At 36.9% G+C, this 144,179-nt stretch overlaps 1 protein-coding gene across 2 annotated transcripts; it reads left to right on the top strand.

Annotated features, from left to right (window-relative positions):
• The first annotated feature begins 70,725 nt into the window (after positions 1–70,725).
• Positions 70,726–136,308, top strand: SLC38A11 (solute carrier family 38 member 11). Of its 2 annotated transcripts, XM_055122325.1 has the most exons (12): positions 70,726–71,110; positions 71,581–71,695; positions 73,531–73,605; positions 81,345–81,479; positions 82,748–82,813; positions 89,314–89,420; positions 93,368–93,447; positions 118,359–118,441; positions 119,104–119,265; positions 123,196–123,308; positions 127,049–127,180; positions 135,887–136,308. In XM_055122325.1, exons 1-12 carry the CDS (start codon positions 71,093–71,095, stop codon positions 136,178–136,180), a joined length of 1,380 nt encoding a protein of 459 aa, XP_054978300.1. In that variant the 5' UTR covers positions 70,726–71,092; the 3' UTR covers positions 136,181–136,308. The 2 variants fall into 2 exon arrangements, with proteins under 2 accessions (XP_054978300.1, XP_054978301.1); XM_055122326.1 differs by lacking the exon at positions 119,104–119,265 and having other exon boundaries at positions 118,371–118,441.
• Positions 136,309–144,179: the final 7,871 nt, after the last annotated feature.

Here is a 144,179-nt window from a genome sequence, read left to right as displayed (position 1 = left end):
TGAATGTGGAACCAAAAATCATAAATACATGTAAGAAAACAGACTGCACGTTCTTTACATAGGCATTACAGATGCATTCAGTGAGTCAATTCCAATGGCATGGAAAATAAAAGAATAACAAATGAAATTACATCAAACTGAAAACTTCTACACAGTGAGAGAAACTTGCATTAAAACGAACAAAAAACCCAAACATATATAACTGAAAGGGAGAAGATATTTGCATATAACTTATCTGGCAAAGAATTAATGTCCAAATTATGCAAATAACTCATAATGTTCAATAATGATAATAAAATCTATTTTTTAAATGACAAAAGATCTAAATTGATACTTATTCAAAGAAAATAAATGGCTATGAGGCATACAGAAATATATTCATTGTCTTTTAATTATTAATAAAATGCATTCAAAACAATAATGAGATACTTTCTCATATTGATGAGCATCTCTATCATACAAAAGACAAGAAACAAGTGTTGGAGGGGAAAGTAAATAAAAGAAAACCTTTTACTCTATTAATTACAAAATCAATTGGTATAGTCACTATGAAAATCAGTATGAAGACTCCTCAAAATATTAAAAATAGAAGATCCATACATTCTAATTATTTGAGTTCTGAATATTTACCTGAAAAATGCAAAATCTCATTTGAAGAAATATCTAAACCCCTGTTCACTGCAGAATTATTTACAACAGCAAAGAACTTAGTGCCCATCAACAGATAAATGAATAAAAAAGGTATGTCATATATATATATACACATATATATGATGGAATACTATTCAACCACAAATAGATGAAATACTGTAATTTTTAACAATATGAGTTGAAAAGGTTTTAAGCAAAGTAAGATAGGTGAAACATGAACACTATTATTTCACTCATGCGGTACACAGAGAAAATGAACAGATAGACTAAATAAAACAGTAATAAACCTTGAGACCAATTAGAAATTACCAGTAATAAGGATTAAGAACAATAGGGTAGTAGAGATGAAAAGTATAAATCAGGAAAAATGGAAACACATAATTATACACAAAAATCTTCTATAGTGTTAAAGTTACCTTATTTTTGGGGGCTGGCGGGTTGGGCACGGGGCAGCCCTCACCCTGAGTGCAAGTTCCCCTGTTTTTTCAGTGATGAATATTTCTAAATGAATTTCTTATGACTCAGGTTAAACTGTGTTTCTTTGTTTTGAAATAAAAATTCTGAATGTATCTAGAAAAAAAATACCTTATTTTTAAAATGTGGGAAAAAAGAAATTTTCTAGCTACACTTAAGAAAATGATTCAATTTTATATGCATAATACTACACTGAAAACCCTTGAAGAATAGAGAAATGGATTTTTTTTATTGGATCACTGTGAAATAGAGTTACAAAGGTTTTGTGGTAGAATTTCAGTTATATAATGTTCCAACACCCATTCCTCCACCAGTGTACATTTCTCACCACTAATATAGTCTGCATTCTTCCTGCCACCCTTCCCCTCACCCCTGCCCACCTTAGCCCCTCAGCCCAAGGAGTCTATGGCAGATAGTTTTTCTGTCTCTCGCTCACTCGCTCTCTCTCTCCCTCTGCATTATGGTTTGAGTGGCCATCGTGTTGGATGCTTTGCCCACTTTCAGCACATATCTCCCATCCAGAGCGATCCCTTCCTACCATCATAGTCCCTTCACTCCTCTGGGCCATATTGCTATACAACAATATTCACAATAATTAGAATCCACAGAACTCTTTCACTTTTGAGATCAGTAGAAATTCCTTGTCGTGACCTCAAGGGCCTTTTGTGACATTACTGTTTTACTTTGCAAACTTCTCTCAGCAAGTCCAAGCATTTCCTCTTGTTTGACATAAATCTTTCAACATTTCAGAAGTATATAATTTTGTATTTAGTTTTTGCTGTCTCATCGATTCAAATGTCCTGCTTCCTCTGTGGACCTGCTAGGTCCCTCTATTTCACTCAAGATTCACTGTTAACCTTAGCATCATTGCAATCATTTTTGAGAACTATCACTTTCATAGCCAAACAACCATCTTCTCCCTTCATATCCATATTCCTAGGAAAGTTGCCTTTATTCTATGAATATTAATGATGAACAAATAACGTTATATTAAAGATGTTTATTTACAAAAACAGTCTCCTTAGCTGATGACTTCTTTATAGAACTGGAGTATATCTATCTCAATTTTCTTTTATACAAGTACAAGAAAATTATAAAATGGTGGTTATTTGCCATTTTATTTGCTTAATAGTCTTCCCCTTGAGAGGTTCTCTGTTGTTCTTATTTCCTAAACTCTCTTTTAAAATAATTTTAGTAGCTGTTTACCTTCCTTTTTTTCCTTCATAGCCACAGCAATTAATTTTTGAGTATGTAGGTAGGTAAAGATAGCTTCTTGGGTCTTCAAAGACACTGGTAAATTTGAGACTTTTTTGTCTATTTCTATTAGGAATATTGGGACAGAAAGGTAGTACAAAGGTTTAGGTATTTGCCGTGCATGTGGCTAGCACTAGCCCAATCCCTGCCACCACATATGGGCCCCTGAGCTCCACAAGGCAGGATCCCTGAGCACAGAGCCAGGGGTAAACAAACCCTGAGTACCACTGTGTGTAGCCCCAAGGCTTAAAAATAAGCCTTACCAAAATAAACCTTGGTAAGATAATTGTCAAGACGTTAATAGAAGTCTTTTCTAGAAAAAACTTTAACCTGGAAAACAGACACATACACAACAAAGTGATAAGATAGTTTAAAAAGGATAAACAAGATGAGAGAAGCAGAAATGAAAGCAGAAAAAAATTTTCAGATGGCACAGCAGCTTCTGGTTTGGGATTTTTAGGTCTATCACAGACAACCTTTTATGTTTCTTAAACTGTTTTCAAATTGAACCTCTAGAAAAACTAAAACATACCAAACAAGAGGGGGGAAAAGTTCAACAAATGTAAACTAACTGATGAAAGAATGAAAAAATGAAAAGGTGGGGGAGAGAAAGAAGAAACCAAAAAAAAAGTCAAATGACTCTCGGAAGCTTTAAATCTCACTAAACTCATGGGGAAAAAAAAATCTCAGTTTTTCAAACTTCTCATCGAAATCATTAGTGTTTAGTGGCATTAGAATGCCAAACCTCCAGGATGGAATTTAAAAACACCAAAGTTTGTGATTAACATGATAAAAATCATGCCATCACAATTAGAAGAAAATTTGAAAAAAAAAGAACACTTTGAGTTTAAATGAAAAAGATCCCATTTTTAAACACAATCATCATCTAAATTTATCCTGAAGGTATATTTTGGGCGTGGGCAAGCTCAGTAGCCAAGTGTTTGCCTTAGCAAGGTTAGGGCTGCAAATTCCACACACACACCACCTCACATGCTCCCATGAAGTCCCAGTTGCTTTCTACTCTGGGATATTTCCTGCCACAACAAAATGCAGTACAAACAAGCATGTTCCAGCATCACAACTAAGTTGAGCAAGCACCAGAGCGAAGGGTGTGACCATTTGTGTCTCAGCAGCAAAGATAAAGAAAGGACTAGGAGAAAAAGAGGAAAAGTTATATTATTATGTGCCAATATTCATTTGAAATTTGTATTTCTAAGGCTTGTGACAGATTTGAGAAATACAAATTAAAATTTTGCTCACTAAACTGACCAAACATATGAAAGATTAAGAGGTAAAACAAAAGTGTTAGCATCTAATGGGTGTTAGAAGTTTTGAGAAAGGTAGATATTTTTATTTTTTTAATTTTAGAGATCAGCAAGTGATGTGTAAGCTTTCCAAAAGTATATTACATGAAATATGTATAACATGTTGTATTATATCCATTGCTTTAATTTACTACAGTTCAGGTTTTTTAATTGTTGTTTAAGTATGCAAGTAGGCTTTTCAAATGGACAACTCACTATATTTTATCATTATGTAACATACACTAAAAGCAAACTGCTAGGTGCTGGCTAAAAGCTAGAGATCCAAAGTAATTTTTCAAATGGAAATTAATTCAGCAGTCTAGGGAAATACTATCACAAAACAATGCTCTGCTGAATCCCATTAAGACAATTTGGAAAGGCATATGGGTAGGAAGGTAAAAATAAATCAATAAGATTATAAAGGAAGTATATTGCTTTGCAACAACAAAAGAGAGGAGTTACAGTATCTGGTTGCTAAGAAACTATATCTTAGGTAATAATCATCTGTCTGCCTTATACGATAGGCAATTTTGAGGATGAGACCACATATAATGTTTGCATGAGGTCCAATTTATTCAAACTGCATTTTCTTCAACAAGACCTCACGCCATCTTTAAAGAGGGAGATGAGCTTTCACTGAGGAGCCATTGCCTAGCAACAAGATGCTAAGGAGAGCTTCTGGAAAGAGCCCCTCCCTGACTCTCCCCACTGCATTGTAATGACCTCTAGCACAGACGAATGCCCTTGAGAAAACTACCTTCACATTCGGAAAGCTACAGGAAAAGAGTTTTGCTAAAATCACTACAAGGTGAAAGCTGCTTCTTTTGTTTTGAAACTAGCACAATGCTCACTCGTCCACATTTAGCACTACACAAAGCATTTTCAGAAGCACTTTCTTTGATGCCTCTCGATTTTTGAATCTTATGATCAAATACCTGAATGACCACAACCTCCTATTGCTCTGACCACACCCAACTGTCAAATGTTCTCTGAAAAGTGTTAATTTCCATCATTTTTGCTATGGCCTTAAATGTTATACACCAACCCTATCAAGGGTGAGGAAACAAATTCTCTTCTAACTTCTTCAAGATACAATAATCCTCTTCTCCTTATCCTACAAACCTCCTTAGTAAAGACTCTCAAGTATTTCATTATTTTTTTTTCATTTCCAGTAGGATCCCTACTAGGTACAAAGTACTAGAGATAACATTAGGAAGGAACCATAATTCCCACAGGAGCTCATAAAATGCTAGACAAGTAAATAGAGAGGCACCAAATGGCCAAGAAAATTGAGAATAACTGGGACAGGCTTCCTGGAAATGCTATGTCTACTGTGAGAGCTGAAGAGTCCACGGACATTAGATATGCAAAAGGGTGGTGGCTGCTTTAACAGTGGGGTGGAATGGAAGTGGGGAAAAATACATTTGGCAAAAAGAACAAAGGCATGTCTCCAGAGACAAGGATCCTGAAGCTACAGAAGTATGTCATCCTCTATTATCAACAGCCAGAGGTTTTGAATCAAACTGACTCAATAACTTCTTATTGCAACCTAAGATGCAAATAAGAGTAACACAAGAGCTGTTACATTTGCATTAAGCTATTTAATGCAAATATGCTTCCATATGTATCTGAACTGGGCAGCAGGCTTGAGTTATGTTAGAAATAATTACTCAGTAGGATAATGAACACTATAATAGAACATTTCTAAATAAATGTTCGGTCAAATTGTAACTCCCCCACCCCCCAAATTTAGGAAATGTATTCTGAAAAAATCAGATACAACTCTTGCAAATTCACATGTTACTTACCCATTTTTAGATAAAGCCTTGGTTTTTCTTTTAAGGAGCAGAGTAGGAAAATCGATTGACTTAGATTGTTTGAAAAATTACAATATGTGACTTAATTTTTGAAGAGGTGCTACTGAAAACACTACGCCCAAAATTAAGAGCTTCTGGTTTTTCAGGTTTGCGTCTCAGGACTAGAGTGGTCTACTCTGCCTCTTTGCTGCCCTCATGTGATTGTACAGCAAACAGCAGCCTCAAAAATTCTAAGAACAACATGCCTAGTCTCCTGCTCAAAGTTAGGCTGGACAGAGGGAGAGGGAAAGACAGAATGATCTCTCTCATATGTGGGCCCTAAATAAACACAGTAGGAGAATAACAACAACAACAACTAGACTGGAGGGATTATTTGATAAGCATAAATAAGTCCAGAAATTTGGATTTGTGTGACTCAATTACTATGCAGATGGTTTTCTATTGAATATTTACAGGCTTTATTTCAGAAAGGAGAGTGTTTTCCAGCATCCAAAGAGATCTCAAAATCTATTTAAATATTAAGAAGTATGAGGAAGTATGATTTAATTGGCTAATTAAAGTTACAACTTGTACAATTACAGAACAATTACTGCTCACCCAAGAATTAAACCTTACAGAGCTCTCTCTCTCTCTCTCTCTCTCTCTCTCTTTCTCTCTCTCTCTCTCTCTCTCTCTCTCTCTCTCCTCACTCCCTCTCTCCTTTCTTTATTTCTCTCTGTATTGCTCTCGTCTCTCTCACCTTAGAAGTGTAACACAGTCCTAGGTACTAGAACGGTATATACATCAGAGACTTACCTAACCTTATTTTACTGAAAATAAGTTTGCTTCTTTCTTTGACAATTTGCCATGTTGCATTATATATAAACTGTAACTTATATATGAGGTAATGTTTGTTCTCTTTATATGCCTATATTTTTTCTTTTAATTGCGTGACTTAGAGACTCTAAATATTCTCACGATTTCATATATCACTCTCAGGCAGATAATTCTGGAATGATTCTCCAACTTATCTTGTCTAGGCATTAATTTTTTAACAACTCACCATAGTCCCAGAAGAAAAGAATAATTGCTCCATTTCCAAACCTACTTTCATTCTGATTTTTTTTCAAAGCTTGAAACTCATTTTTTCTTAGATTGATCCTTATTTTTGAATCCCCTTTTGCTTGTACCCAACATTTCATTAAAATCTGTCAATGCCAGTAAAGTTGCCATTCAGTTGCTTATAATTGGAGATCTCCAATAAAAAGTAGATGCTTAAGGAAGATTTATGTTATAAAGATCTGGTGAGTGGTTGATCAGATAAAGAGAAATATTAACCAAGCACAATTTGGGGAAAGAGGGCTAAGAAGGTAATATTCTTTAATGCAGAGATGAAACCAAATTCAGCACAAGAATACAAACTTTGTGAAAAACTGCAGAGCTTTTCTCAAAGAATTGATGATTGTTTTAGATATTGTTTAAACGGTTAAAAATATTAATCAGATAAGAGGTGGAAGAGAAGAATTCAAGTCAGAGAAAACAGTGTTATAAACTCTAAGCTTGAAATCATGAGAAAACACCATGGTCTATGAGGAAGAAGATGAAGAAATCTAGTCCACTAAGTGGGGAGGTTTGTCATATTTATAATTTGTCCTGCTTTATTATTAAATGACTTTGAATGCCTTTACTTAAGAAATGTAGGTAGGAGGTGATATTTTCAGATCAACAAACTTTTCCTCATGGGGAAAATTAAAATTGGGCACTTGAGAAAAGGTGATGAAAAAAATTATTATAAAAACAAATCAAACTATGATGAAAAAGTTAAACTTAAGGAGGTGACACATTTTGATTTGAGTTTATTAGAACACTTAAACCTTCCCACAGTGACTGCAACACAGTCCATGCCTTCCAAAAAAAGTCACCACCATTCAAAATGATGTTTTGTTATGGTTAGGTTGATAGGGTGCTGTAAATGCACCTAATAAGTAAGCTTTCAGTCACGGGAACAACGGCTCTTAAAATTCCCTCAATTGACATCAGAGAAACAACCTCAGTTTGACACAGTTTAGTGATAGTTGGTCATTCTAAGTTAAACATTTGTGGGGATGGTTCTGGGATCTCCAAGATCGAATTAGCAATACTGGCAGTCTCTTATTATACTGATGCCATCTAAAGAAATTGAACTGGAAAAATTATCCCTCAGCTTTTCACATGATTTCCTCAAATTTCTTCAATGTGCCTTGACTTTTCTTTCCTCTTGTTTCTCTCCAGTATAAGATGAGAATTTTATCCTATCTCAATTTGAGAATAGGGGTTGTCAGGAGTATAATATTCCATCACAAGTCACATTACAATCACAAATCACATTGCAATAAACATCTCTTATTTACCAGTTGTTGTCATGGGCTTTTATGGTACTATCCCAGCAGTTAGTTGCAAAATAGATTGTTGACAGAAAGTAGTTATTGGGCAGGTCACTAGGCCAAATTAAAAAGTGTTTCTTCACCGAGATGGCAATAGCACAAATGAAAGTGAGAGGCAATTTAAGAGACAAGGAAACAAATCCAGCTTAATTCAACAATTGAGATGTTGTGAAGCAGGAGAGAAAGTGTCGGGAAAGGTGTGATTTTCTGGGTTTCTAGCATAAAACAATAAAGGCATTCCGTGGGCCAGATACTGAAACACGTAGGAGTAGACGATGCAACAGTCACAGCAGAGGTGTAGGTTGCCCTGGTATCTTCTGTGAATTGTGGAGGAGAGAGAAGACAGACTCCATAAGAAAATCAATCACTTCTCTGTACCTGCCTCTGTCACCTGGGTAACTTACTGGGAAATTCAGGACGGATGAGTCTGCTAGGAGCCCTTGTACCTCCTGATGCTCAAGTCCAGCACTCTAGGTGTCAAACTGCTCCTAAAGTCCATGTGCTCTGCATCATGTGGGAGATGATTCCTGCCACCCAACTTTTCAGGGCACTGTGGACTAAGTATGGAGCAAGGAACTGCTCATTGAAGGAAAGGAAAGTGGGTCATAATCTTACTCAGGCTTATGGGTCCGTCATCTTTCCCCTCACAGAAAAGCCCAAAGTAACATTTTGGGGTGGGTTAAGTATGATTATTTTCCCAGAAATCCAAAACCATGCAGCAGATAGTGCAGCCACATGACCTCATATCTCTTCATTCTCAGCAACGGAAAACAAACTATCAAATGCTTCCTTTTAAGCAGGTCCAACTTTGGGGGGAGAAACTCCAAACAATAATAGTGAGTTTTTTGTTTAAATATTGAATGTAACCAAAGTAAAGTGAAATTTATCAGTTACACACGGGGGGTGGGGGTGGGGGGAGGTATACCGTGATTCTTGGTGGTAGAATATGTGCACTGGTGAAGGGATGGGTGTTCGGGCATTGTATAACTGAGACTTAAACCTGAAAGCTTTGTAACTTTCCACATGGTGATTCAATAAAAGAATAAATTAAAAATTAAAAAATTTATGGATATTTTCCTTAACCCCCTTTGTCCAATTTTCTTTACACAAGAAGAAAAGAATGGGACTTTCCTGGAAGGGTGGGGACTTCAGGCGATCCATTCTTTGTTTGTTTGTGTTTTGGTGCTACTACCAGGATGCTCAGAGTTTCCTATAGGCGGTGTTTGGTGGACCACATGGGATGCTGAGAATTAAATCCAGGTAGTGTGTAAGACATATTCCCAACCTGCTATATTATCTCTTGGGTCTCCCAATTTAGGGTTTCTATATCAGCCTTCCTCCATCTGCTTCTGGTGTCTCTCCTTTCAGGGATACTTTCTTGCTGGTGTCTCGTGGCAGAAATTCTGCTCCTGAAAAGGGTCCTTTGTGTCAAAGATCTTCATGCCTTCTGGCTGATTTATCAGAGGCCATTCTTTCCAACATATTTTACCAGAGCCTCCAATCTTCCTTCCTGTGCTCAGGCTTCACTCCTGGCTACTCTCAGGGGGCCATAGAGGGTGCTGGGTATCAAATTCTGGTTGTCTGCATGTAAGGTGAGTGCTCCAGCAACTTCAAATTCTCTTCATTCCCCAAATGAAAAATTTTAAGATAAAGATAATCCTGGTGCTTTCAATACAAGGGTTCCTCTAAGAGTAGGAAGATCAGAGTCAGAGATGAAAATATGGTAAAGGAGCCAGAGGTCAAAGCTGTGCATTCATGAGAGAGTTATACTATTGACTACAATTTATTTTATTCTCTTTCTTCAGTGTTCTATGCACAGCCTAAAAAAGTCAAAGGGCAAATATAGAATTACATGTAGCACTGTTGCATATGGTTCAATTAGTCACACTGTAGCACTGTCGTTCCATTGTTCATCGATTTGCTCAAGGGTGCACCAGTAACATCTCCATTGTGATGGATACTCTTGGTAGCTTGCAGGGGTCTCCAAGAGGGATGGAGGAGTCAAACGGGGTTGACCGCGTGCAAGGCAAATGCCCTACCCACTGTGCTATCGCTCCAGAATTACATGAAATATTCAATTTTCTCTTTAAGTCATTCTAAGAAATCTTTCTATGGTTTAAATTTTTTAAAAAATTCTTTTATTAATTCACCATGTGGAAAGTTACAAAGCGTTCAGGTTAAAGTCTCAGTTATACAATGCTCAAACACCCATCCCTTCACCAGTGCACATATTCCACCACCAAGAATCACGATATACCTCCCCGCTTCCCCCCACCTCCCCAGCCCCCCACCCCGCATGTGTAACTGGTAAATTTCACTTTACTTTCACTTTACTTTGATTACATTCAATATTTAAACAAAAAAAATTCACTATTATTGATTTGGAGTTTCTCCCCCCTAAAGTCGATCTGCTGAAAAGAAAGCATTTGGTAATTTGTTTTCCATTGCTGAGAATGAAGAGATATGATTTAAATTGATATGGTTTAAATTTTAAATAAAAATTATTGGCTTCACACTGTTTACAATAGCCAGAATCTGGAAAAAACCCGAATGCCCCAGAACGGATGACTGGTTGAGGAAACTTTGGTACATCTATACAATGGAATACTATGCAGCTGTTAGAAAAAAGGAGGTCAAGAATTTTGTAGTTAAGTGGATGGGCATGAAAAGTTTCATGCTGAGTGAAATGAGTCAGAAAGAGAGAGACAGACATAGAAAGATTGCACTCATCTATGGTATATAGAATAACAGAGTGGGAGACTAACACCCAAGAACTGTAGAAATAAGTACCAGGAGGTTGACTCCATGGCTTCGAGGCTGGCCTCACGTTCCGGGGAAAGGTCAACTCAGAGAAGCGATCACCAACTACATTGTAGTCGAAGGCCATGTGGGGGAAGGGAGTTGCGGGCTGAATGAGGGCTAGAGACTGAGCACAGCGGCCACTCAACACCTTTATTGCAAACCACAACAGCTAATTAGAGAGAGAAAACAGAAGGGAATGCCTTGCCACAGTGGCAGGGTGGGGTGGGGGGGGAGATGGGATTGGGGAGGGTGGGAGGAACACTGGGTTTACGGGTGGTGGAGAATGGGCACTGGTGAAGGGATGGGTTCCCGAACTTTGTATGAGGGAAGTATAAGCACAAAAGTGTATAAATCTGTAACTGTACCCTCACGGTGATTCTCTAATTAAAAATAAATAAATTTAAAAAAAAAAAAGAAAAAAAAATTATTGGCTTCAGGTTACCAAGAACTTAATGCATCATAATTCTATTTTAAAAGTTCATGCAAGTGGTATGACAGCTTCTAAAGAAGTGTGAAAAAGCAATCCTGAATCATACAGAATGATGTAAGTCTATGTTAGCACACACAAAAATTATTTTTTATGGAAGGAATCATAGTGTTTTTTAGTGTGTAGAGATATAGATATAGATATATATGTGTCTAAGCTAATATATAGGAAGTGAATAAAATTCTTACAAGTATGGATTCATTCATCTCAACAAATTATTTTATCACCTTTATATTACTCTTAATTAAAGACCATTTCTATTCACTTTTAAATATAGGGATATGGACTGCTCATATCTATTTATCACCAATAAATAATATCTGGCAGAATTCTGTGTTGTAATTGGAGCCATGATCACCACTAGAAATTCAGAGACAAATTAGAGAGGCTGACAAATCTCAAGTAACTCAGATCTCTTTAGGGAGAAAATTATATATATTATCTTTAAATTTTGTATTGGTCTACTATATAAGAGGAATATTTAAAATTATTTATTTATTTATTTATTTATTTTTGCTTTTTGGGTCACACCCAGCAGTGCACAGGGGTTAGTTCTGGCTTTGCACTCAGGAATTACTCCTGGCGGTGCTCAGGGGACCATATGGGATGCTGGGAATCGAACTCGGGTCAGCCACGTGCAAGGCAAATGCCCTACCCACTGTGATATCCCTCCAGCCCCCAATTTTAAATTATTCATACCAAAGTCACTACACAACCAGCAAATACCATTTTGTCTGCCTAAAAATATTTATTCATCATCACCTCAATAACACACACTCATTTGCAATGAGTTATTTGAAAATGCATTGTGCCTTTGAATAAAATACTGTTTCTTTAAAAATGTCTACATAGTGCATTAACTTGGAAAATACAATCTGACAGTGAAGGAATCACTTGGATAAAATGGTAAGGAATCCTGTTAAAGCATTGTTAGTCTCTAACACAGTGAAAAACTTAAGTTTTTTTTTTATTTCACTACACTACAAAATTAAGCTTTGTTAAATGTTTGCTGATTAGAGGCTTCATGAAACAAATCTGTTTAAGGGTATTAAGTCTTGGGCCAGAGAAATAGTTCATTCGCCTTGCATGCAGCTGGCCAGGGTTGGATCCCCAGTACCCCATGTCAACCCTGAGCCCTGCCAGGAGCAATTCCTAATAGCAGAGCCAGGGGTAAGCCCTGAGAACCACCTTGTAGGGCCCCCCAAACCAAAAATAAATTAATAAAGAGAGAAAGTGGAGAACAAAGGTCATGAGAACTCTCTCATTTTTGTGAAGTCACTGTTCTTATTCTGGAATCCACAAATCAATAGTAGAAGAACTTCAAAGATTTGTTAGTCTCTAGCAAGTGCAATCAGGTTGCTATTCAAGTGCCACTTCTTCTGATGAGACCACTGATCACCGCCACCCTATCTGAGGTAACCCATTGCCACATGCCTTCAATTCTCCATTCTCTGTCCTTTTCTTGAGTTTGATGGTTGCAATTGTTTGTTTATTGTTCCCCCTCTACACCAGAACGCCTAGAGAACAGAAGATGTTTTGTCTTTCTGGAAGCATTGCAATATTTTCTGCCTGTCTCAGGACTCTCTGGCTCTCAGTATTTATTTAGTATCTACTTACTTAGTAAATGGCTGAAGGGAAAATATGAATCAACTTTGGAAAGAAAATGACTGTGATTATTTGAGAACAGAAAGCAGTCTATTAATAACAGTAGCTTTTTTTCAAATTATATTTTGGTAGTTTTTGTTACCTGAAATGTATCCTATACATTTCACCTATTATAAATCTGATCTATTAAAAATTTTCCTTTCTTTAATTGCATTAAATTTCCTTTTTTATCTTGTCTCTCCAGTTTGCAAAGGTAAATTCTGTCTCTGATTAACTTCATAATACATATTTGGAGCTGGAGAGATAGTGTAGCAGGTAGGACATTTGCCTTATACATGGCCAGACTGAGTTTGCTCTCAGGTACTCCATTAAGGTCTCCTGAGCACTGCCAGGAGTGATCCCTGAATATAGAGCCAGGAGTAAGCCTTGAGCACTGCAGACCATAGCCTATATCCTACTCCCATCCCACAAAAATACAAAAACCAAAAGTTTTCTTTTAATCTGATAAGCTATCAGATATTTAAGTTTTAAGAATTTCATTCCCATGTTAATATATAAAGATATAACTCATGTAAAAATAGCTTCTTATTGCCAAGGTCTTTTCTTTTCAAAACTAAATCATGTACATTTTTGAAAAAATATTTTAAAGCAAGTGATGTTGCAAAGTCACAAAAATATAACTTCAGAAATCCTTTTATGTGTTTGTTAAAAAGAATCCTCAAAGCAGCTGTTATTAAAATTTTCTACTCTCTGTCATCCAACAGTGTTATTTCGCAATCATTAATAATTAATCATAGTTCTCTGATTCATTCTTGTACACTCTAAAAATAGGAAACCACGAATAGGCTTAGATCCTTAGCAACAGAATATTGAGTCTTCCATCAGCCTAACCTGGGTAACTATCCTCATTTTGCAGATCTTTTTCAAGATGATGAATTGGAAGGTGTTTCAAAGCTAAATCAGACATGTTGTTTTCTCTGTTTTCAGTTATGTCAAAAATTTAAAAAATTTTAAAATTTTAAAAATCAGCATTTTATGTTTTTCTCATAAAATCAGCATTTTATGTTTTAAAATTTTAAAAATTTTAAAAATCAGCATTTTATGTTTTTCTCTCTTCACTTAAGGATGGAGAGCAATTGAATTTGTAATACCATCCTAAGACTTAAACATGAAGGCCATCAGGTATGAAATGATGTGAAAGGCCACACCAGCATTAACATGCCCAGAAATCTCATTGCACTGTTTGATGTTTATGCAACAGATATTGAAAGTAATTTGATAATGAAAAAATGTCACTAGTGACAATAACATCTGATAATTTAATTAAAATTTAACTTGTTCAACATACAATGCATAGAGAGAGAATAAACAAATAGATAAGAGAAAGAGAGAGTATAATGGATATGGCATTTGTCTTGCAAGCAGCTGACCCAGATTGTACTCCCAGCATTTCATATGGTCCCCCAAGCAACACTAGGAGTAATTCCTGAGTGCAGAGCCAGAAGTAAGCCCTGAACATCACAGGTGTATCTTCCCCAGAGAGAGAGAGAGAGAGAGAGAGAGAGAGAGAGAGAGAGAGAGAGAGAGAGAGAGAGAGAGAAAGAGAGAGAGAGAGAGAGAATTTGAGAATTCCTATTAATCTTCTTTTCCTTAGCACTCAAATTACTCTTTTACTTTTTGCAGCCTTTTCTCTCCCACCCTAGTAAGATAACTCAAAACTAAATTAATGAATGCCTCTCTGAATATCCACAATGCTGAGTAAACATGGACCACAAGTGAATACATAAATAGATCAAATAAGCAAGTTTAAATTTTAGTTACTCCATCTACTCACCACCTGTAGCTAGCAGTTCACCTTGAGAGGCACAGATATGAAACACGGCTATTGCCAGGGAAAGCCATGTTCATAATCTAGAGAGAGATAGAGTCACTGCAGGTCCTGTCCCCTGACAGAGGCGCTGATTCATCTTTTTAGAATTACTGTTTTTTAGTCACACAGAACTACACAATTAAGTTTTAAAAAATCATCTACTAGAAATATTGAAATTAATATGTAACATTTGCTATTATCAGGCACTTCCTTCAGTCAACCAACATTCCTTGATCAAAATCGTTGGCAAAATTTCCTGGCTTTCTTTCAAGACTTTTTCATCTTGTGTGAAATCCCTTGATTAACTAAACAGAGTTTAGTAAATAAAGGAGGTTTTTAAATTAAAAATCAAAACTGCATAGCTTGTTTTTATTGGGATGGCAGGTAGGGATCTTAAGACCTCATATTTGTGTGGTTTGCACTGTATGCGCACCATTCTTAGCCTGCAGAGTTTGTTTGTGTTTCTTTTAATTTTATGTGTATTAAGAAAAACCAGCTTTACCACACTGTTGTCTATCCTGGCATGTATTTTCCTCACATCGTGTCTTGGTATTATATCCAAATAAACAAAAATTTCTGTATTTGATTTCTATATTACATCACAGAGAGAAATCTTTGGAGGTCTGACAGTAAAAGAAACAAGTAGGAGCAGGTGTTAAATGTTTAGGAAGAATAATGAATGAATGAGAATCAGAGCCAAGAGTTATATCAACTTGTCTTCCTAAAAGATATAAAAGGAAGAAATTGCACTTATTTTGCCAACAGGATAAAAGAATTCTAAAATTAAGCATCTCAGGAAACTACTCAATCCTCTCACCTCTACATACAGGTTCAAGGTGCAAGAAAATAATTTTCAATATGACCCATTCCAAAGAATGCAGTACTTGTGTGTCATTCCTAAAGAATCTACTGGAGGGTGTGTTTTATTCAGCCAGATGTGAGTTGGGAAAATTGCAGCAATAGGGCTTTCATGAAATGCTAACTATATTTAACACATATATTGAATTGTATGAGGAAGATTACAATAAAGGTTGAGGAAGGTGAACAAGTGAAATATAATACATATGCTAGCATAATTCAGTAATAAAACTTAAGAAATGCTAGAAATAAAAAGAACAAAGAGGAGCCAGAGAAATACTATGGGTGTTAAGGCTCGTTCCTTTTATGTGACTGACTCTGGTTCAACCCCCAGTACCCTATAGTTCTCCAGACCTCATTGGGAACCAGGAGTGGCCCAGGGAAACTGTGATGCTGCCAGGTCTGAGCAGCAGCATATTCTTGGGCCTCACATTGAGACATGGCCAGTTAACCAAGAACAACTAGGAGGGATATTGAGTCTCCTGAGCACCATCTTGAAGAGCCTCAACCCCCACCCTCCTAGTTCTAACAACCTCCAAACTGCCTCAAAAAAAAAAAAATGATGAGAAACTGGAACACATTTGCTATAACAATGTGATTAAAAAAAAGCATCATTTACACTGACAAATCAAATGAAAGAAGCCTAAAAAAAAAGCCCTAAATAAAGAGTAAAGGGATACAGGGCAATATAAAAAGTTTAAAAAGTTACCAAAAAATCAAGAAAATAGAAGACATGGAGAAGCATAGCAATTATAATATATAATAAGTTATAATATATATTAAGTTATAATAAGTTATGTTTAATATGCTTGGTTTCAACTCTGAGTTGAATTAGTCACATCAATTAGTCACATCAATAGGTGTAAACAAGTTAATTTACCATTAAAAAGACTTTTTTTATCATGTCAAATAGAAACCCAATTCCTTTCTACTTACTCTAAGTATACTGAAAATAAAAAGATTTAGGAATGCTGAAAATAATGGGGTGAGCAAAGATAAATCAGGAAACATCAATAAAACAACCATCTTGATCTTTGACCATGTTTAAATCAGCCCCCAAAAGCATTAAATAACATAAGGAAGGACAGGCATGTTAAAATATTAAAGACCATAACTCATAATGAAGATAATAAATTTAAATAGCCATGAGCACAACCTGCACTTTCATGATGTAGAAACTCCAGGGGATATTGGGAGAAATAGTCCAAATGTAAAACTTTAATGAATGATTACTGGACCAAGTGAAAAGAGTGGACTAAGAACAAAAAATGGAATATGAAGCACTTCTCACTTCTTGGATAACTTAGATTTTATAAATAATATTCAAATTTTACTACCAATAATAATTTGTATAACTTCTTAAGAGCATATTATCATACACAAACATCATATATTATATAAAATAATTATTAACAAAATATTAGATATTACTAAAATTTTAAAGTAAAATCTCCAATAATCCTCCTAATGTAGAAATAATTAAAACATGGTCTTAATGAAGCACACTATAAATGAAAATTCATAATAAAAAGTATCTACTTTCTTTCCCAGTTGAAAATGTAAACATTCTCTATAAGAAACAATGGTGTATATCATGCTAACCTTTCAGTACTTGTATTGCAAACAATAATGCACCAAAAGGGGAAAAAGAGAAGAGAGAGTAAGAAGAGAGAGAGAAAGAAAGAGAGAGAGAGAAGAAAAATACATAAAATACATGATATAGAGACTAGCTGGAGTGGAGCGGGCAGGTGGGAAGTGTCACAGGACAAAAATTAGGACATTGGTCATGGGGAATGCACTCTGGTACAAGGTATTGGGTATTGGAACATTGTATGACTGAAAACCAATCATGAACAACTTTGTAACTGTGTAGCTCACAGTGATTAAAAAAAATAAAAGGCATTTTTTCAAAAAGAAATAATGGTATAAAGGAAAATGCTAGCGGGTAGAGTATTTGCCTTGCATGGGCTACCCGGATCCAATCCCCAGAATCTCATATGGTCTCCGAGAACTGCTAGGAGTAATTCCTGAATACAGAGCCAGGAGTAAATCTTGAGCTTCTTCTGGTGTCACCCAAAAAGCAAGACAAAGGAAAAAAGAAACAAAAACAAAATTCAAACCAATGGAAAATGCTTTAATTAAATTATAGCATTTCTTTAAAAAAAAGTTAAACTACAAACAATATATGACATATAATTAAAGCTGTGATCCGAGAGAAATTTATTTTTTAAGTATTTTATCAATAAGGCGCAGAACAAAGATAAGCTAATTAAAATCCCAAACTGAAATCCTGGGTGAAATAAAGAAACAAATATTGTATATCACAAGAAATGATAAGAATAAAAATAGCAAATGGGATCAGAGAGCTTTCATAATAGGTAAGTTGCTTGCCTTGCACATAAGTAAGCCCAATTTTATCTCAGACACCACAGATCCAGAAGTAAATCCTGAGTACATCTGGGTGTAGACAAAAAAACAAACAAAAATGAAAAAGAAAAAATACATAGCAAAATAGAGGGCAGAAATTATTAAGTATATAGTAACACTGCACTGTATCACTGTCATTCCATTGTTCATCGATTTGCTTGAGCAAGCACCAGTAATGTCTCCATTGTGAGACTTGTTGTTACTGTTTTTGGCATATCGAATACACCACAGGTAGCTTGCCAGTCTCTGCCATGCAGACAGGTTACTCTCGGTTGCTTGCCGGTCTCTCCGAGAGGGACAGAGGAATCAAACCCGGGTAGGCTGAGTCAACGCAAATGCCTTACCTGCTGTGCTATCATTCTAGTCCTTAGTCCATTGGTATGTAGTAAATTTAATAAATTAAAATGCTGGTTCTTTGAGGGAAGTTCTAATTTATATAAAGGAGGAGTATTCTAAATACTTATAATTTATAAATATATTTTATAAATTTTATGATTTTATAAATATAATTTATATAAAAGGGGGTATCATAAATCCACACAGTGAGAAATAAGCACCGATGGGGCTGGAGAAGTAGTACAGTGGTTAGAGTTTTGTCCTGAGCACTGCAGACCCAGATTCAATCCCCTCATCTTAAATGATCTCCCAAGCACCATCAGAAGTAATTTCTGAGGGTAGACCCTGGAATAAAGACTGAGCATTACTGGGCATGAGACTGAATAATAAAGAATAGAATTGTACTTTCCATAGTGAATTGAGTGTAGTAGATACACATATGCTCTTCAATGTGGCAGACCTGAAACTGGTATAATATTATACAATTACTCAAAAAAAAAAACACTGAGAGGTAATGAAATTATTTAAGGCTGTTTTGTAAAATTCGACATAATTTATATATTAGATATTATATATATGTATGTATAATATACATGTGCTATACACATGTATGTTATCAGGAGTAATCAGGGATTACTCCTGACTCTGTGCTCAGAGTTCACTCCTGATGTGCTTAGAGGACCATATGTGGTATCAGGTACTGAGCCCTGGTCAGCCACATGCAATGCAAGCACCCTACCCACTCTACTATCTCTCCAGACCCTATAATAATTTTGAGAGGAAATAATTTCCTACAGTATTTGACATAAATTGTCCTGGTACATTGAAAAAAAATCACTCCAAACTTATTTTTAATATATTTAATATATAAAATATATTTTATATATCTATAAATCACTGTGAGATACACTTACAGACTAACAAACTTTCGTGATTACATTTCAGTCATACAGTGATCGATTACCCATCCCTCCACCAGTGCGCATTCTCCACCACCAAAGGAAAATATCTAATCTATGATATATTGACTGTGTGAAAGTATATACATTACACTCTTCAGAAGAAAGCAAATTGAAAGTGAAATGAAAAAACAATTAAGCAAAGTTGGTTCACAGGAGGGGAAAAAAGGTGAAAACCAAAGGTGCATTAAAACTGCAGAAAACAAATGATCACCTTCATATTAGACCTACAATGTAATAAGAGATGACTTTTATATTGTTTACTTTTTCAGTCTTGTTAATTTTCCATAATAACATGTTGACCAAAAAGGGAATGTTTTAAGCAAAACTTCATTAATGACTCCTCTAAAAATTATGAGCTTAATTTCTATTCTAACTTAAACAACATTAAAGCATAATCTGTCAATAGCCAAGTGTAAGGTTACACCACACTTCTTTTTATAGACCATACAGAACAGCTAATTAAACTTATTGAAAGCTCAGACTTAATGACACTTAATGATGTTTAATAACAAATGTATCAGAAAACCACTAGTAGTGTTTTCCCCCTAATCCTGAGAGATGTGCCATAGACATGCTCTGCAACATCAAACAGAACCTTGAAGTCAGCTCCTCACGAGCACTGCCATCTCACTCTCCTTTACCATTGGGATGACTAAGCAGGTTTGAGTTGCTAGCACAGGGTGGGTCCTAACACTACATATTCCCAATGGGAAAAAGAGAAAAGCTTTTCTTTTCGATTTCATAGCCAGACCGAGCAACTTTCTGCCCCAAAGATAGAATTACTGTTCCTCTTCATTTCAATGCAGCTCACTCTTTACGATCCATCTCAACTCTGGCTGCTCATTTTCCTCAACGTAATCTTTCCGTTCTCCTGGGATGGTAAATCCCAGGAGATTTACCTGCCAAGGGAAAACAGCAGGGAAAGGGTGGAGATGAAGAAAAGCAGCAACCCTGCTATGTTCTCTTCAGGATGGAACTGGAAACTGCTGACAGAGAATATTTGAATGGTTTGCCTAAAACTGGACCTTCTGGAAAGAGAGTGGTGGAAAATGAAATTAGAAAGTTATTTCAGAATTTAGGACCTTCAGAGAATGACATGCTGACACTGTGCTCAGAATTATGAAAGATGATAAATGACTCATTTGAGTTTGGTAGATCCCTGAATATTTCCCATCAAAGGGAAAATTTTATAAAGTGTGCTATATTAATGTCAATGTGCTAATCATCATTGAAGAGGTTCTTTCAGTATTTTAGAGACTCTAGTTACACCAGGGGCTATAGAGAATGAAAATTTGTGAATCACCAAATCCCAGAGGCCTCCTACCCCAGTTCTATGAAACTAGAACCTGTATTTTAATAAATTCTTCAGAAAATAGAAGACTGTATATATACCATATGTGGAAATATAAGAATAAAGACATCGTACATAGCACCTTTTAAAAAATGGAAGGATAGAATGCAAGAGAAACTGTGCTTTGTAGAGAGCAAAGATTAGTTTTCATTACTGAGTTACTGGGATGTGTGAAAACTGGCCCAGAAAGCAGGTTCACGATGAGTTTAACTGTAATTGATGGCTTACAGCTGCATTCACTTATTTCCAAATAATTTAAATTGCTAAATCATAGTAATATTTTAGTTTGGAGAAAAATCAATGGAAATCCTGCTGTTATTCTTTTAACACTCAATGATATTGCATGGCTCATGTTTGTAATGAAGCTATCCATCTGATTTCCCATTTTCTCTTTTATAGTGTGGTAGATTTAGAGTCTTCCCCCAAAGTTCTCTTTGTAACCAACCTAGGCATTTCTCCAAGACCAAAGATAGTAGCGAAAATTATAGGCTCTTCCTACATACTTTTCTTTTTTTATGCAATTGGATCTGGGTTCCATATTAGAAAGCCTCCATTCTTCCCTGTTTATAGAATTTTGTCTTGTTTTTTTTTTAACATGAGCACATCCACAGTTCTGATCAAAATAGAGAGAGCCTTAATTTTTTTTTAAAAAACTAAACTTCTTAGAATGCAATTGAGGTATTTGGTTTATATAGTTTCTATAATTTCTTTCCAAATGCATGCTCATCAATATTAAATATTATGATAGTATTATAGAAAGTCAAAAGTATCTTTAATGGTCAAGCTCAAAAATTAGTAATTGTCAATCACTATATCATTGTCATCCCGTTGTTCGTCGATTTACTCAAGTGGGCACCAGTAATGTCTCTCTTACCCTCAGCTCTGAGATTTTAGCAGCCTCTCCTTACTCATCTTTCCCAACGATTGGAGGCTCTTTCAGGGTCAGGGGAATGAGTCCTATTTGTTACTGTTTTTGGCATATTGAATAGCCCTGGGTAGCTTGCCAGGCTCTGACGTGTGGGCGGGATACTCTTGGTAGCTTGCGGGGCTCTCCAAGAGGTATGTATATATCTGTTACTGTATTTTGGATATGAATACCCCATGAGGATCTTGCCAGGCTCTCCCAAATGGGCAATAGACTCTCAGTAGCTTATCAAGTTCGCCAAGAGTGAGAACTAGGCTATTAGATGTCTTCTGGGAGCTTGGTTTTATAGTCTCTGGATTTTGGCCATTGATGGGATTACACAACGCCTGGGGCAGTCTCTGGGTGTGACTGTCTAGCTACTGGAAAATGGGGGATCTGGGTGGAGGAGGCCCAGTCCCAACCTGAGCAACTTTGGAGATCTCGGCCGTAGGTCCTGCACACCTAGGTTCTTCCTCTGGCTCCCCTATGTGTGAGGCTCATCTGAACGAAGTAATTTTCAACATAATGTTTAAAATTTTATTTGAATATCTGAAAATAATAATAAATGCATAGAAATAATATAAATAATATAAAGTAGAAACTATATTCATAATGAAAGGTTTCCCCTTTGGTACAAATGTGTCCATGCAAAAATAGTTCTATTCTTGAGCTCTTGGTCCCTGAGTAAGTGTGAAAGATTCGCATACAAGACTCCTTTTTTTAATAAATTTGTTTAACAGCTTTATGAAAGTAGTTTTGGATCCCCTGATGTTCTGTGTCCATGACTCATGATGGCTCCCATAATAGTCCTTAGCATTGGCATCTCACTGTTCTACCCCTCAAAGTCCCTCAGGTCTCTCACTGATTCTATCTCTCAAAATGCAGCACTGTTCCTCTAGTCTGTCACTGATACTCTATAGTCTGTCACTGGCCTACTTCTGGGGCAGTGGCCTAGGGGTTCCCTCTCCCCATGATTTTCCATGGTTCTCTGGCCATGGCCATGTGAGAATAATAAGAAACTCTGCTGTCCTGTCCTCAGTTTGTACATAGGTGAGGTAACAAAGAAGAATTTTGGTGACTGAGCTGCCCTTTTTTCTTTTATTTATTCCCCCAGCTTTTTCCAATGTCTACTTAACAGGCTACCTTTTTGGTGGGCAACTTTTTAAATGATCAATTAAATTAACTAGATTACCTGGTGGCCCTCCATTTCCAACATAACAAATGTACACTATTACTCTCAGAATTTTTTGTTTTAGTGTAAACATGTAAAGTAAAACATTTCTTTAATCTCAGTTATATCCTAGTTTACATTCAAAAATAAAAACTGACCTACTGTACATTGAACAAAAAATATATTATAAAAATTGAGCAATGAAATGCCTTAAGATTTTTGTTAATGATCCTTAGAAAATAGAATGAGGTATTTTGTGCAATCTAGTAATTGTATATTCTCTTCTGTCAGTCTCAGTCTCACTTTTACTTCATTTATTTGTTAATTTTAAATTTTTGGCGTGGGGCCCATGCCTCCCAGTGCTCAAGTCTTACTCCTGGTTCTGAGCTCTGCTATCACTTCTGGAAGTGCTCAGGGGACACTATGTGATGTGGGGAACTGAACACAGATAATCAGCTGAAAAGCAGGTGCCCTCCCTGCTTTCTATACTATCTCTCTAGCCCTCCATCTTACCTTTCAAATCTCTATTCTTTTTCTTGAAAATTGTTTATCACATCACACTTTCACACTCTTGTTAATCTTCCCATATCTCATTTTGTTTTTTCTCATTTTACGTTTATGATAAGTTAAATATATCACTTGTATCCCGTTGTTCATTGATTTGTTGAGCGGGCGCCAGTAACATCTCCATTTATCCCTGTTGTGTGCTAGTGTAGCCCAATGGCGTCTGCTCACTCCAGGAACACAAAGAGCCTCAAACCGTTCATTCAGGGTCTTGACAAAAAGTCTGACCATCTCGTAGGTGGATGGCCATGCAGGCTTTTGACATCCCGTAGAATCTGGTCGGTAACAGCTCTAGTCCAGTGGTCATCTCTAAACCGCATTACGTGTCCGACCCATCTGCTTTTCAATGCCTTGGCAAACGAGACAGCGTCCCTGATTCTTGACCATTGGTGGAGGTCGGAACTCCAGATTCCTTCTCTCACTTGAGTGAAACGTGATACTCGAAGCATAGCTCTTTTGATTCCTCTTTGGGATACCTGAATAACATTCTCATCCTGTTAGAAGGAGGACTGAAGTTAAATATATAGTACATAAAATAAGATATAAATTAAACTTAATATAATACAATTTTTTATAAAATTTTCCATTTTATCAAAAGAAAATATTCAGGAATCCAACAAATCTAGCAACAAACATACTTCCATTTCTCTTTGAAAACGTTATTTGCAGTATTTCCAGTTTGGGAAATTTGTGTTTCAAAATATTCTGATAATTATAACTGAATGGAGCATTTTGGGGAATTTCTCAGCTCACTGCAATTTTTTACATTATTAATTTAATTATATAAACAAAGCAGGATATACTAAATAAAATGGTATATGTGGTGGCAGAGAAATAGTACTGTAGGAAGGTTGTTTGCCTTGCACATAGCCCACCAGGGTTCAATTCCCAGCTCCACAAACAGTCCTCCAAGGAATGCCAGGAGTAATCCCTGAGCACAGCCAGTATGCCAACAGCCCCCTGCCACCACCACCAAAATAATAGAATCAAAACTGTATACTCTATAATTTCTCCTTGTATACTTAAAATATGCAATTTCTTTAACTTTCACTCACAAATTTTCCTCCAAAATGTATAATGTATATGTTATTTGATACCATTACAATAATTCTTCAAGGTATATCTCATTTCCCCTTAAGTTGATTGTTCAAACTTTAAACTGCTCAAGTCTATACTAATATGTTCACAATATATTATATGCTATTATATCATCACTTTGTGATACTGAAAAAGGAGAGTTTGCGTTCACTTATTTGTTATTCTAACTTTAGTATTCACTCTGAATGGCAGAGACTATAGAAAATAACTTTGAAATGGCAGTTTGAAAACTTACCCCATAATGAGACTAACACCCAAGGACAGTAGATACAAGGGCCAGGAAGATAGCTCCACGGTTGGAAGCCTGCTTCATGAGCTGGGGTAGAAGGCAGCTGGAATAGGCAAGGGATCACTATTCAATGATATTTGGAGGAATTGCTTAGGATGGGAGATATGTGCTGAAAGTAGATCACTATCACTATCACTATCATCCCGCACTATCACTATCATCCCATTGATCCTAACCTCGATTTGCTCGAGTGGGTCCAGTAACATTTCAATTCGTCCTAGCCCTGAGATTTTAGCAGCCTCTCCCCACTCGTCCTTCCCAACGGTGTCTATCTGAAAATAGATAAAGGACCAAGCATGATAACCTCTAAGTATCTGCATTGCAAACCATAATGCCCAAAAGCAGAGAGAGAGTAAGAGGAAAATTATCTGCCACAGAGGCAGGGGAAGGGATGGGATCTAGAGTAGGGATACTGGGGACATTTGTGGGGAATGTGCACTGGTAGAGGGGTGGGTGTTCAATCATCATATGACTGAAACTCAAACATGAAAGTTTGTAATATATCTCATGGGAATTCAATTATAAAAAAAGGGAAAAAGGGGCTGGTGTGATAGCACAGCAGGAAGGGCATTTGCCTTGCATGCGGCCGACCCAGGTTCAAATCCCAGCATCCCATATGGTCCCCTGAGCACTGCCAGGGGTGATTCCTGAGTGCATGAGACAGGAGTGACCCCTGTGCATTGCTGGGTGTGACCCAAAAAGCAAAAAAAAAAAAACTGCTACTCATCAATTGCAGCTATATATCTTTTGTTACCAATGTTGTGGCTATGGAAGCTTTCTCTGCATTTCAGATGAGCTTTTGTGCAGACTAAACCAGATTTTGATATAAATTTACTGTGATCATGGGAAGAGACAAACACTTACTGGTTTTGTTTCCAGGTTTCATAAAGTAATTTATTTCATTATACAAAAATCTCAATGGATTTAGATTTTAATTTGTTGAATAAACAAGGCAGCATTTTCTTTGAAATTTTAGCAATAAGAGGTACTAAAATGTAAATAATTTGCTAAAACTGTTGGAAGAGAGTAAACTAAACCTTAAACCATCTGCATTGCATATATTTTATATACAGAAAACCAAAAAACTACTGAAATAGCAATTAGAATTAATTTGGGAAGTTAATAAAGGGCATTCAGAGCAATAACATGAAATTACGTTTATTTTATTACAAATATAGTTGGAAGTGGAAATATAGTCAAAATATTCTTATGACGATAAAAAATTTAAGTCCCTGGGAATGTATAGGGTCTATATATTAAGACCATAAAAATATGTAGTTAACTGGATAGGCATTAAATGATTCTGAATAGGAAGTTATTTCATCCATGATAACCACTCCAAATTCATCCATATAAAAATTTAACATAATCAAACATACATTAAAACTTTCTGTAAACAGACTATAATTGAAATAACATATTAATGGCACCAAAAGAAACAAATCTGGAAAGATATCTAGGATTAAATTCAAATGAACAGAAGAACTTTTTATACGGAGTGGGAAAGCCTTTTAATTCAATATTATTCAACAATTGAAAATTGTCAATAATCCCAAAGCTTCTTGAATCTATTTTGACATAAAAGATTTTGTGACCTGGGCTTTCTAAATTTCTTTTTCTGCTTGATTTTATTTTTTCTCCACTTCTCTAGAGCTGCCATATGCTGATCGGTGCTCTCAGAGCACGAGCAGTAGCATTATTTGTATATAGGTTCACGTGTAACACCTAACTAGATAACTTTTGCTTTTCCTTTGTGAATGGTTACATCATTACTATTTTGAGGCCATTCTGACTATAAGACTTATGTCATAAACAACTGATACTATTAATTAATTTCTAAAGTCTACAATATAAAATTAATATCTTAGGTATTTTTAACTAATGGAACAGAGTTAAATACTTGAGTTAATGGCTGCGAGTTTTTGTAACATTTATTTTCACAAGACAGGACACATTTCTATGCTTTGGCATTTACACAGACTTCAGATGCTAAAAATACTGTTTGGGCTGGAGTGATAGCACAGAGGGTAGGGTGTTCGCCTTGCACGAGACCGACCCAGGTTCGATTCTTCTGTCCCTCTGGAGAGCCTGGCAAGCTACCGAGAGTATCTAGCCCACATGGCGGAGACTGGCAAGCTCCCCGTGGCATATTTGATATGCCAGAAACAGTGACAACAAGTCTCACAATGGAAACATTACTGGTGCCCAATCGAGCAAATCAATGAACAATGAGACAACAGTGACTTTGATACTATTCAACTAAGAACCCAGAAATGTTAACATTTACCTTACACAATAATATATGCTTAATTCTAGGTGGGTCGATTATTTGTGCATAATGCAAAGAAAATGACAGAATATAATTCTTGATAAAGATCTTCTTTATCCAGAAACCAACCAAGGGGCCGAAGCGATAGTACAAGTAAGGTATACACAGCTGACCCAGGTTCAATCCCTGACTTTCTATTTGATTCTCAAAGCACTGCAAAGAGTGATTTCTGAGTGCAGAGTCAAAAAGAGTAGCCTCTGACCATCCCAGAATATGACTTCACAAAAAGAAAAGGAGAGAAATGAAAAGAAAAGAAAAGAAAAGAAAAGAAGAGAAGAGAAGGGAAGGGAAGGGAAGGGAAGGGAAGGGAAGGGAAGGGAAGGGAAGGGAAGGGAAGGGAAGGGAAGGGAAGGGAAGGGAAGGGAAGGGAAGGGAAGGGAAGGGAAGGGAAGGGAAGGAAGGGAAGGGAAGGGAAGGGAAGGAAAAGAAAAGAAAAGAAAAGAAAAGAAAAGAAAAGAAAAGAAAAGAAAAGAAAAGAAAAGAAAAGAAAAGAAAAGAAAAGAAAAGAAAAGAAAAGAAAAGAAAGGAAAAGAAAAGGAAAGAAAAGAAAATGTCCTCTAAAATCTTCTCCCTTAGCCCCATCAAAACAGCTCTAAAACAATTGGTTTTCTGAATCAGCTTTTTTTGCTTTTTTGAAAAATGTTAATTTTTCCAGGTGGTTCCTCTCTGTCTCTCTCTCACTCTCTCTCTGTCTCACTTTCTCTCTCTCTCACCTCCTAACACAATCACTTGTATATGTCAGCTCAATTTTGCTCTATCTGTTCCTCCTATTCTCTTGACCCAATCAAGTATCATGGAATAATAGTCTTTTTCTCCTTCTCCCAATCCTTTCTCCTTCTCCCAGTCCTCTTTTCAAATATCATGTTTCTCTCTCTCCTTTAATAAATTTTCAATTGTATTTCAATTAAGGTAAGGTGTTTACAGTGGTACTGACATTTATGGTTTGGGTGTTCAGAGTTACCCATCTCATCACCAGTGTTCCTCAAACTCCCCACCACCCATATATCTATATAACCTACCCTCCACCTACTCACCTTTTGTTTACAACTGATCTTTAATTTCTGGCAATTTTGTCTTTTTAGAATTCTTCTATGAGTCTCTCCTCTATTAGATTAGTCTATTAGATCTTTCATGGATTATTTTAATGGGATTTTATAACTAGTCTACCTCCCTCTATTCTCTCAAGTCAAAAGCCATCCAAAGTATCTATTATAATTCCAATAAAGATGCATCCAAAGATCTTTTATAATTCCAACATTTAAAAAATAAAAGTACAGTATCAGATTTAATGCCGTATTTAATAGCAAAATTAAGAAGTTAGAAGAGACAGGAAAGAGAAGATAAATTTGCTTCCTCTTCATGGACTTTCTCCAGAAGCATTAGGTCTCTAAAAAAATGTTATCACCTGAAGTATCACTCATGTGAATGTCACAGGAATTTTGACTAAGAAATTCCTATCATTAGAACTATTTGACAGAGCAAAATAAGTAGAGAAGACATTCTGGGCAACTCAGAGAAGGGAACATCAACTAAAATGTGGTCGGAGGTCATGCGGGGGAAGGGTGATGCGTGCCGAATGTAGACTAGAGACTGAACACGATGGCCGCTCAACACCTTTATTGCAAACCACAACACCCAATCAGAGAGAGAGAACGAAAGGGAAAAAGGGAATACCCTGCCATAGTGGCAGTTTGGGGTGGGGGGAGACGGGACTGGGGAGGGTGGGAGGGACACTGGGTTTACTGGTGGTGGAGAATGGGCACTGGTGAAGGGATGGGTTCTTGAACTTTGTATGGGGAAACATGAGCACAAAAATGTATAAATCTGTACTGTACCCTCACAGTGATTCACTAATTAAAAATTAAAAAAAAAAAGTAGAGAAGAGGGTATAAGAAATCATGCCTCGGCCAAGTATTATCCTCAATGGGGAAAAGCTAAGGGCTTTTCCTCTAAAATCAGGGACAAAACAAGGACGCCCACTCTCACCACTGCTGTTCAGTATAGTACTGGAAGTGCTTGCAATAGCTGTTAGGCAAGAAAAGGATAGTAAGGGCATCCAGGTAGGAAAAGAAGAAATCAAACTCTATTTGCAGACAATATGACACTATATCTAGAGAAGCCTAAAACCTCTGCTAAGAAACTCTTAGAAACAATAAACTTGTATAGTAAAGTCGCAGGCTATAAAATTAATACCCCAAAATCCATGGTCTTCCTATTTGCAAACAATGAGACAGAGGAAAGGGACATGAAAAAAGCAATTCCATTCACAATCATGCCCCAGAAAATCAAGTACCTTGGGATCAGTTTAACTAAAGAAGTAAAGGACCTCTACAAAGAAAACTATAAAACGCTACTCCATGAAATAAAAGAGGATGTGAGGAAATGGAAACATATCCCATGCTCATGAATAGGGAGAATCAACATTGTCAAAATGGCAATACTTCCTAAAGCATTATACAGATTCAATGCGATCCCTATAAAAATACCCATGAAATTCTTCAAAGAAATGGATAAAGCAATCCTGAAATTCATATGGAACCACAAACACCCACGGATAGCTAAAACAGTTCTTGGAAAAAAGATGATGGGAGGCATCACCCTTCCCAACCTTAAACTTTACTACAAAGCAATAACAATTAAAACAGCATGGTACTGGAACAAAGGCAGAGCCACTGACCAATGGAAAAGGCTGGAATATCCCTACACACAACCTAAAATGTATGATCATCTAATCTTTGATAAGGGAGCAAGAGATGTGAAGTGGAGCAAGGAAAGCCTCTTTAATAAATGGTGCTGGCATAACTGGACAACCACATGCAAAAGAATGGGCTTAGACCTCGACCTGACACCATGCACAAAAATCAGATCAAAATGGATTAAAGACCTCAACATTGGACCACAATCCATAAGGTACATCGAAGACAAGGTCGGTAAAACCCTCCATGAAATTGAAGTTAAAGGTATCTTCAAAGGTGACACGCAACTGACCAACCAAATGGAAACAGAAATAAACAAATGGGACTATATTAAACTAAGAAGCTTCTGCACAGCAAAATATACAGTGACCAAAATACAAAGACAATATACAGAATGGGAAAGGATATTCATCCAATACCCATCTGTAAGGGGTTAATATCAAGGGTATATAAGGCACTGGTTGAACTCAACAAGAAGAAATTATCCAACCCCATCAGAAAATGGGGCAAAGAAATGAACAGAAACTTTTCTAAGGAAGAGATACGAATGGCCAAAAAGCACATGAAAAAATGCTCTGCATCACTAATAATCAGGGAGATGCAGATCAAAACAACTATGAGATACCATCTAACACCACATAGACTGGCATACATCCAAAAGAACAAAAGCAACCGCTGTTGGAGAGGATGTGGGGAGAAAGAGACCCTTCTACACTGCTGGTGGGAATGCCGACTGGTTCAGCCCCTTTGGAAAACAATACGGACACTTCTTAAAAAAAAAAAAGAAATTGAGCTTCCATTTGATCCAGCAATACCACTTCTGGGAATATATCCCAGAGAAACAAAAAAGTATAGTCGAAATGATATCTGCACTTACATATTCATCGCGGCACTGTTTACAATAGGCAGAATCTGGAACAAAAACCAAGTACCCGAGAACAGATGACTGGTTAAAGAAACTTTGGTACATCTATACAATGGAACACTACGCAACTATTAGAAAAGATGAAGTCATTAACTTTGCATATAAGTGGATCAACATGGAGAGTATCATGCTAAGTGAAATGAGTCCAAAAGAGAGAGACAGACATAGAAAGATTGCACTCATCTGTGGAATATAAAATAACAGAGTAGGAGACTAAGAATAGTAGTATATAGTACCATGAGGTTGGCTCCATGGCTTGGAATCTGGCCTCACATGCTAGGGGAAAGGCAGCCCAGACAGAGAAGGGAACACCAAGTAAAATGTGGTTGGAGATCCCACGCAGGAAGGGTGACGCATGCTGAAAGTAGTCTAGAGACTGAACATGATGGCCACTCAATGCCCCTATCGCAAACCACAAAACCCAAAAGGAGAGAGAGAACAGGATGCAATGCCCTGCTGCAGAGGCAGGGGTCGGGTTGCGGGGACGGGATAGGAGGGCGGGAGGGATACTGGGTTAATTGGTGGTGGAGAATGGACACTGGTGGAGGGATGGGTTCTCAAACATTGTATGAGTGAAACACAAGCACGAAAATAGGTAAATTTGTAACTGTACCCTCACGGTGACTCACTAATTAAAAAAATAAAAAATAATAATAATATATAGATTACTTTTCTGAGAAATAAATACTGAATCCAAGGCAAAAAATAAATGAATCATGCCTCGGCGACTAGTCTGTCGATTAGTGTCTGGCTTGGGTTCTGATGAAATGAAACACAAAACAGGAAACTAGAAAAAGTGATGTCAAAATAGCAAGTATAGATGCAATGGAAACCACATATGGAATGACAGGATGCCAATTATTTCCTCTAGGTAATTTGCCATCGATCATTGTGCTGTTTGTTTTTTTTTTTTTGCAGTACCACTTTCCACTTTATTTGATTAAGAAAAAATTTTTTATTGAACATGTCTTCTGCAACAGCTTATCTTGAAGACTGGAGATGAGAGAAAAATGTAAAGCAAAGTCCGGGTCTTCACTGAGCTTCCATCTAATTGAGGACATAACACACAAACTTGAAAGCTGTGAACATTTTCTAAATGAGCAGTCACAAAAATGAAAGATTAAGACAAGTGAAATAAGAAGCAAATGCAGGAAGACACTGGGCTCCAAAGGCAAGTCATCAAGCAAGTAATGCCAGCATTAATGTCATGGCCATGATACTTGATGTTTGCACATTTTAGAAATCAGTGTGCTTGAAGAGGAAACTATGCATCAAAAAACTACTTAAGAAATCTCTCAATGGGCTGAGGACATACATTTTTTTGCAAGGGTACAGGTTATGGCACAGAACTGAGAGTAGCTTCTGAGCATCACCAGATGTGGCCCCAGAATAATAATAAATTTAAAAATCTGGCTTAGAGAAAGAGTACAAGGATTACAGTTCCCTATTGCCTTGCTCATGATGGACCCAGGCACTGCCTATGGTCCCCTAAGCACCTTTAGGAGTGATGAACACGGAGCCAGTAGTGGTCTCTCAAAACAAAAAGGTAAATCCTCATGAAGTGTGATGTCACTGTCATCGATTTGCTTGAGCGGGCACCAGTAACGTCTCCATTGTGAGGCTCACTCGTTGTTACTGTTTTTGGCATATCGAATACGCCACGGGTAGCTTGCCAGGCTCTGCAGTGCAGGCGGGATACTCTCAGTAGCTTGCCAGGCTCTCCGAGTGGGGTGGAGGAATCGAACCCAGGTCAGCTGCATGCAAGGCAAACGCTCTACCCACTGTGCTATCGCTCCAGCCCATGAAGGGTAATATAATTAAGAATTTCAAATTTAAATGATATGATAATTTCTCAACCATGAAAAATAACACCTTGGTCAAACTAGTTTAGAATTTCAGCCTAAATATAGGAAAAAGTCACATAGATAATTTCTTTATTTCATTGGCATTTATCAGAGAATAATGACTTTTATTGCAAATATCTTAAGATTTTCCATATTTCTCAACCCACCAGGTAGAGCTCAGTTTTGTAAGAGCCAAGCATTAAATATTAAGAGAAGGGGAATGCTGGCCTCTAGTGGCTATTGCCTCAAACTTGCAAAACTTCAGTGTTTTTATTACATTCTTCAATGGCAGTCGTAAAGGCCTAGGCTGAAAACCATACTGAGGTTTTTAAAACTCTGTAATCAAAAGGACTAGAGTATCATGAGGAAATTCATTCAAGAAACGATATTTTTTTCTTCTAATTAAATGTTTGAAAATGGAGTCTATTATTCTAGTTCCTACCATGAAGCTGGGTATTCCTTCTAGGAATTTAAATGTTTATTTAAAATCCTGTCATTGATTCTTAGTCTAACATCATTCAGACAAAACACACTCATTTAGAATAACTATTTTATGGGAAATTCTCAAAGTCTGATTCTTCTGAACTCAAGTAGATGAAACATCTTTATGGATCTTGTATCCTGTTCACAAGGAATAATTTTATTCCATTTAGGGTTGCAAAGGTGGTATGCACCCTAGGTATGTCTAACAAATATTTGACTAGTTGGGTAGGAATTGAATAATGAATGGATGGTTGTACTTGAAATAGAAAGGTGGTTTTTAAAAAATCACACTCTTTTTAAAGTGAAGTGAAAAATAATTCTCCTTGTGAAAATTTATGTACCCCGTTTAGAATCATAGCACCAACTCAGAGAGCACAGTGAGAAATATTATAAAGTTAGAAAGGCACAAAAGCCTCCCAATCGCTTCTAAGAGTTCCATTTTTAGCTGTTGACATCAAGAAGAGGTAGTGGTTCTGCCTGCTTCTTGGTAGATTCTACAGATACTTGAGCATAAAGCAACAGAGGACGAACTTGAGAAGATTGGAGCAGGTCCTTACCTATCATCAGAAAATGTTCTCCAGAGGCTCACGAAGCTCTTTATATGGTAAAATTGTTTCCTTGGAGCTTGGTAAAAGCTTAGTGAACATGGGCTTCTGCTGATCTTTATAAACCAATCCCCCAATTTGGTTCTAGTATGCACAGTTTCTAGTTCAGGTACTCTGTGAATGCTGGCTGGGAATAAAAGTGATGGAGGTGGGGAAGTAGGAGCAAGTTGGCAAAGTGCGACTCTCTTTAGTAGGTATATTTGACAGCAAACTTTTCCAGACACACTTTTCTTGTTTTCTTTATCTTTTTAAAATTGAATCACTGTGAGATACACAATTACAAAGCTGCTCATGGTTGGGTTTCAGTCATAGCATCTTCCAATACCCATCTCTTCCCCATTGTACATTTCCCACCACCAATGTCCCCAGTTTCCCTGCTGCTAGCTTCCCCACATGCTCCCCCCTACCCCGCTCCTGCAGCCTGTCTCTACGGCAAGCACTTTTCTTCTATTTCTCCCTCTCTTTCCTTCTGGGCATTATGGTTTGCAATACAGGTACTGAGAAGTTATCACGTATATTCCTTTACCTACTTTCAGCACTCAGTTCTTGTCCAGAGAAATCATTTCCAGCTATCTCTTCATAGTGGTTCTTTCACTAGCCTAACTGCCCTTCCCCTACTCTTTTATTTGTGGCAAGCTTCCATCAATAGACCAGCCTTCCTGGCCCTTGTCCCACTATCCCTAGGTATTAGTCTCATGTTACTCTTTTTTTGTAACAAATGTTACAAACAGATGTTAAACAGATGTTTCACAGATGAGTACTCTGTCTCTCTCCATTTGACTCATTTCACGTATCATGATAGTCTCTCTATATTTACTAGCAACTTTCATGACATTTTTTCCTGGTGAACCTATAATATTCCACTGTGTAAATGTACCGTAGTTTCCAGACACACTCTTACTTGTCCCCTTTAGTGCAGATAGCTTAATGCTTTCTGTTCTTTGGCCCATCCTTTTAAGTGGTGTGATTCTAGTCCTATTTCCTGAAAAGTCTTTTTATTGATTCAAGGTAAACTTTTAAAATTTACCTCTGGTTTCTAACGCACAAGTGTGAATCAGTACCAACTTTTGGGTTCTGCAACGAGACAGAATTATGACAATGAGACAATAGGATCATATTTCATCCAGGATGCGATATCCCAAGAGAATATGAAATATTGAAAGAGGAAAGACCCAAGAGGCAAAAACAAAATAAAACAACCAAAAAATAGTAAAGTTCTATTTCTCTTATGTAAAAAAGAAGACACACACACATATGTATCTGGCAATAAATGTCAAAATCTAAAGGATGTTTGAAAAGCTTTAGTGTCTTACAAAAATAAAAATATTCATTAATTTTCAACCTCCTTTTATTGCAATTCTCATGACTTTTTCTTAAGTATCTCCATTGATCTCTTTGATAAATATCATTTTTCTCAACTATGATTCTGTTTGATCTTTCTTTAATAATTCCCATTCTTCACGACTCAAGTCAAGCGCCTAGGACATTATGATAGTAGAGACAAGATAACTATGTACACAAAAATCATGAGTCAATACTATTGTAAATGTGTTGCCAAAACTATAAGAAGTATATATTTTTTAAAATCATTCACATTTCTAAACAGTTGCCTTTTGACTTTTCTTCTAAGGTTAATGTTAGTCATATGTCTTTCAAAGAATCCACAGTTTGTTATATATTAAATATATGTTGCCATTAAATTAAAATTTTATACAGGGATACCAGGAATAGCTGAGCGGTAGAGTGCCCATCTTTTAAGCATAAGGCCATGAGTTTGATCTCTGGTATCAAAGATACCTTAGTTGACCACATGCCTTAGTGCAATCTTGCAGTTCTGCCATTTTAGAAAACTTTAACTGAAATAAAGAGTGTGAGGGGCTGAAGAGATAGCACAGCGGGTAGGATGCTTGCCTTGTATGCGGCCAACCCAGGTTTGATTCCCAGCATCCCATAGTGTCCCCCAAGCACTGCCAGGAGTAACCCCTGAGCATTGCTGGATGTGAACAACAAAAAAAAAGAGTGTGAGCCCAAGTGCACCACAACAAGTGTCTGTGAACCACAGTCATCACAACAAAAATTTTTAAAAAGGGAAGGAAGGAAATTAATTACATAATAAGAGTACATGAAAAATATGGTGGTATCAGTTCACTTGGAGTTAAAGCCTAGAGCTATCTGAAAGTCTGTAGAATAACATTGGCTTGTCCTTTCTGCCTTGCCACAAGGAGCTTAGGTTTATTGGATTACTCCTGTCACAGTGCTCCCATTCCTCTGTGTTTATCTGTAATCTCTTTCTCTGTGCTCTGCTTCCCCCACTGTTCAGTCACCTTTATCTTATAATCAGACTCTGTTAACTTATAAATACTGCTTTATTCTTCTCCTTAAGTCCTTTGCAAAGTTAATTCAGAGCAATGTCCTTTCTGTATAGACACAGGAAGGCTGTTAATGTTATGCTTTTGTAACTTCGGAGTTAATTGACTCTGAATGATATTCACTCCTGGGTATCTGTTCCCTCGACTTAAACCTAAGTTGCCCTTACTTCCTAGATCCCCAAAAGCAGGGTCCTGATGAGGGACTGGATGGACGCAGGGCAAGTTGTGATGCCACTTTGACCTGGCATCAAAATGGGCCAGGCCAAAGTGCCTTAATACTTAGCTATAAGTGAAGAGCATGGTCATAGATAAATTCTGTCATGATCCAAAAAGTACAACTAGATAGGACTCTGCTAGGTTTAGGAACGATTAATCTGACTTGAGCACTGTAGTCTGAGATCTATAGTGAGATGTCCCCAAAACCACCCTAGTACATACAAAATAACTAATATTAAGAAATAGAATTAAGATGTTTACTAGGCTGTTGGACTAAGTAATGAGAAACACCCCTAGGTGATATTTCAGCTCTTGAGCCTGATTGGAGATCAGGAAGGACTTTTGGTATGTTGATTGTGCTACCAGATGGGGTATGGTGTCTACCCCCAATACCGAGAGTTGATGAGAGACTAAAGAGAGACCAGACTGCAAGATGGAGCACCAAGAGATGAGTGAGGGAAACAGGAGGAGATGGGAATGAGGGACAGTGTGAGACTAGAATGGGGAGTATAGTGAGATTGGAACAGGCATGTGAGGAGAGTGGAATAAACGGCAACTGATCACCAACCGGCTTGACCCTCATATCCTCCTTTGTCCACCCATGGCATTGGCTGTCCCAGGTGGGGAAGCAACCTGAGACCACCAAACTCAGGCAGTGAGAGAGAGCCTTGGGCTTCCCAGCTGCCTGGTGATTACACAGCTGCCATACCTGGGTGCTACTGGGTGATTACACAAAGGTCCACCATTGTAGAACTATTATGACACTCCAGTCGTACATCCACACCTATCTTCTATAACTTCTTCTATCACTCCTTTCCCTCTTCTTGTAGCAATATTCAGCATTCAACATTTACATCCCCTTGGTCTACTGACCCTGCTTTTCAATGCCAATATTAACTTGAATAGTATGAAATTAATACTGAAGCTATTATTGGCTGATTTTTCTGACTGATTCAACCTCTCAACTTCACTTAGGTTCCAGTATCTCTAGTTGTCTCCCAGAGACCTAACTTTCCATATGCAAATAAACATAGCCTGTAGATAGGTATCTAGCTTCACGATTTCATATTTAAATTTTATTTCAGAAGCAAACTAAGGATTTTGCCTAGGGCAATATGCAGAGAAGAGGAGATCCATCCAATCTGAGATTTCAAAATTTGGTATGATGATGTCAGACAAATAAATCTATCTAAAGGAGCTTGGAAGAGCAACAAAAAGGAAGTTATTATATGATGGACCACAAACAGCTATACTATTTCTGAACAGGTCTTCAAAGAAAAGGCAAACTTCTGAGCTTTTATACAAAAATTGAGACATAGATATAGATGGAATATTATGTTAACAGATCAAAAGGTTGTTTGATCTGTTAACATAATATCTTAGCAAATTTGGAAGCTATTACCTCCCTGACATAGATCCAAGTCCTATTCATTACTTGCATAAATGCCATGGTAACAAACAGCAAAAAACTATTTTAAAATTATATCTAACTCATTAAATTTAGCCTCTCCCTTTAAAAATAATTCACTTTGTATAATATTGAAGGCAAATTTTAATCCCAGTACTATAATGACTTCTCAGAAAAGTTCTTTATTGTCTAACATCAGCTGTAGTACTCTCTACACTCAGTCCTCATAAGTGCATGAGAAATCAACCAATAGTATTGAACATCTTTTATTAATCAACATGTCAGTCTTTAGTGTGTCCCTTCGATGAAGACACAGCATACATACCACCACAAAGGTAAAAGATCATGTGTTATTGGCAGCTTATTTACGAAGTGCTCTTTTAATTTAGACATTGCAATTCTTGTTTTCTAAACTTTACATTAAACAGTAAGCTATGCTCATTAGAATCTTAGACAGCAGCACTTTTGATATAGCCCAGATGAGATAAGATACTTATGATATATTAGCATTGGACCTTAATTTATATATTGAGAAATGTAGTAAGGATCAATTTTTTTCAACAACCTTTCACAGACATAGAAAGCTTAATATAATAAGGATATGCTTTCCATATGCAATGTCCTGGGTTTAATCCTAACTACCACATGAAACACTGAGCACTGATGTACAGAGTCAGGAGTAGTTTTTGAGCACTGCCTACCTGATATTTTTTCCCACTCTACATCTTACACACACACACACACACACACACACACACACACACACACACACAGACACACACACACCTTATAAATTTTTTTTAATTTTTTTTTATTTATTTATTTTTAATTTTTTTTTAATTAGTGAGTCAACGTGAGGGTACAGTTACAGATTTATACATTTTTGTGCTCATGTTTCTCCCTTACAAAGTTTGATAATCCATCCCTTCACCAGTGCCCATTCTCCACCACCAGTAAACCCAACATCCCTCCCCCCCTCCCCAGTCCCGTCTCCCCCCACCCCACACTGCCACTATGGCAGAGTATTCCCTTTTGTTCTCTCTCTCTGATTAGGTGTTGTGCTTTGCAATAAAGGTGTTGAGTGGCCATTGTGTTGTCTCTAGTCTATATTCGGCCCGCATCATCTTTCCCCCACATGACCAACAACCACATTTTAATTGGTGTTCCCTTCTCTGAGTTGCCCAGAATGAGAGAACAGCCTCCAAGCCATGGTGACAACCTCCTGGTACTTATTTCTACTATTCTTAGGTGTTAGTCTTATAGTCTATTATTCTATATTCCACAGATGAGTGCAATCTTTCTATGTCTGTCTCTCTCTTTCTGACTCATTTCACTTAGCATGATACTTTCCATGTTGATCCACTTATATGCAAACGTCATGACCTCATTTTTTCTAACAGCTGCATAGTATTCCATTGTATAGATGTACCAGAGTTTCTTCAACCAGTCATCTGTTCTAGGGCACTCGGGTTTTTTCCAGATTCTGGCTATTGTAAACAGTGCTGCGATGAACATATAAGTGCAGATGTCATTTCGACTATACTTTTTGGCTTTTCTGGGATATATTCCCAGCAGTGGTATTGCTGGGTCAAATGGGAGCTCAACCTCTAGTTTTTTGAGAGTCGTCTATATTGTTTTCCAAAAGGGCTGAACTAGCCGACATTCCCACCAGCAGTGTGGAAGGGTCCCTTTCTCCCCACATCCTCTCCAACAGCGGTTGCTTTTGTTCTTTTGGATGTGTGCTAGCCTCTGTACACCTTATAAATTTTTAAGAAGTCACCCATACCTACTATCAAAACCTAGTTGTAGGAAGTGGAATTTATGATATGTTAGGGATTCTGACTATACTGATAACTCTTAACTTCACAAAGCACAAGATCAGAGTATGTACGTGTTTGTCTTTTTTGGGTTTTTTGTTGTTGTTGTTGTTGTTTTGTCTTAGTTGGAGCCACATGTAACAGTGCTCAAGGCTTACTCCTGGCTCTGGATTCAGGGGTCACTCCTTTTGGGGCACAGGGGACCATATTGGATTTTGGAGATGGAACCAGCTGGAACTGGATGCTGGAGTCCACTGTATACAAAGCAAATGCTCTATTCTCTGTACTATTGCTCCAACCCACTGTGACATTGCATTTTGTAGGAGATGGAGGAAACTGAAAATCTCATACAGTTTCTAACTCTTAACATACTAGAATATCTCTTAAATTGTGGTGAGAAATAGATCAGACCCTGAGAAGAGCATTAAAAAGTGTTGTATTTGCAGCAGGCGTCACTAACATCTCCATTTGTCCCAGCCCTGAGATTTTAGCAGCCTCTCCTTACTCATTTTTCCAAATCATTGGATAACCTCTTTTCTTATTTTTTTTTTTTGGTTTTTGGGTCACACCCAGCGATGCACAGGGGTTACTCCTGGCTCTTCACTCAGGAATTACCCCTGGCGGTGCTCAGGGGACCATATGGGATGCTGGGATTAGAACCCGGGTCAGCTGCATGCAAGGCAAATGGCCTACCCACTGTGCTATCACTCCAGCCCCTGGATAACCTCTTATACAAGGATTTAATGGCTCTAGGGTGACATAGAGCAATCTTCACACATTTTCCTTTAAGGAAACTTTTTGGATCGTTTTTAATGCATTGTTCATAACAAGCCATATAAAATATATTATTTAGGACCTGCTTTGGGGACTAGCTTGGGGGGTGGTGGTGAAATTTGAAATAATGGTGGTGGGAAGGTGTTATGGTGGTAGTTTGATGTTGGATTATTGAATGTAATAAATTATTATGAACTACTTTATGAAAGTAAAATAAAATTAGGAGGGAAAAAAAAAGAAATAAAAAGTGTTGTATTTGCTAATGTGCCTGAAATAAAATTCTATAATATAAAGACATACATCATCATCAATACTTAAAAATCACAACTGCTAAATATAAACAAGTTACAATTATAGAGAATTTTCCTTTATATATAACAAAGCAGAATGTTTGGAATTTAAGGCAAATTATGAATCATTTAAAGTTATTTATTTTTAAATGCTCTATAGACCTATTCAATAATCTATTTTTTAAATTTATTTATTTTTAATTAGAGAATCACCGTGAGGGTACAGTTACAGATTTATACACTTTTGTGCTTATACTTCCCTCATACAAAGTTCGGTAACCCATCCCTTCACCAGTGCCCATTCTCCACCACCCGTAAACCCGGCGTCCCTCCCACCCTCCCCAATCCCATCTCCCCCCCACCCCACCCTGCCACTGTGGCAGGGCATTCCCTTCTGTTCTCTCTCTCTATTTAGCTTCTACGGCCCGCAATAAAGGTGTTGAGTGGCCGCTCTGCTCAGTCTCTAGCCCTCATTCAGCCCACAACTCCCTTCCCCCACATGGCCTTCGACTACATTATAGTTGGTGATCGCTTCTCTGAGTTGCCCTTTCCCCAGAACGTGAGGCCAGCCTCGAAGATATGGAGTCAACCTCCTGGTACTTATTTCTACAGTTCTTGGGTGTTAGTCTCCCACTCTGTTATTCTATATACCATAGATGAGTGCAGTCTTTCTATGTCTGTCTCTCTCTTTCTGACTCATTTCACTCAGCATGAAACTTTTCATGCCCATCCACTTAACTACAAAATTCTTGACCTCCTTTTTTCTAACAGCTGCATAGTATTCCATTGTATAGATGTACCAAAGTTTCCTCAACCAGTCATCCGTTCTGGGGCATTCGGGTTTTTTCCAGATTCTGGCTATTGTAAACAGTGCTGCGATGAACATACAACTGCAGATGTTGTTTCGATTATACTTTTTTGCCTCTCTGGGATATATTCCCAGCAGTGGTATTGCTGGGTCAAATGGGAATTCAATATCTAATTTTTTGAGAATCATCCAAATTGTTTTCCAGAAGGGCTGAACCAGTCGGCATTCCCACCAGCAGTGAAGAAGGGTCCCTTTCTCCCCACATCCTCTCCAACAGCGGTTGCTTTTGTTCTTTTGGATGTGTGCTAGTCTCTGTGGTGTTAGATGGTATCTCATGGTTGTTTTGATCTGCATCTCTCTGATGATTAGTGCTGTAGAGCACTTTTTCATGTGCCTTTTGGCCATTCGTATTTCTTCCTTGGTAAAGTTTCTGTTCATTTCTTCGCCCCATTTTTTGATGGGGTTGGATGTTTTCTTCTAGTAGAGTTCAACCAGTGCTTTATATACCATTGATATCAACCCCTTATCTGATGGGTATTGTGTAAATATCCTTTCCCATTCTGTGGATAGTCTTTGTATTCTGGTCACTGTATCTTTTGCGGTACAGAAGCTTTTTAGTTTAATGTAGTCCCATTTGTTGATCTCTGTTTTTACTAGATTTCTTAGTTCCGTGTCACCTTTGAAGATACCTTTATCTTCAATATCGTGGAGGGTTTTGCCGACCTTGTCTTCAATGTACCTTATGGTTTGTGGTCTAATGTTGAGGTCTTTAATCCATTTTGATCTGACTTTTGTGCATGGTGTCAGGTCAAGGTCTAAACCCATTTTTTTGCATGTGGTTGTCCAGTTGTGCCAGCACCATTTGTTACAGAGGCTTTCCTTGCTCCACTTCACATCTCTTGCTCCCTTATCAAAGATTAGATGATCATACATTTGGGGTTGTGTGTAGGGATATTCCAGCCTTTTCCATTGGTCAGTGGCTCTGCCTTTGTTCCAGTACCATGCTGTTTTAATTGTTACTGCTTTGTAGTAAAGTTTGAGGTTGGGGAGGGTGATGCCACCCATCGTCTTTTTCCCAAGAATTGTTTTAGCTATCCTTGGACGTTTGTTATTCCATATGAATTTTAGGATTGCTTGATCCATTTCTTTGAAGAATGCCATGGGTATACTTATAGGGATCGCGTTGAGTCTGTATAATGCTTTAGGGAGTATTTCCATTTTGACAACATTGATTCTCCCTATCCACGAGCAGGGTATATGTTTCCATTTCCTCATGTCCTCTTTGATTTCATGGAGCAGCGTTTTGTAGTTTTCTTTGTAAAGGTCTTTTACTTCCTTGGTTAAGCTGATTCTGAGGTACTTGATTTTCTGGGGCACGATTGTGAATGGGGTTGCTTTTTTCATGTCCCTTTCCTCTGCCTCATTGTTTGCATTTATGAGGGCCATGGATTTTTGGGTATTGATTTTGTAGCCTGCAACTTTACTGTATAAGTCTATTGTTTCTAAGAGTTTCTTAGTAGAGGCTTTAGGCTTCTCTAGATATAGTATCATGTCGTCTGCAAATAGTGAGAGTTTGATTTCTTCCTTTCCTATCTGGATGCCCTTAATCTCTTTTTCTTGTCTAATAGCTATCGCAAGTACTTACAGTACTATATTGAAGAGGAGTGGTGAGAGTGGGCATCCTTGTCTTGTGCCTGATCTCAGAGGAAAGGCCCTTAGTTTTTCCCCATTGAGGATAATGCTTGCCGTAGGCTTGTGATAGATGGCTTCGACTATCTTGAGGAAAGTTCCTCCAAACCCCATTTTGGCGAGGGTTTTCATCATGAAAGGATGTTGGATCTTGTCAAATGCTTTCTCTGCATCTATTGATATGATCATATGGTTTTTATCTTTACTTTTGTTGATATGCTGGATTATGTTGATTGATTTCCGAATGTTAAACCATCCTTGCATCCCTGGGATGAATCCCACTTGGTTGTGATGTATGGTCTTTTTGATGAGTTGTTGGATCCTATTTGCTAGTATTTTGTTGAGGATTTTCGCATCGGTGTTCATCAGGGAAATTGGTCTGTAATTTTCTTTCTTAGTGGTGTCTTTGTTTGCTTTTGGTATTAGGGAGATATGTGCTTCATAGAAACTGTTTGGGAGAGTTCCTGTTTTTTCAATTTCCTGGAAAAGTTTGAGGAAAACAGGCAATAGGTCTTTTTAAATGTTTGGAAGAATTCGCCAGTGAAACCATCTGGGCCTGGGCTTTTGTTTTTGAGGAGGTTTTTGATTACAGTTTCAATTTCCTTAACATTGATGGGTCTATTCAGGTATTCCAGGTCTTCTTTCTTCAGTGTTGGGAGATTGTAGGAATCAAGGAATCCATCCATTTCTTTTAGGTTCTCCTTTTTTGTGGCGTAAAGACCTTCAAAGTAGTTTCTAATGATCTTTTGAATCTCACTGGTTTCTGTTATGATGTCCCCCTTTTCATTTCTGATTCGATTTATTAGAGTTTTCTCTCTTTCTTTCTTTGTGAGTCTTGCTAGCGGTTTATCAATCTTATTTATTTTCTCAAAGAACCAACTCTTTGTTTCATTGATCTTTCGGATTGTTTTTTTGGTTTCGATGTCATTAATTTCTGCTCTAATTTTTATTATTTCTTTCCTTCGGTCTGGTTTGGATTCCTTTTTCTGGTCCTTTTCTAAGGTCTTGAGTCGTGAAGTCAACCTATCTATGTGGGTCCTTTCTTCCTTCCTGAGGAATGCTTGGAGAGCTATAAATTTTCCCCTTAACAAGGCTTTAGCTGCGTCCCATAGGTTTTGGTAGCTCGTGTCTTCATTCTCATTTGTTTCTAAATATCTTTTGATTTCTTCCTTGATTTCCTTCCTGACCCACTCATTGTTCAACATTGAATTGTTTAATTTCCAGGTGTTTGATTTGATTTTCCGTATTTGTGAGTGGTTAGCTTCTATCTTCAGCGCATCGTGGTCTGAAAAGATGGTTGATACAATTTCTATTTTTCCGATTCTATTGAGGTATGTTCTGGGGCCCAGTACATGGTCTATTTTAGAAAATGTTCTGTGTGCACTGGAAAAACTATTCAATAATCTTTAAATAAATCATTCACTTTGTAGAGCTTTATGATATTTTTTAAATATATTTGAGGTGAAATGAATGGTGATCAAATTTTACTTTGGACCATATCATTTTCCTGGAGATTAATTATGATTACAGGGTTATGTGGCTGAATTTCTCCAGCAATGGTGACCTTTGCAAAATTTATATCAGGGAATTTTTGTTTTGACTTTACTACATAAGTAAATAAATAACTCAATTTCCAACAAATCAGTTAGATGATGAATGTGGCAAAGAAATGTTGTAAATAATTGGTTAAGATAGTTTCTCTCATCAAAATAAATATATAGTGGAACAGAGAAGTAGACAGACTAGACTCAACATATCATATGTTAGGGTAAAATATTAAGTTGTAGAAAATAATTATTTTATGTATCAAAGTTACAATGAAACTTAAAATATATCATTCATAAACAATCCACGTGTCACAAAAACATAAAAACTAAGAAAAGAAATGAAAATTAACTTAAATATTAGCATATTTAAGGGATAGAGAAAATGAAACAGAATTTAAAGAATTATAAAAATTTCTAAGATATCAGAAATAGGAGTGATAAAATTTCCTTTTAAGGAATACACACTATCTACAACATTTGCAGAACCAATTTGAAAATTACAAGTTTTAAAAAAGTAGCATATCAACTCATTCATCATCATCATAATCACCATCATCCCGTCGATCGTCGAATTTCTTGAGCGGTCTCAGTAACATCTCAATTTGTCCAAGCCTGGAGATTTTAGAAGCCTCTCTCTACTCATCCTTCCAAAGATGCCGTATTGGAGGCTCTTTCAGGGTCAGAGGATGAGACCCAGCTTGTTACTGGTTTTGGCATATTAATACACCATAGGGACCTTGACAGGCTCTCCCATGTGGGCAGAAAACTTCCACATGGGTAGTTTGCCAGGTTCTCCCAGAGGGAGAAGTAGGCTATAAGATATCCGGGAGCTGGCTTTTAAGTCTCTGGATACTGGCCGTTGACAGGATTCAACGTTGACAGGATTCATTCATACAAAAGTTATATTCTTTTCATGTTCATTTTGTAGTCCAGGATGTTAAGAACTAATAAATATGCTCTACAATTCAAAATTTAGCCCTGAAGAAAGCTGTTAGCCTTGTTTTAGTCACTGTCCCTAAGACTCTCAAAGAAAACTCATACAAAACCCACATCATCTTTACCTGAATCTATTTAAATGAAAAAAGGCCTCTAAATAAATTTTTATTCTAATTCCTAGAACCTGTAAATGTTACCTTTTGTAACAAAAAGGACAAAGCAGATGTCATGAAGAATTTAAAAGTGGTGAGATTATTCTATGTATTACAGATTTGCCTCCAGGATCTCACCATTCTATAAGGAAGTGATCATCGATGCAAAGCAGAGCAACACCATTTCACCGAAACTCTTCAGTGCCACCCTCAAGAACGTCATGTGATGACTGGAATGGGAAGGAATGAAAGTGAAGATAGACAGTTGGTAACTACACTATCTCCGCTTTGCTGATGACATCGTTCTAAAAACACCATACATTAGCCAAGTGGCACAAATGCTGGCCGACTTTGACCATGAGTGTGGAAAGGTCAGACTACAGCTGGATCTCACGAAGACAATGTTCATGAGAAACAGACTACTTCCTGACATTCCATTTGCTCTCAACGGAAGGAACGTCTCTGAATGCAGCAGTTTGTGTACTTGGGTCGAGAACTCAACATGATGAATGAACTGGCACCTGAGCTGCACAGGAGGAAGACAGCGGCATGAAACCTTTTCAAGAGCATTGAAGAAGTTGTTAAGAGGACGAAGAACCTCTGGCTCTGGGCTCATCTTTTTGACTACACTGCTCTTCCTGCACTAACATATGCTTCCGAGACCTGGACCCTACGTGGGCCCAAACAGGATAAGAATGCTCTTTGGGTCTCTCAAAGAGGAATAGAAAGAACAATGCTTGAAGTATCATGTTTCACTCAAATGAGAGAAGGAATCCAGAGTTCTGACCTCCGTCGAGATCGAGAATCAGGGATGCTGTCTCTTTTGCCAAGGTGTCAACAATCAGATGGGCTGGACACATAATGCGATTTGGAGACAACCGCTGTTACAGATTGGATTCCTCGGGACAGCAAAAGAACACGTGACTGCCCAACTACGAGATGGTCAGACTTCCTTGTCAAGACCCTGAAAGAATGGTTTGAGGCTTTTTGTGTTCCTGGAGTGAGCAGACACCACTGGGCTACACTAGCACACTATAGGGACAAATGAAGACGTTACTGGCAGCTGCTCAAGCAAATCCATGAGCAACAGGATGACAAGTGATACAAGTGATACCCTGGTCTATTTTAGTCCTGAGTTAGTTCTAAATGCAATCAGTCACAAATGTTCTTATAAGAAAAGGACTAAAGGACACTTCACTGCTGAAGAGGAAAAGACAGTGTGACCATAAAGAGGTTTTAAATGGTGTGGGCATAAACTAAGGAATGCCAGAAGCCAAGAGCTAGAAAAGGCAGGATCAGATTCTCTCCTAGAACAGTAGAGAATGTGGATCCCAGCAATCCCCGCTAATACTTGGTTTCATTTACAGTGGAGTTGATTTTAGACATCTGGCTCCAGAATTATGAGTAAATAAATTTGTGTTGCTTTAAGGTGATAAGAGTTTGTTTCAAGTCACCATATGAAGTGACATTCTCGGAATGGAGCAATAGCACAGTGGGTAGGGCGTTGGCCTTGCATGCAGCCAACCTGGGTTCGATTCCCAGCATCCCATACGGTCTCCTGAGCACCACCAGGGGTAATTCCTAAATGCAGAGCCAGAAGTCATCCCTGTGCATCATCACGTGTGACCCAAAAATAGAAAAAAAACAGTAAAAAAAATCGACATTCTCTGTGGCTATTCACCTAGTTCCTTTATTGAACTCTCAATCTGCCAGTGACAAGTGCCATTAGTTTCCTTATCACACAATCCCCACCTTGTCCCGGTCTTACTTTATTCCACAGTGGGGTAAAAATTGAGCAAATTTTATTCCTATCTCTCTTTTTTGTAGTGAGTAAAGTCACTATTGTTGTCTACACACTGGTTTAAAATAAAATCTCTTTAGGTTGTGTTTTCATTTTCTCCGTAATGAAAAAAGCTAAAAATGAAGAAATTATCTTAGCAACCTAAAGGCAATGGAGTTAAAGGATGCAAAAGAAAACTATAAATCCTAAGTCAAGTCCTTAAAAAATGGTTTCTCACAACTTTTATTAGAATTTTAGCTCGATGTTATATTTATCACTATATTTTTATTTTAAGTCATTCTCTTAAGTAGAGAAGCAGCATTTTTGATAAATGTTAAAGTTAAAATAACGCTAACTGTCCTAAAACAGTTATAGATAATTTTTAAATATTCCCCCCGCCTTCATGTATAGGGACTTTACTTTCAAAAGATTCAACCTGACTACTTCAATTAAAAAACAGAATATTTAATGATGTGAAAATCTTGTCCTTAATCACAAGCCTGACATTACTAAGCAGTGGAGAGAGAGAGTGTGGGGCAGGAAGAGGCATATTAAGAATGACATAAGGAATAGTGGAGAGAATTTGGCACTTGGTGGTAGAAAAGGTGCAGTAACTATATACATTAAAATAATAAACCTTAACACTATTATAGCTATGTTTCTTAACATGTCAATAAATTGCTTAATTTTAAATATATATTCTTTTTTTCCCTTCAACATTTGAGCTGAAAGGAACAAAACTGATTTCTTCTGATGTCAGAATTAACTTGAGTCAGCTCAGTGCATGTAATCAGGCTTATCTTTTTCTTCCTCAATTATTTCAGTACTTCTTACTTCTCTAGAGTAAGTAAGAAGTAAATCATCAGAGGTTATAGGGAAGAAAATGGTTAGCTATATTCAAACCAAGTAAAGAAGTCATATTTTGTGTTCACAGTGGAAGCAATGGGTTCCCGGAAAATGGAGAGGCTGAAAATTAAACAAGGGGGGTAGAAAAAAACCCAAGAGATTGTCTAGAGCATGAAGTTAGAATTGGCTGAAAGAACCATCAGATAAAACATTCACAGGAACCCACAGGCCAGGATCACCTAATAGAAATTAGACTCCATGGTGGGTCTGGATACAAGAGGAGACAAAAGAAAGACAGAAGACTTAGGAATTTAAAAGGAGGAACAGCTATTTTCATTTCTTCCTTCTCCAAAACCCACTTCTCATCCTGCCCTTTTATTTCTTCCAGTGATTTCATTCTGCCTCCCTGGGACCTAATTTACTGAAAGCCAGCTACTTGGAGCCAGAAGAGGAGTATTGCAAGGAGTGCTCCCTAATTTATGGTCAAGAACAGAGGAGGAGCTGGGTGAGAGATGGCTTTGAGGTCAAACAAGCCCATGGACCAGTACATCTTATGGTAAAATGGTACTATAGTGTTAGAGGTAGAAAAAAACCTAATTAAAACTTTCCCTTTTATAGAGAGAAAATGAAGCATGGAAGGATCATGTTACTTAGCGAAATGCATACACATAGCAGGCTCTGAGGTGCCAGCGCACAGCATGCTTTTATTTGGATTTACTATTTATAATGAAACTCTCATTGGTTTAATTTAAGCCACACTTTGAAGTATTTGGGAGTTGGACTCATTTCGCATCCATTTGCAGGATCTAATCTGATACCTGGTGCATTGAAATAACTCAAGAAAACATGTATTGTACTAATAGAAACTGAAAAATAAAACTCATACATTAACTGATTAGAGGCAGTTATTTTTAATTTTTAATTCCCAGTCAGACATGGGTTACTAAGCAATTAAGCCAAGGATTCTGTCAAAACTGCATCTCTTAAATGTTTTGAAAGATACCATGAACTTTCTCATGAACTTATGATATTTTAACTTATACCATTAGCATAAGGGGTAGTAACATCATCTTCTTTAACTGTCCTACTGACCTTACTCTCAATATAATCAATAAACAGGATGTCAGCAATGGAATACTGTAGACGCTGTACAGAGCAGAGATACACAAATGAAAAAGTAATCAATATTGGGCATGTGTGGGAGGCGTTGCCTAGAGTGTTTCCTCCACAGTCATGACTATAAAGCAAAAAAAGGAAACATAAGAAAAAAATATCCCCAAAGAGGGATATTTAAATAACATGGTGGGCAGCTGGGGAGCGATGACTAATACTGCAGTTAGTAGTGGTTTAGAAACAAAAGAGAAAGTCTGCTGGAGGGCTCCTGTTACTGTTCTTCAAACCATATGCTGGAAGGAAGCAAGGCAGAAGAGCAGAAAGAAGGAGGGAAAAACCAAAATAAGGAGGTGTGAAGAGGAAAGAAGGAAGAAAGGAAAGAAGGTGTGAAGGGGAAGGGAAGAAGGGAGGGTTGGAGGGAGGGAGGAAGGAAGGAAGGAAGGAAGGAAGGAAGGAAGGAAGGAAGGAAGGAAGGAAGGAAGGAAGGAAGGAAGGAAGGAAGGAAGGAAGGAAGGAAGGAAGGAAACATCCTTCCAACACCACATGCACAACCAGAGTGCCTTTTTTTCCCCACCAATGTCCAAATCTTCCCCCTCTTCTTGCCCACCTAAGCTTCGTTCTGTTCTCACTCTCTAGTTCTGCTGCCAATTCATTTGTTGCTTCCTTATGGAATATCATTAATAATCCTTACATGGGAGGGATTCATTCTCTATCTGTCTTTTTCCTTCTTACTGACTTAAAATTTTGTCTAGCATAATTACAATGAAAAATTAGTTCTATGAAAAATCCAAAAAAAATTGAAAGTACATAAAATAGGATTAAAATTTTGGAAAATTCCATTTGTATTAACATTATGAAGGAATCGTCACATTATATAACAATTTATTGACTTCACTTCCTAGCCACATGGCTTCCATTTCTTTACTATTTATTGGAAAACAGACTTGATTTCTCCAATGATAATTCATTTATTAAAATACAATTCTCAGTTCTCTGGTCTGAAATCTTTTGTTGTTTATTCAAAGAAAAGTTTTAACATGCCAAATATATCACCAAATTACAGTGCATGAACTTCTACTCTTTTTGTTTCAAGGTAGCGAAAAAGTATTTGAAATTACTGTTAACTCTATGAAAGAAACTAACAGCAGAATTTATTGTCCTAAACGCCTGGACAACACTAATAAAGACAAATGATCATATTATCCTATAAATATGCTACCTTTATTTAGCACTAGGTTATTTTGTCTCTAACTTGAGGTCTTTTCCGGTATATATTATTTGTGAGACCTATATTCAGTATAAACAATTCATATGACCTGCTCTATTCTGTGGTTTGTTGTGGGGTTTTTTGTTTATTTGTGTGTTTGGACTAACATTATGAAACTAACATATATACTTTTTTCAGTTTTTGCTTTTATTTTGAGATTCATTCCTTCTATTTCACAAATAGTTCCTGTTTTCCACCCCTTAAATCATTATGGTTGATATGACTCTTCCTGGCCCTTTTGTGATGAGTAGGGGTAGGCCGCTAGTCCTAGACCATGTGGATGATTGTCACTGCCACTGTCACCCAGTTGCTCATTGATTTGCTCAAGTGGGCACCAGTAACATCTCCATTGTGAGACTCATCATTACTGTTTTTGGCATATCAAATAAGTCACGGGTAACTTGCCAGGTTCTGCCTTGCGGGCGAAATACTCTCAGTAGCTTGCCGGGCTCTCCGGGAGGGGCGGAGGAATCGAACCCGGGTCGGCTGTATGAAAGGCTGTATGCACCCTACCCACTGTCCTATGAGGATGGTTAGAAGTGGCAAACCGCTTCTGGTTCAAAGTGTTCTGTGTTGATGACAAATGTACCACTGATTTCTCTTTTGTCTCCTGCAATGGTGACCAGCGGTTATCTAAATGTAACTGTCTTATTAGATGATCCTCTGTAATACCACCATGGACAGTTTTTCTTCCTACCCATGATAGGAATGATCGAGCATGAGTCATGTATCTGTACAAGAAATGACCTTTGTTGTTTAAAAACACAGATTTCAGAATGGTTTGTAACCAGCCTATTGAGTGATAAGTTAATCAAATTTAGAGGTGTACTTGTGAAAGTTGTGTGGTTTAATAGATTGATCCATCATACGGCAAAAGAACAGATGCCATATGGCTATTAAGTGATTAACACAAAACTCCTGAATTAAATTAACTGAGTTCATTGCTTACTGACATAACAGGATATGCATTTTTAAAGCTGGCTTTCCATAAATAAGAACCATATTTCTTTAGAGAATTGTGCGAACATTAGATAACAATAGATATATTATTATTCTTCATTTCTCAGTTAAAAATGAAAGTTAAAAGATTTTCTAGGATAAGAAAAGACCAAGGTGAAAGATAAAGGAAAGGATTTTGGGGGGAGTGTTGGGGATTTTTATGGGGGACTGTGGAGTGGGACACCTGGTTATGCTCAGATTTTACTCCTGGTGAGGCCCAATGCACCATTAGGATTTCTGTAAATTGAATCTGGGATGGCCCCTTTGAGATCACTTAGCAAGGAAGGGATGAGAATAGATAATGGAAAGCATTACAGGCAGTCACAGAACACATTAAGACCATGAAATGGGAACAAATCAAAAAGTTAGAAGAACCTGGTTTGGCCTGATTTGGTTCTACACCTCAAAACAGAAAAATACACAAAAACAAATAACAATCTGCTATACTCCTGGCTTTTCAGAGACCTTAAAAAACCACCAAGTCATAAATCATTGTGGATTTTGGGTGGTGTTTTATAAAGTTTTACAGTGATGTATGAAAACATAAGTTTTGATATTTTCTGAACCTCAGTTCTTCAACTTAGTGCATATTGTATAAAACCTTTGGATAGTTATCTACTTTATGTGAGCAGTTTTATCATCAACATTTGTGAATTGGAATTATTGTAAACAACAAAAACAGTTACTTATGCCACTGGGTAAGTTAACAGTCTACACTCTAGAAATATCTGTAACAAAAAAGTAAAGTTATGTAGGTCAAGTTCCTATTAGCTAATTCTTGCCTCCCCTTTTCCTCAACCCAAATTATGTTAAATATAAGAAGAAACAAGAACATTTTAAGAACTTGACTTTAACATAATATAGTATGTCTGCAGTCTTACCCATCTATCTTAATCTACAGTTTGTTCCATAGCTATTTTTGTGACTAAAGATACCAAAATTAGCCCTTACTTTTATCACTAAATTTCAAGGCAGTTGTTAAGAGCTGTGATTAAACTTTCACAGTAAAGAAACTTGAAGGAATAATAAACATTGAGTACAAATTAAACTGATTATCACATATTCTGTCTGGTGATTTCAGAGGCCAAGTCTCACTCTAATTCTACAATTCCATGAATAAATAGCACACATGTGCACATGCACGCACATACATACACACACATCTGTACATGCACACAAACATATACTTAAGCAAAGGAAAAATTCAGGTTTAAAATGAGCTGTGAATGTAATGAGCCGTGTTAGTGAGGAATAATAATGTAAATGTGCTTCGAGAGCTGTGCAAGGTTTTTCCCAAGCAAGGGAGAGTTCTGAGTAAAGAACAAAAACAATATACTGTATCAAAATGACCTAATTAAGTGAGACCTTTAAGAAATGCTACTATGAGTGGCCCAGCCCCCCAATCCCTGGACCCTCAGATTCTGCAAGACCCCAGCCCCAGCAGAAGTGCCCACTGAGCACTGCCAAAAGGCACTCCCCACCCACACACCTGAAATCTCAGGAGCTAGACAGAGGGAATTAGATGGAAGCAGCAGGGACATAAGTGGCCCCTCCCACCAACAGATATGGCAGTGTGCTGGGAGTTGCCTCTGGGGCAATGGCCGCAATTATTTTCCCCTTTCCCAGTACATTGGACTCACAGCTCAACCTCCATTTCCTAATTCTAAAGCAAACATCCCGACTATCCCAAACACATTAGGCCATAGACCACTAGCCCAGTCCAATCATAGTATGCCGAAAAAGTGACCACCATCAACCGAGCTCATCTAGAATCCTTTCTCGAAGAAAGAGAGGAATGCTGATAGTAAACTGGAAGGTCCCACCTTCATACCACCACAACAACATGAAGAAACAGTGCAAATCCCCACCACGAGGAGAGGATGAAGAAAAGAGCACAGACGCCTCAACAGGGTTTATCCATAAATACAATCTTTCCAAAAAAGAATTCAGGTATGAAATGTTGAACATGAACAATGAACTCAAAGAAACATATCCAGCAAACTAAAGGAGGACATGAAAGAAACAACAGAACGGACAGCCAAGAAAATACAGGAAGAAATTAGAGCAGAAATAAAAAAGCTACAAACAGAAATGTCACAAATAAAGAAGTCAGTAGGTGAAATAAAAAACTCAGTGGGTGTCTTCAACAGTAGAATGACTACAGCTGAAGACAGAATCAGTGAGCTTGAAGATGAGCTGCAAAAATCTTACTGGCAACAACAAACAATGGGAATGGACCTCAAAATAGCTTTAGAGAGAATCAGAATCTTAGGGGATGAACTCAAGAGGAACAACATAAGAATCATTAGATTACCAAAAGGAGAGGAAGCCAACCCCAATTAAAAGCAACAGTTAAATATACCATCACTGAGAAGTTCCCAGAGCTGGAGAATGCAGGCTTCCAGATCCAACGAGCCCAAAGAGTGCCAGCTAAAAGAGACCCTAATAAAAAGACTCCAAGACATACCATAGTCAGAATGATGGATGTCATGGATAGAGACACAATACTGCAAGCAGCAAGGCCAAAGAAGGAAATCACATACAAAGGAGCACCCCTTAGATTTACAGCAGACCTATCAGAGGAAACCCTCCAAGCCTGAAAACAATGATGGGAAATAGTGAAAAAAAACTCGAAGAACTGAATGCCTCACCAAGAATACTTTATTCAACTAAACTTTCACTCAAACTCAAAGGAGCAATACACTATTTCATGGACAAACAACAGTGCAGAAACTTCATAGACTCAAAAGCAAACTTAAAAGAAGGACTTAAGGAGCTACTGTAAGACAAGGAAAACCCCTACAAGTGCAACAAACTCTTACAGAAACATGGCACAAAACCCCATGACAATAATATCTCTCAATGTCAATGGTCTAAATACACCAATTAAGAGACACAGAGTGGCAAAATGGATTCAGAAACAACCCAACATTCTTCTGCCTACAAGAAACACATCTGAACAGTCAGAGCAAACACAGACTCAAAGTCAAAGGATGGAAAACAATCCTGCAAGCAAACAACTCCCTCAAAAAAGCCACGGTGACCGTATTAGTATCTGACAACAATAGATTTCAGGTTGAAAAAGATTGTAAGGGACAGCAAAGTCCATTTTTTTATTAATAAAGGGATATTTTCAGCAGGAAGAAGGGCCATTTTTTTATTAATCAAAGGATATGTTCACACACCTAAACATATACACACCTAAGGAGGGACCAGTTAAATACTTAAAACAACTTCTAACAGATTTTAAGGAGGACATTACTAGTAACACAATAGTAGTTAAAGACTCCAACACCTCCTTATAGCCTCTAGATAGATCAACAAGATTAAAACTCAGCAAGAAAACACTGGCTTTGAAAGAAGAAATGGAAGAGAGAGAGAGCTGATAGATCTATACAAGGCATTACATCCCAAAAAGAAAGAATACACTTTTTTTCCAGTGTACATGGAATATTCTCCAAAATAGACCATGTGTTGGGTCACAAAATGTACTTAAATAGAATCAGGAAGATAGAAATTGTATAAACTATCTTTTCAGACCACAATGCACTGAAAATAGAAGTTAATCACAGACAGACGTAGAGAACCAAATAAAACACCTGGAAATTAAACAACTAAATGTTGAAGAACAAGTGGGTCAGAAAGGAAATAAAGGAAGAAATAAAAAGGTACCTGGAAAGAAATGAGAATGAAGACATGAGTTACCAGAACTTATGGGATGCAGCTAAAGCCATATTAAGGGGAAAATTTATAGCGCTACAAGCATTTCTCAGGAAGGAAGAAAGGGCCCACATAAATAACTTGACTTAACAGCTTAAGATCTTAGAAAAGGACCAACAAAAGGACCCCAAAATATGCAGAAGGAAAGAAATAACAAAACTTAGAGCAAAATTAATGACATGGAAAACCAAAAACCAATCTAAAATATCAATGAAACCAAGAGCTGGTTCTTTAAGAAAATAAACAAGATTGATAAACCACAAGCAAGAATCATAAAGAGAGAGAACCCTAAAAAACCAAATCAGAAATGAAAAGGGAGACATCACAACAGAAATCAGTGAAATACAAAACATCATCAGAGACTACTTTGAAAGTCTGTATGCCATGAAACAAGGAAACCTAGAAAAAATGGATAATTTCCTGGATTCCTATACTCTCCCAAGACTGAACCAAGAAGATTTGGAATACCTGAATAAACCTATCACGATCAAGGAAATTGAAACTGTAATCAAAAGTCTTAAAAAATCAAAAGCCCCCAGGCCCAGGTGGATTTACTAGCAAATTTTTCCAAACATTTAAAGAGGACATATTACCAGTTCTTCTCAAGAATTTCCAGAAAAATGAAGAAACAGAAACTCTCCCAAATACTTTCTATGAGGAACTTTTCTCCCTAATACCAAAAGTAAACAAAGACAACACTAACAAAGCAAACTACAGGCTGGTATCCCTGATGAACACAAAGATCCTCAAAAAAATACTAGCAAATAGAATCCAACAACTTTTCAAAAAGATCATACACCACGACCAAGTGCTATTCATCCCAGGGATGCAAGTATGGTTCAACATTTGGAAATCAACCAACATAATCCATCATATCAACAAAAGAAAAGATAAAACCCATATTATCATGTCAGTAGATGCAGAGAAAGCATTTGACAAGATCCGGCACCAGTTTATGATGAAAACTTTCACCAAAATGGGTTTTGAAGGAACTTTCCAATATAGTGAAAGCCATCTACCACAAACCCATGGCAAGTATCATCCTCAATGGGGAAAAACTAAAAGCCTTGCCTCTAAGATCAGGGACAAGATAAGGATGTCCACTCTCACCAATTCTGTTCAATATAGTACTGGAAGTACTTGCAACAGTGGTTAGGCAAGAAAAAGATATTAAGGGCATCCAGATAAGAAAGGAAGAAATCAAGCTCTCACTATTGGAAGATGATATGATACTATATTTAGAGAACTCTAAAGCCTCTACCAAGAAACTCCTAGAAACTATAGACTTGTAAAGTCACAGGCTATAAAGTCAATACCTAAAAGTCCATGGCTTTCCTATATGCAAATAATGAAAAAAGAGGAAAGCGACATTGTTGGGGACTGCTCAGGACCCTGAACAAAAGAGGACCCCGAAACCTTTACCCTGGACAAACCGGAAAATTCCATTACCAGCTTTGCTTGACCTGAGGCAAAGGTGCCCTTGTGACAAAGGAAATAGCCAAACTCAAGAGGTAAAAGTAGCCCAGGGCAGTTAACTAAGAGACGCCCCTAAGTAGAATACCTTCCTCTACCTTGTGCATTCCTCCTGCCAGATGCTCCTGCCAGATAGACCCTTGCCTTCCCCTCCCCACTATTTCTCAATCTACTATTGAAGAATGTTGTAAGCCCACCTAATACACCCCGAACCTTTCCTTATTTGGTCTGAGAAGACACTTCCCTGATGATTGACAACTTATGTACCAACCCCCTGCTAAGAAAAGCATAAAGCCAGTGTGGCAGTTAATAAAGTTGCCCTTGATCGGCATGTGTCGTCTTGGGCCCCCTGTTTACTAACCTCACTAGTCTTATTTCAGATCGGGACCCTCACAGAATCCACCTAATTAGGAGCGCTTTCCACTGTTGTCTCTCCGCGGGCCGGAGAGATCTCCAGGGGAACGCGCACGACATGAAAAAAATCCCATTCACAATCATGCCTCAGAAAATCAAGTACCTTGGAATCAGCTTAACTAAGGAGGTAAAGGACCTGTCAAACAAAACTGCAAATGCTACTTCACGAAACAGAAGAGGACACAGGGAAATGGAAACATATTCCCTGCTCATGGATTGGGAAAATTAACATTGTCAAAATGGCCATACTCCCCAAAGCATTAAACAGAATCAATGCGATCCCTATAAGGATACCCATGAATGAAAAGAATGAAAGAATGAAGTCATGAAATTTGCATATAAGTAGATCAACATGGAGAGTATCATGCTAAGTGAAATGAGTCAGAAAGAGAGGGACAGATGTAGAAAGATTGTACTCATTTGTATAATATAAAGTAACAGAATGTGAGACTTACACCCAAGAATAGTACAGATGTGTACCAGGAGGATTGCTCCACTGCTTGGAAGCCGGCTTCACATCCTGGGGGAAAAGGCAGCTCAGATAGAGAAGGGACCACCAATTAAAGATTGCTTGGAGGGCCCGCTTGGAATGGGAGATGCAAGCTGATAGTAGACTATAGACCAAACATGAGGGCCACTCAATACCTATAATGCAAACCACCACACCCAAAAGGAGAGAGAGAGATCAAAAGGGAATGCCCTGCCACAGAGGTAGGGTGGGATGTGGGTGTTTGTTGGGAGGGATACTAGGATCATTGGTGGTGGAGAATGGGCATTTGTGGAGGGATTTGTACTCGATCATTGTATGATTGAAATGTAAGCACAAAAGTTTGTAAGTCTGTAACCTCATGGTGATTCATTTAAAAATTTAAAAAAATTGGGGCTGGAGCGATAGCACAGTGGGTAGGGCGTTTGCTTTGCACGAAGCCGACTGGAGTTCGATTCCCAGCATCCCATATGGTCCCCTGAGCAGCGCCAGGGGTAATTCCTGAGTGCAGAGCCAGGAGTAACCCCTGTGCATTGCCGGGTATGACCTAAAAAGAAAACAACTTTAAAAAACCACTATTATGGATTTTTTTTGTAAATCATGATGCCTTGATTAAAAAAAAAATTCCAGTGCAATAGACCAGGAGATAACCTAAAGAATAATTGTGCATGCTTTGCAGGCTAGAGACCAGGTTATTATTCCCAATAACACATAATTCCTGAGCACTGCCACTTCTGTACCCCATACCCCAGAAGTAAAAAAAAACTTATCCTTAACATCTGAGCTTTATTATAGTACTATATTTCTTGTATTTCCTTGTGAAAATAAAATATCGCTTCACACAAAGTTTTATTTGAATTTCTGCACATAAAAGGACTCTTGTTGAACTCTTATGGCTTGGGTTGTGCAATGTAGTAGAATCCCACCCGATCAATTGTAAATGGAACATATACAGCTCATTTGAGTCAGACCTAAACACAATTAGAGGACTCTAAGCAAATACACACATAATTTCTTTTGTCTTTTTTAGGCAATTCACCTTTGAATTGGTTAATCCTCAAGTACTTATAAGACATTAATAAAATAGGAAACAGATAGATTAATGAATAGGTAGAGTTCCAAAGTAAACGTTGGTTTAAGGGTTTATTGTAATCTGAAATTCAGAATACATTTTCTGAAGAAAAATGCATTTTGAATAATGATAGATTTTTGTCACACAGCTAAAAGTTGCTATGTTGAACAGAAAGAAATAACAATGACACAACTCATCGAATAAGGAGCTGGGGATATTGTATAGTGGGTAGGATTTTTGCCTTGCATGCAGTTGACATGGGTTTGATCCCTGGCATTTCATATGGTCCCAATCCACCAGGAGTGATCCCTGAATACTGCTGGGTATGGCCCAAATATCTCCCCCTAAAATAGGCATTGAATAAAATTAAAATTCAATAGTATAGAAAATAAATTCAAATTTATTCTGATTTAAGCATAAAGAGGAGAAGAGAATGGTAAAATCTATATGCAAATATTTGTTCTACCACCAATTACCTCTGTGATTTTTGAACAAATTGCCTGGGATCATTTTGGTTAGAAGGAGAGAATATGCAATTTCTTTTAAATTACCATATTTGGTGCACTCATTTGGTTACTTGATCAGAACTAATAATCACAAATACACTTCTTATAAACTGCACTTTTTATTATTCAATTTATATAAGTTCAACAAACATTTTCTGAAGATGATTTGCATTTCAGTACTATGGTTGGGAAGGGTATATTTTTTATTTATTTATTTTAGTTTGGGTCATGTCTGGTGCTGCCACTTGTGGTCCATATGTTCCTAGGGATCAAACCTAGGACTATACATAAGCAAGACACGTGCTTTACCACAAGATATATCATTGTTCTGTGGGAAAATATTTTTAAAAGACAGTTTCAAAGTCGATATATGGTGCACAGTATCATTAATAATTGACTAAAAGCAAAGTAAAATAGGATAGATTATTCAAGAATTTACAGCTATCTTTATCAAATATTGGGGGTAGTGTGAGCCAAATGTTTCACTCATACATTATTGATTAGAGTGAGTGCGCACTTTTTGAAACTAGATATACATATACCCCATTATCCCAACTGTTTTCAATAATAGAGAGTAGTAATCCACAGAATTTTGCAGTAGCTTTGTTCATAAAAGCTAAAAACTGGAAAAAACTCAAAGACATTTAATGAATCAGTTGTTTTGCATCATTTTAATAAAATTTTAGTTCAAGACAAAAATGCATGAATTGGTGATGCATTCATTATCAGGATTGAGTGCAAAATCATTATTCTAAATTCATGACACCAAACACAAATATATGTTTCACTTGCATGACATTTTCAAGAATAAATTCTACTCTGCAATAGCATAAAGTAGATTAATGCTTATCTATTTCCAATGGCATCAGTCAAGTACAGGCTTGAAAGAGAAAATCTGAGACTCTCAAAATGCCAGAACTGCCAAAATCCAAGTAAGGGAAAGGTAAAAAGCTCAAAGAGAAGCCCCAAAGAGAAAACATGTATTTCCCAGATACACGTTTTCTCCAGCTCTTTGAAAAAACTCAGTTCGAATTGAGACCCTAAGACTCCATTATTTATTGGTTATGATAGGCTGTCAGAAATTTAAAAAATAACATCAAGGGAATGTATTCCCAAGTAATTATATTTTTAGTAAAGAACTTAGAAACAAAAAAAAGAGTGCTTAATGAAGTGTTTGCTAGGTCAATGCCACTTAAGACAATCAGCCCAATTCTTCAAACCTCAGATTGCTGATTTCAATTTCAGATTATCAGAAAATCTTGAAGCTTCTGCTACCTCAGTCCATCAGTTTTCTCTGGGAATAAACCATTTTTTAAAAATACAGATTCTTGTGTTCATTTATATGAAGGGATATGAAAATAAAGGCAGACACTCAAATCTTAAATGTTGAAGAAGTAGTAAAGAAGTATTAATTGACAAATCACATGCAAAAAATATAATCTGGAACTTGCCATTAGTGTGACTAGAGATCATATGAACTAATACAGAACAGACATAATAATGATTTCAGAGTTTGTTGTTTTTTATTTCAACGTTTTTTATTACTTTAAATGCTTCCCCTTTCTCTAAATAATAATATAACAATGACATAATATTTAAAATATTAAATTAAATAATTGTGTTGCTTTTTTAAAAATTGCTAAGAGGGAATTATTTATTCAAAGGGAGTACAGGTTAAAGATCATGCCTTGCATGCAGCCAAGCTCTGTGTCACCCCATTTTTGATCCTCAGAATCACTTGCTACACTGATTATTGCAGGGTGCAGATCTGGAGGCCCCGTGAGCACCACTGGGTGCGACCCTGGAGGCCTCCTGCACCCCAGAACTGCTGCAGGAGGTACAAGCAATTCCAGGCATCACAAGGCCTGACTGTGCAGCACAGAGTCCTCAGGTTCTTGCATTGAGGGGCCACCTGCTTCCTGTGCACTGCTTGGCACAAGAGTGAATAGTTATGGTTCTATTATCTAAACTGGCTATTTAAAGGGAAAAACGTAAAAGGAATGCATGGTTTATTTTCACTCCCCAACCGCATCATGTGATGTTGAACATGTGTGTGTGTGTGTGTGTGTGCACTCTTTTGTTTTTCAAGGCCCAAAGAGAAAATTTATAAGCTTATTAGTAGGAAATACTTCCCAACAAAGAGTTCTTTGATTATTATAAATGAATTTTAAAATAGGTTTATATTCCCTTTGTATGGCATGCTTCCTCTAATGGTTGCTACTAGTCAGCATTTGCAATCCTTAAATCTTTGGGTTTTTTGCCTTTAGAAAATTTGAATTTTATTTGCAATATGTTTTACATTATTTAATTACTATTTCTTCTGCTTTTGTAATGAGGACATTTAAGGTCAGGCAAACATGCACATAGACTGAGTAATGGCTTTGCTGCCCTGTTCTTCCCACCACATCCGGGCCATGTCCCTGGGAAACAAGGTCATGAGAATGTGGTTGCTGTCTGTGTAGCTCCTTCTTCAGTCCTTAGGGAAAAGTGGGTCCTTCAGGACATTGAGTTGAAGAAGGTAGTAGTATTTAGAAAAAAATATAGACATGGATTCTTTTCATTCTTGTCTGTACTATTTTAAAACTTCTTTTTATACTTAAGAGTTCCTGACTATCTGGCAAGAGGTCATGTCATTTGCACTGATATTTTTTGAGAAAACATCTGAAATGTTGAGACTAACTGAAAAAAGAACACAACCAAGGGAGGAAAATTTAAAGCAAAATAAAATTTTAAACAAATGCCTTTAAAAAGAGGGAGGAGGAAGAAGAGAGGGAGGAGGAGGAGGGGAAGGAGGAGGAGGGGGAGGGGATGAGGGGGAGGAGAAGAGAGGAGGAGGAGGGGTAGAGGAGGAGAGAGGAGGAGGAGGAGGGGAGGAGGAGGAGGGAGGAGAAGGAGAAGGAGGAGGAGGAGGAGGAGGAGGAGGAGGAGAAGAAGAAGAAGAAGAAGAAGAAGAAGAAGAAGAAGAAGAAGAAGAAGAAGAAGAAGAAGAAGAAGAAGAAGAAGAAGAAGAAGAAGAAGAAGAAGAAGAAGAAGAAGAAGAAGAAGAAGAAGAAGAAGAAGAAGAAGAGGAGGAGGAGTAGGAGGAGGAGGAAGAGGACAAAGATGAAGTGGAAGAGGAGGAAGAGGAAGAAGAACAAGAACAAGAAGCAACAGAAGCAACTCAGGGCTTATTTCAAGCTCTACTCTATTTCTGGTGTTTCTCTAGACTCTCTCCAACCCCAGTTCTATATTGATCTTAAATTTAGGGGTGTTAGAGTCTAAGCATGAAGCCTCCAAAGAGGCTTCAAAGTGTGGTTCAAAAGCTATGCTGAAGAGCTGGAGTGATATCACAGCAGGTAGGGCTGTTCCCTTGCACGCGGCTGACCTGGGTTCAATTCCCAGCATCCCATATGGGCCCCTGAGCAGAGCCAGGGGTAATTCCTGAGTGCAGAGCCAGGAGTGACCCCTGAGCATTGCTTGGGTGTGACCCAAAAAGCAAAAAAAAGAAAAAGAAAGCTGTGCTGAGCATCAGTACTTAGCTGAGCCTGACAGACTTACTTCCTCCAGAATTTTCCCAGGAGTATGGAAAGAGATTAACTGACTGTTTTTAGGATCCAAAGAGAAAAGTCAAGATTCTATGTGGAATTTTTCATGACAAAGTTATGAAATTTGCTTATAAATCAATGGGCACAGAAAGTATCATGCTCAGTGAAATTAATCAGAAGGAAAGGGACAGACATAGAATGATTGCACTCATTTGTGGAATAGAAAAAATATATAATGAGGCTAATACCCAGGGATAGTATTATGGACCAGCCAGGAGAGCTGGTCCATGGTTGGAAGCTTGCCACAAGTGAAGGGAGGGCTTTTAGGAATGAGAAGGGACCACCATGACAATGAAAGTTGGAAATGGTCACTCTGGACAAGAACTGGGAATGATAAAACAAATATCCAAAGCTACATAGAGTATTGCTAAATTTTCTATTGCTAGATATAGTGTATAAATTCTTCTAAAAAGTTTGAGCATTGTATAACTGAGACTTTAACCTGAAAGCTTTGTAACTTTCCACATGGTGAATTAATAAAAGAATTTTTAAATAAATAAATAAATAAATAAATTCTTCTAAAAAACATGCTTTTACTCTTCCTAAGGAAATTTGAGTTTGCTTTCTGTTACTCATAAACAAAGATGAAACAACACCCTGTTTGGAATGTGTTGCAGTTTTTTTTTAAGTTCCTAAACTGTGATTTCCATAGCTAAAAACAATAGCCCATGTGCATTGTAATTAACAAAGATGGTCTGCACAACCATATTCCTTGATCTCTGTAGCATATTTCAGGAGGTTTTGCCTAAGAGGGAAGGAGACATTTTCCAATGACATTATCGAATCATTTGAACATTATCAATTTGAAGCGTTAGTAACTTTTCAAATGAATGTCAGATAATATATATTCCCACCCTGTGACCGTGCAGTTGATTTTAGATACAATTTTTAACGCAGGTTTTAGATTTAGAAGTTAAATTTCATCACTGTTAAGGTAAATCTGACCAGTTTCCATTCTTCTTCAAGTGTCTCTGCCCACTCATCCTAGTCTTTTCTGATCACTCAATAATTCTGACAAACACATAACTCACTCAGTGGTACATAACTTATACTGCCTAATCAAGTTATTTATTTAAATAAAGATTGACTACAAAGTATAGAGCTAACATATCTTATTTTTACAACATGCTGATCACAGTTAATAATGGCCAAATGAAAACTGTAATCATGTTCAATGGATTCTACACTATTTCCTCTAGTCACCACCTGTGAGCTTTCAGAAACTTGACTCTAATGGCATTATGCAGAGGGATCTGGTAATTTCCTTATATTCCTTTTCTCTTAAAATGGATTAGTGGGCGGGGCTGGAGCGATAGCACAGCAGGTAGGGCGTTTGCCTTGCATGCAGCCGACCCGGGTTCGATTCCCAGCATCCCATATGGTCCCCTGAGCACCGCCAGGGATAATTCCTGAGTGCAGAGCCAGGAGTAACCCCTGTGCAGAGCCAGGTGTGACCCAAAAAGCAAAAAAAAAAAAAATGGATTAGTGGGCAAGTAATTCTCTTGAATACTAAGTGATAAATTTTTACATTTACTGTTCGTATTTGGGCTGTAAGTTTTATCTTTTAAATACATTTCTACTAAATATTTATAAGACTTCCAGTGTTTGTGACAGGTGCTTAAAAGGGATAGTATATTTGTCTTGAGTGTTCAATGCTTGAAGAATCTCAGATTTCAGCTTTATCTCTAAGTGAAGCTATACTTCACTTAATATATGTAAGCAACTTCAGAGATTTACCATATAAATTGAAGTGTCAGGCATCATCAATTTAAACTCACATCCCATTAAAATACCATCTTATTCTTAAGTATTGTCAACAAATATATTTTAATACATTTAAGAATTATTGTAGGAATCACAAAATTATATTATGGTATATTTGGGGATTAAAAGCAAAGCATTGCCTTGTTAAATAAATGCATTTAAAACTGTAATGCAAAAAAACCTATAATACAACCTGTATCAACCTTTTCTATGTATTTTGCATTTATTTTATTTTAGTGTTCTGGTTCCATTAATAAATGTAGAGAAGCCAAGCCATTCTCCATTTCTCAGTTGCCCTCAAGGCAAATGAACATCATAATTTCATTACTGAAATGTTATCCTGATAACCTCTATTTCTTGTCATATTAAAATTATTCTGACTTAGTTAAAGCTATTTACTAGCTGATTTCTCTTAAGATTGTTTCTTCTACTTGGTACATTTAATGGCAAAAGTAATTGTATGAACCATTATTAGGTTCAGCAGTAAAAATAAAAAAATAATCCAGAGACTGGGATAAAATATTTGCAAAAGCTATATCTGATAATGAATTTCTATAAAGATAGAAAAAGAACTCTTAAAATTCAATGAAAAATACAAACAACCTAGTTAAAAATTACCCAAGATTCTAGGAAATATCACAGGTGGCAAGTAGATACATAAAAAGTTGCTACACAATGTATGGCATCAGTAAAATGCAAATAAGAATAAAATGATATATCATGACCTGTTGGAATGGTCAAAATCTAGCACACTAACAACATCAAATGTTGGTAAGAATGAGAAACAGAAACTCTCATTCATTGTATCATTCAGTATAAAAGAGTCACTTTCGGGGCTGGAGTGATAGCACAGCCGGTAGGGTGTTTGCCTTGCACTCGGCCGACCCGGGTCCGAATCCCAGCATCCCATATGGTCCCCTGAGCACCGCCAGGGGTCATTCCTGAGTGCATGAGCCAGGAATGACCCCTGTGCATTGCCGGGTGTGACCCCAAAAGCAAAAACAATAAATAAATAAAAAATAAAAGAGTCACTTTCGAAAAACAGTTTGGTTTTTTTCTACCAGAAGTAACAAGTAAACATATGAAAAACCCTGTAATTTATACCCAAAATGGTTGAAAACTTATACATATCTGCCCCAAACTGTTTATGGTAAATCCATAAAACTACCAAAACAAGACAAAACAAAAGCAATACTTATCATTTTACCTGAAGTGACTGTGCACATCTTTGGTTGAATTTATTCCTAAATTTTAATATTTTATGTTATTTTAAATTAATAATAAGTGTAGCAGTGTATCAATGTCATACCATTGATCATCGATTTGCTCGAGCAGGTGCCAGTATTCTATTCATCCTAGCCCTGAGATTTTAGCAGCCTCTCTTTACTTGTTCTTCCCCGCTGTGCCGAATTGGAGGCTCTTTCAGGGTAAGGGGAATGAGACCCATCATTGTTACTGTATTTGGCATATCGAATATGCCATGGAGAGCTTGCCAGGCTCTGCCGTGAAGGTACCTTGTCAGGTTCTCCGAGAGGGAGAACTAGGCTATAAGAGGTCGCTTTCATGGCAGACAATATTCCCCATACTCTCCACTTTTGGGCATCATGGCTTGCAACACAGAGGCCGGGGGAGGGTGGGAAAGGGGGATTATACCAGGGATATTGGTGGAAGGAGAATTTGCACTGGTGGAGGAATGGGTGTTTGATCATTGTGTGATTGTAACCAAACATGAAACTTGTAATTATTTCACAGTGATTCAATTAAATTTAAAAAACAAAAAAGAGATCCCTTCCAGGAGCTTTGTTTTATAGTCTCTATATCTTGGCAATTGATGGGATTACACTACATGGGGCCATGGGCATAATAATGTATCTACATAATAAATGTCTCTAGACATAAATTTTCATGATAATAATCATTTGTTACTAAAAAGGTATTTCTTCAGACAAACATTTTGTCTTATTGCTTTCCTAGACTTTCTTATTATTTTTTTGTTGTTTTTCTGTTGGGGAGTGTCACATCTTGCTGTGCTCAGGGTTTACCCCTGGCTCTGTACTCAGGAATCACTCTGGCAGGTTTGAGGGAAAATAGGTATGGTTCAATCAGGGTTGGCTGCATACAAGGCAAGTGCTCTAACCACTGTCCTAGCTCTTTGGCCCCAACTCTCTAATCATTTCTAACATTATCTCTGAAAATAGTTTTGAGGTTCTCCTCTAAAAACAACTTTTTATCCATTTTGTAGCTTCATTTCTACTTTACAATTTCACATTGCTAACTTCTGTTTCCTTTCTTGTTTTAAACTTGGGATTGCAATATCATAATTTTTTTTAAAAAAGCCATGATCATGGGTGATATTTTGTTTCATTTCATAATAAAATGGAAAGGAGTTCAAAAATCTCTATTAGTAAGATATTTGTTAGAGCTCATTTACTTCTTAAATTATAAATTCAATATTATCAGACATTTCTTCTGTATATAGTAAATTAATTACATTGTTTTTCCTTATAAACTGTTGATGAGTGGAGTTAGGGCATTTTTTAGTTTGTTTTACTTTTCAATGATCAAATTGTCCTTGTTAAATTTTCTATACCCTTTTGAATTTAGTTTACTAGCATTTTATTTGGCACTTTTTTAGCTGTAACTTTGAAATAAGATCAAAATTTCTTTCTCTTAAGGTGCTTAAGAGAATCAAAAAGAGCTATGCTTAGAGTATCACGTTTCACTCAAGTGAGAGAAGGAATCCAGAGTTCCGACCTCCATCAACGGTCAAGAACCAGGGACAGTGTCTCGTTTGCCACGGCATCAATAATAAGATGGGCTGGACATGTAATGCGATTTAGAGACAACTGTTGGACTAGAGCTGTTACTGACTGGATTCCACGGGACGTCAGAAGAACACATGGCTGTCCACCTATGAGATGGTCAGACTTCTTCGTCAAAATCCTGAATGAACGGTTTGAGGCTCTTCGTGTTCCTGGAGCGAGCAGATACCATTGGGCTACAATAGCACATTATAGGGACCAATTGAGACGTTACTGGCACCCACTTGAGGAAACTAAAAATCAATGGGATGACAAGTGGTACAAGGTGCTTATATTATGATTAAGGTTACTAATTTTTTTTTTTGCTTTTTGGGTCACACCTGGCGATGCACAGGGGTTACTCCTGGCTCTGCACTCAGGAATTACCCCTGGCAGTGCTCAGGGGACCATATGGGATGCTGGGATTTGAACCTGGGTCGGCCGCGTGCAAGGCAAACGCCCTACCCGCTGTGCTATCTCTCCAGCCCCAAGGTTACTAATTTTGAATATTTCAAAATTGTAAACATTTGCTAACTTAAAAATCTATAATTTTTTAACAAGTTGGAAGAAGATATGCACAAAATATGAACTGAGATGAAGTTCATACCCCAAGAATATAGACATCTTTCTCTTACAAATAAATAAGGAAAAAATTAATAACCAAAGTAAAATAGGAAAAAGCATATAAAATAAAATTCACAAAGAGGACAACCTAAATCTTTAAATACATTATTTAATATTGTAAAAAATCTTTCACCTCACTGTAGATGAGAATAATGCAAATTAACAGAATAATAATGTACCTTTTTTAAAAATTATCAGGGGCTAGAGATGTGGATCAGTGTTATAGCATAACTTGCATGTGTGAGACCCAGGGCTAAATCTCAACACTAAAAATAATAAAATAAGGAAATAGAATTTTCTTATGTTTACTGTCCTGTTAGCTCTGAGTGAAGAGAAGGAAAGAATTTCAGAATTTCAGTTGGGGCCATAGCTCAGTGGTGCAGTTTGTCTGACAAGTTCGAAGTCTTTGATTCAATCAATAATGGTTTGTCGGGGGGTGAGGGGATGGAGAATCTAAAAATTCATCAGAAGAACAAAACTTAAAAAGTAATTATGTTCTACAACAAATGACTGGTTGAAGAAACTTTGGTACATCTATTCAATGGAACACTATGCAGCTGTTAGAAAAAATGAGGTCATGAACTTTGCATATAAGTGGATCAGCAAGGAAAGTATCATGCTAAGTGAAATGAGTCAGAAAGAGAGAGACAGACATAGAAATATTGAACTCATCTGTGGAATATAGAATAACAGAGTAGGAGACTAACACCCAAAAATAGTAGAAATAAGTACCAGGAGGTTGACTCCATGGCTTGGAAGCTGGCCTCACATTCTGGGGAGAGGGCAACTCAGATAGAGAAGGGAACATCAAGTAAAATGTGGTTGGAGGCCATGGGGGGGGGAGGGTATGCGTGCTGAATGTAGACTAGAGACTGAACACAATGGCCACTCAACACCTTTATTGCAAACCACAACACCTAATTAGAGAGAGAGAACAAAAGGGAATACCCTGCTACAGTGGCAGGGTGGGGTGGGGAAGATGGGATTGGGGAGGGTGGGAGGGATGCTGGGTTTATTTGTGGTGAATGGGCACTGGTGAAGGGATGGGTTCTTGAACTTCGTATGAGGGAAACATGAGCACAATAATGTATAAATCTGTAACTGTACCCTCAAAAAAATAAATTTTAAAATTTTTTAAAAAAGTAATTAAGTTCTCTGATATTGACAGTGCAGTAAAAGAGGAATCCCATCTCATTTCTGCTAATAGAAATGTTATTGATACTATCAATTTACAGACTAATTTGAAAATATTTAGAGAAGTTAAAAAATGTGTATAAACACTGTTCTAGCAATTCTACTTCAAGAGAAATTAACACTTTTCGACTCCAACAATGTGTAAAATTAGAATCGACTTAATATCTTTCAGAGGCAAAATAAACTATGTCTGCATGTTTGTGCACCACACATCTTGAAAACAATATACAGAGGGACTAGAGAGATAGTATTCCTTGAAGATTGCAGGGTAGGGTATGGCTCAAAACAAAACAGAACAATAAAACACTCAACATTTGGGTGTGAAAATAATATGTACAATATGAGATCATTTTGTAAATTTTAAAGACACATTTCAGCGTTCTATGGCAACTAACACATCATTTATGGCTACCAATGGGTGAGTTAGAATACAAAACATGCATAGAAAAGATTGACACCGAATTCATGTATTGGATGAATGAAAAGGAGCAGAAACGGGAGGAAAGTTTTCTGTGGTGGTAGTAAATATTTATGTCACTGTCACTGTGTCACTGTCATCCCGTTGCTCATCAATTTGCTGGAGTAGGCCCCAGTAATGTCTCCATTTTGAGACTTCTTGTCACTGTTTTTGGTATATCCAATTCGCCACGGGTAGCTTTGGCATATCAAATTCACCACAGGTAGCTTGCCAGGCTCTGCCGTGCTGGTGAGATACTCTCCGTATCTTGCAGGGCTCTCCGAGAGGGGCGAAGGAATCGAACCTGGGTCAGCCACGTGCAAGGCAAACTCCCTGCTGCTGTGCTATCACTCCTATATTTTGTTTTGTGGGGTCACACTCAGTGGTACTCAGGTCTTAACTCTGCTCTTTGCTCAGGGATCACTCCCGGTTAAGTTTGGGGGACCATATGGGTGCGGAGGATTAAACCTCAGTGGGCTGAGTTCAAGGTGAGTGCCTTGCACACTATAATATTGCTCTGGCGCCTATTAATGTTTATTTTTGCAACCTGAAGTAAACAAAATGTTAATATTTGCTAATATTTAATAGGTGAATACATGGGATTATTTTTGCATTCTCTTTACTTTTCCGGTGCTTTATAAAAAAATACTCCTTGACTTTAAATGACTATGGCAAAAAAAAAAGCTATTTATTTGATAAACACTAATATTACATTAGGTGTATTTTTGTTTTTGGGGTGATTGAATATGCTCTGGGTCCCAATTCCATCAGCTGTTGAAAAGAAAAAAAAGCCAATAAACGGTCACTTTAAATTCTTTGTAGATCAAATACTCTCAAAATCATAATTTATTCCAATTCAGGCTACCTTCACCCATCTTTTTCTTTTTAAGTCAGCAGGAAAACTTTTGGCCAAAGCTTGCTCCATAATCGTCTGCCCAACAAAAGTGTTTTCTTTTCCTGTATTTATTTTCTATTTTAATAATAATCCTAAATATACACATCCGCTTTGGCATTTCTGTTAATCCCCGGGAGGGAGGTGGAAGCATGTGATCGCTTGGAGATGCTCCCCCTCGGAAAGCGAAGAGCAACCTGCGTTCTTACCTGGGCTTCAAATTCTGGTTCAAGAGCAGCTAATTAGGGGAACGGGTTTAAATGCAGCCACTATCCACTCCGACCGGGGGAAGATGTGAAAACAGGAGTGGGGGCAGGGACGACAAAGGGTGCGGGCCGAGAGGGCAGCCAAGCTCAGAATCCCTGGTAGCATCCTGGCTGCTGGGGGAAGGTGCGATTGGCTGGGCGCAGCCTAGAGGGCTCCCGGCAACCAGCCCGCGCCGCCCGCCGGACCGCGCAGACCGGCCGCTCCCTCCAGCCGCGCGCGGATCCCGGGAGTGCCACTTCGCGGCGGAGACTGGCACGGCTGCTGCTGCGAACCCAGAGCCGCCAACGCTTCACCGCCGACTCCGACTTCGGTGCAGCCATGGGTCCCCAGCTGCTGGTAAAACTGGAGACGGGGCCTGCTTTTGAAGCCAGGCCCATCAGTTTCCATTTCTCTGCCCTAGAAGTGGGATCCCTTCCATTCTGGGTCTTGGGTTAGCACCGTAGAAAGTTTCACCCACCCCCCACCCCCGGGACAGAAAGCTTTGCCTTCATCTCATATTTTTACTTTCTTGGCAGGGAGTTTTTAGTCTAACCCGTTAACTTTCACATGTGTCACATCTTCAGTTCTCTCTAAATCCAGTTCTCTGGAAATCTTTGCCAGGTCTCTGGACGTAGCATTGGTTTCTATAGCTCAGCTGAACTATTGGTTCTTATTATTTACCTTGATTATTATTCACATCATCATTTTCTTATTGATATTCACGTAACGTGTTATTTCCAACGTCATGTAGACCAACCCTGAGTATTGGTCTAACATTTCTAATTTCTTTCATTATTAAATATTTAATTGTCTTGATGTAAAAACAGAGTTGTCCGGATGATAGAGAAACCCTCCTTTCCGAACAAAAAAAAGGGAAAACGTGTCGTCAGTTTGCTGCAGTTTTTAATGTTGTCAACTCCATTATAGGATCTGGTATCATAGGTAAGTAGTGATGTTTGGTATTTTTTGATTGCCGTTCTGTTATTTTACTACACTGTATGTTTTCAGAATACAGGTTCACACTACAGCTCTCATCCCCAACGCACCAAGGAGCGTCAGATAAAGGCCATCACTCCTCTAGTCTTTGCTCCCACCTTCCACTTTCTTTCTTCTCTAATAACCTCAATTCTGATGTATTAATTTTAAGTTAAAGGTCAAACTTTCCTAGGCTGCTAGTGTTCCGTACTTTTAAAAGAAAAATATTAATCAATAAAATTGGTAATTTTATTCCATTATAGTTTTTCTTTTGTCCTATGTAGCAGTGGACTTGGATTATGGTGGACTTGCATATAGGAGATACTAATTTTCTTTCTATAGACTACATGAGCAATGATAGTATTACTTTTTTTTCCCCCTCTACATGAAGTTTCTACCATGCATCACCTTTCTATGACTCCCTAGAAGGGCAAAACCTCCAGATTTTTGGAAATATTGAAAAACTTCTCAAAGTTTAATGTGAAAACATAATAATCTTTTAAAAAGTTATATTCATGAATACTTTTTTACCTACCTTGTTGCATTCTATTTTAAAGTAGAAAATATTATGCTTTATTAACTTAACCATTTAAACAATAGCATGAAATAGGCTTAGTGGAAATGCGTATAATTTTTTAAATCAAAGGAGCCAAATATCAGAATGAAAAGAAATGAATGCTTAGAAGAAGCAACTTTCAGAAGCAATGAGAAAATTCTAACAATCAATATATTGCATTGTAGTTTCTCTTTTTTTTCAGTGTTGACCATTTGTTTTGCTATTTGAAAGCATTCAGTTGGTCAAAATGCAGAGGAAAAATAAATCCAACAAAATGCAATACTCATTAAGAATATAGTTTATTCCCACAGAATTATGCTATTTTAATTAGGATCATCGTTGAATATTTTATCTAAATCTGGCTATTGGCTTCCACAAGTCACACATTTATGTGTCTTGATTTCACTTGTTTCACTATTGAGACCATGCTTTATTTTTTTTTTTAAGTATAACAGAAAATAGAGGGACCTGAGCTGAAAGCAAGTGAGGCCAAAGACCTGTTTGAAATTATGCTTCCATGTACCAGGGAGGTGCTCACAATTCTGTTGGCAGAGTTCCAGAATAATTCCTGATGTGAACACTTGAAGTTGATCCATGTCAGCTTAACATTCAAAGCATTTTTTTTAAAAAAGGAGCTCTTTATTATGCTTAGTGGGTTTTGGTTTTTTTTTTTTTCAAAGAATAAAAATTCTGGGTGGAAATATTTTAATTTAAACATTGTATTCTTAATCTAAAACTGTGCATTTCCCAAATAATTTCTGAGAAATAATTTTATATATCCCTTTCAGCTTTATTAAAAAAATTGGTCTGCTTTCACTATATTCTCTTCCTATATGGTCACCCCATTGAACTCCATCTACTCTCATGTCTCATAATCCTACTGTATTATCATCCCAATATTCAGGTTAGAACATAAGAAATATTTTAGGTTGTTATTCTTCATGTATTCTAAGTTGTGTCTTTCCCTCACTCAGAATTGAACATCATTTATATAAACAAACATCTGTCTTTCTATTTTCTTAGTCTTACTCCAACATCTTGCAAACTTGTTCTTTTGTTATGTTCTCAACTTCCAGTATTTTATTCTGAAATAAGTATTTATATGTTAATATTTTAGTCATATGTACTGTTTACAGCTGTTACATAAATTTGTAAATGTACTAACCTATTGCATCCAGAATTGGAGAAACTTCTGTATTTCTATGTTTTATTAATGTTATGGGTGGGGCATTTTGTGTTTTTCCAGGATTGCCTTATTCAGTGAAGCAGGCTGGCTTTCCTTTGGGAATATTGCTCTTATTCTGGGTTTCATATGTTACAGGTAAAAGACTGTGTAAATATTTATTCCTGCAACTTAAAATGAACTGTGACCATTTTACAAACACACACACACACACACACACACACACACTCACACACATGCACACAGATTCACCTACACACTTTCACACTGCAGTTGAACTTCCTAATTAGAAAGCACATTTAAGAATTCTAAAGAATTTAGACACTTCAGTAGGAGGAGATTTGCTTTTCTTGCTAATCCTTTGAACAGATTAGAAAAAGAAGAAAAGCGTTAAAAAGTACCCAGCTGAATCCTTTCCATGTGCTTTTTCCTCTTTACTCACAAATGGTAGACGATGGAGTCATTTTAAAGGCTAATTATGGCTGAGTAACTTTGATTATGGCTCTAAAAGTCTAGACATCGGGGCTTCCTTTCCCACAAAATTCATGGGCAGGAACAAACCAATGAACAACCTTTTCCAGCTCTACTAGTGCAGGTGGAAATGAAATCCCTGGTGCTCAATCAGCAGGACCCATCCTCTTCTGTCCAGGCCTGCTCTTGCTCTCTGCCTGCCACTGTCTTCTATTTTTTTTTTTGGGGGGGGGGGTCACACCCAGCGATGCACAGGGGTTACTCCTGGCTTTGAGCTCAGGAATTGCTCCTGGCAGTGCTTGGGGGACCATATGGGATGCTGGGGATCGAACCCGGGTAGGCCGCATGCAAGGCAAACGCCCTCCCCGCTGTGCTATCGCTCCGGCCCCTGCCACTGTCTTCTAAAGCAGCAAGCAGTTGCTTCTCACTTCTCTTCTGCTTCTCCTTCTGCATGTAACATGTTTCGTCACATCCATATTTTACCACTCCCCCACCTAAGTGTAGGTTTTGCAACTCAGAATCTTCTTTGCTTCCTGTTGCTTTTATCTTTGCCCTGTTATCTCATCAGCTTACTTCACAACAGTTTGTTTTCTCCACAGAGCACTGTGAAAGTGGCCTTAGTGATAAAACCACAGGCAGATGTCACCTGCAGTGCTTGCTGCTGTTGTGGTGCTGATGAGTGGGCCTCTGATGCTCTTTTACCAAGTGGTACAAAATATTTCAGCTGTTCCCTTCTCTGGAGTATTTACTTGGGTCTCAAGGGAGTGATGTTTTCTGTGACACCATAGCTACTCAGTTACCATTCCCCAGATCTGGGAGCCAATGACTGATGGAATCCCAAGAGCTGCTATTTGGGGTATTTTTTCCTTGCTCACTGACTGGGAAACAGGAAATTTCCTTGAGGAGGGACCAACGTGTGTGACAGTTGGAGCCCAAAGCACTACCTCTTCTGAGCTGATTTGCAGCTGGCCTCCCTATGAGGCCACTTTCTTTCTGAGAGTTTCTCCTGCCCTGTCTGTCCTCTCACACCACTTCTTCTGAGAGGATTTGTTGAAGGAATCACCTGCCCCAAGAACCTCTTTCTCAGTTCTACTCTTCATATTCTGACCAACATGCCATATCATAAACTCTCAAAGTTCCAATACCAACCCACAATTTTATTTTTCTCTCTGAGTAAGAGAGAAGCCTACAAGATATATGAAATTAGAGCCAAGACCTCACATTTCCTCACTGCTCTATTTTATTTCCTATTTATTTGTGGGAGGGCTGGAGCGATAGCACAGCAGTAGGGTGTTCACCTTTCATGTGGCCAACCCTGGTTCGATTCCTCCGCCCCTCTTGGAGAGCCCGGCAAGCTACTGAGAGTATCTCGCCCACACGGCAGAGCCTGGTAAGCTACCCATGGCGTACTGGATATGCCCAAAACAGTAGCAAGTCTCACAATGAGACACGTTACTGGTGCCCGCTCAAACAAATCGGTGAGCAACGGGATGACAGTGACAGTGACAGTGACAATTTATTTGTGGAATCCTCCCAAGCAGTGACAAGGGTGTCCCAGGGCCATTTCTGGCAATTCTCTGCCAACAAAGTCTGATGGTTTAATAAAGTGGTGCTGTTCAGTCCCTTTGATACTGGAGAGCACCTGGACCAACACTGATGCCAGAGGACCACTGCCTTACAATGCAGTGCTCAAGAGGCCTCCCAGCTTCACCCAGTGGTGCTTAGAGGATGTACTGCATAGAGTGGAACTAGGAACTCTGTCATTCACACTGACCCCTAGGATGTGTTCTCAGTCCCCTGCTTTCTTACCACTCCTACTCCCAGACCTACTGCTTCTAGACACAAGACAGCTCTTAATCTGTAATTTGCAGCCATTATTTAGTAATCTGGTTTCCATATGTTTGTATTTATTATGAGCTGATGGTGTTTTAGGAATTGAATTCTAGTTGTGACAGCCTGTATCACTCTTCCAATCTGGGAAATTACCCTTGTCATTTTAATTTCCTGTTTTCCAGTCAGTGAGCATTGGAAGTTAATTAATTTCTACCCAAATATCATAACCACTGCTTATGTGTATTGTATATATCTGAACACATTATAAATGGGTAGGTAGAAAAAATTAAATATATATATATATATATTCCATCTAAGAATTGAATAACTGAGACTTTGCTAAAGTTCAATTACATAAGTAAATTAGAGTGTAAATGACTTTCTACACTAATTATCTATGTGAAACCATAGCAGTGACCATAAGACTTTGTAATCTGCGGTCACATATTGCATTATGAATTAATAGAAATTACTTATATTGAATACTTGCATGATAAAAAATAAAAATAATTTTGTTTTTAAAAGTATTAAGTTAAAATAGCATACTTTATACACTGTAGATTATTCTTTTTTATTTAAATTTTTATTAAGACATTGTGATATACAAAGTTTTTCATAATAGAGATGTTTCAGGAATACAATGTTCCAACACCAGTCCTAACCCTGGTGTCCTCCTCCTTCCACAAATGTCACTGGATTCCCTCTCACCTCCACAGCCTACCCCCTTGAAAGGCACATAAATTTATTTTGGATTACTTGCTCCAACAAAATTTAAGGGAATAGCAGAAGTTATTTTAACCAATATAAATAAGATGTTAATTCAGTCATTATTGGAAATGTATAAAATCCCTTAGCAAGCTGGAAGAAAACATATTTTTCTTAATCTAGTAGAGGAAAATCATATGCACCCTGGGTGAGTGTCATATTCAATGCCACATGTCAAGAAGCTCTTTTAATGTTTCGTGCAAATCTGGTTCAAAGGCTATGAATTCTCTAGACTGTTGTCTGCCTATGAAGCTCTGTGTTGTTTCCTCAAATCTGAATGATAGCTGGACAGAGTATTCTTGGTAAGGTGTTCATTTTGTTGAGTTTTTCACTTTATCCCTCCATACTCTTCTGGCTTGCAGTTTCATTTGATAGACCTGCTGTACATCTTATAGGGTTTCATTTGTATGTAATTCCCCTTTTTTTTTGGATCTTTCTGCTTTCAGTAGTCTAACTACATCTTTGGAATTTGTCATTTTGAGTACAATATGTCTTGAAGATTTACTAGTTGAGACTATCTTCGCTGGATATTGGTACCTATAATCCTCATCTCTGGAAAATTTGTGTTGATTATTTCTAAAACTATCATATCTTTATTTCATTAGCCTTCCTTTAGGGATTCCAAGGAGTCATATATTATTCTACTTAAACTCAACCCATAGTTCTCTGGTTGCTGCTCATTTCTTTTCAGACTTTTTTTCACCTTCTGCTGTTTCCTCCTTCTCATCTTGGAACTCCTTGATCTTTTGCTCAGCTGCTGTTATTCTGCTATGCAGAACTGCAGTTGAGTTTTTTATATTGCCTACCACGTTCTTTATTTCTGTCATTCCGAACTGCAGTAGTGTTTTTTTTTTTCATTTTAACTCTTATACTTCCCTCTTATAGTTCCTTGTGCTTTGCTGATTACTGTGCTTTTTTTTTTTTAACTCATTGAACATCCTTATCATGGTGTCACTGAAGGCATTCTCTGACAATTTGCTGATGTTGTGTAATATTGTCTTTTTTTTTTTTTCCTCACCGAGCTTGCTGGGCTTCTACATGTTTCTCCCACTGGTTTTCTAGTGTTCTTGTTGTGTTAGGGGTAAGTTTTTAAGAAAATTAGGCTGATATAGCTCTCTCTCTCTCTCTCTCTCTCTCTCTCTCTCTCTCTCTCTCTCTTCTTTTCCTGTCTTCACCAAATAACAAGAAGAATAACCATATGCAATATGTCATTTGCTATGTATATCTGTCACTTCAGGAGCTGTGGAGTGGGGCTGGGCACAGGTTGGGTGTGGAGGCTGCGGGGATTTAGCCAGTAAGGAGGAGGCCTCCCTCCTGTTTCAGATTAGGCCCATTGCTGTCAGCTGGAGGAGGCCAGCCATACCTGGAAAGACATAGCAGCAAGCAGGTCTGAATTACTCTTTAAAATATTGTCAATGCATGGTTGTTTGCCTCAAGAGTTATTTTGTATCTTTTAAAGGTCATAAAGATATATATATCCCATTTAACAGGTAGTTTTCCTAAATTCTCTTTTTATCTGAGAAATGTTGATGAACAAAAAAGAATTATAAAATTATAAAGAAATATATAACCCCCGTTTTTTATTCAAAGCTCTGTTCCTTAGTCTTGGCCAAATTGCTGCTCTGCAATTTTTCTTCTATCCATGCCTATTTATACTGATCAGTCCCTCCATATTGCTACAAGTGTTACATTTCTGAAACCCTGTCCTCATTCCTCTAATTAAAACATAAAACGAATGATGAAAGATATAGGGAAAACAGGGGGGCAAATAACAAATTACTTTTAGTTTGACCAGCTTCATTTTTTTAAGTTTCATTCCCAATTACTCTAATTTCTCTACTGCTGTCACCAAAAATATGTGAGCCAATTACTTTATTTATTCTGGTTCTGTTCCCCATATAGAACAGACTTTCATGATGCCATCTATAACTAGCACTCCAGGCTGGACATTCTTTTTCTTCTATACTTGATAAAATTCTGTCATATATGTCAAAGATAAATGGAGTCTTCTTTGAAGCTTTTTAAAATTTCATACAAAAGAAAAAATTTGTTTCTATGTACTTTGTACTTTTGGCATATTTGAAATCTATTTATTAGGTTGTGTACAATGTTACATTTCACTCAGATACATGTACATTTAGCATTGTGCTTTATTGGTTATTGATTCATTCAACTAATATTTGCAACTGTTGCCATTGTAGCAGTGAAGAATTGTGTCCTGAAGTATGAAGTTCACAATATTTTCTTATGCAGACAAGCATATGATACCATAATAAATACATGTTCATGATGATAAGGAAGGTACTGCCATTTAACCCGTGTTCAGAGAAGTCATCTTGTTTGGGGAAGGAGAAGACTCCTCCAGTGTTTATGGAAAAGTTGAGTGAGTGGTATAAAAATGAGAAAGTTTCCTTTGAAAATGAAAATATGGACATGTAAAATAAAATGGAAATGTCACACTGTCACACTGTCATCCCATTGTTCATCAATTTGCTCCGGCAGGCACCAGTAGGGTCTCCATTGTGAGACTTGTTGTTACTGTTTTAGCATATCGAATATGCTACGGGTAGCTTTCCAGGCTCTGCCGTGCGGGCGGGATACTCTCAGTAGCTTTCCAGGTTTTCCGAGAGGGACAGAGGAATCAAACCTGGGTCGGCCTCATGCAAGGAAAACACCCTACCCACTGTGCTATTGCTCCAATCCTAAAATGGAAATGATAAAATTACAAAAATGGGTAAATTATTCAGTCTGACTAAAGTGGTGGATATTTGTAAGTGAAAAAAGATGGAATAAGAGAAGTTTGTGGAAACATTCATAAAATTCATATAATTATAAGATAATTATAATGATAATCTTTACCATTTTTTGAATTTTGTATACATACTGAGCAAAAAAAAAGTCATTATACTTAACCTATCTGGCTCAGTGACATAGATATTCATATACTGGTCTTAGCAGGAGAAAATGCTGACTTCAAAGGTTAAAATAATTCGCTTAAGGACAGTAGATATATGGGAGAAGAACTGAGATTTTGTGATTAAGTGCATGATTCTAGGCCCCACTATTAAGCTGAGTCCTGATTCATTACTAGCTCTCTGAAATCAGGCAATTAACTTCTCTGCTCCTCTTTTTTTTTTTCGTTAAATCAGATATAATAGCACCTATCTAAAATTGCAAAGATTGAGCAAATTAACATCTATAAAGCATTTAAGAAAAGGCTAGGTACACAGAAAGTGTTAAAGTATTGCTTAGCATTTTTGTGGTGGTTATCATCGTCTTTGTGTGTGTGTGTGTGTGTGTGTGTTTTGTTGCTGTTTTTGAGCCAAAGTCAGTGATGCTTAGGGGTTACTCTTGGTTATGCACTCAGGAATTATTTATGAAGGTTTTCACAGGCCACGGGGATCAAACCCAGTGAGCCATGTGCAAGGTAAACACCCTCTCTATTCACTGTACTCTGCTCTACATCATCTTTCATTGACTCCACATATAATGCTTTTCCTACAGTCACACACAGCCATCATAGTAAGTTTTTAAAAAGATCAAACAGCATACATTGTTGCTCATTATCACTTATGTCATGTCAGCACAATAGGTACTGTAGCACTGTAGCACTGTCTTCCCATTGCTCATGGATTTGCTTGAGCTGGCAGCAGTAACGCCTTCATTGTGAGACTGTTATTACTCTTGTTACTGTTTTTGGCATATCAAATATGCCACACATAGTTTGCCAGGTTCTGCCATGCAAGTAGGATATTCTCGATAGCTTGCAGGGCTCTCTGAGAGGGACAGAGGAATCGAATCCAGGTCGGCTGCGTGCAAGGCAAATGCCCTACCTGCTGTGCTATCACTCCAGTCCTTATTTTCTGAATCCCCTAAACTTTGTTGTGCATGTATGGTGGGGTCTTTTAATCATTATTATTATTCTTTTTCTTCACTCATTGAATGCCTATGACATGCCTAAATGCCAACATTCTGGATAGCTTGGACACCTGAACCACTTCCTGTTGCTAGTTACTTTTTGGTCAGGTAGGGAAAAGAAAACTGATGTATTGACTTTTATCTGCCTCCCCTCTTCCAGCCAGTTCATTGAGCAAATATATTTAAGTATTCGCAGCCATGTGACCTCTTATAGCCTAGTTCTCGCTCTTAGAGAACCTGGCAAGGTACCGAGAGCATCCTGCCCACAAAGCAGAGCCTGGCAAGCTCTTCGTGGTGTATTTGATATGCCGAATACAGTAACAATGATGGGTCTCATTCCCCTTACCCGGAAAGAGCCTCCAATGCGGCACCGCTGGGAAGAACGAGTAAAGAGAGGCTGCTAAAATCTCAGGGCTAGGACGAGTGGAGATGTTACTGGCACCCGCTCGAGCAAATCGATAATCAGTAGGATGACAGTGATACAGTGATACAGTGATATTTGTTTCCCCAATAAAAAAAATAACTGGAAATTGCACTGTTTCATCAAAGGTAATGCATTATGAAAAGATAGTAGGCCTTGTCATGGAAATACTGTAGTATAATTTCCCTTCTCTATGGTGATTGTCGAAATATTAAGAAAAAAATCTTGGAAGATATGTCTCAGTGCTCAGAAGGCCATGTTCAGGGCCATAAATTCATGCCCAACTGAGCCTGAGTACCCAACCCCAGTACAGTTGAACTAAGCACTGAACCTTCCTTCCTTTTTGACTTGAGTATCTCTAGAAGTTATCCCACAGAGCACCCTGAGCACTGCTCAAGAGCCCTCTCCACACCAACATACCAACTTTCTAGTAAATGTTATCTGACATGTGTTTGTACTTTTTCTACAGACTTTTCTCTTGTTTTGTTGATAAAAGGAGGGACCCTCTCTGGAACTGACACTTACCAATCTTTGGTCAATAAAACATTCGGCTTCCCAGGGTATCTCTTCCTTTCTATACTGCAGTTTTTGTATCCTTTCATAGGTAAGATGAATTTGAAGATGAGTGTCATAATTGTTTGGAATGACTATTTCTGAGTAAAATAGCTACTATTTTGTAATTAAAGAATATTTGTAATGGAAGTATTTTCAGAATGTTAACTTATTCAACTCCCTCTCTTTTCCTTTTTTTTTTTTTTTCTTTTTGGGTCACACCTGGCAATGCACAGGGTTACTCCTGGCTCTGCATTCAGGAATCGCCCCTGGCGGTGCTCAGAAGACCATATGGGATGCTGGGAATCAAAGCAGGGTCGGCCTCGTGCAAGGCAAATGCCCTATCCGCTGTGCTGTTGCTCCAGCCCCTCCCTCCTTTTTTCCTAATCTTTCCTTTTCATAATCTTTTTAGTTAATTTTCTGAGTCTTTTATTAATCAAAGAGAGAGTTGGTCTTATTTGATTAGGCTGTGTTTCCCTAATTTGAAAAAATAAAATAATCTGGAAATAAAAAGGGAAGTAATGAGTGTCTTCTAATATTAAAATTTTTATAAAGCTCAAGATTCATGGACAAAGTCAGCATGTTGTTTAAAGTTTGTAACTTAATGGTGGAAATGTGAAATTTTTTAATGAGTAAAACTCTTTTTTTTTTCTTGCTTTTTGGGTCACACCCAGCAATGCTCAGGGGTTACTCCTGGCTCTGCACTTAGGAATTATTCCCGGCGATGCTTGGGGGACCATATGGGATGCTGGGAATTGAACCCGTGTTGGCCGCATTCAAGGCAAAATCCCTACCTGATGTGCTATTGCTCCAGCCTATAAAATGAATTTTAAAAGCAAAATAGATTACATATTCATTGACCAACCACATTCACTATTACTTAAGGATAAGGTTCTAGAAAGTATCTATTTTTATTTTTTTATTTTTTTGCTTTTTTGGATCACAATCGGCATGCTTAGGGGTTTTTCCTTGCTCTGTACTCAGGAATTATCCCTGGAGGTGCTCAGGGGACCATATGGGATGCTGGGAATTGAACCTGGGTCGGCCTTGTGCAAGGCAAACGCCCTACCCGCTGTGCTATTGCTCCAGCCCCGGAAAGTATCTATTTTTAAACAAAAATTTATCTGTAATATAAGCTAGTAGTCTTTTATAAGCCTCTTGTTCAGTTATTTGTAAAATTATTTGAAATGCATATTGGTAAATACAATACATATTTGAAAATAGCTGAATTACACAAGTCTTTGGGAAGTAGCAACTAATTGCTTTCAAGTTTAAATGGTTTGTTGGTGTGGCGACTATTATTTTATCTATTTCTTTCAGCTATGATAAGTTACAACATAATAACTGGAGATATTTTGAGCAAAGTTTTCCAAAGAATCCCAGAAGGTATGTCAACATATTTATTTTATATTGTTATTTGTAATCTGCGGTTCATAATAATTTATAAACAAAAATTTTGCAAATGGATGAATTAGATGACTTCAAATATCTGATAATATCCATAACCCTAATTTACTTTTAAATATATTATTATACTTATTTAATAGTAATTTGTATTACCAACATTAATTCATTCTGCTATACTATATTAATATGATTTTTAAATGGTTTATATTTTAAATATATTCTGTCATATATGCCTAGCTCTTCTATTAACATTTTCTCATAAACGATTTTGGGTATACCATTTGTTAAATAAGCAAAGTGACCTTTCCCTCCTTTATTCCATCAGAGTATAACTAATATAGTTTAATCTTTTTTGATGTGTAGTACTGAGTTTTGACATATTGTATAGTCATATAACCACAACCACAACCAAAATACGAAGCAGTTTTATCACCTCTCCCATATTTTTTCTATCCTGCTTTGTGGTTGACCTCATCTCCAGCCTTCAGCAACCACAGATCTGATTTTTTTCCCAAGTTTTGCCTTTCCCAGAATGCCAGAAAAGTTATACCATACATTATATGCTGTTTCAAGTCTGTCTTCTGCCACTGCATAGTGCATTAGCGTTTAATTCATGTCTCTGAGTATATTAGTTGCTTGCTCTTATTTTTTAAGTGCTGAAGAATATACCATCATATAGCTTACAACAGCATCATCATAGAATTTACAACAGTCTAATACACAATACTTGAGCAACATTTGGGTTGTTTGGGATGACTACAAAAAGCCCTCTATAATATTATAGTATCTACCATAATACTACAACTTTCACCATATCATTATTATTTGAGTAATTCAGAAATTAAGAGATCTTTTTTCAAAGAGCTTCTCAAGTCATACTGGAATGTGACCTAGTTCTACAGTTGCTGTTGCAGTTGGAGTGATGTAAAAAGTACTTCATTTCAGTACTTGAATCATTTGTTCTGAAGACATACAAAAATAAAATAAAGAAAAATCTAGGGCTAGAAATTTTTCCTATTCCTCTCACAGGGTCTGGAGAAATCTGAAATCAGGAAATCTGAAAAATCAAACTATTATAGACCCACTGCTAGCTAACTATCTGTTCTTCTTGAGAAGGTTAGTGCCCACTTTGAGTTCTAGTCTTTTCATCTCTAAGTGAAAACTTTGATATTTCTGATTCATAGAGTTATAGAGTTAGGAAAAAAAAGGATAATGCACATGGTGCTTACCATACAGTGGACTTATAGGATACTTTCATTTATTAATACTGTTACCATGAACTGTCTGCACCTTCTGTCCTAGTCCTCAATTTCCAAATTTGGTTTCATAAATTTAGTTCATATTAGTACAGAGGATGTTAAGTAAAATGGGGCAATTATGACACTATTTGTCCTATAATTGTCTAATTTGCTCAGATTTTCCAATTATGTAAAATTTTTGGAGGTAAGGTCACACTGGTGGGTTTGGAAAACTAAATGCCTGAAATAACTCTATTATGAACAACTTTGTAAATCATGGTGTTTTAATGAAAACAAATTTAAAATTTAATCCAATTATATAAATCTTAAATAAAAAAACAAAATATTCACATGTAAATTGGTTATAAATTCAGTGTTGAGTCTATAAATTTCCTGCACTAATACTGTAAATTAACACTGGTATAACTCTACTATCTAAAGTGCTATAAAAATTTAAATTTGGGGCCGGAAAAATAATAAAGGGGCCAAGGTCCTTGCCTTACTTATACTGAACCAGTGTCATTAATGAAAATTTTCACTAAGTTTCTTATATAAAAATATATGACCTAAAATTCTTTTATCAATTAATTATGTATTTGACACATAATACACATGTATTAGAAAAATGTTAGAAAAGATTTATAAATGGAAATGATAGAAAACTTTCATACTCTCTCTCAGGATAATCAAATTTAGACAGTCCTCCACAACTGCCTTTCTTCTTTCCTATGTTTCCATTAATTATGTATGTTTTCAGAGTAAAACTGCCTGTAACTTCAAATATTCATATTAGGGAATATTCTATATTCATCCCATAATGTGCTTCTTCTTTTCTTATCAGTGTATTGAGAAAAATTCTTATATTAACACATAGGAATATCTTCTATTAAAGGCAGGTCAATATTCTTTTGAGTAAAATCCATTGAAAATATACATGAAGCAAAATTAATATTTTGAGATAAACATTTTATTAGTCTTTAGTTGTGGATTACATACTTCAATAATATTTGTATATATGCTTGCAAAATCATAGATGAGGCATAATTTCCCTTCTAAATTCTCTTCCTGGTTATTAATTGTATAATAATAGCAAATGGCTTTTAAACATAGATCACAAAAGCCAAGAACATTATACTCAATTTATTTATTCATTATTAAAGAACCATAATTTACAGAATTATTGGTAGTTGAGTTTTATGCATATATTACTTTAACAACCAATCCCACCACTGATGTCAACTTCTCTCCACCAGTGTTCCCATATTTCCTCCCCACCCCAACCCTCACCCTATCCCTGTCTATCAACTTAAGAGGCATATTACAAAGTTTCCGTGGCTGCAGCTTTATCTCATATCTTCAGTTTTGTTGAGTCTCATATCTTCATATCTCATATCTCATATCTCATATCTTCAGTTTTGTTGAGTGTTTTGAATATATGGCTATACCACTCACTCATATCACAGATATCACTGAAGACCTATTGCCTGTTCACTCATTACATACTACTCTCTTTTATGTCCCTTGATTTCTTTCCTTTTCTGTCTCCTCTCTAAACACCGGGATCAAGGGCAATCTAGGTTTCCCTCTTTTACTACAATAGATTTACTCATCCAGTATTCTACATATCACATATAAATGAGATCATCCTGAAAAATAAAAGCTATTTTTGTCAACTTCTAGATAATTGTTGAATGTGATATTTTGTAATGTACACTCCACTTGTATATTTTATAAAGTATAATATGATGCCAATTTAGTTAGAAATAAATAAAATTCTTAATTTTTCTTATTTTAATAATTCTAAATTTCTTAATATACAGCTGTAATATCCCCCTAAAATGTCTTACGCTGACAAATGGATAATTGCTTAAACTTTTCTAACAACCAAAGTCTTAATTCTTTAAACAAGTCAAAGTAATGAGAAATGTTGATATAAGAATTAGAATGTTGGGGGCTGGAGCAATAGCACAGCAGGTAGGGCATTTGCCTTGCACGCAGCCGACCCAGGTTAGATGCCCAGCATCTTATATTGTCCCCTGAGCACTGCCAGGGGTGTTTCCTGAGTGCAGAGCCAGGAGAAACCCCTGAGCATCGATGGGTATGACCCAAAAAGCAAAAGAAAAAAAGAAGAAGAAGAATTGGAATGTATAGGTGATTTTTAAATTTTTCAAAAATTTCAATATTCAGTCACATTATTCAGCAGTTTTTCTTCTGGGTGTTTATTCAAAAAGAAAATGAAAACACAAATCTTTATCTCTTTGATTATCATGGCATAATTTAGAGTAGCTAATGTATTTACAACCTTCAAATCCATTCCTGAATGAATAAAGAATATATAATCACACCTGTGCATTGCCAGGTGTGACCCAAAAAGCAAAAAATAAATAAATAAAATTTTAAAAAAAGTTAGCTTTGTATAATGGCTGATCAGTTGCCGTGCTGTTTCAAGAAAGCACACGAATACTAAATTAATAGATTGTATACTGGAAAACAATGTGATGTTCCGTGCAATTTTAGTATTTTTTATAATTTTAATATTCACTCTATTTTATATTATTTAACATTTAACATTTTTATTCACATGTATTTTTAGATCAGTATAGGCAATATATCTCATTAGGTCATTAGTGTAAAATGTCCATTACCCCTAATTAAGATTATCAGTTATTATGTTTCTAGATACAATTCTAGGATTTTCATCTAGGTCAGCAAATATGTTTTCTACAGACATTAGTAGAAGTAATTAAAGGATTACTTTAAATGGAAATAGATATGCAAATAATTTAATTCAAATTCTTTTCACAAAAATATTCACAATTTAAAAATACTGGATCACTGTATCACTGTCATCCCGTTACTCATCGATTTGCTCGATGAGGCACCAGTAACGACTCCATTTTGAGACTTGTTACTGTTTTTGGCATATTGAATACACCACAGGGAGCTTGCCAGGTTCTGCCGTGCGGGCAAGATACTCTCAGTAGCCTCCCGGGCTCTACGAGAGGGGCAGAGGAATCAAACCCGGGTTGGCCGTGTGCAAGACAAACACCCTACCCACTGTGCTATTGCACAAAAATATATAGTAGTGTAAATTAGGCTTTTAGGAAATTGAACTGATATTTTCACACTTTAATTCAGAATTTTATAATTGTTAAGATGCAGCTAAACAAATAATCATGAGTAACTGTTGCATTCCTCAATTGCATTATACATGTGTGCTTGTGTACAATTCATCCCTTTTGAAGTTCCCTTATGTTTGTATGCCATATAAGAAAATTAATCTCTTTTTTTTTCAGAGAAATAGTCCTGTTTCTTTCCTCTTTCTCTGACATATATTTAAAATTATAAAATTACTCTCATTATAGACTTGGCTTCTATATGCTTTGCAATTTGCAGAAAATTAATCCACAAAGATTTGAGGGCAATTTAAAAATATGACAGGATCTCTAAAGAAATTCAGTAAAAGCTACAAATTGTAAAGTACCAGTGTCTCTATTGAAATGGATATTTTGCTTCTGACATGAAAGCTGTAATTAGCACAGCTTTAAATGTACCCCCCACACGCACTTTTTTTTTCTTTTTAGATGACAACTGGTGATTCTCAGGTGTTATTCCTAGCTCTGCACTCAGGAAATACTTTGGTGGTGCTTGGGGGACCATATGGGACGCCAGGGATCTAACCCAGTCGGCTACTTGTTTGCAAGGCGAATACTCTACCCCCTAAAATGTACCAACAGCACAGCGGGTAAGGCATTTGCCTTGCACGAGACCATCCGGGGTTCGATTCCTCTGTCAAGAGAGCCCGGCAAGCTACCGAAAGTATCCAGCCCACACAGCAGAGCCTGGCAAGCTATTCATGGCATATTCGAGATGCCAAAAACAGTAACAAGTCTCACAACGGAGACCTTACTAGGGCCCGCAGGAGCAACTTGATGAACCAGGGAAGACAGTGCTACAGTGCTACAATTCTTTTTTTTTTTTTTTAATTTTATTAGTTCACCATGTGGAAAGTTACAAAGCTTTCAGGTTTAAGTCTCAGTTATACAATGCTCAAATACCCGTCCCTTCACCAGTGCACATATTCCACCACCAAGAATCATAATATACCTCCCCCCTTCCCCCCACCTCCCCAGCCCCCCACCCCACATGTGTAACTGGTAAATTTCACTTTACTTTCACTTTACTTTGATTACATTCAATATTTCAATAAAAAAATTTCACTATTATTGATTTGGAGTTTCTCCCCCCTAAAGTCGATCTGCTGAAAAGAAAGCATTTGGTAATTTGTTTTCCATTGCTGAGAATGAAGAGATATGAGGTCTGGAGGCCGCACTAGCAGCAGCATAGTTTTGGATTTCTGTATGTTAGTATTTTAGTAACTAAGTCTAGTGAAATGTCTGCCAGGAATCACAACATTGTAAGCTTGTACCTTTCAGCTACTTTATATTCCACATATGAGTGCGATCTTTTTATGTCTGTCTCTTTCTTTTACAATTCTTATTTGAGGCACACATACAATCACGTGCACCAAATGGTTACTTACTCTTGATAGACAAGAGTCTGCAACATATTCCAAAATTCAGCCTGCTTTCCTTCAGGGAAATCAGTTCTTTCTTAACCAAAGTATAGCAATATAATGACTGTTTTTATATAAGCCTTGATTTTAAAAAAAATTGTTAAAGTTTTACTGTTTAAATCTCTTTGGGATACAAAAGTTTAAAATAAAACAAAAAGTAGAACATGCCCTATGTTCATGTAGCTTTCGAAAAGAAGACATTGAGGGGTGTTGGACAAGAAGTGGCAATGCTTTTATCTTTGGAAATGAGCTCTGTAATGTCTAGGTTATAGTAAGTGGACACAGCAAGTTGGAAGCAGGGAAACTGATTAGGAGGTTATTAAAATAATCTGAATATTCTCTAGAGAACAGAGACCAGAGTAAGTTGTGAGCACTACCAGATGTGACTCCAAAACCAAAACAATAATAATAATAATGAATTTGAATGTAAAATAGTTTAGTCTTGCTTAAACTATAGGTTCATTCATGTTATTTTATATCTCCAGCTTTACAAATAATGTTGTTTTAATCTGTTTTTATGAAATTTACTTAGTCTTAAAGCCTATCATTGGGTCATATTTGCTGATATTTAGTTGTTGTTTTTTTTTTGTGTGGTACAAATATTTACTTGTATCAGTAGTATATTGTTCATATTTATAAACATGTTTTAATTTATTGTGTTTTAGTTGATCCTGAAAACATATTTACTGGTCGTCACTTCATTATTGTGCTTACTACTGTCACCTTTACTCTGCCGTTGTCCTTGTACCGGGATATAGCAAAGCTGGGGAAGGTAATTTTGAAATTTGTTCATTTATTTTCACATTTTCCCTTTCCCTTCTCTCCGCCAATGCTCTCCACACACACTAGGTGGTGGTGCTTGCACACTGTGCCATTGTGTTTGTCACAGTCAGTCCCGGTGCTCACACACATGCGTACTGAATTGGCTGCACTCTGGGCTGTGGTGCTAGCACTTCCTTTAGTGCTCAAGGGGATGTGTGCTCCAGTTGTGGTGCTTGGACATATCTGGTCACAATGTTACCAAAAAATCCCCTGTGGCACTGGGAGTGTTGGACAGCAGAACAGCTAGGACGGTGCTCAGCACAGGGAATGACTCTGGGGATTGAGTTCAGGGCTACAGGCTCATTCAGCAGAGCGTTAAGCACTGAATTAATTTCTAGCCCCAGGTTTTCTATTTAAATATGACAAATGATTTTTTTTTTATGCACTACCCTCAGTGGTGCTCAGGGCTTACTCCTGGCTCAGTGCTCAGAGGCCTGTCCTGAAGGGGCTCAGAGAACCACATGTAGTGCAGGGTATCAAAAGCAGATCAGCTTTGTTCAAGGCAAACACCCAAACCACCATACTATTGCTCTAGCCCCTGAGATACATTTTGTTACCTGCATTAATTTTTCAAACTTCTAGCTCTGTGCTCAGATTTTTAATTATCATTAATTTCACTTTGTTTATAGTATACTAAACTGTGGTTAATTCTTCAGTTTATCTGACAAAACTGATGTTTATTAGTTGATGCGTGCTGTACTCTCCTCTTTTTAAATAATAGATATTCTGATATGTTTTTAATTTATAAAATATAAGAAACTATACTTAATCCAAGGTTTAATTTTCTGCATAAAATATCATTTTTATAGAGTAGTTTAGACAATTTGAAATTTAACAGTAATATATAAATAATATATAATATATGTAACTAATATATAAAGCATAAGCTTTAATCACTAAAAATTTTATAAATTAGAATGTTTGTCATGCTTGTCAAGTGAATTTAAATAGTGATTTGATTAATTAATTGTAGGAAATTTGATTGATTGGTATTTATGATTCACGTGAATATTATAGAAAATATTAATATCCTGTTAATGAAACCAACTCAATTATTCAACTAATCACATGTGCTCATTTACATAATTTACTCTTTATCTGCTTGTACTTTATTTTTTTATTCTAATGTGACATTTGTAGGATATGCCAAAAACAGTAACAATAAGTCTCTCAATGAGAGACGTTATTGGTGCCCGCTTGAACAAATCGATGAGCAACGGGATGACAGTGACAGTGACAGTTAATGTGACATTTGCATTTTTACTCAAAATACTGTTGATACTATGTCTACATAGTACCACGTATTTCAATGGAGAATTTCCGAAAAATTATACGTTATTTTTGTAATCTATTTTTTAAAAGTAAATTGTTAGATAACTTTTATTTGCCCCACACTGTATCTTATAATAGATATATACATTACAAATAATGTTATAAATAATTCTACGTTAATACAATTTAAGAATTTACATAAAAGAGAAATCTTTCAAATATACAGTTTAGCAAGAACAAGACAAGAAAAATTTTTAAAAATTAAAGGACAATCTGAATAGGCCTATAAATGTTTGTGTGTTTATACTAAAATTTAATGTTGGTTTTGTTAGGAAATATTATACAAAATGCTTAAATATCTGTGTTAGTAAGTAAAAGATAAAGTCTCTGTAGACGCAAAAAAATCACCTGAATAGACATGGAAAGAGCATATAAAATAAATAAAACATTAATTCATCATTCAAAACAGTATAAAATTCTTAGAAGCAATGCATAAACAGGTCTTTCCTAATATAAACTTTTAGTTTTCACTTAGATCATTATCCATAGTTGTGAAATCTGAAATCCAGACAGAACTGAGGATAGAAATGACACTGTAGAGTATTTCTACAACTTTAGCTTCTTTCCCTGACAAAAAGTAATTAACAGTATAAATAATATTTTGATGGTGAATTATCTGAAATTATTGAGCTATGCTTCATTTGACATGTTTAGTATAAGAATAAATCTTCTGAAAGCAGAGGACAAGGCATTTGTAAAAGCAGAGCCAACATCATATTAATGGAATATTTCCCCTAACTATCTTTTAAAAGTGTCATTACTATGTCTTCCAATTGTTAATATTGTTCCCATAGTGTGGGATATTGCAAAGTGAATTCTTAGAAAAGCCTTCTATTTCATTTGAAAAGAAAATTTCTCATAGAGTTCTCTTAGTAAGTATTGAATATTGTTTGGGGAAAAAAAAAACACCACATTGCTATCTGTAAGTTAATCTTAGAATTAGCAAAAGAGGGCTGTGATCTAGTCTGAGGAGCTCTGATCTAGCATTGCCACTTACTAGCTGCAAGACCTTGGGAAGGATAATTAATACCTTCGTTTCTCAGTAGCACTGTCACACTGTCATCAAGTTGTTCATCGATTTGCTCGAGCGGGCACCAGTAATGTCCCCATTGCAAGACTTGTTGTTACTGTTTTTGGCATATCGAATGTCATGAGTAGCTTGCCAGGCTCTGCCATGCGGACTGGATACTCTCTGTAGGTTGCCAGGCTCTCCGAGAGGGACAAAGGAATTGAACCCCGGGTAGGCCTCATACAAGGCAAATGCCCTACCCGCTGTGCTATCACTCCAGTCCTATTTCCCAGTAAATCAGAGAATTCACAGTGTCATCTTCTTCTTGATTAAGCTAATCACTCACAAAATAATGTTAATAACATGTTCATTAAGTGAGAGCATTTATGTATTTTTCTTCTCAGAAAAAGTATAAAATATTCTGTATTAAAAATTAAAATAAAAAACACTTACATAATATAATGAGCATACAGATTACACAAACAGAGAAGTTTATATTTTAACCCACTTAGAAAAGAGAGAGAAGAGGAATTTGGAAGCAAAGGACAAACCACAAAGGAAATGTCAAGTCACAGATTAGAGAGCTGAAAGAAAAAAGAGGGACACCAAGAAATGAATGTGAGACACTGTGTATTGGGATTAGGGGTGTAAATTGGAAATTAGGGGGTAAAATAAAAACAGAAAAAAAGTACACACACAAAAAAAGCAGAAAAATAGGACTTGAAATAAAAAGAAAGCAATTTCACTTCTACTTTCATAATATAATTTCAAAACCTTACATTCTGCACAAGAAGCTATTAAAATCATTTAAAATCATGTAGCAAGATAATAATAGTCACTGTGATATATGCTTTATATTTAAGAGAAAAGCTTAAGATGACAATCTAATATAAAGGTACATTCTTGAGTTTATGAAATATTATAAATAGTAGCCTATAAACCATTGAATAATTATATATTTAATTGTTTAAATTTAGTCTCTGTGAAATCACAAATTTATTCATGATTGAGTTTCAGTCAGATAACATTTCAACACTGATGATCCCTTCACCACTGTCTACTTCCCTCCACCAATCTGCCCATCCCCATTTGCCTCTTGCCCACCAGTCTTCCTTCTACAAGAGGAACATACACACACATATATATATGTATGTATATATATATACATGCATATATATACACACAAATATGTTTTTACTAAGTGGTTTACTGTACCTTTGTTGACAGCGTTTCATACATAACATTTTATCACCTTTCAGCTCCATCTCCTCCTCCTGATTGAATGCTTCCCTCTACCACAGATGTCCCTGTCCTATTCCCAGACTCTTCAATAGCATATTTCCTACTGCATACCAGATTTCACTTTCTCTGTCTCCATTATCTTTGGGTATTCACTATATCACTGTGATGTATCTTTATATCCTGCATGTGAGAGATCACTAATGTGTCAGTCTCTAAAAAATACAGGTTTACTGAAGTAAAAGGAGAAACACCTAATATTGCCAACAAAATGAACTATTCTAAACTGATGGTATTTTTTAAATTTTCTTTTACAGATCTCTCTTATTTCAACACTCTTAACAACTCTAATTCTTGGGATTGTAATGACAAGGGCGGTTTCGTTAGGTCCTTACATGTAAGTTTTATTATATTTGTTGATCTTGGTTTATATTCATCATATAAGTATATAACATAGTATAAATGCGGAAATATAAAGTAGTCATTGTACCAGAAGGATTAACAAAATTAATCATAATTACATATGAGTCACATGTGCCATGGGTTTAAACTAAATTTCATTATTGTTTCAATAACCAACCTTAAGAATTCCTAAGTGGGAATTGTAAGAGAAGGGACTTTGAACAGTAACAAGTAAAATCAAAGTGAAACATTCAGGAAAAATGCAGGGAGAGATGGAATACCTTTCTCTAGTTAATCCAGAGATAGGGATTTCCTAATAAAGTTTCACCAGCCTTGGTTGAAAAAAGAATATAGAATACAGTTGATATTCTTCTCCATAAAAAGAATTATAGTGTTTTTTGAAAATCATTCTTTAGTTTCTGCTGAAATTATGTTCTTTGGTTACTTTTTTGTTAAAACACTTTGGCATTTCTAATAGTGGCATTATTTGTTTTTAATGCTATTATTTGGGGGGAGGAAATGGTGGCCAATGGTTTGAGTTTCCCCAGTTTTTAACAGGTTATTTATCCATGAAATTTGTAGTGTAAATATTGCTATATAATCCACTTCATTATTATGCTTTTAGTATAGAATAAACTCACCACATAAAGCCTAAGTAGTTTACATCCTTAGTCCCCTAACAATGCTGGAATGGAATTAGCTTAAATTGACTTTCTACATAAAATTTTGTTCCTACAATACACAATAAATATTTGCTGGATAAATAATAATAATAAATTATAGAGTTCTCCTGAGACCTTAAATATGTTCTCAATTTTGTGACAAAAAAAAATAAAATTCAGGGGTGGAGAGATAATATAGGGAGGGGCAAGGTGCTTGTTTTGTATGCTGCTGATCCTGATTTGATCCCTGGCATCACACATCATCCTCCAAGCACTCCGAGGGGTGATATCTCAGCAAAAAAGTCATGAGTAAACCCTGAGCATTACTGCGTATGCCCCCAAAACAAAACAAAGATGTAATTTCCAATAAATTGCAAGTAACATTAAACATATTGGATTCTCAATGAATGCCATCTCTAAGGGGAAAGAAAAAGGAAACCTGGTGATTTATGATGGATGACACAATCCCCAAGTTACTTCTTTTTCCCTGTTCGTTAATTATTTTTATCCTTATTTTTACTTTTTTGGGTCATATCTGGCAACACACAGGGGCTACTCTGAACTCTGAACTCAGGAATTACTCCTACTGGTTCTCAGGGGACCATATGGGATGCTGGGAATCGAACCCAGGTCTGCCGCATGCAAGGCAAACGCCCTACCCGCTATGCTATCGCTCCAACCCCCACTATTGGTTAATTATTATTCCCCAAGGTCAGTTCATTTTTTTAACAGGTAATGTTTATGTCAGGCTTCTTAGTTTACCAGAAAGCACCAAAAATTATGCCTCAAATTTTGGAGAGGAGAAAGAAAATATTTTATGGAAATATATTCTCCTCTAAATATACTTTTCTGACCCTTGTTTTAGAAAATGCAAAGATGAAAGAAACCAAAAAGGACTTGGATTGAAGAAACAGGTCAAAGGGTTGGAGGCGAGACTCTGAGTCTTACTCCCTCCACTACCTGCACACTCCAGAGTGGTTCTGGTGCTCCCACCGCAAGGTCCAAGTAGCACCAAATTGTAGGATCTGAGCATGGACTCATCTAACTGGGACCACCTGTCCACCTATTATCAGGAGTGCCCCCCAGCCCCGAGAGTCTCTATTTACTGCTGGGAAGATTCTTCCTGCTCCACAAAGCAAGTGATCTGGAAAAATTTCCCCCTGAACCCCAAATAACCAAACACCTACTGTTCAAGGATTTAAATATCTATAATGATCAGATTAATGATCTCATAAAATAATTTCATGCCGGTGTGCAGTAGTATTACTCAGCTTTATCTGCCAGGACCAAATACAATAGGTTGAATGGCTTAAGCACACAGGTTTGCTTTCTTTTAGGTTGAGACTCTGCCAGCAAGGTCCAGTTCAGGGATCTCCTCTGGCTTGACTTCCTGCTGTGCCCTCCCAAGGCAGAGAGTGGGGGTAATCAAACCGGTGTGGCATCTTTCTGAAAGAGCTCCACTCCCCTCTGAGTTTCCCTGCCCTTATGACCTCATCTAAATCCTAAATCCGGTTATCTCCCAAAGGCACCAGTTCAGGATGCATTCACCTGGGGGCCAGGGATGCAACATGTTAATATTGTGAGAAGACACAATTCAATCCCTAGCAATTATCTTTCAAACTGCACCTGGCTGGTTTCAATGTGGCCATTTCTTTCTTTTCATTTTGCCAGTTTATATTGAATGACTATTGTTTCTAACCATTGTGCTGTGCCTGAAAAAGGCAGAAGGGCTAAAGTCATCACCTGCTCACGTGTTCACAACTGAAGATAAATGAAAAAGATTTATTTTAAAAACAAAGCAACCACAATGACAGTCCAGCATGAGGGATGCAAAATAGGATCAGTGGGCAGTTGTAGCACCAGACAGCACTGTCAGAATCATGGAGATCTTCTTAGAGAGAGAGAAAAAAAAAAGAGTTGGATTTTTTTTTTTAATAATTTTTTTTTTCCCAGGGACTGGAGATATGGTACAGGAGTTCAGGCACTTACCTTACATGTGACTAACTCTGGTTTAGTCTCTGGAACCATATATGGTCCCCTGAGCAGGACAAGAAGTGATCCCTGAGCACAATACAGAGTAAGCACTGAGTATTGCCACCTCTGGCCCAAACCACACCCCTCAATATTTATCTAGATTTTATGAAAAGACAAAAACATTGTAAGCTCAGGAAAGGTCACCACAAAAGCAGAGAAGCATGTATTTGATTCCACTGCCATTTATTTATCATTCTTTATATTGGTTCAATGTTCATTTAAGGTTTTCAAAAACTGAGTTCACAGCAACAAAAGCTATACACATATTTTACAAATATAATAAAGAATATTTTAAATTGAATTTGTAGTACTATTTTAATTCAAGCTTTTATTCCCGAACTGCCACATGTCTGGAAACTTTAGCCATCATTGAATTCAGTCCAGTCACTTTCTATCAAAAGAGTGTGTTCAGGGGCTGGAGCAATAGCACAGCGGGTAGGGCATTTGCCTTGCACACAACTGACCTGGGTTTGATTCCCAGCATCCCATAAGGGCCCCTGAGTACCTCCAGGAGTAATTCCTGAGTGCAGAGCCAGGAGTAACCTCTGTCATAACCAGGTATGACCCATAAAGCAAAAAAAAAAAGAACGTGTTCAAAACCATTCTTCAGTTTTTCATATGTGGATTAGAGTGCTGAGGTCACTAGCTGAAAGACCCAGGGTGCTGAGATTCAGAAAAGATTAAAATAACTGTATGGTCTTTTACCTGGTAAAAAGACTCTCACCTAGTAGGTGGAGTAAGTCACTGGTTATTGTGCAGATGGAAATGGAAAGAGGAATAACTCTGAGGACAAGCTGTTGATGATGCTGTAATTCCAATGAGGGCATCAGTAGAATCCAAGAAGGATTTGTGATAAGGGTCTCAGAGGAATATAGGCTAACCAGTTAAAAGAGAAATAATACCCAACCAGAACGGAAGCAATTCTTTGTATTTAGGGAGTTGGAAATGTATCATAGATATATACCAATAGAGATCCGATAACTGTCAATTTAATATAATGCTACTTAATTTACTAAAAAGTAATTTACACAAGTTTTAGTCCACCTAATATATATATGAATAAATAATAAATATATAATCAGTAAGTCCAATGAGTAAGAGATTGTGGATATGTCTAGGTATGAATAATAGTGTAGAAGCCCAGTTTCTGAGATCCAGGTTTGTTTCTTTTCTTTTAAAGACCATTAAAATCCATTAATTACATTGAACATTAAGGATATTTTACATGCTTATTTATTCCACTTGACCATGAAAACTCCTTTGCCAAGTTTATTCTACTATTTCAGTATCCACTATAGTCCTTAACATAGTCAGTAGTTTTTGATGAAATAATGAAAAACAATGAGGTCTTTATTACTAAACATGATTTTGAGAACAAATCACTAATATAAAAGGTCTTAAAGATTTAGTAAATATAGTACTGCGAGGCAATATTGAGGGAAAAAATACCTAAACATTGATGGGAGCACTGTAGCACTGTCATCCCCTTGTTCATCGATTTGCTCGAGAGGGCACAGTAACGTCTCCATTGTGAGACTTGTTACTGTTTTTGGCAGGTAAATTAATCATTAATTGAACCTCAGGAGAATTGCTTGAATTGGTTTTAAAAATATATATTGATGGGGCTGGAGAGATAGCACAGCGGGTAGGGCGTTTGCCTTGCACTCGGCCGACCCGGGTTCAAATCCCAGCATCCCATATGGTCCCCTGAGCACGGCCAGGGGTAATTCCTGAGTGCAGAGCCAGGAGTAACCCCTGTGCATCGCCAGGTGTGACCCGAAAAGCAAAAAAATATATATATATATTGATGCTAGGGCTCTATCTTTGGTATAAGGATTGAATACTTTGAGTTGATATTTAAGTTGATGATTCTTTGAACAAGAATCTAAAAATCTCTTGATTAGTGACTAAAGTCATGAATATACATTTTAACTGACATCGAAGTTTTACATTCAGAAGATTCTTAATTTAATTATCTTATATCATTATTTGTCATGATTAATTCTCCACTTATTTTTAATTCGCTTTCATATAAAATATTATATGAACTATTCCTCTGAATGTAAAAAAAATAAAACACATTTCAGTAGCTCAGTTTAGTGAGGAAGACAAGACTGTGCAATTGAGTATCTTATAGTTTGTGTATTTGGATACAAAGGAACTAGGAAGAAGAGACTACTTCCTAATGTCATTAAATGAATTGATTTTGTGACCACAGAGCTGTTTGCATATATATATGCATATGTATATGTATATATATGAGAAAGAGAGATGCATTTCCATCTATAAATCTATTCTATCTAATCTTTCTAACCTTCCTTAAGTGGTGGTTTTATATTTTCTCTGAGCCTTTGAAATTTTTCTAATAACAGGACTTATTTACTTAACTCTTTCAATATTTAGATGTTAAAGAAGTATGTTTGTTAATACTGTGCTGCCTTTTATTTCTATTTGAACACTACTGCAAACAACTTCTGTTTGTCCAGATTTACAATCAGGCTAATCAAATCCCATGTTCAGTGGTTGGCATAATAACTATTCAGACTGGCTCCTTTCTGAAAAGATGACAGCCATGAATGCTTATAATCCATAAAACATGAGAAATTCAATATTCCATGTGTGTTTTCCCTCATTTTGGGGTTCAGATGGATGATCAGAAAAGCTGTACTTTTTCATGATTTTTTTTTAAGAGGTATTTGAAAAATCTTTAAACTCACTATCAGAAAAGAGGAAGGTCTGTAACGGCTACTGGTATTGACCTTGTTACTATGGAAACATCTCTTTAGTGGTTATGTTTTAAAAATAAAACACACGATTCAATTTCCTTTTCCATAACTCATAGAGCCATAAATTCTGCTTTTTGATATGATTTCAAATATCTCACAGTCCAATGACTTTCGATTCTTTTTGGAAAAAATGTTCAGTTTTATTGTATTTTCTAACCTTTTGTGCTTTCTAAAAACAGAGGTTGCAAGGCAATTTAATTGCTTTCCAGAAAGTGTGCTAGTATACGAATGCAATAACACAGTTCTAGTATTTTTTTCAAACTTGATTCAGAAGTATTTTCATCATGAAAACCTTCATTCTGTACCTTATTAGAATTCATTACTTTACATTCAGAATGGAAATGATAATGTGCACTCGAAATTCATAGCTAATTTCTTTTCATTTATTCTTTCCAATGTTTTAATCAATAGTCTGTTGCTCCAAAACACTTCTAAAAAATAAATCTATATTTTAACAGGTATTTTTGCATATAAAACGTGCCTTCCCCAAGGGTCTCACTACATTTTCATTTCTTTACCCCTTATCCATTCAAACCCTGAAATTCTACAATTAAATGCTATACAATCTCTTTTAAAGAAAAACAGAAGTGTTAAGAAAAGGATCATAAAAAAACAGAGACAAAGGATTGCTACATATTTGAAAAAGGGAACAGTTATTCTGTCTAATTCTGGCCACTATATATTTTTATGATGCGATATTGTCCCCACTGTTGAAAAAAACAACCATTCTAGAACCTTAAAAGATTTTTTAAAATGAGAATTTATTGATTTACATAATTATAAATTTCAACTTGTCACAGTCATTGGGCTATGATAATTTCTATTAGATATTATACTTAGGATCTCAGTCAATGAAATCAGACACAGTTTCTCTTTGTTTCATCTCTTGGTTTTGCTTCCTGTTTTAACTCTGTCCCCTCATTGTGACTAGAGGGTAGCTACAGTCCCAGCCTACATCCATTCAAGTTCAAGTTTATAAAGAGAAATGAGATTGGTTACCTCCAGCCTCATTTCCAATAATAGTTCTGATTGACTCTAATGAGAACCTATGATGTTTTCAAGCCCTATCATTATGGCCTACATTGAGTTGGTAGGGTTTAGATTACATGCCTAACCTTAATGATAAGGATAGGGTCAACTAAACTAAAGTACATGCACTGAAAATGGAGTTAAGGGTGATCTCAAAGGAACCAGGCAGTGAAGGCAGGAGAGGGGGCAGTAGCCAATGCGTGGTGCAAATTACAGATGTCTGTGTCAGGTGATAGGAGTTTACATCTAACCTTTAGGAATTTCAGGCAAATGATAGGGGTGAAAACCAGGTTGATAGAACCAAAATTTAACTTGATGATAGAGAAGTGAATTTTGCAAATCTCCCTCCACCCTTTTTGTATTTGAAGAGTATAAAATTTTATTTTTGAAGAGCATGAATGAAAATAGCATGACAATCAAGTGGCTTTGTGGAATGAGCCATAATGATGATAAATATATTTAACCACTAGATTGGTTGAACATGTTATAATTAATCAACTTAAGATCTTCTAGGTGACCTTGAAAAGTTGGAATATAGAATAAAACAGGTGAAGGGGCTAGCATGTTTCTTCCTGTTAAAATAGCATGAGCATGAGAACAAAATACAAATACATTCTGAGAACCAGTAAGGGAAATCTGAATGTTCATAATACTAGACTCTATTTCTATTTTCAGAGGTGAGAGTATTACTTGAGTAATACTTGGGTAAGTACAAAATCTGAATTTTTATTGGTTAATGCATAGAAAGGGAGAAGTGATCTACATATAGGAATAATCTAGCACTGTAGTGCTGTAGTCCAGTTGTTTATCAATTTGCTCAAGTGGGAACCAGTAGCATCTCCATTGTGATACTTGTTGTTACTGTTTTTGGTATATGGAATACGCCACAGGTAGCTTGCCAGGCTCTGCAATGATAGGAATAATGTAGTCATGTTAAATGTTAAATTATCTTTTGTTTTTAGCATCATGTCCATTATATTGTAAGCTGATATATGCTTTTTTCACAGTATTATACCCATTAGTAAACCATTAGTCAACACAGTGTTTATCAAAGAAGTAGAATTTGCCAAAGAATTGTTTAATAAATTGAATAAATGAATGAACCTAGAAACTTCCTTGTTTTGTTAATTCAATATGAATACAAATGAAAAATGTTGCAGAGGATGAAGCAAAAATTATCTTGACAAAACAAAAAGCTTAGGCAAAAAAATTCCCTGACAAAGTAATTTTTCTTAATGCTAGGAAAATTTGCTGAATCATTTGCTATCATACCATTTAATTCAGGTAAAAAAACTAGTAGAGCTAATGTTACACATTCCCCAGGCAGATTGCCTACACAAAGTAACAAATAGAAACATAGTCAATGTCAAGACAACACATCCTTAAAGATTTGTTCAATCACTATATTAGTGGGGCTTAGTGCTAAAACACACTCCAGTCTCTAGAGAGATGGTTCAACATGCTAGAGCTCATATTTTGTATGGAGGAGATATGGAGGAGATGCTGGTTCTATCCCAGGCACTTCATGGTACTCTGAGCACTGCCAGGAGTAGCCCTTGAGTACTATAGGTAAGTTCCCAAATAAAAACACAATAAAAAGAGGGGGGGGATTCCAAGCAGCACAAATAATCTGTAAATGGCTAAAAATAAACAGATACTTAATACAATTTTGTTTTGGTTTTGAGATTATATCCGTCAGTGCTCAGTGATTACTCCTTGCTCTGTGCTTAGGGCAATACTTGACAGTACTTTAGGGACTATAGGGAGTGCTGGGGATTGAACCCTGCTCTGTCACATGCAAGGCAAGCATCCTACCTACTGTACTATATTGCTCCATCCCAATGTTAATACAATCTAAGGTGCTGGCAGAGGATTATCGCTACAAGTGGGAAAAGAGAAGAAAGGGAGTATACAGAGTAAGAATTAAAAGTAATTTTGTCCCAGATAGCAATAGGTCAAAATGATAAGATATTAAATAGTATTTCAGTATTTACAGTGTCAAACTACTCATGCTTTTTTATGATTCATATAAACAAGATGATTGGGACGGAGGAAGTATGTTTTAGGAGCTAGAGATATAGTACAGAACATAAGATGTTTGCCTTACATGTGACTGACCCCGATTTGATTTTTGGCAACCCATAGAGTCCCCCAAGCCCGCCAAGAATGAGAATATCTGAACACAGCCAGGTGTGGCCTCCCCAACAAACAGACATTATGTTTTATGAAAATTTAACAGAAGATCAACTTAATACAAATATTTGTTTTTCTAAAAGACTCTCTTTTACTATTCAGTGTGACCCCACTCTCAACAATTTCCCAGCTTGATATGTTCATGTCAACCATACTTGCCTGTAGAACAGGATCAGAAGGAAAGTGAGCTGAGAATAAGGAAGTGGCAGAGAGTTGTCAGCTGACGCCCAAGCAGGGGAAGTGGGCAAATCTGCCTCTGTCATTAAGAGCTTGTGATGTGACAGGAAATGGAAGCTTTGTTTGTGTGCCATCTAAGTCTGATATGTGACTGGTTGAAGAGGTTAATATGTAAAGCTCTATGGCAATTGTGTGATTTAGAAGGAGCCCATATTCAGCTGGAAAGAATTTGGGCAGGTACCACAGCATGATGTGAAGTTTGATCCTCTTGATCAGAGGTCTAATGTAGGGATCAGAAAAATTCCCCTGCCTTCACAAGGCTCGGAAAACTGGAGAGATGTGTAGGACTTTTGCTTTGCCTTATTACTGCTCAGCTACAGGAGAGATGATTTTGTTTTTCAGAATAGGATGAAATGAGTGTCTGAATTCAATTATTGAACTGGGGTAATTTTTCTAAATCAATTTAAAATCTCCCTACTCTTAACCACTCCCCCCCCCCACACACACACGTACACACACACATGCGTGCACGCACGAGCGTGCGCATGCACACACAGAAGGCCTGGATTTTTCAGCATAAGTGAAGCACTCATTCTCATTTTCTTGAAAGCATTTTCCAAACTATTACAACAAACTGCTGCAACTCTCTTTTTCATAATATTAAAATACATTAAAACCTTGAAAGCATGCTTCTTAAAAGACAGGAGCATTATAGTTAATGTCCACTATATTGTCATGATCTGTGAAGTTTTGTAAGACATGTTGAAGGTTCCTGCTTATTCTCAGTATAGCTTTTATTTGTGTTATTTCTCAAAATAATACATTTACTTTTTTCTTAAAAAAGCAAATATTAAAAATGGGTTTCTAATGAAAGAGCAGCTTCTTTCCCAAGTTCTTTTCTATTTCAACTGTATATATGTTAATGTATTTATTCGACCAATGAATGCTTTTTTGATGTTGGTTATTGAACCCAAGTTTCAGGCTTAAGAGACCAGTGTTTTCCTGCTGAGTCAAATCCTGGCCTTTGCCTTCAGCTCTATCTTCTGGCATTTACATATTTACTCCTAGGAACAAGCTTATAACTGCTATTTCAAAATTCTCACTTTTGCCTTGTTAGACAGTAGGTTAAGTTTCAGCTCTCTCCAATTATGTTTCCTTTTATATCATATCATATTATGTGGGTCTAGATCTGATACAACTTTCAAAATTAAATAGTTACATTTGTCTTCTATACCATTAGAAGTAGAATATAACTCTTAAAATGATTTCTAATTCCTGGAATTAATTATATTTTTGAATGAAATTTTGGATTTAATATATTCTTTTGGTTTTAATTATATGTATGCATGAAATATACATATATATGCCCTCTATTATTAAGATTCTCCATCAGGTGTTCTATTGATCATAATTAATATATAATATTAGTCCCATCATGATCTCCCAAAATATATAGCTCACTTTAGACTTTCCTCATGCTATTATCCATACCATGGGTTAGGACAAATATATTATAGCACAGAACTATCATTGTATTATCATGCAGATAATTTTTAATTGACTTAAAAATCATCTGTGCCTCCCCAGTATTCACCCTATCTCCTTTTCTCCCCCTAGATAAAACTGATTTTTATTTATTTATTTATTTTGATTCTGGGGTCACACCAAGAACTTACTCCTGGTTCTATGCTCAGGGAATGTTCTTGGTGGAGTTCAGGGGACCATATGTGATGCTGGGATTCAACTTGGGTTTGCTGTACTCAAGACAAGCCCCATACTTAAAATACTTTCTCTCTGACCCCCCACTGATATTTTCTTAATTGTTATCAGAATTCTGGATCTTCCAGTATGTTGGAAACATGTAGCATGGAGACTTTGCAGACTGATTTTCCTCATTTAGTAGTATGCATTTAAGGTTCTTCCATATCTTTTCAAAACATGATAGATTGTTTTTTTCTTACTACTGATTAATATTCTATTTGCATGTTCAGTTATATTTTTCCATTCACCTACTGAAAAATATCTTGGTTGCTTCCAAGCTTTGGCAACTATAAATAAGACTGCTACAAACATCTGTTTACACTTTTCAAGTGGGCATGTTTTAAAATATTTTTGTCTCCTTGGTTACAGTTTCTGAGGGCCATACACTGCAGTATCTGGGGTTTATTCCTGGCACTGTGCCCAGAGTGGTGCTTGGGGTGCTATATGTGCTGCCAGGGACCAACAAACTCCTTAATCTTTACACTGTCTCTTTGACACCGTGTTTTTGAATCTTTGCGGTAAACAGCAAGCAGTGTGGTTGCTAAATTGTATGGTAAGAATATGTTTAGCTTTAGGGTTGGAGCAATAGTGCGGTGGATAAGGTGCTTTCCTTGCACATGGCCACCACAGATTTGATCCCTAGAATTCCATATCCACTGGCAATCCACCTTATCCACTGCACTAAGTCCCTGAGCCTACCAGGAGTTATCCCTGAATATTGTCAGGTGTGGAACCAAAACAAAACAAAACAAAAAGATTATATTTAGTTTTATAAGAACTACTGAACTCTCTTGCAAAGTGGCTATTTCATATCATATTTCAGCAACAACAACTAAGAATTGCTTTTGCTCCATTCTCACCAGCAAATGGAAGTGTCAATATTCTGAATTTTGACAATGCTACTTATTGTGCAATTCTGGGTCTTCCTTTTACATCTTTGTTAGATCCATTATGTACAGTGTCTCAGATCTTTTATTGTTTTAATTTTCTTCTTTTGTTGTACTATACGGAGTAGCTTTCCTGTATCTCTGAGTTCTACACACAGAAAAGTTTTGCAAAGCAAATAAACCCCTTAACATCATCATCCCTTTGGGGTAGAGGGCTGGGCAAGGGTGGGGATGGGGATGCTGAGGACCAAACCCAGAATGTCGGTTTCACACCTGCAAATCATATGATCTACTCCTTGAGCCTCATCTCTACTTTCTAGCTCTCTTCATATGTTTTCTCAGCAGCTATCCTTTAAGCATCTGTTTTCCTTTTTCAAAAATGCTTTCTCCAGGGCTGGAGAAATAGCTTCAAAAGACTCAGTGGGTGCTTTCATGCCAGACCCTGGAGCACAGAGTTGGAAGTAGCCCTGGAGCACAGACGGCTGTGGTTTCCAAACCTAAGTAAATCCACTATCTTCTCCATTGATATTTTGCTCCACCACCCCCTCCCACTGGAATTATCTCCCTCTTAAATTCCTCTAGTAGTCTTTTTTTGTTTTTGGTTTGTTTGTTTAGTAAAGCAAAATAGTTTTCATTGAAAGAAATTTATTTAGAATGATGTCAGTGGGCCGCATGGGTGACTTATGTGAAGCGGGGAGGAGAAAGACGGTCATTTTCTCCCCAACCGCCTCTACCACCTGGGACCCAGAGTTACTGAGTTCTTGTCTTCACTTGCAGAAAAGAATTTCAGGAGTAGACAAGCAGTGAAGTAAACAGATTTTATTTAGAGGCTTTTGAGGATAGGAGGAAGGGATAAGAAAAAGAAAGAGGTAAGAGTAACGCATCCAAGAGAGAACGCGGGCTTCTCCAAGGGTGGAGGAAGCCCCTACACATACCCGAGCTTTAGACACAAAAGTATGAAAGCATGAAAGTACACATCTCAAGAGGGGAGATGCGGGTGACACATGTGCTCAGGCGACACTTGTGCTCGGCCATGTGAGCACAAGCAGCACATGGGCTCAGGCAGCATATGCAAGTGCTTCCTTTGTTCAAGGTGTTTTTTAATTGAGTTTCTTCAATCTGCCCCCACCTGGGGTTTCTTTTCAGGTAAAAGTTCATTGCTAAGGTTACCAGGGAGGTTGGGAGTGATGATGGCTTTCTTTGGGGAACCTCCTGGGGAGGGGTCCATTATCCTTAGGGTCTGCTAATGGTTTCCTCCTGGGGATTTTTGTTTTCTTGAATTTGCAAGTCTTAAGATTCTCCTTCCCAGAGACTTTGTTAAATCTAAATTTTCATTGCCCAAGGCCTTTCCCCATCTACCTGCCTACATCAAGATGTGACAACAGAGAAAGAGGAGAATGCATGTTCAAGAGAGAACATGAGCTCTGACAGAGTCGGAAAAAGCAGGAGAGAAAGAGAAAGATGGGGGCGGGGAGCGGAGGAGGGCAGATAGAACAGTTGGTGGGGTGCTTGTTTTGCTGAGGCCAACTCACGTTCAATCCTGACACCTTCTATGGGTTATATGGATTCTCCCTAGCCTACTGGGAGTGATCACAGAGCCACAGAGCCAGGAGTAAACCCTGAGCAAAGAAGGCTGTTGGCAAAAACCATGAGAGAGACAGACAGAGACAGGGGCAGGGACAGAGAGACAACAAGGACCTGGAAAAATGATTCAAATGGCTTTGGGGAGGAAATCCTAGTTGTCTTGGACCAGAGTTCTCTGTGTACACAAAAGTTAATTTTAAAATTGTCCACGGGGAAAGCCTTGCTCTGTTGATAGTCCTTTCACATCTTATCACTACCTTTCAAGTCCTCATAGCTTCTTTTCTGAGGGATCCACCCTTCTCTGGTTTTCTGCATCTGATTAGTGACTCAGTTTCTGTGTCTCCTAGGAGCTCAGTGTTTGCATTTCAAAGGGATGTGTGGTCCTTATGCCATTGGGCTGCTACAGGGCAAGGCAGTTTCTGAGGTCTGAAGAGACAAAGAATGTCCCTTAAGAAAACCTACACCCCAGTCTTTCTTCTTTACTCTCACACAACTCATTTCACTCTTAACACCTGTGATCATCAAATGTGAGATTAAATTTACTCACAGCACCCTCTGGATGCCCAACAATTCCCCTCAGTTCTACCCCCCTTAACATTGGGCATCAGAGAGCACAGGCCGACTCAGTGCTTCTAGATTGCCTCCCGCAACCAGCTTCTGATACCAGTGGCCAGACCCCCCTGCCACCTGTGCTTCTGACACATTGCCTATAAATCAGAGATTCCCACCAACTCTTCGTTGGATTTTATTAATTTGATAGTGAGGTACAGGCCTCAGGAAAATAGTTTACTTCTATTTACTGGAGCATTAATAAAGAAGATGACCAAGAACACAAAGGAGCATCCTGAGGGAAATGCTGTATGGGGCAAGATAAGTGGAAAGAGGTGCAGATCTTCTATATTCTCCCTGTGCACTAGGAGTCTCTGCCACCAAGCCAGGGCACTTTTACAGAGGCTTTATCACTGATCATGGTGGCATTTTTGTAGAGGCCTCATCATAGATGTAGGCAAGATGGATCATTAGTTTCATTTTCATTCAAAGAATGGGGCCAGGGGAGGTAAGTCTAGAAAGTTCAAGCTTCTAGGCTTGGGCTTGCTAGGGCTCTACCACCAACGAGGCCACCCATTGTGGCTTCATTAGAACAAAGACACGCCTGTCTCTCAAAAAATTACAAATGTTTTAAGAGCCACATTTTACTCAGTGTCCCAAGTCTAGCTTTTCATTATGAATTTGCCTGATACTTTAAGTGAAAATTTAAGGTATTTCTTTAAATTTATTTTTCTCTTCAGTGAGGTTATTTTATTTTTTATGGGGCTTACACTGTTACATGAGAGATTATAGATTTAGTATCCTGGAAGTTAGTTGTTAAAAAATTATCTTTCAAAATGTATGCAATTGCTGAATTACCTAGTCCCCTTTTCTACTTCTAAATTTATATCCACTATAAGTCTCTACTAACTGAAAGATTAGTGACAAAAAGAAAGAAGAAGTACAGGGGCCGGAGCGATAGCACAGCAGGTAGGGCATTTGCCTTGCACGCGGCCGACCCGGGTTCGATCCCTGGCATCCCATATGGTCCCCCAAGCACTGCCAGGAGTAATTCTTGAGTGCAAAGCCAGGAGTAAGCCCTGTGCATCGCTGGGTGTGACCCGAAAAGCAAAAAAAAAAAAAAAGAAAAGAAAGAAAGAAAGAAGAAGTACAATATGTACCAGCACTTATTTGAAAGTTTTGGGGAATGATATCTGATGGGGAAAAATGAATGAAATTAAAAGCATATCTTTATTTTTCTGAATTTTTCTTTAGTAGTTCCCAATTTGGGAATGCATTGCTTCTGCCTGTTGTGTGACTCCTCACCATTGGATGGATATATAAAATTTATTCATATAGATTTATACTCACAGATCTACATATATGCTCACATATTTACATTTATAAATACATACTCAATAGCTACAAATATATTACTGTCACTGTCACTGTCATCCCGTTGCTCATCGATTTGCTCGAGCAGGCACCAGTGACATCTCATTGTGAGACTTGTTACTGTTTTTGGCATATCCAATATGCCACAGGTAGCTTGCCAGGCTCTGCCATGCGGGCAAAATACTCTCGGTAGCTTGCCGGGATCTCCAAGAGGGGCGGAGAAATCGAACATGGGTCAACAACATGAAAGGCAAATGCCCTACCGCTGTGCTATACATACAATGAAATATTTTTAGACAGAAATAGAAGGATATCTAGCTATAATGTTATGGATAAACCTTGAAGAATTGTGTTAAATTAAATAATGCAAGGAGAGAAAGATAAATACCATATGATATTACATCTTTGTGGAATCTAAACAAAACAAAGAAAACCCAAAAAATTAAAAATAAGCCTATAGATAGAGAACTTATTATTGGTATGGTTTGTGTGTAAATGTGAAGGGGGGTGGTCAAAATGTACAAGCTTCCATATAATTCATTTTATAATTTTGATGCATAGTATGTATGTAATTATAGTCAGTACTACTGTATGGCATATTTGAAAGTTGCTTACAAAGTAAATATTAAAAACCTTCATCACATACAGAGAGAAAAAACAAGGGGATATACAAAATGGAGCAAAGATAAACCCTTGGTCTCATATTAAAAGCCATAGGAGCAATGAACACCAGACGCAGGGTGACATAAAGCAGTGGTAGAGAAGTGCAATAATAACTACACATAAAACGATAAACTTGTTTTATTTTATTTTGTTTTATCTTGGGCCACATTTGGTGCTATTCAGGGCTTACTCCTGGCTCTGTGCTCAGGGATCACTTCTGGCAGTATTCAGGGAACCGGAAATCATATGAGTTGGCCGTATGCAAAGTAAGCACCCTACCCACTATACCATCTCTCTAGCACCAACTTTACACTATTGTAATCATATTACCTAAATAATAATTTTTAAAATGCTGATCCTAATCACAAGAAAAAAGAAAAAGAAGTTTTGTACAATAAATTTATTTAAATATCGAATGTTGCTATTCATCAGAAAATAACAATATTATATGGTCAACTAGATCTCAATAAAAAATAAGTAATTTAAAAGTGTAAGTAAAAAAATAAAATGAACTCAAATATCACTGTATTTACATTGTTACTGTCACAACAAAATACGACTTTTTAAATGATATTTCTTTGCAGTGAAATACAAAAGGCACAAACTTATTCTTTGTAATCTTACAGAAAAATATATATTGTACTATCACAAATTTACGTAACATGAAATAATGATAATATAAGCTTAATTTATATATATATACGTATATGTTTCTATGTCTGTAAAGATAAGTTTAAAATGTAAAGGGTCTATTTATACTTCTTAAAAATTCAAATAACTGGTGTAAAAATGTTATCTGGTGTAAATAATCAGGCAGTTTGCCTCTCTATCCATCTTAGGTGTCAAATATTTTGTTTTTTTTCTTTTAGGACCATTTTTTTTTTTTTTGCTTTTTTTGGGGGGAGTCACACCCGGCGATGTAAAGGGGTTACTCCTGCCTCTGCACTCAGGAATTACTCCTGGTGGTGATCCGGGGACCATATGGGATGCTGGGAATCGAACCCAGGTTGGCGGTGTGCAAGGCAAATGCCCTACCTGCTGTGCTATCGCTCCAGCCCCCTTTTTGGACCAGATTTTACAGTGCTCAGGGAGATTGAACTCAGGTCAGCCACAGGCAAGGCAAGCACCTGTATGTTGTACTATCACTCTGGCCTAAGTTGTCAAATATTTTATGATTTAAAGACAGTCCTCATATATTTAAACACTTAATTTTCTTCCATTGGCAATATTTTCTGTATTACTATAGGAAAATTTCCTTTAACACAGATATACAACAAACCTGTCTTGAGAGACTGACAGCAAAGATAACATATATGCTTTGGAGTGATATGAGCAACTTCAAGTACTCTATGATTGTCTGAAATAACCTCACAGCTGGAAATTGCACCAATCGCAGACAACCAGTTGAGCAGAAAATTAGTGCATGAGGTAGAATAATGAACATTTACTATGAATATCAAAGCATAGGTGAACAATTTCATCTTTTCATCATAAAATACTGCTCATTTGGTTTCATTCATGTGTATTATCAAGATCAATGATATTATTTTAAGTTAATTATCTTGCCTTCCTCAGATCCCTTCATTATCTAAATAAATATGAATATTCTGATTATTGTATTTCTCATAATTTCTGGTTCTTACATCCAAACTAACACATGCATTATTAGTTTAGTGATGACATAAAAAACAGAAGGATTAATCATTTTTGATTGTCCACTATATGCCACACTCTTTAATTCATTTTCTCACTTAACCTTGATGACACAAAACAAAATATAATTAGAAGCACTCTGTCTGTTCTTCAGACAACTGAGACAAGTTTTCTTTAATAATTTTGTGCCATTAATCTCTAATAATCTTCTTGAAGTCTCCCTGTTATTATATCAGTTAAAATTTAATCTATGCATGCTACTGAACCAGCTTTGATCCTCAGCACTTCATATGGTCCCTGAGAACTCTCAGGAGTGATCCCTGAACACAGAACCAGTAGTAAGCCTTGAGCACCCTTTGGTGTGGTCCAAAAACAAAAAACTTAAATGTAAAGACACCTAGGTGCTTATTTTTTCCATTTCAGATTTGTGTTCTTTTCTTACTTACGAGAAATTTTATCCTGCACAATGGAAATTAAGTTATCATTTTATCATGCACTATCAAGCACATTAACCGAAGTTTGGAATGTAGGTAGCAAATAATCTATATTACATGAAATAAATAGAAATTAAAATGGGGTTAACAATAGTTCTATTCATCGGCAGCTTACATTAAATACTTACTGATGAAAATTTACTGACATTATTAGACTAGTTTTAGGGTGACCTTTTTCCATAGAAAACTCTGGACATACAAATAATACACTTGGTTTAAATTCTTTAAGGAAGTAGAGTTCAACGGTTGTAAAGAAGAGGTTCTTTTTTTAAAAAAAAAGGAATTGCAAAGTAGGTTCTTTTTTAGATTTCTTCAGGAATAAACTCACCTTACTTGTTCGAGATTACTACTAAAAATAAAATGTTATACGTTATTAACCAAAATATTTAAATATTAAAGTGTAAATAACTAAATAACTAACTAAATAACTAATAACTAAATAACTAAATAAGTGTAAATAACTTTATAAGTTTAGATAATTTGAAATACTTTCCTTATATACAGAAAACTTATTGCAAATTATTCTTAAACTTGTAAAAAAAAAAGAGTATCCACTCACATGGCAAAGCCTGGTAAGCTAACCCGTGACTTATTCGATATGCCAAAAACAATAACAACAAGTCTCACAATGGAGACATTACTGGTGCCTGCTGGAGCAAATCGATGAACAATGGGACAATAGTGCTACAGTGCTACAGTACTACAGTAGCCACTTGAAATATGGCTAATGGTAGCAGTATGGAACAATATAGACATAGAACAGAGCCAAAATTACAGATAATACTTACTAATATTATTCTGATTATATTATAGACACCACAATACTCTATAGTTTTCTTTTGTGTTTCAATGTCCTTGGATATTTTACAGTTATTGCCTCACAAAACATGCTTAATAAGTAATTTAAGATGGAATAGCTCAAAATGGAATGAGGGCCTGGAAAGATAATTCAACAGGTAAGAGGCTTGCCTAGGATGAGGTTCACCAGGGCTTGATTTTCCAGGACCCAAAATAAACAAAACAGAATGAGTTAAATAAATGAGCAGAAACCAAGAAGAACCTTGTTTTTTTAGTTATATTTATGGTAATTCAATATTTAAAATTGGTTTTAAGTTTAGAGAGGTTTTATGTTGACAATTTTATGTAGTTACTTAAATTTTAGCCAGCAGGAAATTGGGCTAGACATTTTAAAAATAATTTTCTGTATTTGCTTCCAATATTCACATTAGTACACTTTTATGTTTAAAAGCTGCTTTATTGCATTTTCTCCAGAATAAACTATTATTTTTAATTGTATTCATTTCTCTTTGCCTGTTATCCTTTTGTCTGGGGTGCCACACCTGGTGGTGCATGAACTATTCCTGGTTCAATGCTCAGGGTTCCTTCCAGCAATGCTCGGGGACTATCTGATGCCAGTGCTTCAAGCCCCAGTCCTCCTGCATGCAAAGTTAATGCCTTTAATATGGTTATTATAAGTATGTTTTTAAAATATGCATCAATAATCTGTTGTAGGATAACATGGGGTTTGTCCTTTTAGCCTAGTCTTAGGAAACAGTTTACCTTAAAGCAATGTCCTTTCTGTATGCACACAGGAAGACAATATTGTGCTTGTAACTTGGGAGTTGATTGACTCCAATAATATTTACTCCTGGGCGTCTGCTTTCTTAACTCAAGTTGCCCTCAGTTCCTAGCACCCCAAAAGCAGGATCCCGACGAGGAACAGGACGGATCCAGGGCAAGCGGTAAGTTATGTGCTACCCTGGCATCAAAATGGGCCAGGCCAAAGCGCCACAATACTCAACTATAAGTTGAGAGCATGGTCATGGACAATGCTGTCATGACCCAAAAGTAACGACGAGATTAGGATCCTGCTGGGGTTAGGAAGATTAACCTGGCCTGAGGACTGTGGTCTGAATTATATAGTGAATGTCCTTAGGAAGAACCAAACTTTAAGGTTATATCTCTTACTGTGCTCATACAGAATGACATTGCTAGAAATATTAGAAGTAGATTTACTATAACTATTTAAGCAGATTACTAGCTCACATCCTGATACACCCACCCTTGTTTGGACCCCCACCCTTGAGTGGATCTCCTTAGATGAGATTTCCTTAGATGAGATTTTGTTAATCTCCTCAAGAAATGGTCTTACCCTTCTTTGTTGATTTGTTGATGTTAAACCCACCTTTGTGACACCACCCTATGTAATTTGCTATATAAACTAAGACTGTGGGGCACTGAGGGGAGATAGAAGAGACATGGAGAGAAAGAAGACAAGGGGGACAGAGACAGAAGGGGCAGAAGACAGAGGAAGAAGACACAAGACACAAGACACAGAAGACACAGAGAGACAGGCACAGAGAGACAGGCATAGAGGAAGATACAGAGAGAGGTCGAGAACTGGGAGAGAAGCAGAGAGAATGAGATAAACTGATCGAGCAACCAGTTTGGCCGTCTTCCTTCCTTCTCCTGCCTCATCATCGCCATCATCTCCCTGGGGGTGGGGAAGCGGCGTGAGACTACAGAACTCGGGCATCGGGAGAGATAGAGCCCGCTGGTCTCTCTTCTTCTCCTTTTGTGTTTTTACACAATCTGTGTTGGGCTTGGAGATAGTGTAGAAATAAGGGCACACATCTAGCATGACCATTTTTTGTAGACTTCATTAGAGTTATCCATTAATGAATTTTAGTAACTTGTGGCATGTTTGTTGTCCTTTCATCTTTACTTTTCCATAAATTGAGTTTTGTCCATTGTTTATTGGACTATATATTCAAATGGACTTGGAGGAGTATATAATATAGCATGATGAATAACCATTTCTTGGTTATATGCATGACAAAATCATCTCCCAGTTGTTAACTTATCTTAATGATTTTTGACTACGCATATAAATTACTTTTCCATACAACACTCTATGTCTTATATTGATTTTATACAGTTTGTTTAATTTTATGATTTTTTTTTCTTTTTGGATCACACCCGGCGATGCACAGGGGTTACTCCTGGCTCTGTACTCAGGAATTACCCCTGGCGGTGCTCAGGGGACCATATGGGATGCTGGGAATCGAACCCCGGTCGGCCGCGTGCAAGGCAAACGCCCTACCCGCTGTGCTATTGGTCCAGCCCCTGGTTGTTTTTTTAATATACTTTTATTTGGGCTGGAGAAATTGAAAAATACCTTTCTGCTTCAAAAGTATGTTTTAGTCTTTAAATTTAAATAATTTGTGGAAGGCCTTTGGCATTTTGGTGTTAATGAAGGTACAATACTGCACACCAAAAGTATAAAGAGTGAACACTATGTTATAAACAATAATACTATGTTATAACACTATGTAATATTAAACATTATAACTATGTTACCTGAATAACATTGAATATTTATAAAATTAAAAATAGGGGCTAGTTATAATTATACAATGCCTTAGACACTTGACTTGCATGTGACCTATCCAGGTTCAATCTCTAGCACTATCTTCTCTCCCTTCCCCAGAACTGATCCCTGAGCACTGAGTCAGGGGTAAGTATTTAACACAACTGGGTGTGCCCCCAAAACCAAAGTAAATAAATCAATTAAATTAAAATAAAAATTAATTAGAAAAAAATCTGGCGTTAACATGATACTAAATTTCCCCACGAATATATATGGATATGGTGTATCTTTCCACATTCCTTTGTGTTTTTCAATAAAATCATGTTGTTTATTAAGATTATGTATACACTTTGAAATGTTTAATATTGTTATCTGTGGCATTTAAAAATATTTTAGTCATTTCTGTCCATCAACCATATTGACTTAATGATCACTCAATTATCTTGCTAAATACTCTTCCTAATTCAAGTTAGATTCACCTGAATTTTTTATTTGCATAATTACATTATGCCCAAATATTTTATTCCTTTCCAAGTAAATCTTACCACTGTGTTTTAACATATTATCTAAGAATTACAGTTTGTGTATTTCTGAAAGGTAAGAGAATATCCTTTTTCCCATTAAATATTTTTAACATCACACTCTTTATTTTGTTTTTATTGCCCTGGTGATTGAACCCAGAGCCCCACACATGCAGAAGCTTGCACTGTGTACTAAACTACATCCTGTTCTTAGCTTTATACTTTTAAATATGTCATTTACTAGATGTTCTGGTAAATAACCTTTATCATATTAAGGAAGTTATGTCTTTTTAATGACTTGTTAATCTTTTAAGCAAAATAAACACTGGATTGTAGAATTTTCTATGTATTTTAAGATCATAAAGTTTAATTCTTTAACCTGTTAATGCTATAAAGTTACATTGATAGAGTTTATGTGATTCACCTAACTGGGTATTTATTTTTAAATTATTATTTATGATTTATATTATGTTTTATTGCATTTTGTATTCTATCATGTTTTGCTTCAGCATATAAAATCCAAAGTATGAATAATCTGTAACTTCATTTTCTCATCCATGTTGGGCATCAAAATTTCAGCAACCTCATAAAATTCACCAAGGAACTTTCTCTTATTTATTTCCTGTAAAACCAGCTATTTCTAGGAATCAGTCCCAAACTATTTTATAAAAGATTGTAGAAATGATTTAATTTTTTTCTTCTTCCCTTGATTCAGAAACACTATTTTTCCCCTCAGTGTAACTTTTTTTTGGGGGGAGGGAGATGGAGGGCACTTTCTATTTGTAAAATCTGCATCTTAAGATAAACATGGAAAATCCAAAATTATCTCTAAATATCAGCTCACTCTTCATCTCACCTAGTAATATATACTCAAGAAACCGTATCGATCAGGAAAACAATTTGAACTTAAATGGAAGGAGAAAAGTTAAAGTCAAACTTCTGCCTCTTCATTATTTATATAAGAATGACTAAAGGGGAAAGGGGAATGTTTTTCACATGAATATAATTCTAGAAGGAAAAGTGTGTAACGTAAACATATTTTTTAAAATAAAATATTCAAGTTTGTATAATTATCCTCGCCCTCTTAAGTAACTTTTAAGGACTGTAGTTTAGGATTGATCTGGTAAACTGCAATCACGCAGTAGTGAGGCAGTAGGTGGCAGCAGCTTCCACTCAAAACATTCTTGCATTCTGTATAGGCCTCGCAACAGCCAGGCCTCAGAGCTCACTAGTTTCTTTGTGTGTGTAATAGCATGTTTTAAATCTAGAAACAAAAATGTGCCACATAAAGTCAACTCATTTTTTTTTAAAGTGAATTATTTGTCTCTCCAGAGAGAATGACAAAACTTTTGAAAGAAACATTTATACCCCTGTTTTTGTTTCCTAAGACCCTCCCCTCTACCCTGGTCTTTTTTTTTTTTTTCTTTTGGATCTTGCTATTATCTCTCTGTTTTAGGGAAGCTGGCCATACTTTAAGTTTTTTCTTCCTACATTTTTCTCAAGGCCAGGGGATAAGTACACCATGACTACAGAGTAATACTTATCACTGCTGACCACATTATATTCAGGCCTCTCTTTCAGAGGTTTCACGCATTTTTATCTTATTCTATTCACACAAGAACACAATGCATTATGTACAGCTATTGTCATATCCCAATTTATATACTGAAAGACTGAAGCATGGAAAGGATGGCTTGCCTGAGATCACACAATAAGTTAGTCCATGGGGTCAGAGGACCAATACAGACTGTCAGACCCTGAATGAGTTTCCTTCACCATGACTCAGGGATATGCTCATTAGGGAGCCCAAGCCACACCACAGACAGGCTGACAAAGGTTTAGGTGTTGATAACATGTTTCTTCAAGCAACATAAAGTATAAATATCTCTGACATCATTCTGAGAAGTGGACTCGTAATTGGCAATTTGGGGCCTCTGATAACTCTGGATGGAAGAGATACAGCTCACGAAGACTAACCTCAACTTCCTCACTTAATATCTAGGGAATGTTGAAAAGTTATGTTCCTGTCCAGAGCTTAATTTTCATAATGTTTTAAGTGAAAATAATAATATTTAACTGCTACAGTGTAGGTTGAAATAACATAGCGTTGGTTCCTGGAGACTCTCTGCCTCGTGATCGTGATTCGTGACTGTTACTGGAATATGGTTAAATTTAACCTCTAATATTCATATCTACATTCTTTAATAAATAGTAACATTGATTATGTATCTTCTGTAGATAGCATAAACCTGGAAAAATGTGAGGATAATGCGAGTCACATTGAGTAGTTCAGAATAAATATTGCATTATTAAAAATGTTGTGCCCCCCCTTATAAATTTCTCAAATGATACAAATATTTATTGTTATGTTGATCACATAAGGTCACAAAGTTGATGTATACTTAAATGTGTCAAAATAAGAGTTCACATTTTGGCATTTATTTATTTATTTATTTATTTATGGGATTTGGAGACCATACCCAATGGTGCTCTGGCTTACTTTGGCTCTGTGCTCAGTAATCATTCCTGGTGTTGCTTTTGGTACCTTATATAGTACTAGGGATTGAACAGGGTTGGCCACAGACAAGGCAATCGCTTTATCACCTGTAGTATCTCCTGCCCCTTTATATTTTCTAACCTTTTCAGAACTTTAGAAACCTGTTCTCTTTGTTTTTGTTATGATGACTGGAACTCACTCACTCACACACACACACACACACACACACACACATACACACACACACACACACACTTGACTGTAGTTCTGGCATAATTGATTGTGGTGGACACTTTAGTTATGAAGCTCATACACATCTAACTGTGCAGCTGAAATTAAACTCTGTAGCACTGAAAGACTTCCCAGATAGGAGAGTCTCCAGCATCAAACTGGAAACAGATCAGCAGCAATTAGGTCAAATTTAGGGTCTCACACTTGCAATCTGTTTTGCCACTCAGCCATACCATGGATCTCTGACATACATTTTAGAGGACTGGAGTTAATAGGTTAATAGATAATATTGCTATTTCCATGAAATGTGTAATTAAATAATATTACTAAGGGTCTCTAGTACCTGGCTTATTAATATGAATGCTCAATTTATGTGATGGCACCATTTCTTATTCTCTGATATGTTTGTGCTTGTGTTTGTATGTCCATGTAATTATACAGTTTCTTTTCTAGACCAAAAACAGAAGATGCCTGGGTATTTGCAAAACCTAATGCCATTCAGGCTGTTGGAGTTATGTCATTTGGTAAGTATAACATGGTCTCAAAGGCCCTTTCTCATCATATTTGAGTCTTCTATACAGTGTACCATGAAAAAGCACTGTTTCCTATTTGTGTCTAGAGAGCAGATGTCCTAAATTTTAGACTTCTTATTAGCAGCATATGATCTAGTGTGTGCCAACATAAAATTAGGCTTAAGTTTTTCTCACTCATCAGTAAAATTTGCTTCAACTTAGGCAAGTTTTTTTTTTCCATGCAGATAACTCATTAAAGTTATCATATTTCTTAAGTTGATAATTTATCAGGTATTATGGGCTTCTTCAAAACTTAGTAGATATTGCATTAGTAATTGGCCAAATATTTTATGCCACTTCTCTCTATCCCAAATTAAAAAGGAGACCATAGACTGAAATATGGTGTTGTTTAGATTCCTTTTATGACTGGAAAGGCTTATAAGAAAGAGAAAATGTGAACAAAAGTTGGTTAGACATGGTTTGTATCAAGACTGACGTGAAGAAACCACATAAGCCTAATGTGGATGAAATTTCTCATCCCTACAGCTATTAGAGAAATTATTTTCTCACATATAAAATAAACCATTATTCTTTTACTTCAGTTCATTGACTTCCCAACAAAATAGAATGAGGACTTTGGTGCTTACTTTAGTAATGTTCTCTTTTTATTGCAGCATTTATTTGCCACCATAACTGCTTCTTAGTTTATGGTTCTTTGGAGGACCCCTCTGTTGCTAAGTGGTCCCGCATCATTCATGTGTCTACTGCGATTTCTTTATTCATTTGTATTCTCTTTGCTACATGTGGATACTTGACATTTACTGGCTTCACTCAAGGTAAAATAAGAGATTTGGTTTAATCATATTTGGTATTCAGGTGTAATCAGTACTATCCCTTGTCATTTTTTGTACAATTATACAAAATCCTCTATTTAAAAAGATTATCTTTCATTTACCTTTCTCTCTTCTACCTTGCTGTCTCTCTGCTTTTTCTGTTTCCTAGGGCTTTTTTTTTCTTTTTATGCTGCAACAGTTATTTCTGTAGTCCATTCTCTTTCCTTCCGTGCTTACACTTAAAAAAAATTATTGCAGTTAGTGTGATTTATAATACTGTTAATGATAGGGTTCTGTGCATCAATGCTCCAACTCCACCCCTTCCCCGCAAGTGTCTGCTTCCCCCCACTATTGTCCTCCTCCTCTGAAGCCACTTCCCCCGCCATTTCCTCACTGCCATAAATGTCACTGGTTGAGCCCTTTTGGAAAACAATATGGACACTCCTCAGAAAATTAAGCTCTTGATGACCACGTTTACACATGAGTTCTTCCCTCTCCACTATCCTACTGAAACTTTACTTTCCAAGACATCAATATGCTTCCACTTTTCAGAGATAATTTTGGTTTATAGTCTCACAGAACTTTCTGAGTCACTTCTCCTTTCTGAACAGCCTTTCTTCTCATAGAAGAATGAATTCTGTCATGCCCTCACTCAATCTGTTGTTTTTTTTTTCTCTTCCAGAGATTCACCATTTATTTCTCCCTTCTCTCCCACTTTCCTCTGTCCCTGGATCCTTGCTTTTTTGTTTTGGGACAACATTTGGCAATGCTCAGGGGTTACTCCTGGTTCTGCATCCAGGAAATACTCCTGGTGGTGCTCAGGGAATCATATGGGATACCAGGGATTGAGCCCAGACTTGTCATGTGCATGGCAAACTCCCTACCTGCTGTACTATCACTCTGGCCCCTTATTTTTTCCCTCCCTCCTTCCTTCCTTCCTTCCTTCCTTCCTTCCTTCCTTCCTTCCTTCCTTCCTTCCTTCCTTCCTTCCTTCCTTCCTTCCTTCTTAATCAGGCAAGTACTTTCTCTCAATAAATTCTATAGAATTCTCTGATTTTGCATTGCTTAAACTCATAGACCAGACTTCATTTTCAGTCTTAGAACATTTCTATTTGCTTATTCTTAGTTTAAATAAAAGCCTCCTTTTCCTCAAAAAACATTCCTTTTCCTTCACCCCCTTACGCAATGAAGCCCCCCAAATCCAGACAAAACTTACCTCTCTTTTCCTCTCTTCACCTGGTTACAACACCTGAGGGATTAGCTCTTGTCTTCCTTTTACCCTTGCGTCTGTTCACCTACATGGTGTAATATTCAGGGTGTAATATTCTGCCAACTTGCTGCATGTTGTGATTCACACAGCTCGAAGCTTTTGCAGGTCGGTTATCTCATTTGACCTTCAAGCAACCCCATGAAAGTGAGTGGAATAACTAGTTTTACCCCTGCTTAAACTATAATGAGGTAAAGTAACTTGCCTAAGCTGGCTGGTGACAAAGTAGGATGCAAGCCTTTTTGCTTCCAGTCTATCTTGCTGCCTCGCCCATGTTAGTCAGTAGCACTAAAAATTGTCTCTTACATTCTAAGAGTTTAGTTTTCAAACTTGGATTTGCAGGAGACCTGTCATTGTATGAAACTGACGTTAAGGATGACCATGATTGTAGGAACAGATCTCATAAGAAATAGAAATGGCTAAAAAAGGACATTTAATGTAATTACATTCCATCAGAAAAACAGCATCTTGTTTGACATTAGAGAGCAGTAACAAAGTGACTTTGAAGGACTTGATAAAAAATTGTTACAAAACATGGCCGTGTATCACTATTGCTTCATAGTTTGCCAACTCAGATGGCCTCTAGCTTTGATCTATATAAAACCTTGGTTTTTAATTGCTTTCTCAACATGACATAAGCACTTTCCTTAGTCATACTTCCCTGGTGTTTTTATTAGTAGGAATTGCTTAAATATAATTTAAAATCTTTATATAACGAAGTGGATAGGTTGGTTTTGGTGATGGTGGTGTGTGGGTGTATGGGTTCCTGTGTTTCTAGTTATAATAGCCTAAAATACATTTGACTAAATCTGGAATAGCTGATATTATTTTCTTTAGTACATATCACTGTAAGCAAATCTGGTCTTGTTTGTGCAAACAATGTGCTTCACTATCAGTAGATAAACTCCTGGTAAGGGACAAGAGCTCTCGATAGGTTGTCATTCCCAGTGACTTTTGTAAAGATGTAGGCCTATGTTTTAGTGAAGATTGGTGACTGGGAGCTTCACTCCTTTTAACTTCACAGAGTGCTAGAAACTTTTCATTCAACCGTGGTACCAGTGTTTGCCTCTACTTCTTTATGGTTGAAACTTCTTCAGCTCCCAAAGAAACACTAAAACCTAATGAACATTTCTAGTTGACTGGGGAAGGTAGAGGAAACACTTAAAGCAATTTTAGAGAAAGAAAAGTGATTTGGCTTTTGAATAAAAATTTCATCAAAAACTATGCAGACAGGGGCTGGAGCAATAGCACAGCAGGTAGGGTGTTTGCCTTGCAAGCAGCCGACCTGGGTTGATTCCCAGCATTGCATATGGTCCCCTGAGCACCGCCAGAAGTGGTTCCTGAGTGCACAGCCAGGAGTAACCCCTGTGCATCGCAGGGTGTGACCCAAAAAGCAAAAAATAAAAAAATAAAAAAAACCAAAAACTATACAGACATAGGATATTAGTTGTGTTTTTTTTTTTTCTAAACAGCATTATATTATGTGTGACTCTTATCTAATTTTCAATTCAGGAGCCAGAGAGAGAGTACAGGAGCTAAGGCCCCCAAAAGCAAAAAAAACCAAAAAGAACAGACTAATTTTCTATTTAGTTTAACTGACAAATGACTCTCAAAATTGAAATACAATAAGTAATGTTTAGGAAATAAACCAGCAAAAGTATGCCTGTTTTGACATTGGGGAACTTTTTGGATGGGGTTTGGGAAGAGGTAGCCACACCCAGTGACGTTCAGGGCTTCTTCCTGGCTTCTGCTCAGGGATTTACTCCAGGCAGAGCTCAGGAGACCATATGCAGTGCCAGGGACTGAACCAGGAACCAGGTCAGACACATGCAAGCCAAGTTCCTTATTCCCTTATTCCCTGCATATCTCTCTGGCCTGTGAGAACATTTCTTCTTTTTTTTTTTTTTGACGTAACTCCTATGCTCTCATTAAATGCCTAAATTTAGGCATTGGTGTCTGAGAAAATATGATCTCTTAATAAGAATTGCTTCAAGGGGTATGTGATTTGTTGTTTACTTTAGAACCAATTAAATTTAATGCTCTTTCTGAGAAAAGTAAATGTATTTTTATATTTTTTTAAACCAGCCACTTTAAACTCAAATTCACTGGATGCCATGAAAGATAATGCATGCCTGGAATTTCTTGTGGTGGCCCTGAATTTGTGATTAAACTCTATAGCATGATATACAGGAAATTCAGCTCCCCAGATGTATTGGTCTACTTTTCCCTTCATGATTGTTCTTCATCTAAGAATAGCATTTCAAAAGGAAATTTGTTTATTTTATGAGACTTTTAAAAAATGAAGTCATTTAGCAGAAACAAAGACCAGAAATTAAAATCCAGGCACCAGGATTTAGGGAGGTGATTCTAGTGTAAGAAGACAATGGAAAAAGTGCTTTTCAAAAATTGCTGCAAATTTAAGGTTGATCTCCGAAATTAACGAAAAGAAAAAGTATTTAGGAATGAATTAATCAAGTGGAAAATGAACTATCAACAAATAATCAAGGAGCTACTGATTGCAAAGGCCTATTTAGATAGGCAATCTGTCCTAGTCAGTAAATTAAGTCTACATAGTTTCACTTATGTAATGAGTAATCTTATTTATTAAATATGGATCTCAAATCTTTAATGTCTTTAAAATAAATATGTTTTATATTATTATCTAGGAGACTTATTTGAAAATTACTGCAGAAATGATGACCTGGTAACATTTGGAAGGTTTTGTTATGGAGTCACTATCATTTTAACATACCCAATCGAATGCTTTGTGACTAGAGAGGTAAGCACGTATTTCTTTGCAACACTTTATGTAGATGGTCTCTGGTGAAAATTTGTAAAGAATTCAGTTATGCAAACTCCTAAGTGACAGCAAATAATATACTTTTTAACATCTTGTCTGTCAGTGACCTTAAAGAGAAATCTAAATGTTTCCAAGACAGTTTTTCAAAAGTCAGATTTTAAAATGCTTGGTAATTTAGTACATTTTTTCATAAATAGAAATATTTACACAACTCCATTACACAATGAATAGCATTCTTTAATAGAGCCAAAATAAGTGCTTGTAAAATATTTTTGCAAAGAAAAAAAGTATTAACTTTCCAAAGATATTTTAGAAAATTATTATTTGGAGGGCTTTGAGCAATAGCACAGCAGGTAGGACGTTTGCCTTGCTTGCGGCCGACCTGGGTTCGATTCTTTCGTCCCTCTTCAAGAGCCCGGCAAGCTACTGAGAATATCCTGCCTGCATGGCAGAGCCTGGCAAGCTACCCATGGCATATTTGATATGCCAGAAGCAGTAATAACAAGTCTCACAGTGAGGACGTTACTGATGCCTGCTCAAGCAAATCGATGAGCAATGAGATGACAGTGATACAGTGACAGTGATTCCTTTACTAAAATAGTTTATAAGTGAATATGCATTAAAGGTGTGGTAGAATAGATTTTGATTACGTTTACTTTGATTTTGTTTTGTGTCTTTGTCCACACCTGATGGTGCTCAGGGGCTACTCTCAGCATACTTCTTGGGGATCACTGCTAGTGGTGTTAGAGGGACCAGCAGTGTTGAGGATCAAAGACAGGCATCCCACCTGTGAAATATGCTCCAGTCCTTTGCGCTATCTCCCTAGCATTATTCTTTTCAAATAATAAATATATTTTTATAAGATATTTTTTAAAGGGGCCAGAAAAAGAGTATGGCAGGTAAAGCACTGGCATTTCACATAGCCAGCTCAGGTTCAATTGCTTGCACTGCAGATGGTCTCTTGAGCCCCACTAGGAGTATTTCCTGAGCACAGAACAAGGAGTATGCCCTGAGTACAGCCAGGTGTGATCCAAATCCCTCTCACTCCCAAAAAGAATATTTCAGAAATCTTCTTACTCATTTGAAAGCAGTACTTCATTTTAAAGATTATTTCATTGATGTATGTCATTCATATTCTGTATTAAGCATATTTATATACAATCATAAAGAAGATATTATTTCTATTTCCCTTATAAAGTCAACCCCAATTTATGTTCTATTGCGCAGTCTTTCTGAATTTGTGAAAGATGCTTAGCTGAAAGAGAATTCCTTTTGTGTTTAATCGGGCTGGTTAGGAATCCCTTATGCAGAGCACTCACATCCGATAGAGAGCACTAAAGTCCATGTCCCAGTTGAGAACATGACCCTGCTCCACAGTGATTCTTTCAGGAACCACTGTGAAAGGGTTGAGTCTTTCTTAGGATATATTCCTAGAGGCTGTTTACCTATGGCGCTGTGTGAATGGGTCTAATGTGTGATGTGAATGCCTACAGAGTTTTAAAAACTCTAGGTGACTAATTGGCAGGCTTCCCCAAGCTGACCAGAGCTTACCTTATGTCAATTTTAGGGATAAGGAGCTCGAAGGAACGTGGCATCAGCCCGGTGTGTGTCCTTCACAGTAAACACTTGTCTTCACTTACAAATGTATAACCCACTGTCTAGTTCTCTAAGTAGACTGACCTGAGGTTTACTTCATATGAGTGGTGTTTCTGGTTGCTGTTGTTGTTGTTTAAATCTAAGAGCCTTTAACATTTCTGCTATTGTTGGATTCAGGAAATGGTTTTATTTCACATTTTGCTGGGTATTTTAGGTCCAAATCTGATCTCCCGATTAGTAATAACAGATGGTACATTCTCATGTGGTTTCTGGTGAACTGCTTGTGGACAATCTGAGTCACTCCATCTGCACATGTTATGTGTTCAGTACTCATAATGTGTGTTTCCGTTCTAGCAGTCATGGCAGGAAGACAGAGTTAAATCAGATCTCTGCCATGTAGCAGATATTAAGCAGAGGAACTTTAAGTCATACCTTGTCAATTCTCTTCCTTTCTTTTTCTTTCTCTTAGTACCCACCTCCACACACTCATACTTTATATTAGCATAATGCACTATGCATGTTACAGTTGCCATAAACACAATCAAATCCACTGCTGTTCATAGGTAATATTTCCAACCACATAGAAAGATGCCAAAAATAGCCCTCTATCCCTAATAAGTATCACTAATCAGATTTATCACATGCATATGTGCGTGTATCTGTGTGTACATACATATGCACAGAGGCATATACATACATACATAAATATATAAAATATATACATATATATAAAGCAATCATATCCTAAAGATATTCAGAAAAATGAGTTTGGGGAAGACTTTCCCAGCCATGCTCCTGGACTCAGTGCTCAGAGATCACCAGGGCTAAGCCTACCAGTGCTGCAGATAGGAATATGAAATACCATCATTTGAACTCAGGGTTTCACACATGCAAGGAATATATTCTTGGACTTCAAACTATCTTCCCAACCCCCAAAACTAAAAGTTGTAAGACAATATTCAGAAAAATATCAAAGCTTTATTAATCTTAAGTGAAAACCATCAATGAATAAAATGTCTTAGTATTGACATTAAATTGTTGGTAGAGTGAGACAGGACCCAATTTGTGGAGAATGTTGCTGATCACAGCTTGGGAAGAGTGACTTTGTTAATGTCTCCAATGACTGATCATCTCCTACCATTTTCAGCTTGGTCCTGTTGTTTTTGCACTGTCACACCCCAGTTCAGTTGAACTCATCCATGTCCTCCTAGGTATCTATTATTATCATCTCTATTTGTCCCTTTTCATATTGTTGTTACAACCTGGCCTATATTGCAACTATGTTTGAAGTCATATCAAGCAAAAATTGGACAATAAAATATCAAGAATACTATAAAACTAATTAAGGAACCAAGATCTAGATGGTGTTGGATAGAAGATCTAGACAGAAACTGTTTCAAACACAAAATTTCATGTTATCTTTCAATTCTTGTCATAAGTTTTCCTCCATTTGTTTCATTATATTAGCTGGATCTCTTTAATCGGGATTTAACACCTGAACATAGAAATTATATTCAGTCATTTTTCTCTTTGAAAATTATATTACAGCATGGGATACATTAAACAGATAACTGCTGTTTGATTTCCTAGTCTGAGTATCAGTGGAAAATGATCAGTTATCCTCTGTTTTCTTGGAGAGGAAAGGCAAGACCTGAATTGTATCAAATCACATTATATAAAATTAATTTCCTGTTTGGAAAGGATATTACACATCCATTATTACAAAAGGAACTCCTTCCTTAGAGGTCATTCAGATAATCTAAATAGAATTTGTAGTTTGTTTTAGTGGTGACCTTGTTATACTCAAGAAAGAAAGATAAGGTTACTTCCCAAGGTCTCTTTGATATTTCAGAAATATATTTATTCACACCTTAGTACGCCGTGTTCTGGATCTCTAAGATAATCTATTGCCTACATAGTAGCTAAGTAAAAAATGCTTGCCATTGATATGTATGTGTCTATATGTAAGTACTAAAGAAAATATAGACTATTTATGCTGACCTAAGATTTGGCTGATTGCCCACTGGCGGTTATATATTCCTAAGTTCTATGATATAGCATACTCTATTACTAAGTCTTGACAATCTCTAAGAATCTCTTGTTAAATATTGTTTACTTGACAGGTTATTGCCAATGTATTTTTCAATGGGAACCTTTCATTGGTTTTCCACACAATCATAACAGTTGTCATCATTACTGTTGCTACAGTGGTGTCATTGCTGATTGACTGCCTCGGAATCGTTTTAGAACTCAATGTAAGTACATAAAAAAAACTGTGACCTTTCCATTCTAAAAACAAAAACCAAAAAACACAAATGGTGGGATGAAATAAGTGTATTTGTTAGAGTAAATATTTATAATGATTGATGCTAAGCCATTCTAGAACTGTATAGTTTTAGAGTAGTGTTTAACCTTTGAGGGCCATTTTGCTCCTCTTCCCTCAGGCGATATTTGGCAATCTAGCGATACTTTACTTTTTATTGTCACAGCTGGGTAGGTGAGTGCTACTGGCATCTAGAGGGTAACAAGGATGTTTTTAACATGACACAATGGACAAGAGTAGACTCCTCCTCACTCTTGCTGGCAGAGAACTATACGACTGATGATTATCCAATATGGCAATAGAGGTGATATTGAGAAGACCTAGTGTAGAGCAATTTTTACTTCATATTCTATAATACATTGATATTACTAAGATGACTATAAATTCAATGAACCTGGGGTTTCTTTTGTTGAGTAAAAATGGTCTAGAGAGACTCATTAAAAACTCTCAGTATTTCTGTCTCTCTGTCTCTGTCTCCTTTCTTTCTCTTTCTCACTTCTTTCCTCCTTTCTCTTCTCCCTCTTTTACCCTTCCTCCCAACTGTATGTGGTCACTTTATCACATCTGAATTTAAATGGGATTTTTGTAAGCCTAAACTCTGTTTTCATTAAAAACTGACCTCATACCTTTTAGGAAAAGTTAGTTTACCTTCCAAAATGTACTCAGCTACAGTCAATCTATTTTGACTTGTGAGTAAGGCATACTAATTATTTCTTTCATCTTTTGCCTTATATTTATTATTCCCTATAATTATTATTTTCATTTCTGGCAAGATTTAACAAAGTCATATGGGCTAGTGAAATTTCTAACACATTTATTCATTGCTCACATTTGTATTAATACTGTCTTCCTCACAACAGAAATATAGTGATAGGAGTAAATCAAGAAAGGATTCATAATTTCAGGGAGGTTACAGTTTTACAAATGAACATAGAATTCCAGCTGCTATGTAATCAATATAAAGAGAAGTAGAGGGACTTCCAAAAGATATTTTTGATAAAATATTGGCAGGATTTGTCAACAAATTCAATTGGGAGGACAGGGAATTAGAGGGATAGATCAAGAACGACAGATTTGGTTCTACCTTATGAAACTAGGATAATGATGGCACTGGGAGATATCAATAGAAATGGAGCTGCCACTCCATAATCATTAACCTTCTTCCTTCTATAATTCTTTTGAAATGTCTATTCAGAATCACACAATTCATGTGCCACAGAGTGGGCAGACTTTTACAGGTAATATCTTTACTCATTCCATTGAGATTTTATGAATAGTTGAAGAGGTACCAGTCATGCCCAAGTCACTTTCCCTTGGACGTGTATTTCAGTTTCTGACTAGGACAGAATGGAATATTTGGAATATGGAGTATTTAAATATAAATGGAATATTTAGTCAGGAACACAGTTCGGTGGGGGTGGGGTGAGGGTAGAGGTGGGGGCAGGTTTCTTGAAGCAGAATAAATGGAAAGTAGAAAATAGCCCTCAGGGAACTTTGGGAATGATCTCTCCCACCAAACTTCTAAAAGTGAAGAAGAGTCAGAAGCAACTTTTATCTACTTCCCAGTTTTTCAGACTAAAGGCTAATAAACCTTTTCAAGCACTTTTCATGCTCTAACATTGATTTATGGATGGATGACTGCAATTAGAATACACTAATTTGATTCACATCATGTCAGTTTGTACTGCGCATAAGCTTGTCTGCCATGGCAAACTGTAAATTGGTTGAACACACCAAGAAACTAAGCTTTACTAAAAGTAAATTATTGGTGATTTATTGGTGACTGCTATAGTAATTGTTCAGCTGTGCTATGGAGATCAAGATATTTTCTTCTAGTTCAGTTTCATTTTGAAATGTCTAATTTGAGACATTGTGGGCTGGAGCGATAGCACAGTGGTAGGGCATTCTCCTTTCACTCGGCCGACCAGTGTTCGATTCTTCCGCCCATCTCAGAGAGCCCGGAAAGCTACCAAGAGTATCGCGCCCCCACAGCAGAGCCTGGCAAACTCCCCATGGCATAATGGATATGCCCAAAACAGTAACAAATAAGTCTCACAATGAGAGACGTTACTGGCGCCCGCTCGAACAAATCTATGAGCAATGGGATGACTGTAGCACTGTAGCACTGTAATTTGAGACATTGTAAGATTTTGGTATTTAAGAAACTATGTCATTTCACCATATCTTGATAGCCTAACTTTTTGTTTTGTTTTGTTTTGTTTTGGACCCACACCAGGGAATTCTCAGGGCTTTTTCCTGGTTCTGCACTCAGGGATCACTCCTGGTGGGCTCAGGGAACCATATGGCCATGCTGGGGATTGAATCCGGGTCAGCTATAAGGCAAATGCTATTCAAGGCAGATGCCCTACATATCTTTAGTACTATCTCTCTGTGCCTGATACCCTCACAGTTTGCAAACAACGATGGGAAGAAATCAGAAAGGATTCATAATTTCATGTAGTTTTCAGTTTCACAAATAACAGAAAATCACAGTTTACAAACAGAAAACAAGTATTACTTCTTTTTAAGGAATGATGTATATTTGTAAATTTTATCATTAATTTCTATCGATTGTTAACTATTCCTGATAGTTGCCAACAGTGATTTTAAAAATGTACTAAAATGTCCTCTGTTGTACTTTGTGTTGATTTTTTTATAATTTAGAAAATTCTGGTTTTCATTTATATGTTTATATTCTATAAATATTTGTTATGAAGTCAAGGAATGAATTGACTATGGAGGACTTTTTTTTTTAATTAGTACCTGATTCTAAATCCTTATACTTAGAAAAATATAACAGACATGTGTTAAAAAACAGATTACTCACTTGTCTATTATGATATAATAACCCAAGACTTTACTGGTTTAAAAGCACTATGAAGGAATTAATAAAATCCACCGTCTTCATTCTCTTTCAGACTCTCTTAGTGTATATTTTCCAGTTAACAAGTCTTTTCATATGCACAATAATATGTTCTGGTCTTTACTTAACTCCCTTTTGTGTGGGCATTTATCATGTCTAACAGAACCAGATCAAGCATCATTCCTGCCAGCAACTAGTGCAGGCTGGGTCATGCAACATATTAAAAGTGACTAAAGCATGTTGTGTTCCACTTCAGAATGACAATGTGAGCTAACATGTATATTTACTTGTGTCAAGTATTTTTCTTATATTATCTTTCTGATTATCTGAATTAATTTTATAGATGAAGAAGGTAATGTGCAGAATGGTTTAACAGCTGCAGTCATGTTAAATTTTAAATGGCAGACTTGAAGACAAACTTTTGAAATCAAAAGCCCACATTTTAATATTTATGCTAATTGAGCGTTCCTAATGTAAGACTTTATGTAAAATAATCATGTTTATTTTCTCTATTGATTTTTGAATTACAAGTCTATGAATTGAGTTTATCTGGAAATGAGATTAACATTATTAGACTCAAATAATTAAGTCTAAGTTGGTATAAGTAGATACCAAGATATGAGATAAAATGAAATAAAACATGGTTAATCTAAAGTAATAACTTTAGCTTACATTTTTATCCTGATTAATCATTATAGTAAATCATTAATTATGTTTATTGTTGGTTCTAAATTATTATAAAATATTAATCTTCCCAGATGAGAGGTATAGTAGAATCATGTTTCAGTTTGAAAAATTAAAGAAATGTCACTAAGTAGAGCTAAAATAATATAGAAAAAATCCTTGGGATAATATTATTCAATAAAAAAGCCCTATTTTGAAATTCCTTCTAATTTCATTATTTTTCAGGGCAATAAAAACAGTAATGCATTTTTCCAAATTAAATGTACTCTCAATTTTTAAAGATTCGCTTTAAAAGCAAATAAAATAAATATAAGCCCTGTCATGGGTAATAGGAATCCAGCAACTTGGCAGTGATGTTGCTGTTAGAGAGAAGAAGCATCTGCAATAATTGGGCCCTGTGGGTTTTTACTTGAAGCTGAACAGAAAGATAGAAAAAAAAAAAAAGACCAAGCAGCTGGGGCTTGTGGCCAAAGTAACCAGCCCAGCAATCATTGTGCGCAGCTTATAGTAGAAGGGGGAAAAAAACAAGCCATATACCCAGTGAGAGCCCCTTGGAGACATAGTCATCAGGATGAGAAGTCACAAGTCAACTAGCCTAAGACCTGAGCTAGAGAGATTCTTGTTTATTTCATAAGTCTAAATTCATTACAAATCAAAACAAGACATATTTGTCTTCTTTCCTCTAGTCTTAAATTTCCTCCTATCATTTAAAAGAAATCTGTGAAGGTGCAGAAATTCAGGTCCTTTTCCAACCTGTATTCCCAGAAAACTTCTTCAGCACCTTCTGTTATTTCCGAACAGCAATATGGAAAATACCCAGGCATCCATATTGTTATATGTTGTTATCTAAGGATTGTGCTGTCCTGCTTTTATAAATAAGGCTAATTTTATTGTCTCTGTAATAAACAGTTGTGGCATTTATATTCTGTCTAACAAATTCAAAAATTATTCCAAAGCCAGTGGTATAGTCTCAAACAAGTTTATATTCAATGAATCAAATAAGCTCAACTAATTTATAGGGAGTAGAGCAGATGGAAATGCACTATCATTTTGCTAATGATCTTTACTTACTTCTAGCAAGACTGAGCTTTCAAATATTAAGAAAGTAACAGCTATTTAGATAAGATACCCAACTGGACTTCTTCCAGTACAAACATCAGCTCTATAGTTTTCTCACTAATTGCTACTTTCTCAACTCTTAAGAATTATAACATAAACAGAACACCCATTGCTTTGCACTGCCCAGCCAGTTAGGTTTGGAAGAATCCCAAATGCTGACTGATGACAGCTTCTTAGTAGCAGCTGGTGGCAGTTTTCATCCTTACTAGCACTTTCACACTCTGAGGTTCCACAAGACTTCATTTATTTGTTCCTATAAAAAAATTAGTTCTCTCCTTTACTCCCTCCTCCCATCCCTTGTCTTCTCCCCTTCCTCCACCTTCTCCTTCCTCTCCCCTCTTCCTCCTTTACATATGTATACATTGCATACATGTGCATATGTATTTATATTTTAATACTTTTAAATTGTTTTCCATATATTATATATCAGGAATCAATGTGCAACAATTATTTTTAAACACAAACTTGAATTCTAAAATATTTTCCATAACTTAGAAAATTGTCAGTTTCAGGCATCATGATTTCTCCCCCAGGTAAGCTCTGTGGACCAACTCTTTGGTCATTTGTTGCTCCCTTACTGAGTTTCTTTCTTTCTTTCTTTCTTTCTTTCTTTCTTTCTTTCTTTCTTTCTTTCTTTCTTTCTTTCTTTCTTTCTTTCTTTCTTTCTTTCTTTCTTTCTTTCTTTCTTTCTTTCTCTCTCTCTTTCTTTCTCTCTCTCTTTCTTTCTTTCTTTCTTTCTTTCTTTCTTTCTTTCTTTCTTTCTTTCTTTCTTTCTTTCTTTCTTTTTCTTCCTTCCTTTCTTCCTTCCTTTCTTTGAGTATAATCATAGTGGTTTGCATTTTCACTCAGAAAATTCTTGATTTTTATTTAGTTATGTTTCTAAGTGTCCCCACGCCCCCACACCCCCATGCAAACACACACACTTTTCTGTTTGTTAAGTTGCATTTTCAAAATATCATAGTCTGAGATGATTGTTGATACGATTTCTATCTTCTTGACTTTATGGGGATATGTTTGTTAACCAGCGTGTGACCTATCTTGGAGAATATCCCATGTGCAGTAAAGAGTGTGTAATCAGTTTGGGGGGGGGAGGCTAGATAGAGTACCTGATATATGTCTGCTAGGCCCATCTCTGCCATATTTTTTCATTCAAGACCAGACTTTCCTTATTGAGTTTTTGCCTCGTTGATTTATCCAGCACTGAAAGAAGACTGTTAAAATCTCTTACTGCTATTGTGCTACTGTCAATATCCTCCTTCATACAAAATAGCAGTTTTCCTAAATGGTTATATTGAAAAAACATTTTTTAAAAATGTTTTGAGGACAAAGAGATAGTACAACATGTAAGGCACTTGCCTTGCACACGGTCAACCCAGGTTCAGTCCATAGCACCCCCTGCCCCACCAAGTTTGTCAGAAGTGATGCCTGAGCACTGCCAGGTATGACCCCAAACCATAAATAAATAAATAAATAGATAAAAAATGATGAAAGTGTGATATTGTAAAAAAAAAAGTGTGATGTTGTTTTATATCATCTAGCAACAAAATAAAATTTCTGTGATTTTCCCTAGGGAAAATTAAGACAAAATAATGTGTTAAAAGCTTCAAAACTGGGGCATGGTGAGATAGGACAGCGAGTAAGGCAATTTGCTTGCATGTACTTCAAACAGGTTCAATCCCTGGTACCTTGTATGGTCCTCTAAATGACCGCAGGTGTAATCCCTGAATGCGGAACCAAGAGTAAACCTTAAGAATTGCTGGGTGTGGGACTGGAGCGATAACACAGCGGGTAGGGCTTTTGCCTTGCACGAGGCCAACCCAAATTTGATTCCTAGCATCCCATATGGCCCCCTGAGCACCACCAGGAGTGATTCCTTAGTGTAGAGCCAGGAGTAACCACTGAGCATTGCTGGGTGTGACCCCCTCCCCCCAAAAAAAGGGATTGCTCGTGCTGGGTGAGGACAGTAGACACAAGGGCCAGGAATATTAGGTCCATAGTTGGAAGCCTGCCTCATGAGCTGGGGGAGAAGGCAGCTGGAATATAAAAGGAATCATCAAGTCAGTGATGGTTGGAGGGATCGTTTGGGATGGGAGATGTGTACTGAAAATAGCTAAAGGACCAAACGTGATAGCCTCTCAGTATCTATATTGCAAATCATAATACCCAAAAGTAGAGAGAGTATGGGGGAAATTGTTTGCCATAGAGGCAGGGGGAGGACTGGGATGGGGGGGCATATACTAGGGACATTGGTGGTGGAAAATATGCACTGATGGAGGGATGGGTTTTGATCATTGTATGACTGAAACTCAAACATGAAAGAAAGCTTTGTGACTGTACCTCATGGTGATTCATAAAAAAAAAAAAAAGAAAAATTGTTCTTCCCCTCAAAAAAAAGAAAAAAGTGTAATTTCATAATTTAAAAAAAGGAGAATTGCTGGATATTGTCCCAAAAGAACAACAATACATAAGTATCATTTGTCACTCAATTACTATTTTATGTTTTATTGATAATATGCACTGCTTAATTCATAATATAATTAACATTGAACATGATTAGAAAAATAACATCTTGGGGCTGGAGCAATAGCACAGCGGGTAAGGCGTTTGCCTTGCACGCGGCCGACCCGGGTTCGAATCCCAGCATCCCATATGGTCCCCTGAGCAGGGTGATTCCTGAGTGCATGAGCCAGGAGTGACCCCTGTGCATCGCTGGGTGTGACCCAAAAAGCAAAAAAAAAAAAAAAAAGAAAGAAAGAAAAATAACATCTTAAATGTATTAGATTACACCTTTTTTTTTTTTTTTTTTTTTGCTTTTTGGGTCACACCTGGCTATGCACAGGGGTTACTCCTGGCTCTGCACTCAGGAATTACCCCTGGTGGTGCTCAGGGGACCATATGGGATGCTGGGATTTGAACCCGGGTTGGCCGCGTGCAAGGCAAACGCTCTACCCGCTGTGCTATCTCTCCAGCCCCTACACCATATTTTTGAGACACTTTTTAGTGAAAATTATGCTTCCTCAAGGGAAAAGTTCTTTTTTTCTTTTGAGGTCTGTAGTTCCTGATATTTTTATAATAGACTATACTACTTACTCCCCATAATTTTTAATCTGACATTCCCCCTCAGGTGGGACACATCCATAAGCTAATGTGGGGATGGTGAATGAGTCACAGTCATTTAGTTCTGCTGTTAATGTTCTAAAGTAATTAATGTGTTCAGTTTTGCTTGAAAGAGGATTTTGAAATGCTATTTCATGTTAAGTGCCCTTGGGTTATAGTTCTCCTTCCTTATAGAGGCAGGAATTGACTTTCAAACATGCCCAAGTAAAAGACGAAAGACAGGACTGACTTATACAGCTCCCTAAAGTACCGACTTGCACCTAATGACAAATCGACCTCTCAGATTTGAATTAGTACAGTAGCTACGCAGTAACTTGAGATCAAGAGAATCAGAAATATAAAATAACTATGAAAAATTGAAAATGGGAAATTTCAAGATAGCCAGAATTTGGTCACATCATTTTTATTGCTTATTAATCTTTCCTGATCATTTTTCCTTCTGATATATTTGTAGTATCTTCTCTTCTCAATTGTAAATACATTGTCAGACAGCAAAACTTATCCTTTATTCTTTCTTAGAATTATTTTTCTTTCCTTTGTTTTACGTGGCTGAACCTGTTGAACTTCTAATGTGTGCAATGATAAATATATTTTTAAAATATCTTTTTAGGAGCTGGAGCAATAGTACAATGGATAGAGCATTTGCCTTGCATATGGCCAACCTGGGTTCAATCCCTGGCGTCCCATATGGTCCCTCAAGCACTGCCAGGAGTTAATTCCTGAGTGCAGAGCCAGGAGTAACCTCTGAGCATCGCTGGATGTAACCCAAAAAGGAAAAAAGAAATGTCTTTTTAAAAGCCATACCAGGAATGCTTAGTCCAGTAACATTATCTTTTTTCTTGTTTTCAATACCAGGGTGTGCTCTGCGCAACTCCCCTAATTTTTATCATTCCATCAGCATGTTATCTGAAGCTTTCAGAGGAACCAAGGACACACTTAGATAAGATTATGTCCTGTGTCATGCTCTCCTTTGGTGCCGTGGTACTGTGTGCTGGATTCGTCATGGCTGTCACAAATCCTCAGGACTGCACACACGGGCAGGAAATGTTCTACTGCTTTCCCAACAATTTATCTCTCACAAACATTTCAGTCTCTCCTTTGCAACTAACAACACAATTTCCCAACTTAAGTAGCAGTAACTTTCAATGAGTTGACTACTTAAAAATATCTATGTTTTTAAGCACCTTAATATTCACGCCTTCTAGTCTCTGTGTTATAAAATTGATGAGAATTTGCTTCTGTTTATCTTTAGTCCAATATAAAAAATGAAGAGAAAAATAAAATTGAAACTGTTTTATGTTAAACTGAGATAAAAATTTAAATGATTTTCTTTGACGAGGAGACTACACTAAATGTTTATTTATTTATTTATATATTTATTTATTTATTTATTTTGGCTGGGGGTGGGCAGTGGGTAACATTATTGCTTGGCTCTGCACTCCCAAATTACTCCTGCCAGTGTTTGGAAGACCATATATATAAGGTGTCAGGAGTCAAACTCTGGTTGACTGCATTCAAGGCAACTCCCTTCTTGCTTACTAAAGTCTCTCTGACCTCGGCATTAATTTTTGGGGGGAGACTGGAGAGGGGGAAGAGAAAGAGCTGGGGTTGGGGGTGTCATGTAGATGGTACTTGGGGCTGTTTCTTCAGGGGTCACTCCTGGCAGAGAATCAGGGATCATATTCAGTGCCAAAAATCTAACAGGGGTTGGCTGCATGCAAGGCACGTGTCATAATTCTCCCTGAACTATTTCCTCTCCACCCCAGTTGTACTAATCTTAATCAAAATGAAGCCTTAAAATTTGCTACTTTTCGCTCAATGCATATTCTTTATTATCTGAAGCAATCTTTTGTCCTCAAAAATTAGTAGATGATTGTGAGTTGGAATTTTATGTTTAGGAAAAAAAAATAAAGCCACATAAGTTTTGTCTTTTGGTCTTTAGATTCAAAGGCAGAAAGACATTAAAACTACTAGAATATATTTAAGCACTAAAGAGAATATCACCATTATCATTTCAGCAGTATCCCTTGTTTAGAAGGAAATGAATGCCAAGAAAAATGAGTTAAGTTTTTCCCTTGTTAGGTAGAATGAATAATAGACTGACTGTTCTGGGCAAGGTGTATGAGGAATCAAAATTATTCTTCATGTTTTGATCCCGTTGCAATATGGTAGTGTCCGTAAATAAATTATAAAACAGAAGGGGAGAAAACCTCATAAGATGTTTTGAGCTAGCTGTGATCCCAAGAGATCAGTTATACATCAGCTTTTGACTTGTTGAGTTTGAAGTACTAGTGGAAACAGAGGATTGGAATTGGAGCTTCCAAATAAGAAGACTGCAACAAAAGAGCTGCAAAAGAAATATTCTTACTCCTCTTTGCCTGTTGCAGGTGGAGAGTACTCAGGGATTCTTGGGAGCTCTTCTTGATGGGGATTCTTGAAAAAAAAAAAAAAAAACATGGGTAGTAAGGTAGAGTTTGGTGTACAGTGTTCAGAATTATTACAAGTGAGAAAAATGAGAATAGCTTTGGGAGGGTGAGGTGAACTTCAATGAAGGCTAATAAGGACTCCACCAAATCCACAGGGAACCTACATCCATAGGAATACTGGCCCATAGACCCAGAGAGATAGTACAGTGGGTAGGTGCTTGCCTTGCACCCAACCCAGTTTTGGTTCCCTGTACCCAATATGGTTCCCTGAACCTTCCAGGAGTGTTCCTGAGCAAAGAAGTGATCCCTGAGCACCACCAGGTGTGCATGTCCTATCCCCTACCCCACCTCCTGCCCACACCCCAAAAGCATACTTGACCCATTGGCATTGTTCCTGTTCTGGTGAAATAGCTGAGTTTTGTTGCAACCACCTTTGTCAGTCATGGAAAGCATGCCAGTGAGCTAGACAAGACAGCTCAGTGCCATTGAACAGACCACAAGGAAAATGAAACCTGAATGAACACTCTGTAAGTAGAACACCACACTGATTTCTGTAATCAATGAAACTTTTTTCAATACTGTTATTACCTCCTCTATTAATGATGATTTCATGTCATTATATCTATGAAAATTTTTAAAAAGTTCTCCAAGAAACTGTATCTCTCTGGCTATCTTATACAAATAATATATCTTATTTCACACCTTTTCTAAGTTATATTTCAATCAAATTAACAATCCATATTACTATAGTATATATATAGTGAGAATATATTACCAAATAGTGAGAATATATTACAAGCAAAGTTAATATACACAAAATGTGTCTGTATGAACTCCAGACAAAAAAAGAAAATCAAAAACTTATAGAAACTGTAAAGAGGGTAGTTTCATAATCTTCTGAATAAAGAAGGTGAGTCCCAACTCACCAACTGCTTGACTCAAAGTAAGAAAAGGCCATTGTTCGGCGGGGGGGGGGGGGGAGGTATACTGTGATTCTTGGTGGTGGAATATGTGCACTGGTGAAGGGATGGGTGTTCAAGTATTGTATAACTGAGACTTAAACCTGAAAGCTTTGTAACTTTCCACATGGTCATTCAATTAAAAAAAAAATGTAAATAAAAAGAAAAAAAATGAAAAGGACATTGAAAGCAGAAAAAGCTGCACCTTACAAGATGAATGCTGACACTTTGGGTGCTGTTTTATGCTGTGATAAAACTTTATCAATGTCACATTAAGAGAAATACTAGATGTGCGACTTTTAACATGTATATTGTATTTTTGTTTTTATAGTTATTTTAATACACACTGTTTAGTGGTTCATGTCTATTTTTGGATCAATATATGTTTCAATAAGATAATATAAGCATTTCATTGCATGCTAAGGGAATGTTGACATTTTTGCAGCACTCCATTCCGGCATTGTTCAAGACCGAGACACACTGGCCTATATTGTTATTAGATAATGTCTAATAACTAATAATGTCATGAGAGATGAGATTTTCAAGATAGTAGAAAAAGAAATACATCAAGGATAAGGCAGTTTAGCACTTAGCCATCTGTTATCTTGTACTTTGATATTGCTTCTGATATGTTAACCTTGACTCTTCAAGGAGATAAAAGTCTCCTAGTAGAAACTAAATGCTACATTAATGCCTTATAATTATTTGTTCTTTTTAAAAATTTCTTTTAAGATCAATTATAGAACAAGACAGACTTTCGCCCAGTTTTAAGCTTCATGGATCACAAGCATTTTTCAAATTATAATAGGGTGAATGTTTGGAACACATTTGTTTTGCAAGAATACTCATTTATTTTTTGTTTTGCCACCATGCAGAGCTTCCAGAAGTTTCCTCTCTCTGGCTTCCACTTAATGAGATTTTCCCTAATACATATTCTCCCCCACCCCACTATGTTTTGCTTCTAACAAAACAACTTGAAGTTTTTTACCAGATTCTTTTTAAGTTTCTGCATTTAAAATTATAAAAAGCTCCCTTAACTTTAAAAAGGAGAAGAGATAGTGTTCTTAGATACTAAAGTAACCACCTAGCAACAGATTTCCTTTAAGGATATAGATTGGGTGGCATCTGTGTAATGTATGAATGGTGTTCTTGTCCATTTATAAAAGAACCTTTCATCTCAACTGCCTAATTTGAACGATCTTCAAATATCAAAATAATAAACTTCCTTTTCTCTTACTGTTCCCAATGATGTCAAACAATGATAGCTGCCTCTTCTTGTTCCTAAAAGAACTCTGAAATCCAGGTTTTGACTAAACAAAAAAAGACTTAGTCTTTTATCCAACTTAAAATCTGATTAAGAAAATCCTTCTAGCCTTCTCCTGGAGTCATACTGTACATTTCTACCCGATTAAAGGTGAATTAATTGGACAGGAGCAGGCCTGCTGGTTTATCTGCTGCATCCTTCTCAGGGAAGCAGTGCCAGCCTGTCAATTGAGTGCAGCTCACCAGTGATTGGCAGACACTGCCAATGCCTCAAGCATCACCAGCCAATGGCTATGAGATAGGAAACCCACAATACTTTATAAACTGTGACGGATTATTACTGGTTACATCAATCAGATAAACACCTTAGCAGTTGTTTTCAACCCCTGGTTTGGGGAGCGCTTTTAGGACACAGGTTGATATAGGTTGAAAATCAGTTATTTAAAGAATTTTTCCTGGGGCCAGAGAGGTAATGCAGGGGTTAAGTTACTTGCTTTGCATACAAGTAATGGTGGTTCACTTCCCGGTACCAAACTGTCTGGTCCCCAGCTGAGCATTCCAGAGTGCAGCCTTGGGGTCCCCTAGGCACCGCTGGCATGGCCCTGATAGTCTCTGATACCACAAAGCCAGAGCAGCACTGCAACCATGGGTTCTTCCATTGAATTTCTGCCCCAATTGGGAAGGAAAATAAAAAAGAATTTTCCAGATTAATAGAGCAAATATTCACAGAGAAACAGACATATTGAGCCTGACAACACATATGGAGGATATTGGAAGAAAGCTTAAAGAGCTGGAGCACATTTTCATTACTTGGGAGGCCTGGGGTGCAATCCCAGGTAACACATGGTTCCTCAGAACTGTCAGGCGTTCCTCATCCAACACCAAGCCCTAACCACTGAGCCTCACTTGAGTATTCCCACTCCACCCCCTACTAAAGAATTGAGAAAGAGAGAACAGGTAGGTGACAGATGCATACAGTCATTGTAGAGCTGTGTTTCTCAGGCTGTAATATGTGTCTGAATCATCTAAGAAGCTTTTTGAATGAGAGATTGCAGGGTGTCACTCCGAGTTTCTGCTCAGTCCTGTGAGATGACTCCTATTTTCGAACAATGATCAGAGATTATTATTACTGTTGGTTCAAAGATCTCATTGAAATAAAGTTTGAGGTTGGACATCAGAGAAATGCTAGATGGGGCCATCGGTTAAGAGGTTGGGGAAAAACTCAGCAAGGTGTAGAAACACCATATGAAATTCAGGGAAGAAACTGAGGCTGGAAGCACAGAAGACATTGCAACATATTTCATGTACTTATCTTGCTGCTTCTTTGAAAAATTATTTATAGGCTCTTGCTGAGGAAAAGAGGAAAACTCAAGACAGTAAGATTTGCTAAGAGTAATGACAAAAGTGCGGACAGAGGAGAGTTAACAAAAGCGAAAGAAGAGATTATGGTCTAAAATCAACACAGCTGCAGGGGCTATTCGAAAGCCTAGGCTGGAGCCTGCTAGCCTTCAGGGATGATCGCCTGGACTTTGTAGCTCTCATTAGAAGAAGTACAAAAATATACTGGTGTCTCAAAAAAGTACATCAAGTTTTTCTCAGAATATCTTACTTGGAAAATGACACGAGTGAAATGAGTTTATGCTCATCATATTGTCATGCTCAACAGTTCAGGCAGCTATCTTTTATGCAGGAATTATTCAACTAATGTTTGTTCATCAACAAAGAGTATCGATCAATTTAGCCTTGAAGTTGTTGTTACATTATCGGTAACAAAATGCTAATTGCTCCTTTAAAACACACACACACACACACACACTCACACACACACACTCACACACATATAGAGATTTACTTAACTCCTTATTCTTAACTCCCACCTAATTTAATTGTTCCCTGAGAACTCACTCCAAAATATCATGGTCTCTCACCCCTCACCCTTCTTACACTAAGTTCCTCTTCCTTCCAAATTCATTGAGTCACTCCAGTCATCTCATTTAACAGAAGCTCCTTCCAAGAAACTCCTTCGCTTCCACAATACAATTCACATTTTATAACCTGTTTTTGAATTTTTTATGAGATGAACTTAATGTTATCTGATTTTATCTCCCATGACTGTAGCCACCAACTCCTTATTCTAACATAAATCAAAGCAATATTTTACACTAAAAATTGTTTGATGAGCCTTTTGCTTCTGCCCTTAATACTTGCCTTTCTCTCCTCTAAAACTGTCCAAAACCTTTATCCAAATTCTAACACTCCTTCAGCCGTCTTCCTATCATCTCACTATTGGAATTGAGAATCAATTCTTCCCCCTTTGAAATTCTGTCATTTTTGTAATGATGTTATATAAAGAATACTTACCTGGACTCCTCAAGTAACAGGAAAAAAAAATTAAGGGTGGGAAAGTACTTGCCATGCCAGAGATCCCAGCATGCAGGAGGACAGTCATATTGCTGGTGTATGCCGCAGTTCTGGAGATGCATTTTGCAACCTCAGATCTGCAGACACTGAGGCTTTCAGCCCCCTACATTGCCTTCCATGTATTGCTTGATAACACGAAGAATTTCTAGAAAAATTACAGGATGCTCTTGTTAGGACTTTCAACTAAATACTAATTACGCACATATCATTTTTAAAAAGTATTAAATATTTACTTGTAACTTTCTTATTTACAATCATCAAGAAGCATGTTGTAATTTGCTTTATTTTAGCCTATATATGCTCATGATCCTTCAAAATATTCAATAGACATTTAATGACTTGAATTTATCTAACTTAGATGCACTTGATGCAAATTTAAATGTATGATATATCAAGAAAATGGACATTAATCGTTTCTTTTAATATTATTTCTAAATTTAATATTTAACATTAAATAATTATCTAATATTATTTAATTTAATATTATTTCTAAAGAAAAAGAAACATAAGTGTGTCTTTAGCTTAAGTGAAATTAGCACCTTGCTTTTCAGCAGCTAGATCAGAAATTTAACAGAGCCCTGAAAGGAACTGGTTTAGGAACACTTAAGCAAGAATTTAAGAAAACAATCACCTTAGGCAACACATAAGTTTGCAGTTTAAAATCAGAACGAGTTTAAAACTTTTTGTTTTGAACACCTAGTGGCAGCTATAGATTTATCATCATTTAAATTTTGTTTTGCCAGAGGACAACAAGGCCAGTTCCAGAAAAACAAATTTAATTCAGCTTTCGAGTCAGCTACCATGACATAAGAACAGTGTTCATTAATTCTTCAGGTTCTAAGACAGAAAACATCAAAGTACTTTTTAAGGAAAAAAAAATCATTTTATCCCAGAACAACGGCCTTTGGGTGACCTCTGACTTTTTTTTTGCATAAGTTTTCCTTCTTTTAAAATCATAAAAAGAATTTTCGAAGTTACACCTTTTAACTATTGTTCCCCCATGTGCAAAATGTAGGCAAACTGGAAGTTGAGTAACATGACCTTGGCTTTTAATGTGCTCTAAGTTTCAAAGCATTTCAAAATTAAGTTAGTTTTTTCTAAGCTTTAAGAATAGGCAAGGGAAGGAAATTAACTTTAAACATTTAGGGAAACAGGGCTTAGAAAATTCTAGGGCTTTGTAGAAGGGACTATTCACTAGTACTAACAGTAAGAAATGCTCACAATTCAAGAAGACAATTTGACCTTTAAGTAGATACTTTGAAAAAGAGAATAAAGATTTTTTTAAACATTAGTTTCAGGAGGAAGATTGTCCTAAAAATAAATTTTATAGATTTCACCAAAAAGCCAGCTAAAGATATTTTGCCCCCATGCTCTGGTGAAACTCCAAAGGCAGAAGCCCATTCCTTATTTTTGGAGAAGTTTTTTCTGGTTTACTTTCTCTCTATCACCCTAGACCAGTGTTCTTTGGCTCTGGCACTAGAAAATTCCACAATCCATCAGATGCAAAATATAGTTCTTACCAGCTTTCATAAAACTCCCCCCACTTTATAAAATAATGAAGTGTATTTATTCTTTTGCAGAGCTTCAGAAAACTCTGCCTTGCAAAAAATAAATACTTGTGTTCATGCCGCTTTCAGTGTTTGCCTTGCAAACACTTTTGTTTGTCATTTTAGTAGAGCAGGTAATTACTATCTCACCATGATATATGGTTTCATTCTATCAAATATCATCGGTCACTATTTTCTTAGTGTGTGCATGGTGCCTGGGTTTGAGTTCAGTGCTCACACAAATCTATCCTCTCCAACTGAGCCACATCTCTGGCTGAATTAATCATTTAATGAATGATGGTAACAGACTTTTCATATGGAATCATAGTCCCAGTCTTTCTGTGCTTCCCCAACACAGTGCACCTATATACCTTAAAGCTTTTAGAACTGTGCCTCCATAAGCCACCATGCATTACTTTAAACCATTGCAATTATTTTCTTATCTTGACACCTGTGCTACCTCCAAGCCACAGCTGTGTGTCTGCCAACTTCCTTTGCACTCTGGGTCAATCTGGCCACTCAGAATCAGATT

Source organism: Sorex araneus, chromosome X, assembly GCF_027595985.1.
Source record: "Sorex araneus isolate mSorAra2 chromosome X, mSorAra2.pri, whole genome shotgun sequence".
NCBI classification, from domain to species: Eukaryota; Metazoa; Chordata; class Mammalia; order Eulipotyphla; family Soricidae; genus Sorex; species Sorex araneus.
Note: the sequence above shows the minus strand (reverse complement) of the source record. Positions and strands in the feature narration are given on the sequence as shown.

Bases quoted from the DNA above. Each gene is read 5' to 3' on its own strand.
- SLC38A11 (XM_055122325.1), top strand. The intron at 73,606-81,344 runs GTAAAAGACTGT...CTTTTTCTACAG, and splicing joins CTGGGTTTCATATGTTACAG to ACTTTTCTCTTGTTTTGTTG. The intron at 118,442-119,103 runs GTAAGTATAACA...TTTTTATTGCAG, and splicing joins TGTTGGAGTTATGTCATTTG to CATTTATTTGCCACCATAAC.